The sequence below is a fragment of the Carassius carassius genome, chromosome 12 (genome assembly GCF_963082965.1).
Source record: "Carassius carassius chromosome 12, fCarCar2.1, whole genome shotgun sequence".
NCBI classification, from domain to species: domain Eukaryota; kingdom Metazoa; phylum Chordata; class Actinopteri; order Cypriniformes; family Cyprinidae; genus Carassius; species Carassius carassius.
This window is the reverse complement of record NC_081766.1, coordinates 21,797,364-21,941,542: the sequence shown is the minus strand read 5'-3', so window position 1 is coordinate 21,941,542 and position 144,179 is coordinate 21,797,364. Positions and strand designations below refer to the sequence as shown.

General features: G+C 38.5%; 1 protein-coding gene across 3 annotated transcripts; it reads right to left on the bottom strand.

Annotated features, from left to right (window-relative positions):
* Positions 1-66,461: 66,461 nt before the first annotated feature.
* On the bottom strand, positions 66,462-129,227 carry LOC132155109 (pre-B-cell leukemia transcription factor 1-like). 3 transcript variants are annotated; one of them, XM_059563906.1, is made up of 9 exons: positions 128,715-129,227; positions 127,464-127,537; positions 76,547-76,791; positions 76,189-76,379; positions 75,439-75,574; positions 75,122-75,281; positions 72,552-72,661; positions 70,893-70,982; positions 66,462-67,593 (listed from the first exon to the last, which is right to left on the bottom strand). In XM_059563906.1, exons 1-9 carry the CDS (start codon positions 128,900-128,902, stop codon positions 67,501-67,503), a joined length of 1,287 nt encoding a protein of 428 aa, XP_059419889.1. In that variant the 5' UTR covers positions 128,903-129,227; the 3' UTR covers positions 66,462-67,500. The 3 variants fall into 3 exon arrangements, with proteins under 3 accessions (XP_059419889.1, XP_059419890.1, XP_059419891.1); XM_059563907.1 differs by having other exon boundaries at positions 75,439-75,565; XM_059563908.1 differs by lacking the exon at positions 72,552-72,661.
* Between the last annotated feature and the right edge of the window lie 14,952 nt (positions 129,228-144,179).

The window sequence follows — 144,179 nt, the reverse complement described above, 5'->3', positions numbered from 1 at the left end:
GAGGAGGAATGGCCACCAACTCCAGGGGGCCGACCAATGGCGGTGGAGCAGGTGGAGGAGAAGCCTGAGGCGGAGACAGAAAGCCAACGAGCCAGGGGGATACGATGATCCAGGGGGACCAGGGTGGAGCTAAGGGATCTGGTAACTGAGGTGGAGGCTCTTGCACCTGGAACACATGGGAAAGAAACTAGACACACCTGGAATCAAATTAGCAAACCACGGGAGACAGAAACTGGGACACAGGGGCAAAAACACACAGACAGGTCCATAAAGCTGACAACTTTATTGGAGTAGTTTTATTTTGAGTAACTTTTACTTTTACTGCATTACATTACAAAGCATAAGATCGTACTTTTTACATCACTACATTTCATAAAACGAATTGTTACTCCTTATAATATATCACATGCTCCAAGATGCAGAAGCGGTGTCTGAATGAATGAATAAATGAATGAATGATGCATTTATATAGCACTTTATTGTGTATTTTTGTACACCCAAAGTGCTTTACAATCATGCGGGGCATCTCTTCTCAACCACCATCCAGTCTGATTCATGTTTCTTTTCAATGAACCCATTAAATCAGTTTGCAGATTGCACCAAATGAATAATATATAATATAAACGGAATGATTCAATTGCATATGTTCTCGAGTCGACAACTCACTGATTCAACTGAACAATTTAGTGCAAATCTCCAGTGAACTGAATTCACAAGTAAGAACCATGAGATGTTGAGTGTGTACACCCATCTGATGCTGTTAAAAAGTAAATTACAAATGTCGAATTTTAGGATAATTTTTGTATCTGAAAATCATATTTAGGTAAAAGTTGTCATTTGTTTCTGAACTAAATCTGCTGTAAAGGTTGATCTGTTTAAGCCCACTGAATTTCTTGAATGCAGACACATTAATGCAGACACATTACCATGTTCAGAACATGGTAACAACAGTAATTACCAAGGTGGGAACTGATGCCCTCTGGGAGCATTTAGCCAGGTATGTTTATATACCATAGACAAGCTTTGAGAAGAAAATTATATTATTTATATAATTAATTAACTATATTAATTAATTAATTAATTATATTTTCCTAAACTTTTGTAATTTCACTCAAGAAAAAATGAAAAATTTGTACTTTTACTTTTACTGGAGTACGGATCTGTACTTTTACTCAAGTACTTGATTTGTGTATTCGTTTACCACTGATCAAGGCCACTACATATTTCTACAAGCATATCATCCTGGTCAAGTTGATTTATTGGCTGATTTTAGAAGAGTTTTGAGCACTTTTTGACAGGCCAAGCCAGGCTGGTATCCTGCAATTTTTCACTGCTTATCCGGGACCAGGTCGCGGAGACCGCAGGCTGAGTAAGGATACCCATACATTATTTTCCCTGGCCACTTCTCCAGCTCATCCTGAGGGATTCCATTGGTCCCAGACCAGCTGAGAGATATAATCCCTCCAGTGTATCCTGGGTCTGCCCCTGGGGCATGTCTGTTGGACTTGCCTGAATACCTCCACTGGAAGGTGTCCAGGAGGAATCCTAGCCAGATGCCCAATCCACTTCAACTGGCCGCTTTTAGCGTGGAGGAGAAGCAGTTTTACTCTGAGTATCTGCCGGATTTCCTAGTTTTGCAATTGGTCTCCCAGGATTCACAAACACCCTGTAAACATAATGAAAAAGCAAAAACATACAGTAAATTCATACATTTGTGAACGCTTTGAAAATATGTGGATTTCTGCATAAATTACCCATAAAAAATGTGGCCTGATCTTCATCAGACACAATTATTGATGAACACAATCTGAGACAGCTAAAACGGACTCAGCTGTACTTTCAACATTTTGTTGAAGGCAATGAGTGATCATTGACAGGGCACGTGTAAAAAAAAGTGAACCTCTATTTTAAGACTTCTCTAAAAGTTGAAATTAGAAGGTACAGATGAAACTAGAAGGTACAGAAAGGTACAGCGTCTCATTACTGAAAAATATGTTGCCTCTGTACGTCGTTTTATATAGATATAATGACCACTTACAATTCACAAACCTCAATAACGGAGGCAAACAAACACCTACTTTCACGTCATAAAACAGCAACTACATAGTAATGTAAGCCTGTAACATTAACTGCGTCAATTATGCATGCTGAGAGCTCATGAATCAGCAACATTGTTTAACAAAAAAACTGTACAGAAAACTTTAAGCTAGTGGCATTTGGGGGAGTCTTGCTGGTTGAATGTGTTTTGTGCAGATTCAAAGTGTAGGGGAATATACAGTTAAAACCCAAGGACCAGATATGTCGCAATGAAGACCAGGAGTCAGAGATGAGTTCAATTAATAATAATAATTTTACTTGAAGAAAATAGTTTACAATTTCATCAGCAGAAGTCAGCTTCAATACTCTCGACGGAGTTCGTAGGCTGCCCCCGTACAACTCAAAATCAACCACAGTTATACCCTGATAGAGGATACTAATTGCGACAATACATAAGTCAACAAATTGGATTGGTTCCAAAACCTAGATAAACTCTCCAAAGACGTATATCTGATACGCTGGACACTGGCAGTTGATTGTTTGTCCTGGGACTGTCTGAGCTTCTCCCTGTACAGAAAGATACTAACACACATACACAGAGAACTTATCTAAAATTCAAGGCTTTCTAGCACTGGGGAGTGTCTTATCATTAAGGTTGGATACACACACATAATATGTGGACATTAATCTTGAGGAAAAGAAATACAGGGTAGAACAGGATTCTTTAATATCTCATAAGAGCACATAAGGTTACACATTTCCAGTGGTGTCAAAAGTATTGGCATTCATTACTCAAGTAGAAGTATAGATACTAGGGTTTAAAAATACTTTTGTAGAAGCTGAAGTATCAACTCAAGCTTTTTATTCAAGTAAAAGTGTAAAAGTACTGGTTTAAAAAACTACTTAAAGTATAAAAGTAAAAGTAATGTAAGGGGAAAAAAATGCCATTAAGAACAAAAGCTTAGGCCGCACCACAGGGGCCTATTGTACACTACCCCACCTCCTCAAAAAAACTTTTTTCTAAAGGCCATAGGCCATAATGACTATAATGTTATATTAAAATGTTCATGTTGAAAAATTTGGGATGCACTAGGCTACCTGTTTCAGCCGCATATATGAAAATACAAAAATGGTGTGCACATCCCAAACATCCAATTAGGACGCAGGTGCAAGACAACTGAATGATATAGACAAATGAAGAAGTGAAGTCTGAACACTGAACTACTGCTCCAGAGGAATTTAATCAAGCAACGTTTCGACCTTCAGGTCTTCATCAGCCGCATATATGCCCATTTAAAATGAACGCACTTTAGTACAATGCAAATACATTAAAGGACTAGAGATATGATGACTAGTTGCCAATAAGTATTGTTATGGTGCAAAAAGTCAAACTTTAGAGGCATGTCATCATTAACCTTTAATGGAATGTAAATGTATATCCAAGCTTAGCTGCAGGAATCTGCGAGGGCAATGGACAAGAACATTGGTGAAGGCTTAATAACAATTACTCTTGTATGGTTGTCTATTTACAATAAACATTATAGTGTTGTCAAAATGAATGATTAATCCAAGTGATTAATCAAAAACTAAAACTGAAAAAAAAAAATAAGTCATAATCCTGATACCTTCTTGTTTGATAGCTTCTTGTATTCGGTACATACGTCTGCCATGTCCAGTGTTTGGGGGGTAACGAGTTACAAAGTTGGTATAGCCTACTTATCACAACATTGTGAATCGCATCGGCAATCGAAAACGCTAATTTATTCAAACGCCTCGCTACCGAACTACCTACAATAGCTTAATTTGTGGAGGAAGAAGAGAAAGCACCCTTTTGGTAAATGAGCCAGTGAGAAATAATAACTTTTAAGTAGGGTCCAGTGCCTTTTCGATACTTTTAAAACGGTACCGGCTCCTAAACGGTGCCTGAACCGATACTTTAAAAAAAAAAGAACCACAAAAAAAACTATGGATAACTTTAAAGAACATTACAAATATTTAAAATAAATCCATAGCTTTCAGCTTGGATGCTCTCATTTCCCAAGTTGTGCTTCCCTTAATAATAGATGCATTTAACATTTAATTATACAGCATCTTTACAGAGGCTGCTTTTATGGTCTAAAAAAAAGTTGCATGTAATGAAATAATATTTCCTTCCTTTCTGTCTATCAGGATTGTTTGCAGATAATGCTGTTCTTCTCCATCATGCACAAGGACTCACCTCTTTAACTCTTTATCTCCCCACCACACACAGAAATGCTCCCTTGATCAGTATTTAGACTTTGCAGTGGTTTGATTTTTGCAGAAAATGCAACTTTGTTTCAATTCTAAGCTTATAATGAATACATTGTGACCTTCCAGCAACCCATATACTGTATACAGAACCAGTGATCAAAACAATAGTATTTTCGTATTGATAAAGCATTGTGTTCTCTTTTTCAAGCTTCATACAGTAAACTTTACTTCTGGTGCTTTTATCATTAAAAAAAACATCAGTTCTCATCAGGAGTTTTCGTAAAGGACGTATTCATCCACAGCCATCCCCTAGTTCCAGTCATGAAGGGAATGATGTTATTGTCAGTTTTATTTCTGCATTTTTATGTAGCAGGTGTTTGTTTTCCTGAACACGTCATCTTTCTTCCATTGTTCGGACAATCAGTGTTTATTTGATGCTGTGCTGATGGAGTTTTATAGATGATATTGCACACTTAATAATAAGTTTTATTTATATAGCGCCTTTCCAGAGCTCAAGGACACTTTACAATAAACAAACAACAATAAAGGCAGTTGACAAAGAGAGCAGACAGAACAACAGTAGGCAATTGAGAGTGCAAGTACAGTAGTGAGAATTGGGTAGATGGGGCAGCAACCAGCAGAAAAAAAAAAAAAAACTAAGAACTATAACATTCAGAAAATAGGTGTGTTTTGAGCATGGATTTGAATTCAGAGATAGTGTTAACAGAACGGAGTGATCGGGGGTGAGAGTTCCACATTTTGGGCGCAACAACACTGAATGATCTGCCCCCATTGAAGCAAGGCGATGCCGAGGGGCAACGAGAAGGCTGGAATCAGCGGATCGTAAAGAGCGAGTAGGGGTGTAGGGGAGAAGCAGGTTACAGAGGTAGGGGGGAGCAAGGCCGTGCAGAGACTTAAAAGTGAGAAGGAGAATTTTGAATTTAATACGGTAAGCCACAGGAAGCCAGTGAAGATCATGCAGAATTGGGGAAATATGTGCAGAACGCTTGGTGTGGGTGAGTAGTCTGGCAGCAGAGTTTTGAATGTATTGTAATTTGGAAATGGAGCTAGCTGATAGGCCAATGAAAAGTGCATTGCAGTAATCAAGACATGAGGTGACAAATGCATGGATGACAGTTTCAGCATCTGAGATACTGATAAAGGGACGGAGCTGAGCGATACGACGTAGATGAAAGAATGCCAATTTAGTGATGGAATTAATGTGAGAGTGGAAGGATAGAGAGGAATCAAAAATTACACCAAGATTTTTAACAGTACTAGATGGTTTGATAAGAGAGCCAGCGATCTCACAGGTGAAGTTGGTAGGAATTTTATTAGTGAGTGATGAAGGTCCAGTGAAAATAATTTCAGTTTTGTCCATGTTAAGTTTTAGAAAATTTGAATGAAGCCAATCTTTTATTTCATGTACACAAGCAGAGATTTTGTCAGTTGTGAGAGATAAAGTTGATGTACAGGTAGTATATAATTGAATGTCGTCAGCGTAAAAATGATAATTAAAACCATGACGGCGGAGGATCTGACCAAGAGGTATTATATAGATTATAAATAATAATGGCCCAAGAACGGATCCCTGAGGGACACCTTGCTTCAGGGGGACAGTGGGTGAGCGAAAATTCTGAAGTGAAATGTAGAACTGTCTGTCAGAGAGATAGGAGGAGAACCAGGAAAGAGCAGCACCAGAAATACCCACATCCGAAAGGCGCAAAATGAGTAGTTGATGGGAGACGGTATCGAAGGCAGAGCTGAGGTCAAGCAGCAGGAGCATAGACAGAGAACCAGAATCACCAGAGAGAAGCAGATCATTCAGTACCTTAACTAGTGCAGTTTCAGTACTATGCAAAGGGCGAAAACCAGATTGAAAAGGATCAAAAAGATTATTTTCAACTAGAAAAGACTGAAGCTGGGAGGCAACAGTACTTTCCAGTAATTTAGCTATGAAGGGGAGATTTGAAATGGGACGAAAATTAGATAAAACTGAGGGATCAAGGTTGGGTTTCTTGAGAACAGGGGTAACAGCTGCAGTTTTGAGTGACAAAGGAAATGAAGCAGAGGTAAGAGATGCGTTAATGAAGTGAGAGATAGGTGCAGAAATAACTGAATGGCAAAGTTTCAGTAGAGTAGTAGGAGCAGGGTCAAGATGACAAGATGAAGGGTTGGATTTCAAGATTAACTCAGAGACAGAACATGCACTTGACATGCATGTCTTCATGGTTTTTATTTTCTGAGTTTGAAACAGTGTGTTGTATCACTTTTTGCTCAATTAAATTCTACAGTGTTCTCTGAAAGACTATCTGTATTTTCTCTCTCTTTTTTTAATAAAAGTATTTGCAAAGTATATTTATTCTTCATAGTGGCAAAAACAAGCTTATTGACAGAGGATGCAGTGCAGTTATATGGGCACTTTGTCTTTGAATTAGTTTTTTCTTTCTGTTTCAAATGGTAACAGTGCAAATGGTAGAGAATGGCAAATCACAGAAACACAAAAGTGAATAATTTTTATAACTTTAAAACACAACATAACATACAATGTAAATGTTAGAAGTTCATCATTTGATTAGAAAATGCACTTGTCTTTGAAAAAAAAATCTTATATTTAATGAGAGGAATTGGTTAGATAGAACTGTGAATGCTGGCCATGTGCTCATCAATATTGCCCAATTTTTGTCAAGCTGAACAACAATAATTAGAGCATTTGCATTATTGTTGGAGGAAGGTGTAGACGTTAATGAAAGACAATCTAATAGGTAGCAAATGTTATTGATTGTTAACCAATCTATCCCTTCAGCCGAAAAATGAAAGACATTGGTCATAAATGGATAAGGAAGCGTGACGCCGTTGGTCAGCTTTGATATCATTTGATATCACATTTCCATTTATTTCTGAAAACTGTGCCCGACATTATTTTATCAGCATAGCATAAGTAATAATTCTTCCGGTTTTCTCTTTGATTCGTTAATTGGACTCTGATTTACAGCCATTTGAAATGTACTGTTTTTGGCTCTTCCGGGGGGTGCTACTGGGCCCCTGGTGTTAGAAGGGCAGTAAAACCTACATATATGTGTTCTCCTCGTCATGGACAACAGTTGAGTCAGATTTATATCTGACAGTTTTCACAGTCCACACGTTTCTAATCTTACATCATTACTAGTATACCTTTTGACAGGACATTGTGAGGCCATCTGATGAAACATGGAAAAATTAGAAAGAAATGTGTGACGAGTGGTGGAGGAGTGTCATGCCGTCCGCCGAGGGCATCCAGTGCCACCGCCAGGCACCGCGGAGGAGATCACCCAGCTGGGGGAGGGCCGAGCAGCAGTGCGTCTGGGAACCGGAATTATTTTTTTTTTTCTCTCTCCCCTCTCTCGTCTCTGTCGCTCCTCCTTCCATCTCCTTTTCTCTCACCTCGCCTGTCCTACCCCCAGGTTCCCCCAGGGCCCCGTGAGCGGTCCCCCCCGGAGGGGGGGGGGGGGGGGGGTGAGTAGAGCGCAGTCTCGAGGGTACCCCCCGGCCTGCGAGGGGCGATGGGGGTATGTGACGAGTGGGGCGGGGCCGAGGGATGTGGGAACATGAGCGAGGCCGGTGGAGTGATTGGGAAATCAGTGACACCTGCGACCCACCACCGGTCTTGAGTCCCACAGAGGAAATGGAAGGATATAAAACTGGAGCGACGACAGTGAAGGACGAGAGAGGACCAGGCCTGGGCTTTATTTTATGTTTTGGTTTTATTTTGTGCGCATCAGTCGTCCGCATGGGGCTGATGCGCTGTTTTGTGTTTATTTTTGATTATTAAAGTTTCATTTGATTGTCTGCCAGTTCCCGCCTCCTTCTTCCCGATGATTATGGAGTTTTAATTATTACAAAATGATTTAATAATAAAAATAATAGATCATTTATTTTATTTTTGAAGTTAACAGTAATAAATATAATGGATAAACCTGCAACAACTTGCCATTGTCTATTCCACACTGTTAAGCAGTAATCAAGGACAATGCATACACATTGTGATACTTCACTATTACACAAGGAAGAATTCATGGAGTACTAAGAATACTTTATATATAAACTAATTAGCAACAATCAGTGTAAAAATGTCCTCCTCACCCCCTTATCTTGCTCCTCACGTGCTGGACATCAGTAATGTGGATGCTCTTGGTTTTAATGGAGTACAAGATCCACGTTAATCATTCCTGCTACATTCTCAGTTATCCCTCAAGTGTTTGTAACAATAAAGCAAATGGCTTTTCAAAATAATTCATCTAGTAACTCCCTTTATATATATTGTCACGGGAGGAGCACAAGACAGACACAGTGGGCGTGGCGTCAGGCCTCGGAGAGGCTTTTATTAACAGAAATCAAATGAAACAAGGGATAAAAGGTGGCCAAAGGGAAAGAGTTTCCAAAGCAACAGGGAATCTGGTGTCCTCGTCGTGCTGCGGGGTTCGTGTGGGTCAGGCAGTGTTCGTGGAGGAAGGGTCCAGGTAAGGGGTGGAGTCCGGCGGCCACACGCGCTCCCCTCCTCGGTCCGGGGCGCGAGGGGCGACGGCTTCCTCTAGCGGCCGCATCTCTCTCGTTGGCCGCGGCGTTGGTAGGGGATGGACGGCCGGCAAACAGGTGCGGTTCCAATCCGGATCGCGGGTCCGGCAGCTCACATCTCCAGTGGCGCGGGAGTCCCTCACCGCACCCTTCCTGGACCCACGAGGACACCAGTGTGCATGCACGGGGAAGAGACCGGTCTCCCGAGGAGAGGCGCGTTGGGCTTTTAAACAGCGGCGGTGATGAGGCTCCATTTCCTTCAGGTGTGCCCCATCACACGCCGCCAGCCCTGACTCTTCCAGCGCCCCTCCTCTCACACACCCACTCCAGTCGGGAGCCTGGTGAAGGGCGGCGATTTAGGACGGGGTGCCGGTGACAATTAGGGAGGAGGCAGCTGACTCGTCACAATATATATATATATATATATATATATATATATATATAAAGGCATATTTGTGATTAAACATATACAATAATAACTTTCTGGTGTATTGTTGTTCCAGATTTCATTAATCTGATTAAAAAAAATTATGTCTTAAGTAAAAAATAATCCTGGTAATTAATAATATGTAGTTTTTCAAGTGTAGAATAAACACATATGAGCCTACCTAGTAAAATTATGAATTTACCAAGAATCTTCAACACACAATATTAACCATATTAATTTTATTGAAGCATAGACTATGAAGTTGATAAAGTAGCATCAAGACAAACACGATTCAAAGAAAATAATAATGGATCAAAAATTCATTAATATCATAAATTAATCAGTTCACACAGATGAGTGATGAAATGTCCTTAAAAGTAAAAAGATTCCATCCAGTCAACTGTGATACAGATCATGTGATACTTATAAGACATGTGATACTGTTTCAGAAAATAATGATTCCTTATCATCACATCTAAACTGGTTTCATCTCCCCATCATAATCTTCTTCTCTCGTGTCTGGAAACAGTTTGTGGTTGATATCCAGTGTAGCCTTTTCTCAGCCAGAGGATCTCTCAGTCCTAACATCCCATTTTCAGACAGTGGTCCCAGACCTGGTCAAAGTAAAACAAAAAACACAAACAATTCAGATGAAGTTGTTTAATGGACAGAGATTTTAGCAGTGTGAGCAACTATTACCCTTGTAGTACTGCACACTTACCATTATTCAAGCTGTTTTACAGTTTTTCTCCATTGGTTTGGCTCATTTCTTGAAACAGAAATTACATTCTCAAAACAACATGGACAAACCTCCAAACCACTTGGCAATTGTTCACAACAGAATGGAATTTCTCATTAATTTCATCAAATTGCAAATGTCTTAGTACATGTCTCAATGTATCAATGTCTCAGTACATCTTTGCAAATGATTAAGTACAGGTAGCCTACATTTAGCACAATTTCCAAGTGAATAGATCTTGTTGATCTAAACTGATTGTTGATTCTCAGTCTAATGGTTGTTCGCTCCAAAATGAGTCAGCATCATTTCTTTGTGTAAGTCATCACATGCACAATAGTCTGTTCAATTGTCAAAATTAGTCAAGAACATAATACCATGAATACGATATATGAATCCCTTGGAACATTTGATACATTTATTACAGCAATTGACAATCAGGTGAAACTAGAACTTGACTAACGAAGGAGGAGTTTCACACATCTCAGATGACCAATCAAACAGTATGTTTAGTTAACTGACAGGTGCTGTCCATGACTGTGAATGCTGCCAAAAATGTATGTAAAGAGCTTGACCATGCAGGACCAGTACAATGTCTGAACATGGAGGCACCTTGCCAAGTAAATGAACAAGGGAAACTGCCTGCTCGAGGAGGAGGAGGAGGAGGAGGAGGAAGAAGAAGAAGAGGAGGAGGAAGAGGAGGAAGAAGAAGAGGAGGAGGAGTAGGAGGAGGAGGAGAAGGAGTAAGGGTGCGTGGTGGTGGAATAGGGGGAAGAGGCAGAGGATCTATCTAATACTGTGGGTTTTACTGTAACATTTCATTAGTCATTGATGATTTTCCCCCTCTCCTTTCTGTCAAATACCCCCTGTAGTACCTCTGCATAGGAGTACATGTACCCCAGGTTTGGAACCACTGGAGTAGTGGCCAGTAGTATATTGAACTTGTGGAGAACATAAAACATTCCTATGTAATTGTCTGTAACTGTAGTATATGACTTCTTTTGTATGACTGATTTGATGTTTTCTTTTTTTACGCTATTGTAGAGAATAATGGCATTGGAAGGAAATGAGACCCCTCACATCCTCGTGTTTGTGGATGAAGCTGGCTTCAACCTGGCCAAGGGCCGAAGATGTGGCCGTAATATTATTGGCCACCGGGCCACGGTGGATGTCCCAGGCCAGCGAGGGGGCAATATAACTATGTGTGCTGCCATATCTGAGAATGGTGTGGCCACTCACATCCCCAGTCTTGGCCCATACATTACACAGAAGCTCCTCATCTTCTTGGACCGCCTTCATTTTGATTTGATCCCTGAAAATGAGAGAGGTCTCGTAGGGCCTCACCTACCACTATATGTTATTGTATGGGACAATGTGAATTTCCACCGTGGCCCGCTCATCAGGGCCTGGTTCACTACTCATCCAAGGATGGTCATAGTGTTCTTACCACCTTACTCTCCTTTCCTCAATCCTATTGAGGAGTTTTTCTCCGCTTGGAGGTGGAGAGTGTATGAGCATCGGGCTCAAGATCAGAGGTCCCTGCTCCATGCAATGGATGCTGTGTGTGAGGATATTACAGGAGATCAGTGTAGGGGATGGTTGCGACATGCACGCCGTTTCTTCCCTCGTTGCATCGCAAGGGAGAATATACGCTGTGATGTGGACGGGAATCTGTGGCAAGACAGACAGCAGCGTGTGGCTGGCCAGCAGGGTGAGGACGGTGGCCAGGAGAGGGAGGGTGAGGACAGCGACCAGTGAAGAACTGTTAGTTGTGAAACTCAAGCATTATTTACAGCACTGTAGGCTGCATATCATTTTCATTGTCTTTTGTTTGTGTTTATATTATAAAGTATATTATGCTGTATACATTTTCTTTTTACTCTGATGTATGAACGTTACTTTATGTGTGTGAATGATAATGGTTACAATTTCCTTGGCAGTATGAGTGCAATGTGTGCATGTTAAACCAAAGAGGCTACTCTTACCCTAAAATCCTTTTTCTTTTTTTCAGTTTTATACAAAATTGTATTCTGTTAGCTATACAAAAACAGTACAGTAACCATTGTCAATAAAGGACTAAGCTAAGACTGAAAGGTGGACATGAGGGATATTTCAATGGTCCTCTGCTATAGTGACAAAACATCTAATCATTTTGACTTGCAGTGCTTACACAATGCCAAAGGGACGAAGTATTTTTGGGGGCACTGACTGTTTAAATGAGAAGGAAATTTAGTTTTGACACATGAGTGAATTGTTTTGGGAGAGATATGAGCTTTTGCAGGTGAACCATCGTGTTGTGCCGAACCATCCACATTATTTTGGCAAAAGCACCAAGAGTGTTGAGGACGTCCGGTCTGCTTCAAGAAATGAGCCAAAGCAATTGAGAAGGATCTTTGCCATTTTCATTGCACTGACTCTTTACATGGGAAAGGAATTTAGTTTTGAAGCATGAGTGAACAGTTTTGGGAGATATATTAGATTTTGCAAGTGAGCTATAGTGTTGTGCTGAACTGTAAGACTGTTTTGCCAAATGATCTTAGAATTTTCAGAATGTAATTTCTGTTTCAAGAAATGAGCCAAACCAATGGAGAAAAACTGTAAGACCTTTTGAGAAGCTTTTTCTCTGAAGACAATTTACCACATCCTCTTCTTTTACTCCTTTCAAGAGCACCACTTGGTCAAAACCCCTGATTTGGCTGATGAGATCATCTGTACAAATTAAAATACTGCAATAAAAATTTAATTCTGCAAGAATTAAGAAAAAGTTAGAGGCAAAGGACTTGCTCACGAGACACCCCTTAGCATGTGACAGAAATTTTTGCCTCTATAATTCATCTATTGTTGCAGTAAATGTGTCTTTTTTTCCTCTAGAATCTTTCTTAAAAGTTCCTGACTTCTCTCACAAATGTGTTTTAGTCTGTGCAGTGTAAGGCCTTGCTTCAAACCAATCAACTATCAATCCACAATTTATAACAAAACATTTATGAAATTTTATAAAACTTGTATTCTTTTATTTAAGACAAACAGGTGGTGTGTTTTTTTTTTTTTTTAAATTAGGTTTAAAAAAATTTCAGTCACACTTTGCCAACATGCTATAACTGTAATAGCTGTATAAAAAAAAAAAAAAAAAAAAAAAACATATTAGAAAGATTAATTATGGCTGACATGAACAGTCCTGTGAGATAAAATCATAAAGTGCTGTAACACACAACACAGCATTGCTTCAATACACACATACCAGTGGACTTCTATCTTTGTTTGGGCTCAAGATGGCCGTCTTCATTCCTCATCCTAAGCAAATAATTTCTTTGGTCTTCCTTATCTTCTGAAAAACAAGATAATCTCTACTTACTCTGTGTGCAATTAATATTGCTCATTAAACATATAATTAAGTTAATTTAAAATAAGATTCAGACCAGAGCATTTAATAAGTAAATGTTGATTCAAAAATATTTTAAACAAATGTACCTGGGAGGAGCTGATCATGGCAAGATTCGCTGAGGCTCAGTAATAGCTCTTTTAGTTTTTAGGAAGGTTTGTGAGGGTTGGCTCACCAAAAACTTCTGAAAAAGAAGAACAGCATTATCTGCAAACAATCCTGTAAGACAGAAAGAAAGAAAATATTATTTCATTACATGCAACTTATACATTACTGTGTGTATGTGTGTGTGATGCTGAGATGCTGTATAATTAAATGTTAAATGCATCCATTAATAAAAGCAAGTCATTAATAAGAGGCTATATTCATATGAATTATTAAAAAAATTATTACAAGCTAACAGGACTGTTATCAGTAGTGCGCAAGTCTTAATAATACCAAAGCGCAGTGCCTTCAACACACACTAAACCCACACTATCTCCAATACCGCCCAGGAGATCTATACAGGGCTTAATGTATCCCATCATGCATCACGTTTTGGAATAAATTGTGAGACTTTTTGCCGAGATCTCACAAGGGGGTCATGGAAACCTTTCCAATGTATGTGAAATAATAATAATAATAATAATAATAATAATAATAATATATTGAAAATAATTTTTCACTTAATTAGAAGCACCAAAAATTAAATTGTCCTCTGTAATAGGGACTAATGAAAAGAGATTTAATGACAATTTAATGAAAAACTAACACAGACTTACTGCTGCAAATGTCTGCCTCCGCAGCTTTCTGTCTTCTCCATTTCTGAAGGAATACCTCTCCCCAAACACCACAGGGATGACTGCTTCCTTTACATCTTTTCAGCTAAAAAAAAATATATAAACTGATATGAATGAACTGCAAGAGGGGAAAAAATGTCTCCTTTTATTTATTTACTTTTTTTGGATTTACATAAAAAGGTATCAAAAGCATGGTAGCGTAAATGTGATTACTGTGATATCTGTCATATAAAAGCACATCAAAAAAACGACCATTACAGTTGTACAACCATAGTTAGTTTGATGATTATTGTATTGTTGTATTGATTATTAATATACCATAGTAAAACTACAGTTACTGTGCTAAAAACATGGTAAATGTCCCGTTCCTGGGTTTTAACTTCAAATTTAATTTGTTACTATTGTACGTGTCGTGGTTACCATGATTTTCATACAAATTTACATCTTTGAACCTGAAATGAATATATATTGAAAGTCTATGGCACGTCACGTGACCGATAGAGTTTATTCACACTAGTTAGCAGGTGTGTTCATTTAGTTAAACGCAATGAAACTCAAAGACAGCCTCGGATGACTGATATAATACAGCGAGTAAACAATACGGCACTAATCTGATTAATAAAGAAGACAGAATACATTTCATAACAGGCATTAAAAGAGCGTATTTACGTCTACTCACCGAACCTGTGGCACATGTAAACTGATGGAAAGTATCGCGATGTATGCTGAATGAGACTTCTTGAACATGATTTCATAGAGATAAACTATGAATAAGCAATAAGCGAGAATGGGTTGTAAGAAAACGGTTAAACTGCTTACTTGCACGCGTCTCGGAGCGTTGTTAAACTCACCTTTTAATGCCGTTTTTCCTGCAGTGGAGCGTTGCTTTGGTCAAATTCACCACCGAATGCTGTTTTACCTGCAGTTGAGTGTTGTTAAACTCACCGCTGAATGCTGTTTTACCTGCAGTTGAGTGTTGTTAAACTCACCACTGATGAACGCGCTAAACCTTTGCACAGAGAGCACTTTGATATCAGATTGCGAGGATTTTTAAACCTCAAAAACCAGTTGGATCATAAAAATGATCTGGAGGCCGCCATTTGACTCGCCCTGTCATATATAATTTTTTGTAGCCTATTCTTTTTTTTTTTTTTTATTTATTTAGTCTCGACCCATACAAGGCAGACAACGAGTTGCAGTGTGCTGACCCAAGGACGTCAAATTTAAACGCTGTTGAATTCTATAGAAGTCTATCGGACTAACCTGCACGCTGAAAAATTACGCCAAAGGTATACCCAGTGCGTCAAAAAAGTGACGCCAGATCCCTTGACCATGCGTCAGACATTTGAGGAGTAGGGATTGAGACTGTGTTGGAAAAAGTGATCTCATGGCCATGGCATAATATGACGTTCCCACAAATTAATATCTCGTGGCCTCGACATATTATCACGTTCCCACAAGTTATTATTTCGTGGCCACAACAAAACTAAGTAAACCGAACAAGTCACCTAACAGGCACCGTACATAATGACACAAGAGGGAAAACTAGGAACACATAGGGAGGAAAACAACAAAATTGGAACACAAGTCTGACAGATGCACATTTTGAGGTAATCATTCCTCAAAGTTTTATTTGGTGCCATTAACTTCCAGAAATAAATGATCACTAACTGTGTTGGAGATTTTTAAGTCAATACACTTTTAGAATTTTGTTTTTCATAAAAATAAATTTATGAAAAAAACAACAACAGAAATAAGTTCGTTATCATGCTATGCTGCATGTCATGTCAAGTTAATTGAAGTAGAGCCCTGATTGAACCACAGTGCAGTTTTATTGGCAGAAGTCAATAAAGTCAAGATCCCTTGGCTTGATCTTGACTTGAACAAACTGTTTTTACATTAACATGACAACATGTTAACATGACACAAAATACATGACACAGGGGAATATGGATCATCAGTCTTCAATTATACATTTTTTTACATTTCAATGAAACTTATTTGAACTTTTAAAATGGTTTGTAATTTTTTATAATATAGAACTGGTATGACACACTGATTAACTAGAAAAAAAATGGGACTTGATGACAAAAAGGTTGTTTACTCCTGTCCTAGAGGGAATGGCTACTGCGAAACTCTATTAAAATCAAAAGTCTCCCATGTTTGTATAGATCGTAGGCAGCAAGAAGCTCTCTACATTTTGGAACAATGTGTTTCTCTTTTAACAATATGCTCCCTGTACCTACTTGCGTGTCTAAACCAACGTGTCTAAACCAAACCAAAAACCAAAACCTTAGTGTCTGAACCAAATCAGACTGCAATAGAACAAATGACCTTTCTTTGATCATTTTCCAAGCATTTTATTACCATCTTGGCATGAGCAACCACATCACCTGCATGCGTTATGGTTAGCAACATAATTCTTGTCAAAAGTTCAGTCTTGAATTGTTTTGCCCCTGTGCTCTTGAACAGCATTAAAATGCTGTGTAGGCCTTCTACCACCTGGATCACCTTAGTGGATCACTCTAATAAGCAGCGGTCAAATTGCTTCTATAAATCAAAGACTTGGCACCTCTGCCCTCCTTTCTGAAGCACTGTACAATAATTGTACAAGAAGCAAAGATAAATTGTTATTACAGCACTGCGGTAAAATAATAACCCAGCAGAGCTGGTCTCCTTAAGTGAAAAGAGGGAAGAAGAAGAAGAAGAAGAAGAAGAAGAAAAAGAAAATAAATTTTATAAATCACAAGTGTAGTAAAGAAGGAAAGAGCAACATGAAAGGATTCAGACCTTTTTTGTCATTTCTCTTAATGAGGCTGAATATGGCCTTGTGGTTAGAAAGGGAAAGAACAGAATATGGAAAAATCTGTCACACCGCTGGTGCTAATTTTGTTTGAATGAAGGCAAAACAGGTGTTTCCATTTAACATACATTTAATTGTACCCGGAGTCATTTCATCAGCAAACACAATTTTCATCCGACTCATTGGCCTGAATGTTAAAACAACGCTTGTGGAGACAAATCCAAACAGGCTGGAATTCATTGCTGCAAATTAATAATGTGCTCAGCTATTTTCTTTTTGTGTGGGCTCCTGGTAAAACATATACACAGGTGTCATTCTTTGCAGAGCTAGAGTCCTAATCAGCAGCCCAGGGAGATGCCTGCCGGAGGAGTCAGGTAGAGATTAATTACCAGACTGTCAGCACACAGAATAGAAGCACTTGCAAGTTGGGTGCAGTGTTGTATGACTGTATCAACTTATCAGTGCCAGGGAGAGAAAGCAACCTGACTGCCAGGAGAGAAAAAAATAACTTTTTTCTTTTCTTTTTTTTTTCTCAATAACTGAGGCATTTGTTTATTTATATAGTCATTGTCAGGGCTCCATCAATAGCACAAAATCAATTATTTAAATCTAATAGCAATTTACTTAAGATACTTGATATGTTTCACCGTGCAATGGTGTATAGAATGCCTAAACTAATTTGGGTCAATATTTAACGTTCATTAAATCAGGATGTCAAATTTATCAGGAATGTTTATCTAAAAAAGGTCTGCCTGCCATTTTTAACAGCCCTTTGGAATGAAGTGTCAAGGTGTTTTTTTGGTAAGTGTGTGTGATCTCAGTCTGATGCAGAGAGTTGTATTAAAGGAGTAAAAATAGGGTAAACTGCAGAGGTAGCATTTTACTGACTAAAGATAATTTGGAAAATAATGTAATACTTGGATTTGCGGGTCTTGAGGAATTCGTTCTTACCGAGTGTTATGCGTGGGTTCTTGGCTGTTTGCTGTATCTGTCGTGGTCATTTGATAGAGGAGTCAGGACAAGTCTTCTGTGCTCAGAACTCAGTGTATATTTTAACATTTCTCTTAACTAACTTGACATCGTTCCACCGGATTTTCTCGTGCTCTTTTTTTTCTCTTCCTATCCTTTCTCCTATCTTCCCGTTTTTTTCCTTTCCGCGATATCTCGCATACTAACTAACTTTATTTAAACCTTCCCATTTCAATTTTTACTTAATACTCCCCTTCCTATAAGAAATGTCCTCATTTCTATGCATGTCAACACAAAACCCCATAAGAGAACATGTTATATAACAGTGCATGTCATGAAACGTACACATTATTATTATTTTTCATTTTCACTGCTGTATATCCAGGAGAACAATGAACCTGTCATACTGTTAAACAACATACAGTGGTATCAAAATAAAATGACAATAAAAATAAACAAAACAAAATACTTTTCATACTATGCCCACTGTATAATGATAGACCCAAGTCACATCAGAACCTCAAAGTATACCCTTTAGAACAATTGAAAGTCTCTCAAGTAAGCTGGCATTCGACGCAACCTGGGACGTACGTGTGGTGTGGAGGTCTGCGTGACAGGGGACTCTGAGGAACCAGCAGGTTCCACTGCAATCGAAGTTGGCATTTGGGGGGGTTGTACCAAGGAAGGTGCGGGGCAACTGTCTCTAGCATTGTCCTTTGAAACATCAGATAAGGGGCCGTATTGTGAAAAGGTTGGTGTGCTGGCAGCAAACCTGGCCTAGGGGGTCCAGCAGGAAGTCCTGGGGTCATTGGTGTAACATGAGGTGGAAGGAGACCTGATAATGTGTTCAGGGTGTTTGGTCTGGCAGACAACTGAGGTGAGGGGGGTGCGTGTGCAGTTGCTGATCGATAAGTAGAGGATAATCTATATCGTAGTGAATTAGCAAATGCTGCAGGCGTACCCGATGTGGCTGAAGTGACAGAGGTGCCATCCTGAAATAGCACGTCATAGGGAACACGGGCCTCACGTCCGTGCGCTAAAAAGAATGGTGTGAACCCGGTACTGGAATGATTGATGGTGTTGTAAGCTAATGCGACATGTGGGAGGTGTTCATCCCATTCTCTACCAGACTCAAAGAGGTATTTGGCAAGCTCATCCTTTAAATTTCGAATGAAACGCTCCACAGCGCCGTCACATTGGGCATGGTAGGGAGATGTGCGGAGCTTTTTAATGCCCAATAACTTACAGAGATTTTGAATGAGGTCAGATTCGAATTGTCTGCCTTGGTCGGAGTGCAAAGCATCCGGAACCCCATGTTGCGGTATATAATGATCAAAAATGCAACCAACCACAGAGATAGCTGTCTGATCCTTCAAAGGATACTGATTTACAAATTTTGTGTACAGGTCCATCATCACTAAAACATAATGGTTGCCTTTGGTTTGACGAAGGCAGCTCGGTTATGTCCGCGGCGACGATTTCAAATGGCCGATCAGGAGAAATGGAAATGAGCGGAGCTTGTGGTCAGGGCACAGGCGAACGTCGTGATTGACAGGCCGCGCATTGAGAACAATGTTTAGAAATGTCTGCAGACATTTAGGGCCAATAAAAGAACCGCCTAGCCCTATCCAGGGTTTTAGCATGTCCGTAGGGGCCAACTGAAGGATCGCCGTGTACATGGGTCAGTATGTCTGGAACCAAGGATGTCGGAATGATAATTTGGAGGATGTCGTTTGCAGGCGATTCGCGCGACAGTCTACACAACACATTTTCATGTAAAGTTAACCAACTGAATTGTGACCACAATTTCCTAACATATGGTGACGCGTTCCGGAGCCTCCACAAAGGGGGCTTATGACCTTTTCCTACCCATGAGAGGATAGTGGCCAATTCAGAGTCAGACCGTTGTTGTTCTGCTACTTTCCAGTCGCTACGAATTTGAATTAGGTTTGCTGTAACATAATTTGGAACAGGCGTGACTAAGGGGAGAATTAACATTCATTTTCGGTGTTTGTAGCGGTGTCGACACAGGATTTGACTGAGGCTCGAACAATGTGGTCTGTGTGGAGACTGAAAACCTGGCTTGCTCCCGTTCGTTGCCATCATCTTCATGAACAACCTCACCCTGTGGCCGTCGAGACATCGCGTCAGCGTTCGAGTGTTTGGCACCTTCACGATGGAGCACACACCAATCATAAAGGTCTAATTCGACTGCCCAACGTGCACGTCTACCCGTTGGATCGTGGTCCAAAGGGAGCTTTTTTAGGCCAACCAACGGCTTGTGGTCTGTGATAATAGTAAATGGGTGGCACGCAAGGTAGTGATGGAAATGGCGCACTGACCACACAATGGCGAATAGTTATCGATCGAAAGTGAACCATTTCCTTTCTGATGGAGACAGCACATCGCTGGCATATGCAATAACATGCTCCTTGCCATCCACGTTCTGTGAGAGGACAGAGCCGACTGAATACAGGGATGCGTCTGTGTAAAGTAGAAAGGGTATCGAAAAGTTCGGAAATGCCATAATAGGCAGCGACGTCAATGCTTTCTTTAAGACGCGAAACGATTCATCCACCTGAACTGACCAAGTGAATGCCACACCCTTGTGTGTTAACCGGTGTAAGGGCTCTGCTGTATGAGCGAAGTTCTTGATAAACCTTCCATAATACGAACATAAGACTAAGAAAGCCCTGACGTGCGTGGCGGACGCTGGAGTTGGCCACATCTTAACATTCTCTATGTTTGATGGGTCAGGCTCAACTCCGGCGCTGGATACACGATGGCCCAAAAACGTAACCGAGGAGCATGCCAGATGGCACTTAGATGGCTTGAGTTTAAGTCCGGTCGAACGGAAGCGTTCAAAAACATTGCGCAAGTGTTTCAGATGTTGTGCGAAGTCTGCGCGGTAAACGATTATATCGTCTATATAAATCAAGCAAATGCTCCAATGGAGACCATGGAGTACCAATTCCATTAAATGCTGGAAGCTAGGTGGGGCATTTGACATACCCATGGGCATCATACGGAATTGATAGAGCCCTGCGCCCGTCGAAAACACAGTTTTTTCTTTGTCTGCAGGGTTAAGGGATATTTGCCAATAACCCGCAGTCAAATCAATAGTGCTGAACATTTGTGCCCCAGACAGCCTATCTAGAGTGTCGTCGACCCGAGGAAGAGGGTGTGAGTCCTTGATTGTGACTGCATTGAGTCGTCTTTAGTCCACACAGAACCGGTATGTACCATCTTTCTTTCGAACGAGTACAACCGGGGCTGACCATGGGCTCTGTGACTCCTCAATGATGTCACGCTCCAAAAGACGAGACACCTCTTCTTGTAGAATATTCTGCGTCGCTGGTGAGGTGCGATATGGGCATAGTTTGATTGGCGCTGCGTCTCCTGTGTTAATGCTGTGCGTGACTAAATCAGTCCATCCGTAATTGTGTGAATGTGAACTAAAAATGTCAGCAAATTCGGTCAGCAAATCTTTAAGCAATGACTGCTGGTCTGCATCTAAACAGGTGTCTGCCAAAAGTGTGTCCCTAACAGTACGTGTTTTGTCAGTGGAGGTGGTTACAGATGAAGCTAGTATGTATTCATCCGGTGTTTTTCATTTACATTACACTCATAAAACACATGACAACCTCCCATCATACATACCGAGAGAGAATTCCAATGTAGCAAAACGCATGGTTGCTTACCACACGAGACCATGGCTGCTAGCATGCTGATGAACAAAAGACAACAATAAAACCCCTTTATAAAAAGCAAATCCTTTTCTCAGAATTGGGAAACTAACCTGAAAAAGGCCTACTTGCGACACCAACAGGGAGATGCAACAAACTCTATCCTTTGTCCATGACTTTCCACAATGATCTAGTACCCAGAATGATGCATCTTGAGTAATCAAACCATTCCCTTTTTAATAGGATCAATCCCAACACTGATAGGTTAATTGGATTTAAACCATTTTTACCAATGACAAAGGAGTAGGAACACTGATAGGTTCCCAGGCTGACATGACGTCAACCAATCATATCTGGGCTAATACCTTACCCTGCTACAAGTGCATTCTAGGATTGTATTATCTGTGAAAGACAAAGTACATCTAATGCTGTCTTATTTGGATAAGGTAAGGAAAGGCGCCTAGCCTTTAGAAAAGTATTGGCACTGGGAGTTTGTTCATGTTTCCCTAAAATGCTGCTGGAATAGTCCACACAAAATACGATTTCAGTCTTTCTTCTCTGAAGCTCTTGGCTAATTCACAAAAAATGGAATATACAGAGCCATTTTACAACTTTTCTAGTTCTGCAGTGCTTTCTCTTGTGGCCTACGATAAAATTTAACAGCTGACCTTATCTCTAGGTTGCCATCATCTTACTTCTTCCCACATGCATTTTACAACCACATTTCTGTCCTGATTAGAGATGACTATCTCATAGACATTATGTGGCTGCCACATAATGCTGATGACTCCATGGTGATCCTAAATGGTTTCCTGGCTATTAGATAATGAATGTCAATGAATTCACAGTTAAATCTGCTGTAAATTGACTGGAGATCGTTTTTCAGCTACAGAAAATCTCTATATGGCAAAGCCACAGCTTTGGTTTTACTGCTGTGTCCCATCAAAGTGAAACATGGTCAATATGGGCCACACAGTCAAGCTGAATGTGTTTTATGGCACAACTGATGGTTGTTTAGTGCTGAGCTGGGCCACTCTCCACTTCCATTACATTCACCCACTGTTCGCCTTCAAAAATAAATAAATAAATAAATAAAAATTGCTCCTTGAAAAACTCACCTTAAACAATGACCATGATTCCGCCCAGAGCCTGTCTAGAGAAAAGTGACAACAATTGTGGAAAAGGTCCTTGCTGAGGCTGCACAAATACAAACAACTTGGAAATGTACAGAACATTTTTTGAAGTTTCATGGCCTATTTTATTAATTTTTTCTTCAGTGGACCATGAACCCATTCATTATTTTGAATTTCAGGGACACATTAGCTATAATATCTCATGAGAAAAGCTTCCCACCTCATGCTGCCTCAAACCTAAAAGTTTCAGGCCAGCCAAGGTGCTTTAGCAGAGCCAGAATACTACTAGAGTATTTTGACTTGCAGGCCTTTATCAGTCCAGTGTCCAGTGTCCCCCTGAATATACAGTACTAAATAAAAACTGTACTGGTAATAAAAAGGTAAAATAGGTAATGAAAAAGTGAAAATAGAAGAATGTATGATTCCTTTACACTCCAGAATGTTCATGGATAGAGTCTAATGATCTGTCAATTTCATCTTGCAAATATCAAATGCAATTATTGTCTAAGCACTTTAATAACAGTGTTATTTTCAGAATGCTGATACAAGATTCAGAACTTAACCTTGAAGCTGTGGATTTGCAGCTTAATGAGGACTCTTGCACCTTGAATCATTAGCAGATAGTGTGAGCAAGGTGTAGCTGAAATGCCTATAGAAGAGCTTGATAACTTCACAGAATGACACCCAGGGTGGAAAATTATTCTGCTGCTTTGTATTTGAGAAAAGGAGCATAATGTAAAAGGCAGTAATCGTTCTCCTTGCATTATTGATTCCCAGCAATATCATCTCAGAAGGCTGAGAGACTTATCACCAAGCCATAAAGTTTCATAAATCCACAATAAATGATTTATTCCTTATTTCAGCGACCCTAATTTCCATAAACCATGCTTTTTCTTTCCCCTCTTGCCCTCCTCCCTAGCTATAATGACAAAAAGGGAACAGAACATATTTAAAGTTCTGTTTTCATTCAGCGTTGTTAGAAATTCAATTCTGTACAAATGACTTTGGAATATCACAGCAGTTACTTTAGCTGTTCAGTGTGACCCATTTTCAAGCTGCTAGTCATGTTCTGGATGCTGTATCTGTGGATCCAGCTCTGGCCGGGAACAATGGTTACAATGGTTTTATTAAAAATCATCTCTATAATACTCTCTCACTCTTAAGCCCACTCATTAAAATTCAGAGTTGCATTCAGAGTTGTTTACAATGTTAAATAGTTTGATTATCATGCTAAGCATGGACAAAGTTTCAAAAAACAATTTGGATGTATGACGTAGTATATCTGTACCAAAATCTTACTTCCGGGTTCGTACAAGTTTCATGGAGTTTTTTGTATTTTTTTGGATTGTGGCTCTTCGTGACGTAGACGAGTGTGGAGCTCCTTATATGAGCATTTATCCTGGAAGAGCGCGCCCATGCACACATTGACCAGAGTGAGATAAAGCTGTATCTTTTCTTTTATAAATATAATAAAGATAAATACGTTTTGGAGATATGAAGGATGCAGTACTACTCTATAGGTACTCAAGATTAACATAAGATTGGGTGAAACTGGGTGTGTTATGCCCACTTTAATTTTGTTTCAGTTATTTCAGTTAGTTGCCAAGGCAGTGTGTTAAGTTTGCCATCTAATGTATATTTTATTTTACTTCCAATTTATTTCAGTTACTGTAACAACAATTATATTTAAAAGTTTTACTTTACAATAAAAACAATGAACACAGCACACTGTATATGAAATGAAGCTAGTAACAGAAGAGTAACAGAAGTACTATAGTATAAGGTCAGAGAAATCTCAGGTAAAGTTTTATATAAAATTACAGCATTTACCAGCCAGAAAGTGAAGAACGCTTCACTGCCTTACCCCTGTGTCTGCCAGAGCTTTTAGGGCAGATTTTTTACACACTATTAATGAATCATTATCCTTAGAATTCAAAGATGATCTTTTTCACCTGAAAAAAATCTAAAAAGTCTATGGTTTGCTCACTAAGCTTTGGAACAGTATGTACTATATTGTGAAAAGTGTTTTACAAATAAAATGACTTGACTTCACATACAGTATATGTTAATTTCAAAGTGTGATTATTTGACTTCAATAAGCAGTGCATTCAATTTCTCTTTTTTTTATGTTTTTTTTTTCAGCACCTTGAGCTTCAACTTGTTAAGCATTTGGAAAGTGCTAAGCAGGTCCAGGTAACAGTAGCGATCTAAATCTTAAGCGTGAAATTGATGTGTGCAATCTCCTGTCTTCACAAACAAGGCTTATTAGTGGTAACGTGCTAGATCTGCCACCACTCCCTTTTCAATTTCCTGCCTCGCTGCACATCCCACAACAGCAAAAATGGCCCCTAATATGCCTATATTGTACACAAAGTGTCATCAATAGCTTCTTCCATAAAAAATACAGTGGGGTATGAGTTAAGAAAATGAGGACTCAGTGTTGAAGACTCAATTTCCTGCTTTGGCAGTTATAACAGCTGGATTTTTATAACTTCTGCTTGCATTTTCTTTAATAATTCTCCAATTAGGACTCTGCTTTTACTTAGTTTCCAGTATATAAAGCCCATTAGAACCCCACAGTTATTCATTTAAGAATGAGGCTATAAAGCAGGAAAAGTTCACTTCCACATCATATTTCAAATATGGTCTATCATTTTGCGAGTGCTCACTGTCAATCAAAGCAGAACAGACAGCATTAGGATCACTCCCTATATGCTGAAAAGGCCAGACATGCAGCATGTTCATACTGTAGCTTATTAGCTCTGACCTGTGTCATGCTAACACCTTATAAGATAGTTAAAAGCTCCTCAGTCATAATTGCTAATCTCAGCTGGTCTGCTGAAAACCAATGGAGTATTATAAGATAATTACCCAATGGTTTCATAGGCCATGAAATGGCTTTACTTGTTTATCAGCAGTAACGATGTGCTAAACAATCGCTGTTTCTCCGATACAGTTGTTTTGAAGTATGTAAGTACTTCTTGGCTTCCATTCCATAAGCATGCTGTATAAAATTAGTGAATTGTTTTCCACTGCAAGTTCATTGCAAGTTAGTATCATTGATATACTATTATAGTTTGTTGTTAATAGTTTGAATTATATTTATTTATGTTCACATACACATACTAAAACACATACCTGTGTTTTAGTTAAAGTTGTAATAATTTTGTTGTGTTTTTGACCTTTTGTTTATTAGTTTTTGTGGTTTAAATATATCTATGCTTTTCATTTTATTTAAAGGAGTCATACCCTCGTATTACCTTGGATACCTACGGCTGTATTATAGTCTTTCAGGCCCTTCTAAAAAAGAAAATTGGAAAAAAAATAAACACAGAGCTCCTCAGACCCTTATCTCTGTAGGCATTATTGTCTCGCGAGATTTGATGCAATATTTTGGCTGCCGTGGACGGTCATTATAATAATGCAAATGAGGGGCACGTTGATTGGTTGCAGGAAGGAGGGGGGTTGACACCGCAGGTAACGCTTTAGCATATCATTACAAACTGACATCATGGCGCAAGTTGTGAATGAACGCGACCGGCTTCCCGGCCAGCGCCCTTTAGGGCTTAAGTCAAACTTCATGAAACACGCTTGCATATATACTAAGTACTAGTCACACATACATGTATATGAACTATCTACGCACATAAAGTTACTCATATGAGACGTGAGCACAGCACACACACACACAAATATAAGACGTGAGCACACACACACACAAACTAGACGGGGCCTCATGTAAGCATTAGGCAATAAATAATCAATAACCGAATTCATGATGATCTCAGTCATTTGTTTTTTGCAAAGTACGTTAGCAGCCATTCCCCATACCTCGAAGCTAATACTCCCGCCAGAGTTGTGCCTGGACGCGTTCATTGAACGATAGTTCATGAACTCGTTCATATTTTGGGCGAACATGAACTGAACGTACCGCATTACTGCCTGATAAACGTTACTGTGAAGTCATTCATTCTGGTGTCTGTGAACGCCACGCTCTCTCAGTTTAACTTTGTTCAGTAGGATGCCAGATTTCTATAAAGCCTTCCAGGCGAAAACCCACCTAAAACACACTGTAAACCGGCCTTAATATGTAGCGGAAAAAACACCCAATCTGGCAACGCCAGACTCTCTTGTTCAAAGTCGTTCATCAAAATGAACAAATCTTTTTTCGAGTCATTTCGTTCATTTAAGGGGCTTTAAATGTTACTATTAACTGGCAAATTCCCCGAACACATCAACCTACGCAATCTTGATCATATTCTGAATTAAGAAATCATTATAATGCAGTCAAAAGTCCGTTTTTGCAGTCCGTTTACAGGGAACATAAATAATTACTTCACCTCCAGTCTTTCGTTTATTTGTCTAGTGACAGACGCAATAGCATAAAATAGCTGCATTAGCAGTTAGATGCTGTTTGTTACACACAGTAGAGCAATAAAAACACAGTCTTACCGTTTCAATTGCAGGGAATTTTGTTGGAATGGCGCTTTTCCCGAGCTTCGATGCCAACTTCGCCTGATATTGCCCCAAATTTTTTAAGGATTTCGGCATACAATGTTTAGCACAAACACGTAACGATAAGCCAGTGGAAGGGTTGAAGGAACCGCGTCATTAAAAATGAATTTAATCCACTGGTCTCTGATAGCTAGGTCCGTTCTTGGTAGAGAAAACACATTTAAATGTTGATTCTGGCAGTCAACCACAGAGCTACTCACGTGTGCACTACTCCAGCGTCTTTCGCGACTGAATATGAGGGGGAGAGGGGAAGTGGCGAGCTTCCTGCTGCGGTGTCCATATATGGTATATCCTGCCCCGTCTTGACGTCAAGATGGGGAAGAAATCAAAATCTAGTATTTGAGTGCGCGTGCACGTGGGCTATTTTACAAACCCTGAGGTAAACAAACGCTTCACTTTTAAATATCTGCTTCCCAGCCAGTGTATAATCGTTAGGCAATCATAACATACATTGATTCTCGTGGAAAAGTGAAAATTGTGGGTCATGACTCCTTTAAACCTAAATGAGAAATGCTGTCTCAAATAGCTGAAATAAATAAGTTAACTTTTTATATTTTATATTTTATTAAGGTTAATTATTTAGTTAACTGTAATAACCCTGCTCATGATGAAACTATGCTTTCAATACAAAAGCATCAGTTCTCTTTCCTCCATTATTACGTATAAGGTGATTCAGAGCAGGGCAGTCGTGTAGCTGGTATTTACACCATAGATGACCTTTGACCCTAGTTTCATTACTCATGTACGCTCTCTCAGCCTTCCTCTATGTCCCAGCTCTTTAAAGGACACACTTCAAAGAGTTTGTCTCATATTGTCAAGTCAAGTCAAGTCAAGTCACCTTTTTTATATAGCGCTATAACAAAATACATTGGGATAAAGCAACTGAACAACATTCATTAGGAAAACAGTGTGTCAATAATGCAAAATGACAGTTAAAGGCAGTTCATCATTGAATTCAGTGATGTCATCTCTGTTCAGTTTAAATAGTGTCTGTGCATTCATTTGCAATCAAGTCAACGATATCACTGTAAATGACGTGACCCCAACTAAGCAAGCCAGAGGCGACAGCGGCAAGGAACCAAAACTCCATGGGTGACAGAACGGAGAAAAACCTTGGGAGAAACCAGGCTCAGTTGGGGGGGCAGTTCTCCTCGGACCAGACGAAACCAGCAGTTCAATTCGAGGCTGCAGCAAAGTCAGATTGTGCAGAAAAATTATCTGTTTCCTGTGGTCTTGTCCTGGTGGTCGTCTGAAACAAAGTCTTTACAGGGGAACTGTATCTGGAGCTCTAGTTGTCCTGGTCTCCGCTGTCTTTCAGGGAGCCTGTCCTCCAACAAAAAACGACCATATAGGTCGTTTGTGCAAGCACCTTTTACGACCTATATTTAGGTTTTAAAGTTAAACGCCCTCTAGCGGGCGTAAAAATAATGACAGTATCGCGTTGCGTCTGTCGTCATGAAATGACTTATAACGTCATTACCAATCAAAACGCACGTTTATTTAAATGCAATGTGTGGGCTTTTTACACCGATCTCACAGTATTTCCTACATATTTTACTAGGTGGCTTATTCGTTCGAATGACCACACCTAACCCCACCCCTAAACCTAACCCTCACAGAAATCATGCTAAATTATGATTTATTGAGCATATACATTTTCATGCATGTCCGTTCCCTGGGATCGAACCCATGATAGCATGATTACCTATCAATGTATAGCGCAATAATCTACCAACTGAGCTACACGAAACGCAAATCAGAGGGCAAATAAAAGAGTACAAAACATTAATATGAAAACGACCTTTTGCCGATAGGGGCGCAATTGTAGTATACGCTCTGATGGGTCGTATTTCAGGGATTTGGACAAACGACCTATACGAGCGTATTGGTTGGAGGACAGGTTGCTTTCAGGGCTGTAGAGGTCCTTTCTAGGTACTGATCCACCATCTGGTCTAGATACGTACTGAGTCCGGATGACTGCAGTGACCCTCTAGTCTGTCTTGATCTGGTGGCTATGGTGACCTCGGAATGAGAGAGAAACAGACTAATATTAGCGTAGATGCCATTCTTCTAATGATGTAGCAAGTACATCAGGTGTAATGGGAAGTGTTCCCGGTTCCGGTTTACCTAATTAATGCAGCCTAAAAATCATTTAACGGATTTGGATATTAGAAGCATATTAGTGTGTTATAATAATAATAATAATAATAATACATTTTATTTAAAGGCACCTTTCTCGGCACTCAAGGACACCATACAGGAATACATAAAACATTATAAGTTAATAAAAATAAACAAATAAATAAAAACAGAAAGCAGCAGAACAATTTACATCAAATCACATTATGTGTAATCCAGGTTAAAGAGATGGGTCATTAATCTAGATTTAAACTACAAGAGTGTGTCTGCCTCCCAAACAATGTTAGGTAGGTTTTTCCAGAGTTTAGGCACCAAATAGGAAAAGGATTTTCCGCCCACAGTTGATTTTGATATTCTAGGTATTATCAAATTGCCTGAGTTTTGAGAATGCAGCGGACGTGGAGGATTATAATGTAACAGGAGCTCATTCAAATACTGAGGTGGTAAACCATTCAGGGCTTTATAAGTAATAAGCAATATTTTAAATTCTATACGATGTTTGATAGGGAGCCAGTGCAGTGTTGACAGGACCGGGCTAATATGGTCATACTTCCTGGTTCTAGTAAGAACTCTTGCTGTTGCATTTTGGACTAGCTGTAGTTTGTTTACTAAGCGTGCAGAACAACCACCCAATAAAGCATTACAATAATCTAACCTTGAGGTCATAAATGCATGGATTATCAATTCTGCATTTGACATTGAGAGCATAGGCCGTAATTTAGATATATTTTTGAGATGGAAAAATGCAGTTTTACAAATGCTAGAAATGTGGCTTTCTAAGGAAAGATTGCTATCAAATAGCACACCTAGGTTCCTAACTGATGACAAAGAATTGACAGAGCAGCCATCAAGTCTTAGACAGTTTTCTAGGTTATTACATGCAGAGTTTTTAAGTCCTATAATTAACACCTCTGTTCTTTTTCAGAATTTAGCAGTAAGAAATTACTCGTCATCCAGTTTTTTATATCGACTATGCATTCCATTCGTTTTTCAAATTGGTGTGTTTCACCGGGCCACGAAGAAATATAGAGCTGAGTATCATCAGCATAACAGTGAAAGCTAACATCATGTTTCCTGATGATATCTCCCAAGGGTAACATGTAAAGCATGAAGAGAAGTGGCCCTAGTACTGAGCCTTGAGGTACTCCATGCTGCACTTGTGATGGATATGATACCTCTTCATTCACTGCTACGAATTGATGGCGGTCATATAAGTATGATTTAAACCATGCTAATGCACTTCCATTAATGCCAACAAAGTGTTCAAGTCTATGCAAAAGAATGTTGTGGTCAATAGTGTCAAATGCTGCACTAAGATCCAATAGCACTAATAGAGAGAAACAACCATGATCAGATGATAAGAGCAGGTCATTTGTAATTCTAAGGAGAGCAGTCTCAGTACTATGATATGGTCTAAATCCTGACTGGAAATTCTCACAGATACCATTTTTTTTTCTAAGAAGGAATATAATTGTGAGGATACTACCTTTTCTATTATCTTGGACAGAAAATGGAGATTCGAGATCGGTCTATAATTAAGTATTTCTTTGGGGTCAAATTGTGTTTTTTTTATGAGAGGCTTAATAATAGCCAGTTCGAAGGTTTTGGGGACATGTCCTAATGACAATGAGGAATTAATAATAGTCAGAAGAGGATCTATGACTTCTGGAAGCACCTCTTTTATGAGCTTAGATGGTATAGGGTCTAACATGTTGTTGGTTTAGATGATTTAACAAGTTTATACAATTCTTCCTCTCCTATAGCAGAGAATGAGTGGAAATGGAAAAAGCTCCACTTTTGTTCGTCTCTCTTCTGAAAGAAAAGAGGAAGAAAAGGCAGTCATCTGCTTCCCGCGGTTCAGGACTAGTCCGCGTTGAGGCGTGGAGGAGAATGAGCTCATGAGAATACAGGTGGATCTGTCTGAATGGTTTAAAGAGGGACTTTCCCTTTCGCGCTCGTAAAAAAAAAAAAAAAAAAAAAAGAAAGAAGGGCGGCGGACGAGAGAGAGCCTCGGGAGGATGATGTTATATCTTTAACACTTTCTGATACTGAGGTAAGTGTTCTGCTGGGTTTTTACCCAGGAAAAGCAGGAGATATTTGAGGATGGTGAAAAAGGATGGCAGCGGAGAGACATCTGTGGATGAACCTGGCAGACATCGGGAGGAAATAAAATGCTTTCTTCTCGATGCTCAGGTTTTGCCTTCTGAGCTTTTCGGTATTTCCGTTGAGACGGCGATTTGAGAAGTTCAGGGAGATGATTATTTAGAATAAATAAAATTATTTAGAATAATTTAGAATAAATAAAATTTATATATAATAATAATAATTTCTAAATAATATTATTTAGAAATTATTAAATATTAAAGTACAATTTTAAAGTATTATTATTTTTAATAACTAAATAAATAAAGTTAGCTGTCCAACTTTTGGTTGAACTGTGCCTTTCTACTTTGATTTGTATATAGTATGTTATGGCCTCTACTACTAGTGAACCTGGTCATAAGAATGAACAGTAATAACAATAAAAATTATGAATAATTACATTAAAGGAGAATATATATGCATAAGCTGTAAGTTTCTTTTGAAATCTGAGTGATAAGTCTGTGATTTATACAATTAATGCGCATATATACAGATATATGCGTGTGTGTGTGTGTGTGTGTGTGTGTGTGTGTGTGTGTGTGTGTGTGTGTGTGTGTTGCTCAACTCTGATTGTCTACCTGGCAGAGTTGAAGTGAAGTATGACCCAAAATTGGAATTTGTGCTCTCTGCATTTAACCCATCAAAGTGTGCACACACACACAGAGAAGTGGGCAGCCATATTGCTGCGGCACCTGGGGAGCAGCTGGGGGTTCTGTGCCTTGCTCAAGGGTCTCACCTCAGTCATGCTATTATACATGTATTGTATTGTAACCTACAGATTACAAGTCCAACTCTCTAACCATTAGGCCATGACTTTGCCATCTTAAATAACTTGTGACTGTGATGACATTTATGTTTCATAAGTATTTTCAATGTAACCACACATGCAAGTAGTAGTAGCAGCTTTTTCCTGAAAGTGATAATATTTGAACATTTCCATAATGTTCTGCATATCACCATAATTACAATACAGTAACGAATCCTGATTAATCATCATGCTTAGGACCCAGTAACATTTAACATCAGGATCCCAGATGTACAGAACATAACTGCCCGATGGAATTATGAACGTAACAAGCTATGCTGATTAGTTAACATAAACAGCACCTTTTCATATTCTAAACTGCATGTTTGTTTTTAAACTGAATAAATATATATATATAAAAAAATCAATAAATATCAAGGAAATTAATACAATCTCACATCCCTGTTACATTTTAATAATGACCTTATCCTCCATGAAGATGAGATTTTGAAAAAAGTATCTCCAGGGACAACAAAAGCCAAAAAAATGCACTAATAAATAATTAAGGATTTACAGCAGAGTCAACCATATGTGTTCTCATTTCAGCATGGCACACTATGAGCAAGCAATCCACTGTACACAAACAGCTTCAAGCAACATCACCTTCGTGCCCTCAATAAAACAAACCAACAACCATTCAGCTTGCCAGCAGGAAGTAAATTCCTGAATTTGTAGGCTAATGATTGTACTACAGCTAATGCCCATGGAGGCCTGTGTTGAACCGTTTTGAGATTTGTTATGGCATGTATGGGTCAGTGTGAGCTTTTATTATTATTATTAGTAGTAGTAGTAGTAGTAGTAGTAGTAGTCGTATTTTAAAGGGATAGAAATAGATAATATTTGTCTTCATTTACTTACATTCATGTAATTCCAATCTTGATTTTATTGTATAAAGAACATATTTAAAACGTGTTCTGTGGTGTTCCACAGAGTCATACAGGGTGTGTAAAAAGGTATAATAAACAATCAAACAAATCAATAAATGAATGTAATTTTGAAGGAACTGTCCCTTTAAGATGTTCAAATTACCATGTGTATAGTATCATATTTATAACATAATTTCTTGTGAAATTTACATTACAAAGTGCTTAAAATATTCAATTATGTACAGAGTCATATGAGCATACATGACAATTGTACTTCATACATATATTAAACTTAAAACATATTGATGATGGATTTGTTAAAAAAAATGCAGTTCTTTGCTTCACAAGATATTAATTGATGGACTGGATGGATTGTGATATTTTTATCAGCTGTTTGGACTCTGACTCTCATTCGGACGGGACCCATTTACAGTACAGCAGAGGATCTAATGGTGAACAAGTGATGAAATGCTGAATTTCCCCAAAATCTGTCTGATGAAGAAACAAACACTTCTACATTTTTAATGACCTGAAGGTGAGTACATTGTCAGCAAATTAAAATTTTGGGATGAGCTATTCCTTTAAGAAATGGTAACATTTAAATACATTTTAGCTTCTTAACCTTCACTTTATTTGAAGTTAATTTGTCATTGTATTCTTTGTTTTATTTTTCACAAAAATTCACCACTCATTCTCACTTTAAGAGATATCGCCTAGACCACTGCTGCCTACCATTTCTGGATTCCAGTGTACAGAGCATTGACACATTCGCAAAATAAAATGAGGTAACTTGGCTCAATCTTGCATGAAGAGTGGTTCAAATCCTATTGTATTCTGTGTAGCTCTCTCCACCATCAATATCCATGAGCACTTCAAAAGTAATTCCATCCTCTGGTCTGACTCTATAAATACACAATGTGCCACCATTGGGGCACCACTCTTGGTTAATCCTGCCATCTGTCAGAAAGGAGCAGGCAGTGCAGAGCGCAGGCCAGACCACCAGGAGCAGTAGGGCCTGCTCACTGGAGAACCACATGGCTTGGACTTGTCCCTCAGCCCTGCTTTTGGGTTGCTCAATCTCACAGACATAAGGACAGAGATGCTGTGTTTAGACCATCACTGATAACTGGACATGGTTGTTAGCCTCTGAGGTTTTAGTCCCTTAAAACCAGCCTGCTATTAATGTGGGGGAGAGATGAGAGTGTTGCAGGTGGATTGCTAGATAAAATGATGTATTTGTGCTATTCAGCAAAGCTATTCAGTGGAGTGGCTTTTGTATAAAGCGATAGTTCAATCATCATTTTCTGACTCTCGTGTTGTTCCAATATACATGTTTTTCTGTGGAACATTCTGAGGAACATGTGGCTCCTTGTTGCACAGAAGACCATAATTCATATAGGTTTGGAACAACATGAGGGTCAGTAAATAACTTTGGGTCTCTTATTTTTTTTTTTTTAAATCTTATGCAAGACAAAAAAAAAAAATTCTGACGGTAAATGTTTCACCAAATTAAAAGTTGAACTTGAAGATGTGTTTGCTATTGTAAGATTTAGTTTAGTAATTTTTTTATTAAAACAATGCATAATTGTGCATTTATTTATAGATGCACGCCAGTTGACCTATAACTATTTTATTCACCCACAAAAGCCAGTCGGCACCTGGATTTTGTCTTCGCAAGAGTTCTCATTAAAGGCTTCAATTGGATTATTTAAAGTTTGCAATCAATAGTCTGAGTTTTTAACAAAACGGCCACATTTTTTCATCAAATTCTTCCAGGCTGAATTATCTGAACTACTGTATACATACTGCATACTGTATACCCATTTTCTCATTTAATTCACTTTACAAGTTTACATTTCATTTTAGACACTAAATTCAGTTTCGCAAATTTAATTAAGAAAAAAAATATAATAATAAGTTGACCAGGTTCCCAATAAACGGCCCTTTCTCTATCAAACAGCTCTCTCAAAGAAGTAATGACTGCATGAACAACAACATCAGTCACTGACTCCACCCCCAAATTAACTCGGCAAATTTAGCCACGGCAAATTTACTGATAACTCAGGCATTAGGAGCAGGCAGAGCAAGAGTGGCCTAAAACGATATTTAATGAAGTGCTCTTGCCAAAGGCCCCCATCGCACTCTGTTTATCTCCCCCCGACCTCATCGTTCACACTTCTGTTATCAGGAGTGTTTACACTGGCGCTCCACTCACAGGCTGATTAATTAACCAACGCCTCTGCCCCGTAACACAAGTCACATTGGGAAGAGTTTCACAGTGTGAAAGTGCAGTCCAACTCCTCCCTTCCTTTATATAGCAAATTGACGGATGCGGTCTGTCCTTTTGCTGACTCCATTTCTTAAGTCACCAGCAGAACCATGCTATAACGCAAGACAATCTTTCCTGGTGACATCTAAATTGCAAACATGGTTGAATAAATGGTTCCACATGTCAGCATTACCCTTTCCTGCATGAAAGAGCAATGTTGCTTTTGCATATCACTCCCATCAAGATTCCTCCATTTTTCTATCTTTATGAGTTATCAGAAGATTTTAAGCATAAACTTTCTTTCGTATGAGATTTTTACCCACTAAAAAATGTTAGGTTAAAAATAACCCAACCTGTAACCCAACTATGGGTTGTTATAGCACCTTCCCATCTATGGGTTATTTCAACCCAACCCATTGGGTTAAAATCCTGTTGGGTTAAAAGTTACCCAACAGTTGAGTTAATTATTTATATTAATTAACATCAGTATTTTTATTAAAAATTACTTAATACAACCATATTTTGAAACTATTTTGTTGTAAATTACAGATTTTATTTTAATATGCAAATAACACATTTACAGATATATTTTAAAATATTTTATTTAAATGTACAAGAATAAAAATACAACTGACATTTTCAAGATGTACAAATGTGTCAATTCATATTAATATCAAAACACACAAACGTGCAAATACAGTTCACAGCTGTGGCCTTATGTTTAGTTGGACCTGTAACCCGAAGGTCGCCGGTTCGAGTCTCTGTGCTGGCAGGAGTTGTAGGTGGAGGGAGTGAATGAACAGCGCTCTCTTCCACCCTCAAAACTCATGGCTGAAGTGCACTTGAGCAAGGCACTGAACCCCCAGTTGCTCCCTGGGCGCTGGATATGGCTGCCCACTGCTCCGGGTGTGTGTTCACTTCTCACTGCTGTGTGTGTGCACTTGGATGGGTTAAATGCAGAGCACCAATTCCGAATAGGGTTTACCATACTTGGAAAATATTACGACTTTCAAATTAAATGAACGTAACATATAATAAAAAAAACAAAAAATAATAATAATAATAAAAATATTCCAGCTGCTGGACCTACTGATGATCAATAAAATATATATTTTTTTTTACTGATTACAAAATACAAAGTTTTTAAGGAGGAGACAGTTTGCAGAAGAAACTATTAAAGATTGTGTGTTACAAAAACTCTCAAATATGAGCAGAGGGCTTTAGGTAGTAGATGTCATATACAAAGAAAAGTTTGAAACACAGATCGACTGCTTGTAGTATCGTCTTCTGTTCCATCACCTCCCCGTTTAAAATAATAAAATCTTGGGAGGAGTTTTCCTTGTCACCAAGCACCAGGGCATGTGGATTCTGGCTTGTCTCTTGATTCAAGTACACCACTAATTAGTGCCAACCTTAAAATAATTAAAAAAAAAAGTTCAGTTAACATGCATTGTGATGATATTTCATTGATACACTCACTTTACAAATAAGTGAATTAAAATGAGTTAAAAGCTATAGCGAATTTAAATTGGTTAAAATGATAATTCACCCAAAAATGTAAATTCTGTCATCATTTTTTTTTTCAAAATATCTTCTTAGAACGATTTGTATTGTACAACGTGTGTCTTATACAAAATAAATAAAGGTGGCTTGATTACACAGGGCACTGTAATTTTAAGTGCTGCTTTCACTTACAGGTTGAATGTCAATTAAGGACCGCTTCATTTCCGTGTATGATGTGCACACCATTTTTCCATTTGTGTGGTATGGTGCAGACAGCAGGAAGGGTTTTAAAGACAATTTCTGCACGAAGGCCTTTAAATGGCAAAAGTACAGAGAAAGCACAAGTAAAAAAAAAACTAAGCTTACAGTGTAAATTTTTACAGTCTTTGTGGGGATCTACTATCATTTGCACTAAGAGACAGACTAAACCAGTTTTCACTCCCTCCAGAAAATATGTGGCAATATTTGCGGCTAATGTGATTAAATTTTACCACCCTTTACCCTTTGACTGATTTGGACTTATAGGGAGGAACAAAAGTACACTGTAAATGAAAGGAAGCTTTGTTGGACGGAATGCAACAATACACTTATTTCACCTCATGTGTCTTTTTTTCATAATTTTTGGAAGTCATAGGTCAAAGTAAAATTGAAAACTTATTTATCATTAATTTAAATAGGTTACTTACAGTACCTTAAAATGTTTCAATTAACAGGCAGAAATTCTATTGTTGCAATTTTTCCTTCACGGAAAAGTCCATTATCTAAAACATAAGTATAAACACATTTAGTACAACACATTTAAAAAACATGTCAATCAATCTAGCTTCATAAGAGAAATTGCTGTAATTATAGGGTACTCTGATAGATGCATAACAATATTCAATATGAATAAACCATAAAAACACTATTACTGTACAATTAATTAGTGCTGGTGCGCTAAGACGAATATTGCTTCTGTTTTACGCTCCCCTCTTAAAGGTTGGTTGTAGGAGTAAATTTGGGACACTGGTATAAATTTCCGCTGAAAGAGCGGATTGCCTCACGACTGCGCACTTTTCTTTCGTCTGGGTTTTGAACTTTTATAACAGAAAATTGCAGGTTCATTCAAACGATTCTCACGGAGTCTGTTGTCTGTTGCATGACTGAGGTGTGAGCTCAAAGCTCGCTCGAGCAGCTTCTTTCACTGGTCCGATCCGATAAATGGTCCGTGCGGCTTTTCTAGCTTAATTCTAATGATTTCGTCAAACTTTCACATTTCAAATTTTTAAAGTAATACTTGTCTAAAAAGTTTTGCAGCTAATCTTTTAATGTATTAATGCTGGCGAACAAACAGGGATAGGATTCCTCTCTGGGGGAAACAAACGGACTATAGGGAATAAAAACGTTTTTAACATATAAAAAAATTAACTTATCAGACACATTACTTAATGTTATAACAGTTATATACATCATACGATTATATTAACAGTTACTTACCTTTCATAATCACGCAGACTGGACCGTTAATATTTGAACCGGAGTGAAGCGGGAAACATATTTAACCCAACAGTTGGGTTATAACTAAAAATAACCCAACGACGAAAAAAAACCTGACCCAACAAATTTTAAGATAACCCAACACATTGACCCAATATGTGTAACCCAACGGTTGGGTTAAAAAAAACAACCCGTTTTTTACTGTGTAATAATGTGTAGCAACTGCTGTATTTTGAGCTCAGCCACTGCTGAATGGAAAAGTTGTTATGTAAGACAGTAAAACCGAAAAAGTATAAGCACTTGAGAACCTGTAACACCAGGTATTAACATGCCCGTCAGGTTAGCTGCTCACAACTGAAAAACACCAAATACAAAAGTAAAGAGAGTCCAAAGAGTGTTATGATCACAGGTAATCAAAACTTATTCAACCACACTGCATTTGCATTATGTGTCCAAGACAGCAGCAAAGGACCAACTGTTCAATGGGATTAAAATATAACTTTGAAAATAAAATAAAAAATCCAATCAAATAAAATGTAAATGCATTCATCTTTAAGAAACTTTTTAGTTGGTTCTTCAGTAAATCAGTGTGCCATTTTTACACGCATAGTAAAAAACAAACAAACAAACAAACAAAAAACTGAAATCAGAGACCTTCCTTTTAAAACCTGATCACAAGCAGTCACCAGATGCAATCAAGACAAATGTTAGTCCAAGTGCAAACAGGGCCTAAGATGGAATCAAAGACAGAAAAATCATGACAAACTTTTTCAAGGCGTTGCACAATTTCTCAAGGTAAAAAGGTATGAAAACAAGCATTGGATGTACATGTGAGGGTAAGGCAATGTGAAGGAAATGGCAGTAAAAAAAAAAAAAAAAAAAAAAAGAAAAAAGGTTTGCATTGTACGGTGGATTCAAGTTAACACAGCTGACACATACCTTGTTCAGAGTCTCTTATTGTGTCTTTATCAATTTAAAAAGTCCACTGTTATACAATCAAGAAACCTTTCATGTGCCACAAGCAGAAACAGGACTAACCCCCATGAGCCTCCACAGCAGTGTCCTCAAGTCCAACAATCATATCTTTGCAGGTAATGGTGTAATAGTAGCCTATATTTATGCATTCAGACATTGTAGGCTCAAGGGGAAGGCTAGCTGAAAGAGTAAACTCACAATGAATCATCTTTGCAAATGTACATACTCCAGAATAAAGTCTTGAAAGCAAAAGGTCATCTAAATGTTGCCCTACCAAATGTTTTTTACTTCTGGTCAAATAAAAAAAGGAAAAACCTACAATGCATTAAAGAACCTTCAGAATATCTTTTGCAGGGCTTACTGTCATTTGGGGTTGCTTTCAGACTAGTTTGTAATTTTGATATTTTACTTGTATAAAAGCGGTGAATACCAAACAGGTCTCACTAACAACTATTTAAAAAAGCTATTGCATTTAAGTGCACTTTCAGGGCAAGTGAAGTGTTACCTGGTGTCATGTTCTTCCAGCCAGACGTTTTAATGGAATCACTCCTGCGGAGAAAGACCACTCAGGACAAGCTACTGCATACAGAGTAACACCTAATAGCACTAAAATCTAAACAGTATAATCTGCCTATAATGTCCCCTGACATACATGTACCCATCCATCTCAAGTTCAAAAAAAGTTCATATTGAAAGACTTTTTACCTGACTGACAAGAGACAATGCTTTGAAAGCATGTTTCTGCCATAAAATAATAAAAAAATTAAAATAATAATTTAATAAATATCATATCATATGGATTAATGTCCATATCATATCATAAATTAAGTTTTTGCATTTAGCAGACGCTTTTATCCAAAGTGACTTACATTGCATTCAGGCTAACAATTTTCTCCTAACATGTGTTCCCCGGGATTCAAACCCCCAACCTTGCTCTACCACTTGAGCTACAGGAACACTAAATCATCATAATAATTATCAGGTTTCAGATAGTTCACCTTTATGTTGTTCCAAACTTGTATGACTTCTTCTGTGGGCGGAATTTTAACTTCTGTATTTAGCAGATTGTCCAAGCTCCTCTTTCTTTGTGTCCAGTGCAAATAAATATATATATATATATATTTTGACCGTTCCAAAATTGCTGTAATTGATCAAAACCATAATAGATTTTTTTTATTTATTTATTTATCTTTTTTCAAAGAAAATGGGCCATGGCAGGCAGCGCAAGCATAAACTTCAAAAAGTCCTGAAGCCCAAGACTGTCATCTGGTGGTTGTGTTTGATACTGCACAATCCTGCTTTAACAGCCCTGCATTATGCAATGTGGGGAAATCAGTCAGGCCTATTTCAGCTACCACCCATAATCCTGCTGGGTAGCTCATTAAGCATCTCTTGGGTGGAAGCAAATAATAAAGATCCTAATTCAGCGCTGAATCACCACTGACTCGTTTTATCACCACACAACACCTTCCACTACTGCTCCTGAGTTTGTGTAACCCCATCCCAAACCTCCTGCAAGCCTTTCATCTCAATACATCCAACCACCATACCTGAAGCACAGAGTGGAAAAAAAATGAAATGGGGACAGGGGGCGGTGGGAGAGAGGAACAGATAGACAGAGAGGGACATAGCAATTCTTACACTGCAGTCCTGTCCTTGAAAGATCATCTTTGATGGCTGTCCCCACGGAGGTGTTGGCAGAGGATAAAAGAGAACACCAGAGAGTTTTTGCCTTGTGTCTTATTCTTTTGGAAATATTCAGCCTGCTGGCTTCATGAAACAGGATTGTGGGAATCAAAGTTGGTTTGGACCTGGAAGAGCCATTCCTAAGCCTCTGCTGGCAATTAGCTTGTCATCTGTTCATTAGCATTTGACTGAATGTAGTAACCACTAGAAGGGGGCAAAAAATTAAATACACACATTTGCTATGCTTATCTATCTATCTATCTATCTATCTATCTATCTATCTATCTATCTATCTATCTATCTATCTATCTATCTATCTATCTATCTATCTATCTATCTATTTGACTCCTAACCCTAGGGTTGTGGGTTTGAGTCTCGGACCAGCAATACCACGACTGAGGCGCCCTTGAGCAAGTCACTGAACCCCCAACTGCTCCCCGGGTGCTGCAGCAAAAATGGCTGCCCACTGCTCCTGCTCCACACTGTGTGTGTGTGTGTGTGTGTGTGTGTGTGTGTGTGTGTGTGTGTGTGTGCACTTTGGATGGGTTAAATGCAGATCACAAACTCTGAGTCACCATACTTGGCTGTATGTCACATCATCTATCTATTAGAAACAATATCTTCTTATTATGATTTTGCTATCATATATACACATACATATATACATACATATGTAACATTCATTACAATTTTTCAGTGACACTACTCAAAAAAAGTCTGAAACATTGAAACCATTTCAACTAATTCACAATAAATAAATAAATAGGTTCAATAATTAAATAAACAATAACTTAAAATAAACATATTAAAATGTAATTAAAAATAATAATTTTTAAGATAGATTAACAGACAGACAGACAGATAGGTTTCATAAGTGTGATAGAATGCTCTTAAAAGCTGGAACAAAAAAAGCTCCAATCATCCACACACTGATTTGTGGTCACCCCTGACTGCTTCTTTAAAGGAAATGGCTTGTAATGGGAGGAGGACTGTAATTTTGCTTGTGTGACAGCATAGGTGAAAGGGGAGGACTAAGAATCCATCAGCATGTCACACAAGTGCTATCCTCTCATCTCTTAAGTGAGTGAAGTGAGTGAGTGAGTGAGTTAGTGAGTGTAATGCAGGCTTAGCCTGCATATCTTCCCTAACATTTCAAGCAGGAAAAAAAGTATATGCAATATTAGTCCTCTGCACCCTATATCACAGCATTATACAATGATTAATGTCATGGAGTTTTTATCATTTAGGGGTTGTAAGGGAACATAAACCTTTGTAATCCAAGGTCATTTGAACAACCGCCCTTTAGTTTGTAAGGTGAATTACATTAGTTCTTGTCGCTCTCAGGATCGAGAACATTATAAATGTCTTTAAAAGCAAGATTTGGCATACTGTGCTGTTTTGCTGCATGTACAATAAGATCAGATTAAATCTGTGCCAATTTTCCACAGCAGTTTTGCAACACTCCAAATAACATGGGTCACTTTCTCCCTCTTGTGGCAGAAGTATAAAATGCATAAATCTTCATACAGTGCTAGAAAAAATATTAATAATTGAATGTAAGGGCGTCATGCTTATTTTACATAGCCAAAAATAAAAAATAAAAATAAAATAAAAGTTTGCAATAATCTTGTAGTAGTAAGGAAAAATGGAAAAGGACACAAACTAAATGAAAATATAATAAAAATAAATAAATAAAATTGTTATTATTATTATTATTGAACAGCACATAAAACAAATCCAACAGAGTGCATGTGTGTATATGCATATGTAATTTAATATATAATGTTTTGTACTTACTGTACCTTACTGACACTTTTTAATCCTCATTTGCCTGGATGTCATGAGTATCTGTGGCCTACTGCTCCTGTGAGTAAAAACTGCAGTGCTTATTTGATCACTTTCCTTTAACTTAGTGTTTAACACTGTGTCCTAATATACTGTACCTCCTTTAAACATCATGTGTTGATTGCAGATGGGAGGGGGGGGATGAGTCATGAAACTTGTACAGGCTCATATAATATGCTACAGCAATTTTCACACCATGGTGCCTTCATAAGATTTAATTTCATTCTTTTTATAAGATTTCAAGATTCAACATCACTTATAGAGAGAAAAGTATGCTTCTTTTTACCCTGTCACAAATGATAAGGAGATGATATATATACAGTTGCAAAAAAAATTACTCAACCCCTCAGAGACTGTAGTACTTTACAAATACAAGCTTTTCTGAAGATCCAGGATAATATTAAAATTACATCTATAACAGTTCACTGGCATATTAAAAATGATATTGTCAATATATAATGTAATACTTTTGAGTTATAAGATTTTTCAATAATACTGCAATGCCATAATTATTCAAACCCTATTCAACATTGCTGTTTTTAAATCACTTATTTGCATGGTGAGGAATAAAACAGTCTCAAAACACAATTAAGCCTTTAGAAACTCTATTAAAAATAGAACTTAAGCTGTTACACATACATACAGTTAGCCCATGCATGTGTTGAAGTTGAGTAGCAAAAATGTCAATGGAGATCTCACAAAAGCTAAAGAGAATAAATATTGTATTACTTTAGAAAGGCTAAGGCTTTATAAAGATTTCCAAGACATTGAAAGTTCTTAGAGACACAGTTCTCAGCCTTATTCCTTAGCTTAAAGTGTGTTGCACCAGAAAACCTTTGAGGGTGTTGAAGAAAAAGCACAATATCATAACATTTTTAATTAGAGCAACTGAGAAAAACCTGCAATGTACAGCCAAAGACTTGCAAGATGACCCGATGAAAGGAGGAAAACCATTTTGGAAAAATCATGACTGTATGAAGGACCTCATGGATTCTTTGAAGTATCAGGCCAATTTGACAAGAATTGTGATGCCTTTGGTGCAAAGACTGAAGGTGATGTTCAGTGGACTTTCCTGCAGGACAGTCGTCCCAAAGTACACATCCAAATCTACTTCTGATTGGTTCAGGGATCAGTCATAGAATGTACTTGAGTGACCTGTTCGGTCTCCAGGATTAATTCTCATTGCAAATATCTGGTTGAATTTGAAGAAAGCGGTGGCAATGTGAAAACCAAAGATTATCAGTGATCTGGAAGCTTTTTCAGGCGAGGAATGGGCCAAGACTGTAGTAGAGAGGTGACAGAAGCTTCTAAACACTTACAGACAGCGATTATTGGTGATTTTAAAGAATAAAAAATTCTGCAGAAACGAGGTTGAATAACTTTGAACATGAATGTTTAGAGCCAATTTGAATTTCATCATGATTAATCAATGTTCCATTCTCAGAATCACTCAAAAGTGTATTAACAAACTTTCTCTAATACTTTACTTATGCCTTTGTTGTTCATAAAATGTTGTTCTCCACAGCAATATGTCTTGCAGGTCAAGGGGGTTGAATAATTTTGATTGCAACTGTATATGAATATTTATGATGTAAATCTGAACATGACCTTAGAGGTGCACTCAGTCATTTTCACTAGTTAAAGTTTTACACATAAAGAAATGAACAGCACTTTATAGAAAAACCTTATAGAAGTATCATAAGGTAAACATATAAACTACACATGAGTCATATCTATCTTTCTGTCTCTATAGATAATGGGAAATCTGAACAAAAGAAGCAAACCAAACAATATAACAGACTGAGTGCACTTTTTATTTAGTTGTTGGCATTAACTATTTTTGGAGAAATCATTGTGATGAAAAGAAATAGAACAACACATGTTATTATGTGTATGCATTTTTATCAAATTGCTATGACAATCTCCACATAACAACAAATACAGATTAATAAGGCTATAGCCTCTATTATTGGTTACTGACAAAATGCCAAACAACTGTCAAAATGAAGAGGGAAAATGATAGCTTGCAGACATGTACTGTATGTAAAAACAAAACAAAAACCCCAGAATGGTACAGAAGTTTGTGCAGTATTTTCAATTGAAAGCACATCTGATGTTACTGAACAACTACCCTGTCACTGTCAGTTATTGTATATAAAAATGAAAAATCTGTGGGGCCATTTTTGTGTCTTTTCAGTTCACTCATGTAGCCTTGAGGGACTCTAAGAAAATAAATTCTCAAGTTGATTTCCCTGCATGTTTTACCCATCACCCCACGGCCAGTCAGGGGTCTGGTGCCATTTCGCCATTGTTCAGTGGCCAACCGCTGTGTCCATCCCTAGCCTTTGTGCCCGCTAGTCTTCACTTTGGCTGACTATATTTAGTCGATTATGAATATGCAATAGTGCTGAGAGTAATGTGGCCAGACACGCCACTGTCCGGCCCAATAATGTCAAAGTCATTAGCAGCAGGAAACAGGATCCACATGCGGGGGGATAAGGCCTTCAAAAAAATGTGGCCTGTCCACTCCACTGCCTGTCTCATATGGATGTAGAACAATGACCAAAGCCAACGATATGCACCGCTTACTGACCTACATATAAAACATTCGCCACATTCGCACACACGCATTGCCATCCGACAGAATCATGGGAGAAATGCTATAGATCTGTCAGGATGGACGCAGAATTGTGCTCAAGGTCTTGTGGTCCTTCCCTGAGATTATGAATCTGTCTAACTGTCAACATATAATGCCATATTACAATTAAAACCGAATTTACCCTTTTTCATCATCAGAACCTCTCATCCAGCATTGTTATAAGTGTGTTAGCATGGTTACCAACAAAATATTACATAGACAAAATAATGGACAGGACAGAAATGTTTAATTATTCCTCAATTATATTCTAAAACAAAACAATGGAAACAGTAGGCCATGTTCTATTTGAAGGGATAGTTAACCAAAAATGTAATATTGTGGTAGCATTTACTCACATCATGTTGTTGCAAACCTGTGTGAATTTCTGGCAACACTGTTGACTTGACTGCACAGACACTGTTGGAAGAGAACTGAACTGAGCTGGATGATGACATCACTGAATCACTGATAGCAATGAACTCTTTTCTGTTGTTCTCTTGCATTATCAGCACACGTTTTTTTTTTTTTTTTTAACACTGTAAAGCTGCTTTGACACAATCTATATTGTATAAGGCACTACCCTTACGAAAAATAAGTTTATTCATGTGTGCTATTAGTATACTTCTCTTAAACTAAAAATATGAAAGTATGCTTTTAGTAAACTTTCTATGTACTTCTCAGAAATGGACTTTATGTACTCCTCAGAAATATACTTTAAATGACACTTAAGTATATTTGACTTATACTTACAAAAATTCTAAATAAATTTGAGCTATCCTCCTAGAATCCCTGTTTTCATTATTATACGGTAGATGTCGTATAATATGGAATAAAATGTCAACAGATGAAGAGTTAATAATTACAGTCAAGCTTTGGGGTGTTGATCGACTCACCTACGTTTTGATTATCATTCTGAATCCAATTCATAGTCTTTTTTCAACTTTTTGTTTAAAATGTTATTTCTTTATTTTTTATGAAACTTACCCACATTAAAGTGTTATAAAAAAAAGAAAGCATGAAGCTGGAATAAAATGTTTTTGTTTACAAGGAGATACCCTGTTCTTTCTTTGTATGTTTTGTATGTTCAGATATTCATATAACAAAATGTATACAAATTAAAACCTAAATAGGGACATAGTAGTATACTTAAAGTATAATGTAAAGTTCACTTAAACAAAACTTATGAGTATACTTGCAGTATAAAACTACTAAACTAGTAGTTAGCTGAGACTATACTTCAAAGTGTACAAAGTATTTAATTAGTAAACTATCAGTAAACCTATAAGTTCACTTTAAGTATAATTGCAGTACAAACTACAAACATAGAGGTAAACTAGTTGTGTGCTCAAAGTTTGCTACTGTTTTACTTAAAGTATACTTAAAAGTATACTTTTATAGATAAGAAAGTGGGCCAATTTAGTCCCAAGGAGTGTAGAAACAGTACACTTACAAGTACAGTCTAATACAGGGTTCTAGTTGTTCAACTGTCTTTGGTCTTCTTTGTCGCATCTTCCTCTTTATGATGCCCCGAATGTTTTCTATGGGTGAAAGATCTGGACTGCAGGCTGGCCATTTCAGTACCCAGATCCTTCTTCTAAGCAGCCATGATGTTGTAATTAATGCAGTATGTGGTCTGGCCTTGTCATGTTGGAAAATGCAAGGTCTTCCCTGAAAGAGATGACGTCTGGATGGGAGCATATGTTGTTCTAGAACTTGGATATACCTTTTAGCATTGATGGTGCCTTTCCAGATGTGTAAGCTGCCCATGCCACACACACTCATGCAACCACATACCATCAGAGATGCAGGCTTCTGAACGGAGCGCTGATAAAAACTTGGGTTGTCCTTGTCCTCTTTAGTCCGGATGACATGGCATCCCAGTTTTCCAAAAAGAACTTAAAATTTGATTCGTCTGACCACAGAATAGTTTTCCACTTTACAATAGTCCATTTTAAATGAGCTTTGGCCCAGAGAAAATGCCTGCGCTTCTGGATCATGTTTAGATATGGCTTCTTTTTTGAGCCAGCAACGGTGAATGGCACAGTGGATGAAGGGCTATTTGTGTGGTTCTCGTGGTAGTTTAGCAGCGCTCCTCTTTACCAAGAAGGGTCGCCTATGAGTGCACTACTCTCTTTCTGAATTTAGAGTTCTCCTCTCATGTGAGATTGAGTTCTCTGTTCTTTCCACAGAGCACTCCAGCATTATTTCCACAGATCGAGTTGATGACTCTCAAACATATTGTTATGGGATGCACCAATTCATCTATGAACTGCTCTATGAGAGTGCCACGAGAGCCCCCTCCTCAGAACAGTATTTAAAATCCATGTTATGGTAAGTGTGCACGTGAAGTCTTTGCACACTTTCTGAAATCCACACAGTGGTAAGTTTGCACGCTAGTGCTCTGCGTTCTTTCTAAAATCATATATGGTGAGGGCTTCACGCGGTTGCTAAAGCCCCGTTCATCTTGGGCCCTACTCCACCTATGTATCCTCAGATACCTATCTAAACAGGGTGTTGCTACTAGGGATCTGTTGAGACAAAGAGCAAGAAGTAGCCCCTGTGTGACAGGCAAGACTTAGTATAAAATGCTAAGTTCTTAAAAAAGTGAAGTGACATTCAGCCAAGTATGGTGACACATACTCAGAATTTGTGCTCTGCATTTAACCCATCCGAAGTGCACACACACAGAGCAGTGAACACACACACACACACACTGTGAACACACACCCGGAGCAGTGGGCAGCCATTTATGCTGCGGCGCCCGGGGAGCAGTTGGGGGTTCGATGCCTTGCTCAAGGGCACCTAAGTCGTGGTATTGAAGGTGGAGAGAGCACTGTACATGCACTCCCCCCACCTACAATTGCTTGTCAGAGCAAGCAACCCAACTTCTTGTCCAAGCTCTTGTTCTCTCCAGACTGGACTATTGTAATGATCTCCTGGCGGGCCTTCCTGCATGTACTGTCAAGCCTCTGCAATTGATCCAGAATGCAGCAGCGAGGGTTGTCTTCAATGAGCCAAAGAAAGCTCACGTTACTCCGCTCCTCATCAGGTTACACTGGCTACCAGTAGCTGCTCGCATCAAATTCAAGGTACTGATGCTAGCCTACAAGACGACCACTGGCACGGCACCAACTTACCTAAACTCATTGGTTAAATCTTATGTGCCCTCCAGAAGTTTGCGCTCTGCAAGTGATCGACGCCTTGTGGTACCATCCCAAAGAAGTTCAAAATCACTCTCAAGGACCTTTTCCTGGACTGTCCCCAGCTGGTGGAATGACCTCCCAATCTCAATTCGTACAGCTGAGTCTTTACTCATTTTCAAGAAACAGCTAAAGACTCATCTTTTTCGCCTGCACTTAACCAACTAACACTAGCACTTTTCCTTTTCTTGTCTTTTAATTAAAAAAAAAAATAAATAAATAAAAAATAAAAAAAATAAAAAAAATAAAAAAAAAACCTACCTATGCGTTCTATACTAGACTAACTGAGACTTGTCATGGCACTTGTATACTGTTGTTGTTCTCTTGTTGACCTGACTGCTTCTGTTGTTCTCATTTGTAAGTCGCTTTGGATAAAAGCGTCTGCTAAATGATTAAATGTAAATGTAAATGTACAATTCCTGCCGGCCCGGGACTCGAACCCACAACCCTTCGATTGGGAGTCTGACTCTCTAACCACCAGGCCACGACTTCCCTTAGCCATATCCCTTTAAAGGAATCTTTCTTGATTCCAAGCCTTTAACGCTACCCCGGGCTGAGGCCCTAACAAATACATTGGGTATGTAGCCTAGGCCTTTGGCCGTAAGAGGTAATGTCACGTACAGCCGTTTAAACGTCCCAGGGGCAACTCCCATGGAAATGGTAGAGTTGGTACTTAGTGTTCACCATGATTCTAGCCTGCACTCCCCTCAGCATGGCAGTGTAGGTATACTGTTCCCCATATCGACCCCTAGAGGATGCAGTTCGAAGTTCCCTTGAAAGCTCCCTGCCATGCTTCAGACGCAAGCTTCAGACGAAGATGTGAATGACGTGTTCTACCGGCACCTATTTATCCATAGTTGCACCGGTAGTGAAATCAGGGGCTGTCGCCGGCCAACTCGTTGGTGTTTTTTTCAATGTATGCTTCAGACACAGGTCACGACGATGTGTTCCCCATAGCAACCCCTAGAGAACGCAGTGTCTCGTTCCCTACTCAGCACCGTAATATATATATTACGTTTTAGGTTAGAAATAGTTGACTTATTTTTAGCTATTTTAGTACTTCAACTTACATTTATTAGAAAAAAAAAGAGAAATATTGTTTTGGCAGCTAGCTAAGTTTATTTTTTTTAAATATTTTATTTCAGTTAATGTTTATTTTAAGTAAGGAAATTTTTATGCTTTTAATTTTAGTTATGGATAATAACCCTGATTGTGACCTCAACGTTACTTTATAAACCTTTAAATAGAATATGCAGTTCAAATGGATTATTTATTTGTTTATTTATTTATCTAAAAGCAGTTGACAACCCCTATGTAAGGAAAGAGAAAAGAAAGTATTTTCATAAATCTAAAAGAGGGAACTCGCTATCTATCTTTATATCTATAGTGTCATCATCAAAGTGAGAGCACATGTTTAGATCAGATTCTGCTGCTGTGAAGGAGATGCTCCACATAATCACTCTTTGCGTATGTAAGAAAAGGTTAGCAGATGATATGAGGGTCAGGTGTCAACCCTTGTCCACCTCAGATGATTCCTACATGGAATTACTGTATGTTCCTCCTGCATGCCACTCCCCATCCCATCACCTATCTGGGCTCCATTTGTAGGAGTGGTAATCCAGCTCCCAACAAATAATCTACCCAAATTTATATGGATAATTAGTCTTTGTGGTCTGTGATTAACACATATGCAATGTAGCCTCTGGGTAAACATTTTGCACAACATTCTATTAGCAGCAGGTTACTGGGGCAAAAGGAAAAAAATCACCTTTAAAATCGTCCAAATAAAGTTCTTACCAATGCATATTACTAAACAAAAATTAAGTTTTGATATATTTACAGTAGGAAATTTACAAAATATCTTCAGGGAACATGATCTTTACTTAATAACCTAATGATTTTTGGCATATTTTATATCACATTGTATTATTATTTTTTATATAATTTTGACCTATACAATGATATTTTCGCTATCGCTAAAAATTTAACTCAGCAACTTAAAACTGGTTTTGTGGTCCAGGGTCACACACACACACACACACACATACATATATATATGTGTGTGTGTGTGTGTGTGTGTGTGTGTGTGTGTGTGCGCGCGTGCGTGCATGTGTGTGTGCGTGTGTGCACATATTATATATATAAAATGCATAATGTGGTTTTTGTGACTGATGAGAGTGTAATGTATGTGAGCATGTTATTCTGTATGTGTGCATTGTGTGCTTGTGACCCCACCGATGGGAGAGTAAGGGTGAGATGTTGATCAGGCCTGACAGGGTGTGATCATTACCGGGCTTGGCCAGTGAGGTCTCAGCCCTGCCACTGTAATGAGATCAGCGGGAGTCATGGTCGCTGTCATGCTGCATGACCCTGCTCATGCGACAGCAGTGCACTGAGATGGCTAATTTAACGCCGCTCATCCAGGAACCCACCACCCCTGAGCCATTGCTTGTGTAGTGTGACCTCAAGCATGTGGAAAGCACATTCATGGGAAACTGACATTTGAGTGACTGTAGTCTAACAAGTAAGAAACACTTAAACTGAATTCCATCTCAAGCTCTTGAATTTTTTTTTCTCACAGATGTAAACGACATCAATTGAACAGTCAAGATCTATTCAGCAAACATTTTTGTAGGCCAAAACATGGAAAGTAATCAGCATTCTGCATTCTGATTTCATCATCCTTAAGTCATTGTGTTTTTATGAATGCTCTTTTTTGGTTAAAACCCTGAAATAAGGTCTGTGGTTATCATAAGCACAAGCTATTTTCACATTTTGTTCTTCTGATTTTTAAAATCTTTTACTTGATTTGCTTTTAATTTATGGCTACTACCAAGTGATTAAATGGGACTACAGAGGCTGAACTCAAAGATCTAAGCCATATCACCCTGGATCCCAAGACTGGTTGCCCACTGAAGCTAAGTAGGGCTGAACCTGGCAGTACCTGGATGGGAGACCTCATGGGAAAACTAGGTTGCTGCTGGAAGAGGTGCTAGTGAGGCCAGCAGGAAGTGCTCACCCTGAGGTCTGTGTGGGTCCTAGCGCCCCAGTGAAGCGATGGGGACACTATACTGTCAACAAGCACCGTCCTTCGGATGAGACGTTAAACCGAGGTCCTGACTCTCTTTGGTCAGTAAAAATCCCAGGATGTCTTTCGAAAAGAGTAGAGGTGTGACCTCGGCATCCTAGCCAAATTTGCCCATTGGCCTCTTAACAATCCTCATATCCGCTGATTGCCTTCATCATCCTGTCTCCTCTCCACCAGTAAGCTGGTGGGTGTTCTGGTGCAATATGGCTGCCGTTGCATCATCCAGGTGGATGCTGCACACTGGTGGTGGATGAGGAGATACCCCCTGACTATGTAAAGCGCTTTGAGTGCCTAAAAAAAGCTATATAAATGTAAGAAATTATTAAGACTTTTACACAAAAGTCCTATTTTTCTCAAATGTTGTTCACAAATCTTTCTAAATCTGTGTTAGAGAACACTTCTCTTTTGCTGAGATAATCCATCCAGCTCACAGGTGTGGCATATAAAGATGCTGATTAGACAGCATGATTAATGCACAGGAGTGCCTTAGCCTGGCCACAAAAAGCCACTCTAAAATGTGCAGTTTTGCTGTATTAGGGGGTCCGGGGGAGTCCGAAAACCAGTCAGTATCTGGTGTGACCACCATTTTCCTCACGCAGTGCAACACATCTCCTTCGCATAGAGTTGATAAGGTTGTTGATTGTGACCTGTGGAATGTTGGTTCACTCCTCTTCAATGGCTGTACGAAGTTGCTGGATATTGGCAGGAACTGGAACATGCTGCCGTATACGCCAATCCACATCATCCCAAACATGTTCAACAGGTGACATGTCCAGTGAGTATGCTGGACATGCAAGAACTGGGATGTTTTCAGCTTCCAGGAATTGTGTACAGATCCTTGCAACATGGGGCCATGCATTATCATTCTGCAACATGAGGTGATGGTCGTGGATGAATGGCACAACAATGGGCCTCAGGATCTCGTCACGGTATCTCTGTACATTCAAAATACCAGCAATAAAATGCATCTGTGTTCGTTGTCCATTGCATATGCCTGCCCATACCATAACCCCACTGCCACCACGGGCCACTCGATTCACAACGTTGACATCAGAAAACCGCTCACCCACATGACGCCATACACTCTGTCTGCCATCTGCCCTGTACAGTGAAAACCAGGAAACCCGTGAAGAGAACACCTCTCCAAAGTTCCATACGCCATCGAATGTGAGCATTTACCCACTCAAGTTGATTACGACGACGAACTGCAGTGAGGTCAAGACCTCGATGAGGATGACGAGCATGCAAATGAACTTCCCTGAGACTGTTTCTGACAGTTTGTGCAGAAATTATTTGGTTATGCAAACCAATTAGTGCAGCAGCTGTCGGGAGGGCTGGTCTCAAACAATCTTAGAGGTGAAGATGCTGGATGTTTTCTAACTCTTTGAATATATATTAACTAATGATCCATTAAGCGTTATTTAATGTTTGTTAACGATTTATTTATGCAAGTTATTATGTTATTAAGGGTTGCTGTTTAAAATTAAAAATGAACTTACATTTTACATACAATTAGATAAACATTCTAGGACCTATATAGGAATTTTAATAAGACATTTTGTGATTTAAAATGCAGTACCAAAGTAAAAATATGCATTCACTGGTCCTACATCTTCGTCTCCCCAGTTTTGTTGGGAGGAAAGACATGGACTCAATATAATTTAAAGTTGGCTTGAAGCTGCTCAATATTTGACTGGCACCAAAGCTTATGTGAGCTGAGCTCAAATAATTCCACAGGTCTCACACAGAAAGCCTTTGCGAGTGTCAGGAAGGGGATTTCTCATCCCTCCTGTGAGTGGCTGATATGCAGACGCTGTGCGTCTGGACCAGATGGCCTATATCTGGGATTTGTCCTGTCATTTCAAACCTGAGAAGATCAGTCATGAGATGGAATGCCAAATGACACAGAGGCGACCGGGGAGGCTTCTACAGCGCCAAACAGATAAAGAGAATTAAATGGAACTGGCCACAGATATTCCTATTGCTTTTCCTTTTTAATTTCCCAATACACAGTGCTGCATTTACTGTCAATGCCATTGAATCTGTTCTACTAGTATATGGATGCAGGAAAACAAAATAGGATTCGATATCAACGGTCACATGAGTCAAAAGTATTTATTTCAGTCACAAGCCCTTTCCTGACTTAATAATACGATTTTCCAAGATAACACCTCTGAATATTCACCTATAATGCCTGATGAGTTTGGAGAACATCTGACAAGAGATCAGAGACCATTCCTTCATACAGAGTCACTCTAGGACATTCAGATTCCCAGATTCATGTTGTTGTTTCTCCTCTTCAGTCCACTCTACTCATTTTCTATAGGGTTCTGGTCAGGGGACTGGAATGGCCATGGCAGGACCTTCATTTTGTGCTCAGTGACCCAGTTTTGTTTAGGTTTTTATGTCTGTTTTTGGATCTTTGTCCTGTTGCAAGAGCCAATCATGGCCCATTATATGATTTCGAACAGGGACAGTCAGACACTATTCTGCAATTCTCCAGCTGTGATCCTCAGAGAGTCTTTGGTCACTTAAACTTTACTTCTTTTCTTGCTTTAAGACAACATAGACACACATTCTCTTCCATTTCATAATATCTCCTGATGATTGGAACTAATTTATTATTGTTATATATACAGTGAGTATAGAAAAAAGAATAAGAATAACTTTAAAATGATCACAGATTGTGACACTAAACTGCTTAAATTCAGTTAAATGGTGAGTGTTTGATGGTGAGTGTTTATTGGACTGCAATCTTCAAGTGATGGCAAAGCTCAGTTGTGACTGCATGTGGCCTTTCTTGAGGAGTTGCTTTTTTCTTCCAACCTTCCCATTCAAGATGTTTTTTTTTACATGCACACAATGATAACTGCTTTAGAGTAGCTTTAGGCCTCTTGGTCACCTCTCTGACTAGTTTCCTCCTGTCTCCTTCATAAAGTCTGGAGTGACGTCCTGATCCAGGGAGGGTCTGTGTTGTACCTTCCACATCTTAATAATTGACTTCACTGCGCTTCTAGTCATTGATGAAGCCTTTGCAATGTTTTTGCATCCATCTCCTTACTTGTGCCTGTCCACAACTTTATCCTGGAGATCTTTTGACAGTGCCTTGCCACCCACAGTTGATTGTTTGTTTTAGTTGCACTACCAAGGACTAAAATGCTCCAGGAAAGCCTTTTTCCTACTAAGCAAATCAAAATGACAAATCACAGCTGATCACAGCTGATGTTGGTGTTATGTCAAAGCAACTGAAAGCCATGCCTGAAACCTTTAGCCAAAAAAGCATAAAGGTAAATTCTAACATTTCTGCTTTGGCGATACACAGGGAAGGAGACCTAATGCCAATTTGATTTGAAAGGATGTCGGTGGAGGAGAGCCTTCACTACACTGAATAAACTGCTTTTTTTTTCTTTTTTCTTTTTTTTGAGGAAACAGCTTATCGTTTAACGAATCAACAGCCTATCGGCTAATCTCCAACATGTTTTGCACTAAACAATAGTTCTGGATTAAACTACTTTTAGAGTTTACATCGAGAAAAAAAAATAGTTTATAAGAGAAGTCACTTTTTGCGACAGGTGGGATTAGGTTTACGGCGAGCGGCAACCTCCCGCTCTCTCTAGTGAAGCCAATAAGGAAGTGACTAAAACTGCAATTCATCGACTGGCCGCTTGAGGCTGGCTGCAAAAGAAGGTCAATCCCATAGACTCCCCATGTTAAAATGGCCAACTTTACAGCAGAAAAAAACATGTTTTCAGCCTGGTGCAAAAAATGATTTTGGTCTATATAGCTAATTTTGCCCTTCATGACAACTGTGAGGGGGGTGAATTTTTTATAACTCATCCGTTATATTTATTATATTATATTTAGCCTTAAAGTTCTGCATAATTAAGGGCATGGCCACTTGAGTGACAGGTGAATTGCCACTGCTGTCACAGCCGTCGCGCTAGGTGGGCGTGGCTTCAGCAACCAGCTCCCGCCCTTTGGCCCATTTTCGATTGTCCGGGAGAGTCGCGCGGTGACGCGCTGCCAAGATGGCGACGGCTCGCTCTGCACACTTTAGGCTTCAAAAACTCTCTTCAGGAGTCTACGGGTGACGTCACGGACACTACGTGCATGTTTTTATACAGTCTATGGTTTACGGCACTTCTCATACATTTCGTGGTATTTGCAAATGAATTTCAGTGATGCCGCTGTGGTTAATCCGCGGTGCCATCGAGCAGGCGAGGGAGTGTGCCGCCATGGACGCTCGAGGCGGAGGGCAGGAGTGAGTTGCCAGGGACGGGCGAGCTCGCTGCCGGCCGCCCGTGATGTGGAGGGGCGGCTGCCATCCGTGAGGGAGTGGAGGAGTCGGCGCCTTTCGCCAGGGGGCTGGAGCCTGCTGCCATCCGCAAAGAATGGGGAGGAGCAGGGAACGGGGGACTCCTGCCGGCTGCCCAAAACCGGAGGAGCCGTCGCCGTCCATCGGGAAGCAGAGGAGTGTCGTGCCGTCCGCCGAGGTACGTCCAGTGCCACCGCCAGGCACCGCGGAGGAGATCACCCAGCTGGTGGAGGGCCGAGCAGCAGTGCGCCTGGGAACCGTTTTTTTTTTCTCCTCTCTCCCCTCTCTCGTCTCTGTCGCTCTCCCCTCTCTCGTCTCTGTCGCTCCTCCTTCCATCTCCTTTTCTCTCGCCTCGTCTGTCCTACCCCCAGTTTCCCGCAGGGCCCCGTGAGCGGTCCCCCCCGGAGGGAGGTGGGGGGGGGGGGGTAGAGCGCAGTCTTGGGAGTACCCCCGGCCTGCGAGGGGCGATGGGGGTATGTGACGAGTGGGGTGGGGCCGAGAGCCGTGGGATCAGGAGCGAGGCCGGTGGAGTGATTGGAAATGAGCGACACCTGCTCGACCCACGGGTCTCGAGTCCCACGGAGGAGATGGAAGGATATAAAACTGGAGCGACGACAGTGAAGGACGAGAGAGGACCAGGCCTGGGTTTTAGTTTGTGTTTGCTTTTTATTTGTGCTTGTGTTTTGTCTTTATTTTGTGATTAAAGTGTCTGTTTGATTGTCCGCCGGTTCCCGCCTCCTTCTTCCCGTGATCATGGAGTTTTAATTCGTTACAGTAATACAGATCCTCTCATCTCCCAATAATTAGACAATCTCTGGTTATACCTTTCACTTGGATGTTATAAGTTGCACTGTACAGCTGGATAAAATGTCTAGGTTACGTGTGTAACCCTCGTTTCCTGAAGGAGGGAACGGAGACGTTATGTCAGAAAGAGACTGACGAATGGGGTCACAGAGTACCTTGGTCTGTGGAATTTGCATTGCGAGCTCCGCCCCATTGTGCAGGTACATACGAGCAACTCGCACTCAAGTCTTCGCTGAGGAGCAGAGCCCAGTGACCTGGCCGTTCAGCAGAACAGCGATGTGGCAAAGGGACATAACATCTTCGTTCCCTCTTTCAGAGAACTAGAGTTACATATGTAACTTAGACGTTCCCTTTCAGTCAGTCATGTTCTATGTTACGTCAGAAAGAGACTGACGAATGGGTCCCTTACAAAATGCCACATGGCTGTCTTCCAGTGACCTGTGCGAGTGATAGCACCCTGTCGTGAGGCCAGCACGAGTGAGGGTCTATAGCTGACACAGAATACACGGTATGCTATCAGGCTGCCTGCTCGTAGGAGGACTTACAAAGGCAGGTATCAACCGAAAGCTGGTGATACACATTAACTCCGAGTTACCCAGCCCGCAGAGTGAAAGTTTCAACGACAGAGCTGGCAAGGTGCTTGCCAAGGGAAGACACATGTTACGAATAGACTTATTGTGGAAATACACACGTGGGATTGCCCAAAAGGGGAATCACAACACATGGAGGCACCTAGTCCCACACAGGGCTGACCGATAGGGCATGCACGCAAGTGCTGGACATCAACAGTGCTGGAGGAACCCAGGGTTCTGAACTGAGGAACTCACCTGAGGGGAACAGCGCACGCATCCAGTCTGTGGAGTAGAATGGTGCAGCAAGCGGACTGACACCGAGCAGGTCCTTACTGGCCCGAAGGGGCGAGTACCTAGGAGGACACAGGCTCTACCCGGAGATTATAAAATTTCACAAATGCATTAGGTGTCGCCCAGCCCGCAGCTCTAGGGATGTCTCGCTAGGTGCCATGCGCCAGCGCCCAAGAGGAGGCTACACTCCTAGTTGAGTAAGCTCTCACCCCTAGGGGGTATGGCAGGTCTTGAGCCTGATAAGTCAGGACAATAGCATCCACTATCCAGTGAGATAACCTCTGCATGGAGACAACCTTTCCCTTCTGTTGGCCTCCGTAACAAACAAAGGGCTGGTCTGAGGTCCAGAGCGCATGTACTGGACAGAGCAGTGCCAGGGCTGGGTCTGCCTCCTCTAGGGGCAGCACTTGCAAGTTTACCACCTGATCACTAAAGGGAGTGGTGGGAACTTTGGGCACATACCCAGGCCGGGGTCTCAAGATAACGTGAGTTGGCCGGCCCAAATTCCAGGAACGCACCATCAACTGAAAATGCCTGCAGGTCCCCTCTTTACCGAAGCCAAAGCCATCCAGAGATCAATTATAGAGTGGTAGAAACTTTAACTCTACTGAGAGCAAGAAGAAATAGAACTACTGCGAGGTCCCAAGAGGGAACTTGAGTCTCCTGGCCCCTCTCAGGAACCTGATGATCAGATCATGCTTCCCAAGAGACTTACCATCAACAGGGTCATGGTGAGCTGAAATGGCGGCCACATAGACCTTCGGAGTGGAAGAAGTCAACCTTCGTTCCAACCCTTCCTGAAAAAAGGAAAGCACTGACACGATCGAGCATCTCCAGGGGTCTTCATGGCATGAAGAACACCAAGTGATGAAGAGGTTCCACTTCAAAGCATAGACAAGGCTCTAGCTGAAGTGATGGTAGCTACCACCTGAGGCAAGGTACCTAAACCTTCCATGACCCATCCAATACCCACACATGTAGGTTCCAAAGTTCGGGACATGGGTGCCAGAAGGTGCTCCGTGTCTGAGAAAGAAGATCTTTCCTCAGAGGAATTGCTCCTCATCTTCCCTGATCTTGTACAACGTCTGTGCAAGAAGGCTCATTGGGGGAAATGCATACTTGTGCAGGCCCAGTGGCCAGCTCTGCAGCAGAGCATCTGTGCCAAGAGTGCCATCAGTCAGGGAGTAAAACAACTGGCAGTGGGAATTTTCTGGAGAGGCAAACAGGTCTACCTGAGTGTCTCCGAAGCGTTCCCAAATCAGCTGAACTGACTCGGGTTGGAGTCTCCAGAGTGAAAGCAAGACTGCTGCCGTGAGAGCTCGTCGGCTGCACGATTGAGCCTGTCTGGGATGTCCTGTCTGGGAGTTGCGACATGCGGCGGGAGCGTACACCGCCCTGACGGTTGATGTACGCTATGGTCGCAGTGTTGTCCATACGGACCAGAATGTGTTTAGCAAGCCATACTGCTAGAAACGAGATCCAACCACGGGGTGAATGTTCGGAGGCAGGCTAGAGTGACGGTCACTCAGAGCGTGCCCTGTTGCCATGTCCATCTTGGGACTCAGTCGTGAAGCCAGTGCAGATGCTGTCTAATATAGAGCAAGCCAAGTTGTATGACTGCCAATGTGGATGCCATATGCCCCAGGAGCCTCTGAAACAGTTTCAGTGGAACCGCTCTAGCCCTCGAATTGTCTCAGGCAATTCAACAGTGACTGCGCACGCTCATTCATAAGCTGTGCGAACATGGCGACCGAGTCTATTTCCATACAGAGAAAAGAGATCCTCTGCAAAGGGGAGAGTTTGCTCTTTTCCCAGTTGACCCAAAGAACCAGTTGGGTGAGGTGTCTGAGCACCAGATCCCTGTGCTCGCACAACTGCGTTCGAGAGTGAGCCAGAATCATCCAGTTGAGGATACGGACATCTCGTTCCCTGAGAGGAACCAGGGCTCCCTCTGCAACCTTCGTAAAGACACGGGGAGACAGCGCCAACCCGAATGGGAGAACTTTGTGCTGAAATGCCTGCCCCTCGAAAGCAAACTGAAGAAACGGTGAGTGTCAAGAAAGAATGGAGACATGAAAGTACATGTCCTTCAGGCCGATTGCTGCAAACCAATCCAACGGACGAATGCATTTGAAAATGAGCTTGGGCATTAGCATCTTGAAAGGAAGTCTGTGAAGAGCTCGGTTCAAGGCACGCAAGTCCAAGATTGGCCGTAACCCACCTGTTTTCTTGGGTACTATGAAGTAGGGGCTGTAAAAGCCGGACTTCATGTTGGCTGGAGGGACTGGCTCTATCGCGCCCTTTGCCAGCAGGGTCGCAACCATGCATGAGAGGAGCATCCTTGCCCACCATCGTTGCTTGAACTCCCCGAAACCTGGGGGGAACACTGGGTGAACAATCACGTAGCCGAGCCTGATTGTTCGGATGAGCCAGCAGGATGGTCTGGGCAGCTCAGGCCAGGCTCCCAGAAACTGATCCAGCAGGGTCAAGACTACAGGTGTACCCACAGTGGGGCAGCGAGGTGGAACAGACAGCCCCGGCATTGGAGGCATAGTGTCCCTTAGCGGGGACAGAGTGAAAGCACTCATCTGATTCCAAGTGGTAAAGAGGGCATGAGAAAGCAATGCGTTCTCGAACTGGCTCTGTGTGGAAACTGGCAAGGGGAGAGGGGAATGAGAACAGTGAGGAAGCACGTCACCAACTGTCGTCCGCAGCCTCTTGAGGTAGAGGAAACAGCTATTTTAGTGAAGGTTTGGGTGGAACAAAAAGAAAACACCCTTCTGTGGCCATTTCCTCACTGCGGCCGGGGTGAAGGCTGCTGCTGTGGCCGAGCAGGAGTGGAGGAGACCGCAGGGGGGCACCCTTGGCAACAAGCAGGCTGAGGTGGCTGCACCGGCGGCAGTGTGGAGGGGCAGGATGTGTTTGATGACTTCAGACTGCTTCTGGGTGGCAGAGAACTGCTGGGCAAAATTCTCCACCGCGTCGCTGAGGAGGCCAGCCTGGGAGACCAGGGAGTTGAGGAGCTGAGTCCGATCAGACTCCCTCATGTCTGCCAGGTTTAGCCATAGGTGGCGCTCCTGGACCACCAAAGTGGACATCACCTGACCCAAGGAGCGCGCAGTAACCTTCGGTGCCTGGAGAGTAAGGTCGGTAGCAGTGCGTGTCTCCTGCAAAATTCTTGGGCCAGCACTTCCCCTTTGCAGCTCTTTAAGCACCTTGGCCTGGTAGACCTGAAGGGTGGCCATGGCATGCAGGGCAGAAGTGGCCTGACCCACAGCTCTGTAAGCCTTGGCCACAAGTGTGGATGAGAACTTTCAGGCCTTGGAGGGAAGCTTGGGACCACCACGCCATGCGGAGGTGCTCTAAGGACACAGTTGCATCGCAATAGATCGCTCCACTGGGGGAATCCCAGCATACCCCTTAGCTGCTCTGCCATCGAGGGCAGTGAAGGCGGAGGAAGCACCAGAACAGTTTCGGGAAGTTAAAGGTGCCTTCCATGAACTGGTCACTTCCTGGTGCACTTCCGGAAAGAAAGGAACCAGCCGGGGCTGCTAGCGATCAGCACAAGCAGCCCCAGGATCCAATCATCCAGCCTCGAGCACTCGGGACAGGGTGGAGGATTCAACTCAAGCCTGATGCTCTCAGGTGCCTGGGAAAGCACGGCTGTCAGCTCGGGATCAGACTCGGGCAACACTGGCACTCCCGAGGGAGGCAACGCAGCCAAATCCTCATCTCCCGAGGACTCAAGCCCGCCTTGTGATGCGGCCATTGACATTAGGTCTTCCTCCCGAGCCCCAAATGAGATGTCAACAACCTGAGAGTGTCCAGCAAACGCATCCGGAAACTCAACCGGCTGCGGCGCTTGTGAGGGGGGTGTGGCCCGAGGAGGCTGCCTCATCCCCCGCAATGAGAACATGAGTCATAAACAAACGCATTCTCAGCATGCTGAAAGCCCAGACACGTGACACAGCGATCGTGGCCGTCACGAGGAGCCATATATCAACCCCACCCAGAAACACACAGGCGAAATTACATCTTTAAAAAGATGCAAACTCAACCCATTTACCCTTTTAGAGATGGAAAAAGCTCTTTCAGTGGTGCTGAAGCGCTCAGGGGAATGTGGGAGCTGAATGCAGGAAGCCCAGACGAACCGCTGAATCGTGCCATCACACCAACACCAGCTGACTCGCTTGTAAACACTCCAGTGAAAGCAGCAAACGATCTGCTCGGCTCCGAAGCGAAAGCTTGAGTATGAGTTGCTTGCGCTGCTCCTTATATACCTGCACAGCAGGGCGGAGCTTGCGATGCAAATTCCGCAGACCAAGGTACTCTGTGTACCACTGGCTCGTTTTGTTACCACTCAAAGGTGATTGGGTTCTTGGGCAAGACCCCATTCGTCAGTCTCTTTCTGACATAACGTAGAATTTCTGACTGACCGACTGAAAGGGAACTGTATCTATCTTCATTCCAGGCTGCAGAGCAACACAATGTGATTATTTTAAAGGGGGGTGATACATTTTTATACTGTACACACATTTTCAAACATTCCTTTTTCTTTTATTCTTAAATGCTTGAAGAAACTCATATTAAATAATACAGATCAATATATGATGTGACCATCCTTCACAATTAAAATAGCTTTTGTCATAGGTAAACTTGCATATAATGTTTCAGGTATCTTTGTAGGAAGGTTTCTTCAGGTGTCTTTGAGATGTTGCCATAGTTCTACTGGATTTAGTCTGTCTCATTTATTATTATTATTTTTTTATTCTTCGTGTCATTCCAGGCGGACTGGATGATGGTGAGATCAGATCTCTGTGTGAAGCATATCGACTCTTATTCTTGTGCATAATCTCACTGGATTATTACATTTAATAGCAAAAGGAATGTTTGGAAATATAAACTGATATTTCCTACTGACACACTACAGCAAAAGATAAAAATAACTTGCTTAAAGGTTTTTTTTCTCTTTTCTTTCACAGTGTTGTATGAATTATAATGTCAGAAGAATCAGTTTTTTAATAAACATCTATGTAAATGTCCTCAGTGTGGAGATCTAGAGATTCTACTGCTTTTTCAACAACAACATTTTCCCCTGTGGAAGCAAAATAAGACCTGACATCACAGAGGACAATTTCACATTTCATTTTTGTTAGCGTTCACATCTCTCTCTCATGCATTGACAAGTGGAAGATGTGGATAAGCGGGATTCAGGATATTACGGGGTGAAAGACGTGTGTGATTGTATGCGGTTTGGAGGTGGGAGACTGGATCAGTATGGGCCTGTGGAGGTGAGAGACATGTTAAAACACTCGTCCCCCTCACACCCCTCAGCCCCCCTCATTGAAGGCAGTGAGAAATGGCTGCCAGAATATGTATATATAAAACGAGCTGCCAGTACTCCTGAGGCTGACTAGCTTAAAGCTGTTCTGAGTCCAGAAGCACGAGACTCTGACAGACCTGTGAAGTCTAGGTCTGACCTTGGCCCACTTTCACTCTCAGCATGAGGGAATGACAGATCTCAGAGCATGAACATGATGACATTCAGGAAGGTCTGTGTAACTAATATTATTGATATGATATTCAGCCCTGGATCATACAAAGAAAAATAAATGTATATGTTTTATTCTATTTATTTTCAAATGTAATTTATTCCTGTGATGGTAAAACTGAATTTTCAGCAGTGTCCCAGTCTCCTGTGTCACATGATCATTCAGAAACCATTTTAAAATGCTGATTTGGTACTCAAGGAGCATTTGTTTTTATAAAAAAAAAAAAAATGGAAAACGTTATTACTGCTTTGTACTGTTTAATATTTTTGTGGAAACCATGATTTTTTTCAGGATTCTTTCATGACATTTAAAAGAACAGCATTGTTTTAGAAGATAAATCTTTTGTAACATTATAAATATCTTTACTGTCACTTTAAGCTATTTTAATATGTTCTTGCTGAATAAAAGGATTCGTTATTTCATTTATATATTTAAAAATAACTGGAAGTGAAATCACAGTAATTAGTCATCAAGGTAAACAGACTGAAGTGACATTGTGTGTGTGTATACTTATATAGATACTTTCTGCAATCTAAAAAAAAAAAGGTACTAAAGCAGGCAATGGGGTGGTACCTTTTCTAAAGTATATGAACCTTTATGTAACTCTGTATGGGCCTTTAAGTTACCAACATGGTAATGGTAAAAAATATTTATCTTTTGGAAAGGTACCTCCCCTGTGACAGCTTTTGTATAATTTTTCTTTCTTTTTTTCCCTGAGAGTCAGATTAATGCCACAAAAAGTTTCTAAATAAATAAATTTAAAAAATGTACAACACCAGTTTTTGTTTTATAAATATACATTTGAAACTGTGATACAATTTTAAATTAGATTATTTCATTATTATTAAAATTATAATTTACGCAACAACCATATTTATTGTTACCAAAACATTTGCTGTGGAGATACAGAAGCAGATAGTTTACAATTAAACGATAATCTTTATTTGACTGAATTTGCAACTCACTCCCTCTGGCCCACCTCCATCTCCAAGACCCAAGTATAAACAAATATAGAAAGCAGTTATTTTAAGTTGTATTAATATTTAACAATATTACTGTTCTTCTGTAATTTCAAGATATTAAATGCAGCCTTGGTGAGCATAAAACACTTATTTCAAACGCATAAAAAATCTTACCTACCCTAAACTTTTGAATGGTGCCAAATTTAGTTTGCAGACAAAGTAAAATTGTGAAAAAATTAATAATAATAATAATACAACAGCATTTACTCAAAACACTGCAATATTTTATTGTAAGCAAAACATGCAACAAAATAAAAAGGGGCTGATTTGTTAAGGGCTCACTTTAAAATCTCAGGCTAAGAAAAGATTGGATATTGGACCAGAAGTGTGCAAAATTTAAGTCATGGACTGAGTTGACTAATGCCAAATGTCCCCTTTATAGGTGTGCTACACTATTTATCCATACTTCCTTTATGGTTTTACTAAACTGGTCCCTAAACATGAACTGGAGAACAAGAAAAGCATTAAACCCTGTAAAAACCTTTATAAAAATAACAAAACAGAAAATCTCACAAAATACATACTGATGTGTATCAATACTCTTCAGTGAGCAATACAACATTTATTGATGATAATCATGTCAATTATGAGACAAAGTTTGTGGGAACTGTGGGGGAAATCCAAAACACAATAGTCTGGACTTCAATGCTTCATATGGTACATAATCGTGAAGTCTAATAATGCATTTATAGCATGTGCGGTCATATATATATATATATATATATATATATATATATATATATAATATAACAGATTTGTTATAATATAACAAATAACAGATGACGTATGTTTGTATTTTCATATGGATTAGCATGATTATCATTATTATCATCATATTTCAAACTATTACAAAAAAAAATTGAAATGGTGTTCCAGGATGTCTTGATAATGAGAACAAACAAAAGCAAAAAACAAGAAACATACTAAAGCAAAAAAAAAAAAAAAAAGAAAACTAATCTTCAAAGCCATTATTGAACGCAAAGGCAATGAAACATATGTCACATATTTCTGTTTCTTATACATACATAAGCAGATTTCAGTTTTTACATTTTTGGTTTTGATAGTGTATAACAATGAACAATCCTAAACATTTCCCCCCAAAATCCATTAAAGAGGCGGAGCGTCTTCCTTTTTGGCAATTATTTAAAAAGGTGTTTTTGGTAGAACACTTGTTCGAGAGCACAGATTAACAGGATAATGTGATATTAGATGCTGAGTTCAAATTAGCAATTCATATAAATCAGGGCAGAGATGATTGATCATCTTGAAACTTGTACAGTAGCAGCTGAACTGTATTTCCGGGTTTGGGGAAAAGGGTCCCTAAAGATTAAGTGGGTGTATAGTGCTTTACCTACATAAACACAGCTAAGAGTGACCGTCGAAATGTCCAAATCCTATTAACTTAATGACTTCCCCATTTAAATGGATTCTGATTCAATGTACTGCAAAACAAACTTCATTACCCAGAGCCCGACAGACAGGGATATATTTTCAACAAAAATTAGTTAACAATTGGATTTTTCAAGGTAATTTTTTCAATTAGGCAGAAGAGCTGCATCCGTCTTGATTTCACAATGGAAACAGTGGCATCAGCAATACAAATTGGCCAAAATAAATAAGACATGAGTAATCTGGAGACTCAGACTTGCTTGTATGTTGTGTATCTGAATTTCAGATGTCCTTAAAAACGCTACAGAAAACTGATAAAAAAGCTCATTATGTTTGAACAGCTATGAGGATGATATTTCATATCCTTTGACAGCCTTTCCACAAAGGATTTCGGCTACCAGCAACACTCGGCTGTAACGTTAAAAGTGCATTGCTTGTTTCTAAATCTGTACATTTACAGTTGTCTCTCATAGTTGAAATTAAACAATGAAATGTCAGGTTAGCATTTGTTAAGACATGGCCTTTTGATGAAAGCTTCAAGGTTTTAGCTAGTGAACATAAGATAATAAGAAATAAGTAAAGAAAAAGGGAATATACTAAAACTAATTCAACTAATTCAAAACAATAAAGAGCATTAGTGCTTGTTTTTTTAATGATATGGGGTAGTAAAGGGCATAAATATAAATTTACATAATTATTGCTCTTTATGTAAAATTCCTTCACTTAAGGGAGAGAGGGAATAAGGGAGCGTTTGAAAGCAATCTGAAGTGAAAGCAAGGAGGAAATGTCATTATAGACCATAATGACTTGATGCTTCCACCATTTCCGGAATCAGTTATATTTTCATCGACTCGCAGACAGTGTCCTCAAAGAGTGAGGAAATGACTCCAAATGAAATCTATGACAACAGAGTTGTTTGGACTGCTCTCTATGATAAATGTAAACCTCTTTCTTTATCTAATGGACAGCTTTTGATGGCTTTTATGGGGAAAATATGAAAATCAGCTTTGAAATGGTATGAGTGACCTCCAAACATCCTATTTCACGTTTTATACAAAGACGTATAAGAACAATCAGTTTTACTGGGCAAAATATGTCAAAGGAAATACTTGAATATAGCTGAAATGATACTGGAAGGTCTTTTGAAAAATTTTGAAGGGAAAACAATAAACAAACAAAAGAATAGTCAATATATCACAATGAACGAACAAAAGAGGCGATAATAATTGACCGTACCGATAAGGAGAGCTTCCTCTCAAGCATTATATCAAGTGGTAATTTTTTTAATTGTAGAAAACAAGGACTGTTCTTTCATGTATTTTCTTTTTTTCTTTTTGCTGAGAGGTAGAATGAAGCATTCAAATTGAAACACAAGGACTGCTTGTTCCATCATTAACAATTGCCTCATAAGACTGAAAAGGTCACAGGTTTGTTAGTCACCCTGCTCCACCTAAAATACACTGTGAAAACTGTACAAACACACATATATATATATTTTTTTTCCTTTTTTTTTTTGAATTGTTTTCAAAAATCTTGTAAAATATCCCAAAGTTCCACGGGAGTATGGCATGATTGTGTGTGACCGTGTAGGACGTTAATCCCAATCTGAGGAGGGTGGATCGCTGGATCAGTCTGAAGACCCCACGCGCTGTGAGGATGGAGGGTGCTGCTTATCAGTTGGAGGTGTCAGAATGGACGCTCCCGGGTCCTTCCGTGGGTGAGGTCACTGAGGAGGGTGTTGGGGCATCTTGCCAGCCTCCGTTCGCCTTTGGTGAGGAACAAACGAAAGACAAAATTATAAAGTGCACATTTAAAAATCCAAACGCATATCTGAATGCAAAGATGTAGGTGACTCGCTACAAACCCCGTCGTGAAATCTAAACGAGAGCGACTGTAATGAATTCCCTCACTATAAACACACTTTTGCAAGAAGGAAGTCACAAAGTGAGGCAGTAAAAAGAAACAGCATTATGATGCATATTACGAGTCATAGCGAGTCGTTTCCAGAACATGATTTTCAAAAGACAGATGATGGAGGAATCAATTATTGTAAATTATCACATTGGCTAAAGGAATGAAAGTATAATGGCCACCTAAAATGGAGGCCATTTCATGTCCGGGAGACAGGTTGCCTTAAGACCATTTGGGGCATTAATAGCAATTTCCATGCCATCAGAAAAAGGACTAGAAATGGGCTTTGGCAGCCTCTTATTTTCCCAGCCTGTTATTTTAGATAGAGGCAGTCTGTAATCAAAAAAGAAAGAGCAGAGCGCGGAGGGAAAAAACTTTTCAAATCTTCAGCTTTGGTGACACTTCATGTCTATTTCAAAGGCGTAATTACAGCGCATGCTTTATGTCTCAGGCCGTCATTATCCACAACTGAAAAAAAGGGAATAACTTATCTGGGTAGAGAAGGAAAATCGTAATGTTATTTAAGACAGTGAATTTGTTGGAAGATTGAGACACTTTCTCTGGCTACATTATCACAGCTTTTCGGGGTGCTGCTTTCTTCTTTTTTTATCTATGGTTAAAAGTGTTCAGGTATAAAATGTTGATTTAATTATTGATACAAACATGAAATCATTTTTTTTTTTCAGATTTATTTATAAGAAATGACAGCAAGAATGTCACTTAAAAATATATAATAATTAAATAATCAGATAAGTGAAAGGGACATGACATACAGCCAAGTATGGTGACCCATACTCAGAATTCTGCATTTAACCCATCCCAAGTGCACAAACACAGCAGTGAACACACACACACTGTGCACACACACCTAGAGCAGTTGGCAGCCATTTATGCTGCGGCGCCCGGGGAACAGTTGGGGGTTTGGTGCCTTGCTCAAGGGCACCTCAGTCGTGGTAGTGCCAGCCTGAGACTCAAACCCACAAACTTAGGGTCAGGAGTCATACTCTCTAACCACTAGGCCACACTTTGTGAATTAAACAAAATTTAGCTTAAATATATTTTCTGATTTTATTTCATTTGAAATCTTTACATTTAAGATTTATGTGAATGTAATTATTATTTTTATTTTTTTTATAAAATGTCTTATCAGAATTAATTGGTTTTAGACATATTTAAATGTCAAATCTATGTGAATAAAATAAATGATCAGCTAAAATGTATTTTTAGATCTTATTTAATTAAAAAATAATTACATATGTGAATTAAAGACGCTTTTAGATTTTTATTCCATTTATTTAATTCGTAATCATTCAAAATCATTTCAGATATTACTTAATTCAGACATATTTACATTCAAAATCAGTGAATAATAGACCAGAGATTTTATAGATTTTAATTAAGAAATGTGTGTGAATAAAATACATTTTCAGATAAAATGTCTTTTTTTACATTTAAAATGTGAATGAAATATTTTTCAGAAAATAAGTTTTTTTGAGATTTTGTTTAATTCATAAATATATTATTCAAATGACCTCAAAGATGTATTCATTTATATCACTGTAAGCTGTCCTGACAAAAACATGCTCTCCATCAGCCATAGGTGGCACAGAAGCGCTGGGCCACCTCCACAGGACACATTCGGCTCTGCTTCAGAGCAGCTATTTAAAGAGAGCATGTTACTGTGTTTGTCTTTTTTCCTTTTTTTCCTCCTCACACTTTGCTGGCTCCCTGTCAGTGCTGTTAAGGTGGCAGATGTGTGATATGACCAATGCAGTTGGATTGCTGTCCCAAATCTCTATTCAGCCCTCCCTTGAGACTGTCTGATCAATTTCCTCTGTTGGTGACACAGCTTGTCGCTGTGGATTTTACATGCTGGCCTCTGCCGTTTGTGTTCCCATTTTCGCTCTCCCTCTCTCTTAAACCCTCCTCCCCTAGTACAAAACTGATGGTGGAGCTGCTCGTCTCCTCTGGTTAACACGATTCTTTTAATGCGCGAAGGACACCAACGCAGGCTTTGAATGAGTATGGTGGCCAGAATACACCTGCGTCTGGGCTTCTTTGATGTTGTTGCTGTTTATGTGGCTGTGGTAACACTAACAGAGATCAGTGGTCACATTTACGGTCACCTTGGTGACTGTTGCTACTTGCTAGTGTGCATATTGCTGGCACCGCTAATCAATATGGCAACAAAATAGATAGAGGTGGGTATAACCACATGCACACACACACACAGATATATACATACATGCACACTGTTCCATTTAAAGGTAAGGGCTCAGTGATTTTTTCTAATAGAAAACAATACCTGTATTCAGTAATGATGCATTGCATTGATCAGTAAAGGCTTTTTACATTGTTTAAGATTTCAATTTGAAATACATTTTCCATAACCAAATAAGTAGCACTGTTTTCAACATATAAAATAATAAAAATAGTTTTTTTTTTTTACCATCAAATCCGCATATTAGAATGATTTCTGAAGGATCATGTGACACTGAAGACTGGAGTAATGGCTGCTGACAATTCAGCTTTCCATCACAGGAATAAATTATATTTTAAAATAAATTGAAATAGGAAACAGTTATTTTAAGTTGTAATAATATTTCATAATATTATCGTTTTACTGTATTTTTGGTCAAATAAATAAAGCCTTGGTGAGCACCACTTTCAAAAAACATTTAAAAAATCTTACAGACCCCAAACTTTTAAATATCAGGCTAATGGCACTGGTCTTGACTTGAATCAGATACAATAGCAAAAGACAAACACTGCACCCGAAATTGCATACTTCTCTACTATACAGTAGGCAAAAAACAGTATGTTAGGCGAGTCGCATGTCCGCATGTTTCATAGTATTCAAAGAAAAACAGTAGGCAAAAAGTACCCAGATGACCTACTTCTTCTGTCCGGATACTGAAGTGCGCATTCTATGGACACTTTACTATCCCATGAGGCCACGGGAGAGGATTTCTGAATGGCAGTGGAGTGACGCAACTGACGCTGGTAGGTCATGTGACAGTATCAACATGGCGGACATAGTATGTCCAAATTAATTTTATTAACGGTTGTGAAGTAAATTCAAATGTAGTACCTACTTAGACAGAAAGTGATTTTGGAAGCACTGAAAGAGTGAAGAGGCTAAGTTTGGGCTTACATTGATGCCCTGTGGACTGTATATCTGACTGGCAGCGAGGCTTTCACTGTATCCGCCTGTCTGACTGATAACATGGCGAAGAGTATCCACCTGCAGACAGAAGAACACAGCACAAACAAAAGACTGGGTTTAGACAATACAGATACAAAACAAAGATGTTTCTGCTATGAAAAGGTCACCCAGATATCAAAAGAATATTGGCAACCAAAAAGGTCATAAAATGTTGAATGAAATGTTTGCACTGCAGATATCAAACAAAGGATACAATGTGTTTCTGAATTGACATGAAAAAAAAAACAGTGATTAGAGTGTAATTATAGGGGTGAATTTAGATAATTAAATGTAAAAAAATAAAATAAAATAATAATAATCAAACCACCAATATACAACTTATATTAAAATCATTTATAATAAAGCATAATTATAATAATTATAATAATTATTATAATAACTAGCAGTATATATATATATATATATATATATATTATTGTAATATATTATATAAACTGTATATGTTTTACTCAGCACTATCAAATCAGTACATAATTATATACACATATATATACAGTATAAATATTTTCTAATATAAATTTTATCTATTAGAAAATATTTAAGTAATATTTTAATAATTAAATAATTGCATTTATATGTATGTAAATGCACACATATATAATGTGTATTTGTAAATGTTAACATATATAAACCAAAAAAATTATATGAGATTATATATATTTTATAATATATTTTCTATATTTTACTCAGCACTATCAAAGCTCACACACTCACTAAAAAAAAAAAAACCACACGTAAAATCTCACTTGTGTAATTATTGCACCACATGAACTAATTTCAGAAGATTCCTCTAGGATTCCCGCACTGAATATTCATGAAGCACCCTGAGCCTTTAGAAGAGTAACTTTGTTGTGGGAGGAAAACATTAGAAACGTCAAAAGGGGACAAACCGAAGCACCCTGTGTTTGGGTGCTAGTGTACTGGGCAAGGACAGGCAGCTACGGTGGCGGATGTGACAGCATGACAGATAGGCAAACCCGCTGACAAGAGCTGTATTGTTTCCAAAACTATCTCTGATGGTCTATTCATTTGGAAGTTGACAATGGCCACGGAGCAGTGTACAACTGCTGGAGGCAAACTGTAACCCCAGCCCGTCCTCAAGGTCAGGAGGCCCGTCAAGTCAGCCGCAGCTGAACAGAAACATACACACGCCAGACAATATGATGAGCAGGGTGGTGCTGAGAGATGAACTTTGTTGTGACAAGGATATATAACAAGATGATGTCTATTTGATCAGTTATGACATAGACATGCCATTCAGTATTAATGGTGAAAGTTCCCTTGAAAATATGGGCAAACACAAGAACAAAATATTATTAATATTTTTTTCAGAATGGCATATGCTTGCTTGCAAATGGAGTTCAAAGCTCAGTTAACAAAAGTACCCTGTAAAAAGGCAGCAGCACAATTCTAAGAGTCCTTTCTTAGAACTTTAATAAATATAACAAAAGAATTTGAGCACTAATGGATTCCAAGAGGTGATTTTGAAAATGAGGTAATCAGGACCACCGTTATGACAGAACAATGTGTGATTGACTGAATTCAGTTAGTTCTGGTCATCTGCCCTCTCTTAGTGGTGCTCCCTACCTGTGACTGAATGTTGGCCCCGACTTGGGCCCCCTGGTACGAGTCCCCATTCAGAGACTGCACAGTCATGAACAAGTCCCCAGAGTTCATGTTAAAAGAGCCAGCAGAACCTAAGAGGAAGAGAGGCCAAGAGAGAGACAGAGAAAGACAGGGATAGATAAAGACAAGAAATGGTCATGCAACAGTAAGACTAAAGTAAGGGGGGTTAGTAAACATAACTATAAGTGTTGAAAACAACACAAACTCAGTACCAAATTCCAAATCCTAAATCCAAGGTTAGAACAAGTAGAGAGATGTGCCATTATAAATGTTATAATTAATTCAATCTAAAAGTACCTAATCTTTCGTTTGTTTTGTATTATTACGTCTATTAGGGGACTAAGCTATTAGCTTAGCAACACGCCAATGCCAAACTACTGGATTCAATTTAAGACTGGGCAATATGGCCATACATATTTTTTTTCAATATCATTTGATATCAGTATTTATCACAATATTCATTTCAAACCATTAATGGGGAAGGAAATGCATTCCACATATCTATCAGACCTTGAGAATGAATGTAAAAATAATTTGTTTGTTTACAAGTAAATATAACTTTTAACTTGGGGCCCTATGAAATCAGTTAAATTTTTGTTTTTAAGTTGAACAATTTAATCAGTATGTTTTAAAATGTAATCAACCACAAATATAACAGTTTACAACAAAACACTGCATTTTTATTGCATTTATTTTGTCAAATAAAGTGTTGCACAACAAACCTTTTATACTGTATAAAATAAAACATGAATGAAAAAAAATATCTTGGTTGTATGATAAGATTATTATTCTTATTATTGAAGAAGTACAATTTACTGTATGTAGGTTACTGTAGCAATACATTACTGTCATAGTTTATTTAATTTAAACCAAACTTTTATTTTGGCGGATTGTTGTGAAGACCTTTTTTTTTATTTGACACATACCTGAATATCTAGATATAGGCTCAATATAAAAAATTACTCAAAAGTTTATTATCAATAACTTTTTTTTTTTTTACACTAAATATTGGTTATGATTTATTGCACAGACCTAAACCAGTTGCCCATTCTAGTCTCCAGTGTACTTCACATTATAAGCACTACACTTTTTTATTTTATATAATAGACAGCATAATAAATCAGTCTTTTTTAAGTTCCGTTTCAGTCAGGATGCTGTCTAAATAGTAAGCTGACAGAAAGGTTGTTCACTAGGTTTAAGAACAGCCCTGCTGAACCTGCCTAATGTTGTTTACTGTTCGTAGCTAGTTTTTCAACCTGGATATGCTGATCTTTAGATGGTTGGGCAGTGCCCAAATCCCTCTAAAACCATCAAAACAGACTTGCCTGACATTTTGGAAAAGCTGGGTAACTAGCTAACCACCTTAAGCAAGTTTAAGCTGTTGTGTTTTAGTAGGGAAACGAAGTAATTCTAATGTAGTTAAATGCCACACGTAGACATTTGTCTTCAGATACAGAAACATTTACTGTTGTTTGGCAAATTGTTGTGGGTAAAAACCAGTCATTTTAACAGAAATTCATGCATTCTTGAATTTTGTATGTGGACCAAAAATTTCCCCCAGCAGATTTCACATCGGTTCAAGATGGTCACACAGAAAGCTGCTTGGTTTAGAAGTGACTTCTGTGTGAGGTCTGCTTTATTCATTGCTACACTACTGACAATGAACCTATTTGGCTGGCAAACTTGCACCGAAATTTCGCTAATGTGACCGCATCTTTTGCTAAGCACAAAAAAAATCTAAAATAGCTATTAAAGTGTTTCAAGAACAACAATGGGCGAAGAAGGACCAAGATAGTCTTTCATTAATTTTACAGTGACATCTAAGATGGACAGTACAGTTACACTGCCACAGCCAAGTCATTCAGGATGTGCTAATTGAATCACAGAAGGAATCAAAGAATACTATTTGTCATTTAATGGAGGAGAACTCCCAAGATGTTTAAGAGAGAGCAGGGCTTAACCTAATTTCCGCTTTAAAAGCCGCAGAGCACTAATTGAATATACATGGACCTCTAATCCCTTCAAGGCTATATGACAAAAGGCTTGACCATCTCGTCATAATGACATCCAGGAGGTCAACCAGACAACAGCTACCGAGCCAGCTAATAGTTTATGTGCATTCACACCAGATAAAGCAAATACAATTTTAGCCTAACAACTGTTAAGTCAGACTAGCAATCCTGTAGAAAAGCAGAACTTTTTGAAAGTAAAGGGTGAATTATTGGTAGTGGAAAGCGAAAGTCTTAAATAAGCGATGCTGCTGGCAAAGCTGCTGATGTAGATAAAGAAGATGCAGATTTGGATCTCATAAAGAGAGGTATTATGGGAATTCTACGGTAAAGGGAAGAAATTAAAAACAGGCAATTGACGAATATTCCAAACAATACCATGGTGAAGTGCTTATTTGCCAGTTGATGACATTAAATTAGCAGTTTCTGCACCGCTAGCAGGGCTATATTCTAAAACTCACCGAAGACCAATGAAAAACGAGCACATCTTTTGTCTGTTTGTCGATTTATCGCAATACTCACCGGCTGAATTTGGTGTGGAAGGCGAGTTGGCTTGGCTGCCGTGGGTGGAGACACTGGTTGCGTTAGCGGCGGTTTTGGCGGCGTACATGTTGGCTTCTTCTTGGAATTTTCCAATATTTTTCTTGTATCTGATCCTCTTGTTTCCAAACCAATTGGATACCTGAGAAGACAAGATTGAATGATTAAATCAGAAAGAACATAAATTCATTTCAACCTTAATGTTGCTTGAGATCTCTTTAGTTTCTTTGTACTACATATTTCTAAGCATTCGTATGTATTCTGCCTCTCTGTATGGGGTGAAGGTCGGTGTGTCTCACCTGTGAGACTGTAATGGAGCATTTCTTTGCCAGCTCCTCCTTGGCCTCTTCGCTGGGGTATGGGTTGCTGAGGTGGGAGTAGAAGTATTCGTTCAGGATCTCTGTGGCCTGCTTATTGAAGTTTCTTCTTTTTCGTCTAATGGAAAATGGCAGAACAGAAAGAAAGAAAGAAAGAAAGAAAGAGAGAAAGCAAGAATGAGAAAGAGAGAGTGAGAAAGGGGAAAAAGCAAAGCCAGTTTGATTCAGAAGCTACAATGTATAGAAAGTCCTTCACATTTGAACCTGCTGTGTAAATACAGTGGCTTCAAAGAGTGTTTGGAAATTTCATTCACACTTAAAAATGTATGAACATAGTTGAATTCCATTAAATATAAATATAAAAACAAGCACACTTTTTACTGCTTTAAATGTTAAATAATATTTCAAATAATAGATCACAATGTATAGATCAAAGCTTTACTGTGCTTTTGATCAAATAAATGAAGTCTTTCTTCGCATAGAAAAGAGTTCTTTAAAAAAAAACAGACTTCAGACCTCAGACTTTTGAACCGTAGTGTGTATATATTTGGACACTTTACTTGAAAATAAAACATGTCAAACATCCACTAAAAATGTAAAATCATATTAAATTTTTGGTGCATTTTAGGGGTCTGATATTTTAACACTTTGTCTTTTTACTTCATGTTTGCAATGAAAATAGATAACATATATTAGATGTAGTATTAGACACACAGACACACTTATACAGACCTGGCATCTAGGAAGCGGGAGCGCAGGATCATGACCGCTTCACAGGTGCTCTGTTTGAGCTGCATCTGGATGGAGCTGAACTTGCGATGGATGATGCCCACCATGCGCTCAATCTCTTTAGGGGAGATAGGCCGAGTGCGAGACTGCTCCCTCAGCAGGTTCATCACATGGGTGGTGAACTCGTTACACGCCTGAACATGCACAGAGGGGCAGCACACGAATCAATCTCTGTGCATGTAAACATAACTACAGGAGCTGCTCAAATATCCTAACCTGAGGACTTTTTTTGGTGTGCTTGGCAGAGCACCTGCGTTTATACAAAGGTCTGATCTCCAGAAGTCCAGACTTGTTCTCTCACCTGCTCATACTTCTCCAATTCTGTATGGTAGATCTGACGGATCTGGGACAGCTTGGCCCGGTAGTCTGAGTGTTCGGCCGAGTTATCGGACCCGCCGCCGCCTGCCGCGGCAGCTGCAGCGGCGGCTGCAGCCGACCCGCCTCCTTTCTCAGGTCCGGACACGCCCTCGGCTAGCAGCATATTGTCCAATCGCATGAGTTGAGCATCTGGTGGCTCCTCCTCCTGAGCTCCACGAATACTGAGTACTGAAGGGAAGAGAGAATAAACACTTGAGTCATTTTGAAGGTTCAACTGCTAAAACAGCCTTCAGTCATCAAAGCCACTGGAAATCCTGAAAGTTTTCAGACATATTATGTTGTCTTGGGCTAAGTAGTAGACATCAAGTGGTCATTTCTGATTAACTGCATACTTGGAATAATATATCTAGTATATTATATTAGTAAAGCTAAGAATTGCAATGTCTCAATATGACACTTAAAAATGAGAAGCACACACACACACACACACACACATATATATATATATATATATATATATATATATATATATATATATATATATATATATATAATTTATTATTTGAGTGACCTCCATAATGGTCAAGTTAATGTCTGTAATAAAATCAAAATAATAACATCATATTGTCTCTTTATTGGACATTATAGAGCTTGAGGATTAATATATGGCCTTCATTTTATTTCCTCTCTTCTTTGTGACAAAAATGAGGAAATATACACTGATCTTGGCAGGGTATGAGATAATAAAACCTTAATTTCATTGATTTGCACAATAATTTAGAATAAATTATTATATGTCATTTTTGGGTCTTGGTCTAGAAAATGTCAGAGAAAAGGCTTTTATTTTACTTGTCTGTCCACTATCCACTGATTATTTTCATAGCTGTTCAACTGTCAGGATTTCTGGAAAACTTTGAAACATTTTTCCAACTTAAGTTAATATATAGAATAAGTTAATATACCATGGAACTTTGCTCTTTGATTTTAAGACTGTACATGTATCACTGTTCATATTGGCTTTGTTACAGTGGTGCTCAGTTCTGTGCCTGAACCTTACTGAAATGTTTCGCTCCACTGCTGCTCTGATATACACGTACTGTTCAAATTATTCTGAAGAAGACCCTGTTCACCTGTTTTCATTTAAAATATGGTCAAATGATTCAGTAAAATGTGTTAAACAGAGCTAAGAGTATACCACTCTCTCATTGGTAGCAGAAACTATCATCAAATTAGCAGGAAACAAACAAGCAAAGTGTGGAAGATATTTAAGATTCTTTGTGGGAATGGTTATTATTACACTACGAAAGAAAATAAGATTATATAAGGACTCCTAATGGAGTTTTGGCTGTTTGTGGAGTGCTATTAGAACATTAGAAACTGTTCTTTCTTTGTGTGCCACTAGATGTCTCTCCCTCTGTTCTGTTCAGTAAAGGCAGACTGAAGGCAGAAAGCACCTGCAGCAGCCATTCTACCAGTAACAAAGAACACACAAATCCAGATTTACCAAGAATTTGACAAACAACCAGCCATTCATTTCTGTAGAAGGTCAACAGCAATAACAGAAGAAGAAAAAAAATGTTAATGCAAATAAAAACGATATTCAAAAAGATCTGTATATAAAGTTTATATTATAAACCTTCAATAAAAATGAAAATGCATTACAAAAGTTTGGGTTCAGTAAAGATTAATATCTGCAATTAGCAAAGATGCATTAAATTGTTTAAAGCTAACAGTAAAGACATTTATAATGTTTCCAAATATTTATACTCTAAATAAATGCTGTTGTTAAAAAAAATAATAATAATAAAATAAAAAAAATTGCAATGATATTTCACAATATTACAGTATTTACTGTATTTTTGATCAAGTAAATGTCCCTTGGAGAGCTGCCAGTATAAATGTAACACATATGGCTTATGCAGTATGTAAACCTGCAAAAACATCCCATGCTTGATGCCGCTGCTGCAGTAGTGGCAATGCAAATGTTCCTGTGACATCATTCTGAAGATGACAGCAAATGATGAGGCAACCAATAAGCTTCCTCAACCCAAACCCAATCAGCCTGGCCTCTTCCAATCAGCCCACTCCCACTGCAAATGTCAGGGGCTGTCAGACAGCTCAAGAGGTCAAGAGTTCAGTGACACAGGCGAAGTCAGATTTCTATAGAGACTCCTAGTAGTACAGTGAACATCCTGCTTCTTTGGTGCATGTGCACACAAAGTGATTCTTTTCATAGCACCGTCATCGCTTCAACTCTGTGACGATAACTTCAAGCTGTTTTCAAAAGATATTGCTTTGTTTAAAGGCTCAGGCTCGTCTCAACTGTATGCCCACCCAACTATTTCACAATGAATAAAAAAACATGAGTGTTTTTATATATATCAATAGCATTTTTTATATGTATATCAAAGAGAAAAAGAGCAAGTCTCGTATGCCTTTATAATAGAAAGAGACAGCAAGAGTAGAACGTGACTGGTGTACGGCATCGACTAAAGAAACCCAGGCCCAGAAGTGCGCAACATTCATCTGGAGAGGAAATCTAATGAAGCAAATAATGATTTATTCATTTCAACCATATCCTCCAGTGCACAATTAAATGCATGAAATATATTAAATAAATACAATGGATGCGGGTAATCATACAATTCACTTTGCTGTTGTTTAATTACCCCAAACCGACGCAATGCACTTTATTTATTTTGACTCAGTAATGGCATGGCAATCGATTAAGCCATAATGCTGCCGGTCCTGCGTGTGTGTGTGAGTGTGTGTGTGTGTGTGTGTGAGTGGTCTGTGCCCATTGCGCTGCTGATGTGAACTGAGCTGAACTCAACCACCCGCAGACAAACATTAACAGTTTTTCTGTGGAGCAGATCATTATCTCTTTCTGTCTTCCGTTGGTTTCTTCCGTCTATCTCAGTCTGTAGGAGAAGATGGGGTAAGACACACACCTTCAAAACAATGCCTTTTCACAGATATAGTAATATTTTAGTTTAACATAATGCATCAATTATGCATGGAAAAATGGCTAAACAACAATATGCCCCAAATCTAAATGTCAGTGTAAATGTGGGGGGTGGAACATGCTACCCCATGTTACCCCATCTTTCTCTTTTTTCCTCTCTCTCTCAGTTAGTTTTTTATTATTATTATTATTATAATTATTATTATTATTATCTTATTTTTAATTAATTTTTTGGCGTGTGCTATTTGGCATGATGAACTGCAGTGTTTTTTTTTTAAGTCTCTAATGGACCATTTTACTTTTGGAGGCTATTCTGATGTGACTTCTCCTCTGACAAGTCTTATTTTCACCCTCCCAGCAGTCGCTTTCCTGAGCGTTTCCCTTGTCACAGCTGATTTGCCCATCTAGAACCCACGCACCTGATAGCAAGACCTAATTTCACTATCCCATGCGGCTCTGGAATTCCCAGTGATAATCCCCAGAAAAACTCACATCTTCCTCATGTTTGTTAAATTGTAATCTTTTTAAATTGTATGCTCGTTCACAAGGTTGCAGAGCCTGGTAATCCTTCTTTGGAACAATAAAAAAGTCTTTAGGAGAAACGAAGCACTAACGCAGTCAGGGGCTTCGAGCTAGGTTTAGTCAGGGGGTTTATCTTTTCAGCGTCTAAACCAATGGTATCAACTTCTGGGAATTAAGTTGGGAGTCAAAGAGTGGAATGGATTACTGTTGAGACAGGAGGATTTGGCCTGATTTTTATATCAGAAAGACAGACATATGGCACACAGCAGACTCATGGCTCTTTAGTTCTTTGCAAAATCTCCTTGGGAGTAGAACGTGTGAATTATTTTTCAGCATTGCTAAAAGTCGAGGTACCTTTTAAAAAACTACAACCCGAATTCCGGAAAAGTTGGGACGTTTTTTAAATTTTAATAAAATGAAAACTAAAAGACTTTCAAATCACATGAGCCAATATTTTATTCACAATAGAACATAGATAACATAGCAAATGTTTAAACTGAGAAAGTTTACAATTTTATGCACAAAATGAGCTCATTTCAATTTTGATTTCTGCTACAGGTCTCAAAATAGTTGGGACAGGACATGTTTACCATGGTGTAGCATCTCCTTTTCTTTTCAAAACAGTTTGAAGACGTCTGGGCATTGAGGCTATGAGTTGCTGGAGTTTTGCTGTTGGAATTTGGTCCCATTCTTGCCTTATATAGATTTCCAGCTGCTGAAGAGTTCGTGGTCGTCTTTGACGTATTTTTCCTTTAATGATGCGCCAAATGTTCTCTATAGGTGAAAGATCTGGACTGCAGGCAGGCCAGGTTAGCACCCGGACTAGTCTACGACGAAGCCATGCTGTTGTTATAGCTGCAGTATGTGGTTTTGCATTGTCCTGCTGAAATAAACAAGGCCTTCCCTGAAATAGACGTTGTTTGGAGGGAAGCATATGTTGCTCTAAAACCTTTATATACCTTTCAGCATTCACAGAGCCTTCCAAAACATGCAAGCTGCCCATACCGTATGCACTTATGCACCCCCATACCATCAGAGATGCTGGCTTTTGAACTGAACGCTGATAACATGCTGGAAGGTCTCCCTCCTCTTTAGCCCGGAGGACACGGCGTCCGTGATTTCCAACAAGAATGTCAAATTTGGACTCGTCTGACCATAAAACACTATTCCACTTTGAAATAGTCCATTTTAAATTAGCCTTGGCCCACAGGACCAGTTTCTCTGAATCTTTTGATGATGTTATGAACTGTAGATGATGAGATTTGCAAAGCCTTTGCAATTTGACGTTGAGGAACATTGTTTTTAAAGTTTTCCACAATTTTTTTACGCAGTCTTTCACAGATTGGAGAGCCTCTGCCCATCTTTACTTCTGAGAGACTCTGCTTCTCTAAGACAAAGCTTTTATAGCTAATCATGTTACAGACCTGATATCAATTAACTTAATTAATCACTAGATGTTCTCCCAGCTGAATCTTTTCAAAACTGCTTGCTTTTTTAGCCATTTGTTGCCCACGTGCCAACTTTTTTGAGACCTGTAGCAGGCATTAAATTTTAAATGAGCTAATTAAGTGGATAAAAGTGTAAAATTTCTCAGTTTAAACATTTGCTATGTTATCTATGTTCTATTGTGAATAAAATATTGACTCATGTGATTTGAAATTCCTTTAGTTTTCATTTTATTAAAATTTAAAAAACGTCCCAACTTTTCCGGAATTCGGGTTGTAATTTAAATAAGCAATATGGTATGTTTCTATTCTACATATTTACCAAATGCTGCACTTATGCTAAACTGATCAGAAATAACCATTTTTATGAGGGCAGTTCTCATTTGTTGTGGTCTGGCCCAAAATGTCTTTATGTACTTTCTTACTTACACACACACAGACACAAAATTAACCAGTCTGCATGTTTAAAATCTTTTGTTTTTGCGTCTTTGCTAAGTATCAATTCCTTTCAAAGAAAAAAAAATGACCCAGATTTTTGAATGGTAGTGTAAATTCATTATTTTACTAAGCCAACTCATTTACCTACTTCTATTAGTCAATGAGGCAAAGTTTATTAGTTTCTAAACAAGAATTACTGTGATGTGGCTAGCATGAAAATATCAAGCCAGAGATGAAGTAATTGTCCTTCTCTGGCATGTTTTCATTAAATGGTGACAGGAGACAAATCCCACCTCTCTCTGTACTCATCTATAATTGATCTGTGAATGGAGGAGGCCCTATCAATAGCATTACATTGTGTTAATAGCACCGGAATGAATGCACGCACACATACGCACATACAAGATACTCTATAATATACGGATGACAGAGGAACCTTCTCCCACTACGGTCTTACTGTGAAAGCCTCTTAGAAACCACTTAATTTTGTCATTTGGCGTTTACACTAACACAACCTCGATCCTATAATAACTAGACAGAGAGACACAAACACAAAGACAGCCAGCCAGTCAAAAAAAAAAAAAAATGCAAGTAAAAGCATAAAATGCAAACAAGCCGCCCCAGTGCTGCTGTATTTTCATACAGTGATACTGCCCCGCCCCCTCCCAGGCCTCAACTCCCTCTGAGCATCTTAAATGAAAGCATGTTTAATTAATAATGTTGAAGTATTCTGTCACAATTAGGAAGATGTATGGTCAAACAAGGCGCTTGTGATGGCCCTGACAAGGATGATGAAAGTTTGCTTTCCTGGATTGGCACTGGCAGCCAGCGCTGGGCCCTGGAGCCTCTCCAGATGCAGTCAATACGGTAACCTGAGAGCTGAGATCTACAAGCAGACCTGCGCCGTCAGCCAACAAGCATCTAATGCACCTCACTACATCACACACTTTACTGCTGCTTCAGACACGCCTGGAGAGAATATAAAGTAAAAACGATAGAGGCTTGGATCAGGGTTGATTTTTTTTGCATTTGAAAAGATAATTTACATTCAATTTTAGGTAAGTTTTATGATGTATCCTTACAAATAAAGTATCACTGTAACCTTAATTTCTGCCTAAATGCCTTAATTACTAACAGGGATGCACTGATGAAGATACACTATTATTGGCTAAAGGTAATAGTCAATAATATTTGTAATGTTTATTTAAAAAAAAAGAAAGAAAATTCATTACTTTTAAATAACTATTTTATTTTAATTTATATTCAAAATTTATGCATTTAGCGGACGCCTTTATCCAAAGTGACTTATAGTGCATTCAGGCTATCAGTTTTTATCTAACATGTGTTCCCTGGGATTTGAACCCACAACCTTGCACTGCTAACACAATTTACAGTTGATTTTGTATTTTGGAAAATAAGAAAAGAAAATTGGATGAATAAATTTAATATTATATCAGGCTGCATAGCAAAGAGCATTAAAGCTTTGTAAATCTCTGGAGCCATCTATTCAGCTTTTCTCTATTTCTGAATTACTTTCTCTTTTCTGTGTCATGGTGGGCCTGTCACCAACCCGTCCACGAGATCAAAAGAGGGACAGCGACATGCTAATATAACATTGCCGTCATTCATTACACAGCCTGAATACAGTGAGAGAGACAGAGCGAGAGAAAGAGACTATCTATGGTACAGGCAGCATAATAATAAGATCCAGAGTTATTCAGCGCAGCTCTGTGTTCTTCACTCTTTGTCTGTGCTGTAGGGACTCTGAATAGGCTTCGCTGATCTATTTTGTTCTGTGTTACTGTCACATGCTAAAAATCTCATCCCACTACACAAATAAAACATGTCTCGCTAGTCCTGTATGAAACATTCACTCATGTTTTGGTTTACATTTACATTTTGCATTTACATTTATGCATTTAGCAGAATTATGACAGGATTTTTATTCATTTAACTCAGTTCAGCGTTTATTTGGAAAAACTCAAAACTGTGCAGTCTTTTAGGGGGACTCTCCTTAATAATGAAAGAAAGGCTCAAGGAATCAGAGGGTGACAGAATGAATGCTGAAGATGCAGAGGAGGAGGAGGAGAAAGGTAAGGAAATGGAATGGTAAAGTACGGAGTCAATTAAAAAAATGAACTGGAGTACCCTGCAGTGATGACAGCTGGTGGGAGTCGAGATGACAGGCGTTACATTACGCAGCTTTTAGTGCCGTTGTTCCCTTTTGGTGTTGTTCCCTCTATGGCCCCCCTTCCCCCTCCCAATGGACACTGGTCAGTGAGATGGGTTGGGAGGAGAGCGGAGAGCTGGGACGCCACTGGCCCCCAAGCTACAGCTAATAACTGTGATTAGCATTAGCAAGCCTCCACCAGGCAGTCTGGTGCACACAACAAGACAATTCAGAGCTATGCACTTCTACTTAAAGACCCTCATTAAAAGAATTTCTTATTCAAAACAGGCGAAACAAAGTGTCCTCGGGCTATAAAAGTCTTGTCTTTTAAGGTGCCTTGGAAACATACCTCGCTAGATCTGATCAGACTTCAGCTTGGCGCATTAAGCTAGCCGAGTTTTTTTACCCTTTGGGCTAAATTAGATATCTTTCGCTTGGGTATGTTTCCAGGACAGATTCACAGAAACAAGAATACATGAGCAAGGCTCATTAAGTTCATGGTGTTTGACACATAAACCATAAAACAACATCTGAACTATGGGCACTATCATACACCCGGCACAATGTGACCACGTTGTTTAAATAGCAAATGCATTTGCACACATTTGTTTGCCCATGGGCGTGCTGGTCTAAAAAGAGGTGTGTTCATGCGCATTGTTGGCGCGTTGCTATTTTGAGGAACTGAAAATAGACTGTGCCATAGACCAACTCAAACCTGGTCTAAAGTCTGGTGCAATATTTTTTCTTTGTTATTTAAAAAGTATAGTAGTAATATGCGCCTATAGGCGCGTGCACAACGCAAGTAGAATTAGCTTATTACACACACAGGGATGCACAGCAGCACACAAACATTTTTAAAAATGAAAAATTACATTCCGAAATGTAAATAGTGAACCTGTCATGGCGCAAGCCCAAATGGCTTTTAAAGGGGATGGGAAATGAGACTCTGATTGGTTTATTGCATATTACGCCCAAAACACACCCATTACTCATTAGAAGAATAGGGATTAGGCCATGCGCCCGGGCGCACCGACCGTTTTCCCATCGTTAAACTAGCAAAAGTGGATTCGGACATGCCCTGAGTGTACCTGCGCCATGCACTTTAGACCATGATCTTAGATCTTTAAAAAAGGGCCCTATTAAGTTCACAGCTTTTGACTGTGTCAAGAAAACTTCACTTTGACACTCTGTATTGGCTTCTAACGTATATGTGTCAAATTTCTAGGGTTGCTATATAATGTCTGTCTCTTAAAAAGAGCTGGAGATGGGAAATGATCCCTTTGAAAGACAGCGACAGTGATCAAAGTCCGAATTAATTATGTACGCTTGACTCTCTTCCCCCTCCTCCTCTCCCAGTGAATTTTTGCTAATCTAATCGAGCTGGAGCAGAATGGTTTCCTCTCTGTCATCCCTTGCATGTGTGTGGTGCCTGTTTACTAAAGGGAGAGGTGCGTATGACTTAATCTTTTCTCCTTAGGGAATCCACCATGTCCCTGTATATTGCTTCATTTATGAGCATTGCATGTTAGAGAGGGATTTCTCTGCAACAATCAACCGCCAAGGAAATCAAGTAATCTTTCTCCTCGAATATACCTGCAGAGTTATACCTGAAGGCTGACACACACAAAGCAGTGAAGACAGCTTTGCAGGGATTGTGCACCCAAAAATGAAAGTCATTTACTCAGCCTCACTGTATCTTGTTCTAAACCAGTATGACTTGTTTTATTTAGAATACAAAGGCAGATGTTTTGAAGAATGTTAACACTGCTTTTTACCTTATTATGAAAGTGGATGGGGACCATGTGGCTGTGAAGCTCCGAAATAAAATAAAAAATGCACCATAAATGCATTATAAAAGCAGTTCATAACTCATGGGTTCTATTCCAAGTTTTCAAAACTTATCTTATCTGGAACTAGGACTGAACACTGAAAAAAATAAATAAATAAATACATTTGGTGAGTGTAACCCATCATTTTATGGGAGTGGGGGGAATTGGTTCTTTAGAATTAAACATTTAGTAGCTGTAAGTTACTTTCATTATTATTCTTAAATAGAAAATATTAAGCAACATCGAAAATAATCCTTAATAATGCTAGTGTACTAGTAAAAATATAATAAATACAATGTTGTAATAGTATTTAAAATATTAATAAAAAAAAACATTTCAAATGTATCTTTTCTTTTCACTTTCAAAAATTAAGTTGTCAAGCTTTTATTGTGGCGGTTTGCTGGAAAATAATTATATTTAAATGTACATAGCACTGCACGTCACAATGAAACCCACAGTGCATATATTTTTTAATTAAATTGCAGACTCTAAGATTTGCTTATCACACTAAGATATATTGCGATATTTATGATATATTGTTCAGTTCTAAGAGGAACATTATCCTAAAAAATGTCACTTTGCCTTTAAAATCTACCATGACAGCCATGGTCACCATTCACTTTCATTGTATGGAAAAGATAGCAGTGGAGATTCTTCAAAACATCTCCTTTAGAATTTCATAGAAGAAGAAAAACCATAGTTTCTAAAAACAAAAATGAATAAATATTGACATAAATATATTAATAAATAATGGGAAAAAAAAGAAATTACACATCGTGTTTGGGTAAATCTACAGTAACATTCTCAAAAAAGTGATGTGTCTAAAGAGTACGTGTCATCAAATAACTCTTTAAAAATAATGAGGTAGCAGGACTGAGTGCGGTCATACTTTGATGTTCATCTGTGCAGGTGGTGTTGAGAGAAGAGGTGAGCGTGTGAGAGCAGTAACCTCGCTCTGTTGTGGGTCTCAAAACGAGCGACAGCATGTAAAAGGACCCACACATGCTTGCCGAGGTCCCTGTGGTGTGTTTGCACGCGTGGCACATTTCATAAGGCTTCGCTCTTTGACTGGTGATGAGTTTATGCGAAAGTAATCAACAGTAATTAATCCTTAATTACCATAATTAGCCAAGTCGCAGTAAATTAAACCACATCTGGAGGGAGATGAAAGGGGAAACTGAAGCAGCCTGTTTTCTCCTGTTTTTTTACACTTTTTTTAAAGGACCGGGGGCGAAACCAAAGCCATCTGACAGCATTTGGTGGCGGCTACCTGTTTGATCAAGACCGCTGTGTTTTTTGCTCTCAATCCCATGAGGATGACTGAGTGAGTGAAGATGAGGGGGACGGAGCATGATGGGAAAGGGGGAGGAATGAGGGATTCATTTCAAACTACAATAACCTCTCATCTCTAGGGGAGCATCTCCCTTGAGCCACGACACAGGGATGTGCAACATATGGCCACTCGCAGACACACAGACGACTGCCTGTGGTGTCTGGCTCCTCTGGAACATACATGTCACATATGACACCGGGTTCTCAGAGATAGCAGCCGTAGTCATCAGATAAATCCATCTTTGTGTGATCCCAAAACATTGCAATCCCTCTATGGGCAAATGCAAACTTGAGAGTGTTTAATCAAATATAGCACTATTCGGATGGGACTAGTTTTCCCTGAGGAGCTCAGATAAATGTGTTTCACAGATGCATAAATATATATATAAAAAAAAAAAAAAAAATTATATATATATATATATATATATATATATATATATATATATATATATATATATATATATATAAATTTTTTTTTACCAATTTACCTACTGTTTTTCAACTTGGACATCCTCTGGAAAATCCAGTCCCATCCGGTCTGTGATTGTGGTGCATTATTTTTTCTGAAAAATAACTCTCATTTATTTTGACCTTTGTCGAATACTGGAACTAAAGCTAATTTCCTTAATGCAGAAATATGAAAAAAAAAAAAAAAAAACACAAACCAGGAGATTATTTCATAGAGAGGATCCCTGCTGATGAATCAGGGTCAATAAATCTCTTAAAATATCTGATAACTTGACCACAGGAAAATGTACGGTTATAAAAAGTTATGTGTTGAAACCCAAAACACATGAAACAATAATTCAATAATTCAGTACAAAAAAATGCTTTTTAAAAAAAATATTTTTGTAAAAAGAAATCAGAAAAATAAGGATTTACTTAGTGTATGCAATGTAAGTATTGGTATGTAAATGTAAATATGGTAAAAACTAATGTTAATACTCATGTTTATTAGTAAATACTAATGTAAATATAGTATTACTATATGTTTTACCAGTGTTAACTAAAACGTAATGTTTTATTGTTTAAAGCAAAATGTTTTATTAAAAAAACTCAAAATTAAATATTTTTTATCAAAGAAATAGAACGTTTTTTTTTTTAATCGAAGAAATATAAAAGTTTTAATTTTAACATTTGATTATTGTCTTGTAGTATATAGTTTAGATTTTTTTTTTTTTTTAAACATTGAAATAAACATGCCACATGTGTTTTACACTAGCTTTTTAAACAAATATGTCATTGTCCCATACAGGTCTTGTTTATTTCAGTGGGTTTTGTAAGGGAAATATCCACAACACATGACATGAACAAACATCCACAACAAAAAAATAAATGAATCTCAGTCCTGTCAAATCAGTACATGGAATCATCCTAGGTTAATAATGAACTCAAACATCGTAGAGAAAGCTAATCTCATCCCAATAGTGCTTAAGTGATGCACCAATATACTAAAAACTCAAACAGTGAAATGAAAGTGCTGTGGGCTGTGGATTCTCGGCATGTGTGTGTCACTCTCTAATCAGTTATTTACACAGAGTGTGAGCAGATTAAAGTGGGATTAGGCTATTTGCCACACCCGCAAGCAGCCTGTGTATCCATGTGCCTTCCCAGCCGCCCACTAAACCACAAAACCCTCCACAGCTTTACATGGCACCCCTATCAAACAGCTCCGACTCTGGCACAACATCCGGCAGATAAGCACTTATCTGCGGAACATATTCACAAACACTGCACCAACATTCAACATTCAAATCATACTAATGTTCCACATTCAATCACAACTCCCCAGAATTCAGTGTTTCTGATGTGTCAGTAAAGCACATAAAAGAAGCATAAAAGAGTCCTTATGACTTGTGAGCTATATTCAGTCTTTTGGAGGAAAATTATAGATTTGAGACTTGAGTTGGGAACCATTTTACCATTTTCAATGAACCAAACACATTACTGTTCAAAAGTTTGGTTTGTGCATTTTTTAATGTCTCTTTTGCTTACTAAGGTTTAATTTATTTAAAATGTGTACTGATATAACTTATAGATGAAATTATAGTAAAAAACACAGTAAAAATTGTAATACTGTAAAATATCATTTCCATTTAACATAACTTTTCTATTTTAACATCTTGTAAAATGTAATTTATTCCTGGATTACTCCAGCTTTCAGTGTCACATGATCTTTCAGAAATCTTTCTAATATGTTGATATGGTGCTTGAAATTTAATATTTATTAATAGTTTTGTAGAAAGCATTACTTTTTTTGATCTTTCTTGTGTTGCACAACTTTGAAATGACACAAGAGTGATCAATTATTATATATTATTATTATTATTATTATCAAGAGAATCTACTATAGAATTCTTGTATTGAGCCCATGTATTTGAAACAAATGGTCTGCATGTCTCTGCAGAATTGGCCCACAGTTGAGATGTAAATTAGAGCAGGGGTAGAAGACCAGAAAAGTCTATAAGCACACATGCTTGGACCCAATTCTGGTGAAGAATCTGGATCTTAAATGACCCCAAGGTGCATAGCTGTAACAGAGGACAGGATTAAGGCACAGTTGTTCAAGTAAAGCTGTTACTTCAATAACACGTTGCTAACCTGATCTCACTGCAAGTGAAAGCTATTTTTCTTGGCTAACTTAGGTTCTCCATACACTATAAATGTCTTATGGAAAAATACACGTTAGTGTTTTTGAATCTAACTACTTAAAAAATAGTAACAGGTCTCATCTGGAATCTGTGGAAGAAAATGTTAGGTTATCTTGCAAATGAAAGAATATTTGGCAACACACTTTATATCCCCTCACACATTTCGTTATTGTCTCTAGTGTCCGTCTGTCATTGGAATTTTCCATTTGCAAGCTGTGGTGTTTTGGCTTTTCTGAGGCTGCATTGCTCAATAAGCAAGAGTAAAACTACATTGAGACATCAAACTTCATAACAACTCCCATCCACAAGACACCAGGCTGCTAGAGACCAGTGTTTTGTGTATGGTGAGCAGCAGGCCCTGCCAGTCATAATTTTCACTACTCCAACATACTGTAACTTATGCCTTGCTTTAAAAAACATATATTTTCTATACCAAGTTAAGCAGCCGCTTAAGTTGCACTGAAAAAAAAGAAGCATATTCTATAAGATTCTATGAATAAGATTTATATGAAATTCAACATGAAATCAAACCTGATTATCCTTATTGTTAATGGAATATTGCAGTGATTATTATTTTTCTGTGCACATTATTATTTGTGCCCTTGTAATCTTTAAATCAAATACATTGGATTCCCTTCCCTCTCGCAACAATCCAATTGTCTAATTGTATATATTGCTTATGGACAAAATCAACTCCCGTCCTGTTGTACGTTTGAGAAGATGTTTCATTACAGAGAAGAAAAGGCAATCACAATTTCCATCGCATGCCCAATTCTTAAATTTAATTTAAGCCTATGATCACAGCCACCAACCATTAGCAAGGTTGATTAGGTCACACAAATACAAATAAATAAATAAATTAAATTAATTCAAATGGAAATTCTAAAAATGGCGTTACAAACCTGTAATATTTTCTGTTGTCTGTGAAACACAAAAGAAGATATTTTGTAAAATGTTGTGGTCCAAGCAATATTGGACCCCACTGACTTTTATTGTATGGACAACTAAAAAACAACTTTAGGACATTTTTCAAAATATCTTCTTTTGCATTTCACAGAAGTCAGTTACACAGGTTTGGAATGGCGTGAGAGTAAATTTGAGAATTTTTATTTTTGGTTGAAATATCCCTTTTTCAGAAATTACTAAGAAATGTGTGAAATATGAGTCAGGTGAACCCCAAAACCCAAGGCTTCCTTAAAACTAGTTATTAGTTGACTACATTGCATGAATAGACTAATATGCAATGCACAAAATAATTGATTTTAAAACTTAATCTTAAACTTAAATTATTTTAGTAAAACCAATCTTTTCTCAGAAGCAGACAGCATTCCTAGATTTCCCAAATGTCACATCATTGAAAAAACAGAATTGAAAAAAAAAAAAAAAAAGGTGATCCAATTTTTCACATATTTCACATATTTTTCACAGATAATTGTCACAACATGGGATTTTCTTTTCTGATTGTTTTGGGTTGGAGATTAGCGGCGCAGCTAATCTCGCTAATTAGTGCTAACAGCGTTACTCACTTGACTCCCCAGTGAGACGGGGACTCCTGCAGACTCTATGAGTTAAGAAACCAATGCGGCTGAACATGCAAATGAGCTCAAAGCAGACTGGGCTTCACGGAAAAGTCGGGCCTGACAAAAACTGACTTGCCCCGAGGTTCACAATGCTTCAATCACTCAATCTTACTGGCTTATGTGGGTCGCATAACAGATGCACATGTGGGTCAAAGGGAACTCCCGTTGTCAATCAAGAGAAAAAAGTAGAGAGAGGGAGGTCATTTGTAAATGAACTCATTAGAGAAAGTAGCGGGGGGTCATTTTTACATATCCTTCTGTCCTTGAGGCGATATGTATGAAAAATGAGAGGCAAGTCTCGGAAGGCACTGGCCACGCTTGACCCCAAAAAGGAGCTACAGCTAAATGGATAGGTGATGACAGAGCTACAATACAGGGTACTTCACATGATATACTAACACAAAGCAAAATGGAGAGAGAATCCTGTTTCGTCCGAAAACGCCTCAACGCGAAAACCAGTGAAGTGCGTAACTGTCAAGGGGAATCGGAGGCTCGGCTCAGGGGCCGGTCGATTGCACTAAGATCGCATAAAGCATCCTTATTCTCTCTCTCTCACTCTGCTTCGCTCTCTCCATTTGTCATTCTCCTTCCTCACCCGGCTGGCTCGGAAGCTTTTTTCCTCAACCCATCCCTCACCGAAATGCCCATCGCAAATAAGCTATGCATGAGTCAACACAAAAGGAAATTGAGCAAACGCTAGGCGTGTTTGTGCGGCATCTGCTTTGAGGGATTGCAGTGTGACTAAATAGGCAGCTTTCTGTCGGTCAGCCCATCCACACCTGCCTCCCCAGCTGGACTGCGGCGCTCTCCTCCGCACACAGCCCATTCCAAATAACTCCCAGCTGCTGACTGTATTTTTAGCCCCGGCTTTTATTTTCACACCTGCGGGGAGTGTTTTCACAGTCGACTTTGGGCTTTCCCCCCTTTGGCTGCAGGCAGGTACAGTAAATGGAAACACATGTTGTTTACTCATCAACTTTCATCAGGCTGGTTGTGTGAAGAACAGGGCTGTATTTGGCGAGGGCCTGGTTTCGAAGCGTTACGTGACGATTCATCCTTTGGACATGTAGCTCTGAAGATTTTGCACCTGCATATGGAAGGCTTATTATGAAAGCTAGGTACACAGTTATCTTTTGTTTATGTTGCACTGACAGGATTTATACTGACACCTAGTGGCGTGGATGAAACATGCAAACGTACAATAGTTTTCACTATCAATCCCATAGCGGTAAGCTATGATTAATTTATTCCAAGAGCTAAAGTGTGCAGTAATAAGCAGGCTACATAAGTCACTAGTCTTCAGTTGGTCATGTGTTCAAAAAATGATGGCCCACATGAGGCGACCCGCTCCATGTAAAATATATCAGCTTTATAAAATATATCAAATTTACCAGGCTACTGATATGACTGAGGATTTCTTATTATGATTTTGTTTTCGCTATGAATCCACTTCATCCCCTTGGAATTATAAGGTTCTATCTGACATTTTTGTCAAAATTGAGTTATTCACATATTCTTATTATGTGTCAACGTATTTACATTATGTGATATTTTTTTTAATGTTGTCTACATTATGGGACTTTTTGTTTGAAAAACAATAACGTTCTATCTACACAGTCGAATGTAACACAAAAATTTTAAAGCTCGATATCTCAAAACTACTCAGAATGCAGATAGAACCTTATAATTCCAAGGGGACGACTTTACTATAGCTATGATTAATTTATTCATAAGCAAAAGTGTGCAGTAAAACGCAGGTTACTGAGAAGTATTCAGTTAGTCATGTATAAAAATGATATAAAAGATATAGAAATGTCGGCCACAATGTCGGCCACAAATAATAAAGTGGTCCAATCCATGTAAAACAAATCTGCTCTTACTAGACTACTGATGACTGGATAGTTTTTTTTTATTTTTTTTTTTATTATTATTATCATTTGACATTTTTATATATAGTTGTTTTTTATATTATTATTTATCATATTTGAAAATATTTTCTCGTATTTTGTTTTTACAAAAAAGCACAAGAATGACAATATATAACAATATATATATTGTTTTTACTTATTTTCAAGACTAAAAAAAAAAAACAGTATATAACTTTACATAGAAAAGAATATCTCCACATGAAACTACAAAAAAATCTTAAGTGTGTATGCTTGTATTAAAATTATATTATATACACTTATTATATTATATTATGTGTATATATATATATATATATATATATATATATATATATATATATATATATATATATATATATATATATATATATATATATATACACATTTTGATTACACCTTCAATGTATGCAAAAACTGAGCCATTTCTGGCACATGGCAAACAGCGAACTTGACATAATGATTTAAGCGTGCCACAGTGGCACTTGTTATGATCTGGGCCAGTGCCGACATTAGCATGATAATGAATGCCAATTCCGAAACTTGGAAAATTATAAATAGGTTTTTTTTTTTTAAGAGCACTGCAGACGAGAAGCTGAAATATGCTGGGGGAGTGGGAGGCTTCGCTTCATCTTCTCTATCCTCACGTACAGCTGGTTAAGGGTAGAGATGGTGGGATTACATTATGAGTTTGACCTAGTTGGGGGTTGCCTCCAGAGACTCAGATACTTGCCTCAGTGGCTGGGACTGGCTGTAATTTCTCCCTGCTGGTGAAGAAGAGAGAGAAAGACAGAGATGGGCAGACAGGCCTTCGCTCAGAGTCTCAGTGTTGATTCTGGGGCTCTCTGGGACATTGCTGTGTGGGGGCGGTAGTTACAAAGCATGACTGTGCTTTGGCTCAGGGGCTTCATGTGCTCCATCTCTCTCACACACTCAGCTCTGTGAATCTCTGCTTCTTGATTTGAGTCCATCTATGTTAAACTCACATGGGCTTCCTCCTAAGACTGGGCTTTGACCTTCTCTAAACACTGGATATGTAGTAAAACTAAGCACAGGATTGGGCTCTCTGAAGTATTTTGGACCAGCTTACGTGACCGCATACTGTAACTACAAAAGAATGAAAACGAAGGTCTGACAGCAAATGAAAAATTATATACAGTAGTGTCCAAAACTCTGAGGCCATAAATGCTTTGCATTTAAATCAAAACAACCTTTTTCCAGTACATTTAATATTATCAGCTAAATTATTTAGTTAAAAAGGTGTTATTTGATGTACAATATGTATATAACTTATTCATTCATTCAATCATTCAGGGATTTCACTTTAATAATAAACATGTTCCATTTTAATAATGTAAAATGTGCCAGATTTACAGTAGCCAAAGTGGCCAATCTGTAATCCATCTGCAATTCATTTAGTATTTAAATAACACTATTAAACTGATATTACAACATCAATAATTTACTTTGATTATTTGATTGCTTTGTTCCATTACTTTGTTTTAATTCATTACTGTGATTATTATGACAAATACATAATGCAAATTTAATTTTTATTTATTTTTTATTCTACCTCAAAATTGAATAATAAAGCCATAAACCAGGGTTTTCAATGATTTTAGAAAAGTTAGCCATATATTTAAAAAAATGTCAAGATTTAAATTATACTTTGAATCAAATTTTCAATATGGCCTTTTTTACAGGTTACAGGTAGCTGCTTATAATGCATTCGTTTTTATGTTCTGTTCCTGCACCATCTTAAAATGTAATTTAATATCGGTTAAAAACAAAACCAATTTTATGTTTAGTTTCAGTTGATATCTATGGCAGATGCTGACAAACAGGTGCAGAATAATGACAAGCAAAATGAAACAAGAGATGTCATTCGTTAAATATTAAAAAAGTCACTTTATATTCAAATGCAGTTCATTCTGAAGGCACACATTTTGAATTACTGTATTTTTCGAATTATAAGTCGCACCTGAGTATAAGTCGTATCAGTCCAAAAATACGTCATGGTGAGGAAAAAAACATATACAAGTCACACTGGACTATAAGTCGCATTTATTTAGAACCAAGAGAAAACATTACCGTCTACAGCCGCGAGAGGGCGCTATATGCTGCTCAGTGTAGGCTACAGGAGCACTGAGCAGCATAGAGTGCCCTCTCACGGCTGTAGACGTTAATGTTTTCTCTTGGTTCATTTGTATTAGTTCATTTCTCTTGGTTCATGTCAAATTAATTTTGATAAATAAGTCGCACCTGACTATAAGTCACAGGACCAGCCAAACTATGAAAAAAAGTGGGACTTATAGTCCGGAAAATACGGTAGTATTTGAATGAGTAAAAAAATGAACAAAAGAATAAATCAGGGAATAAGTCAAAACAGATATAGCTTTCTTTTTTCCTGCAGGTGTTTGCTTCTTTCGCTCTCCATCTCCTGTGTCAGAGCCAGCTAGCCTTTGTCAGAGGGGTTGAGGGGAAATGTGCTCTAACCAGATTAGCGTCTGCTCTGTGCCAAGGTTATAAACAGCCTGTTATCGCCCTCCCAAACAGAGGAATCCACACTATATCAGCACCCAAACATATGGGGCCACACAAAGACAGATAGGCCCTGATGGACACCTCATTTTAATTGCAATGAGAACCGCATTTGGACATCTTTCAGGAGACTAGGGAGTATATATTTCCCAGCGCCCCTGCCTCCTTGTATCTGAGATGTACATACACCGTGTTTAAAGATGAGGGGTTTTGTGTCGTCTCTGAAGGTCATTATTCATTTTTCTTGTTTAACTTCTATCACGATTATTCAGCTTAATTGATCTTTGTTCAGCGTTCATCTGTGTGCACAGCTCCAATATTCAATAGCTATGTTATCTGAGACACTTCTTACTTCATTTTAAGCAGTGGTGTGATTAATATTCACTGGGTGGCAGTTAATCCAGTTCAGAAACATAAAATAGGACTACACATATGGGTACACGTGATGGGACAGGACACTTCGTCTGAGATATAACACCTTTTCAAATAATACAGCGCTAATTAAAAAGAGTAAACTATGTTCTCGCAAATTTGGAAAGGGAGGTGATATTAAGTCTTTCTGAAATGGTATAGATTGTTTCGGGTGAGTTTGGCCTACAGTTTATAATAGCTTTCTAAGCTATTACGGAGGACAGTCAGATTGAGCGGTAATGGCCTTGGTAGCCACAGAAACATTATCATGGTAGTAAAATGCTACATGACATCAAGAGCACAGAAAATCAATGAAAATAAACAGCATTATGTCTGATCCACCATGAAATCCCAGTGTTAAGAATGTAAGTTTATGAATGAATTAAAAGACAGAAGTGCAGTGCTGACGCCCCCAGTACGCCCCGTGCCTGGGAAACTCATCCACGGGAGGAAGCAATAAATTCCTAAATTTTTATATACTGCCCACAGATTTAAAAGTCTTGTTCAATAAAGTTTAAAATGTCACAGAGGGGCAATAACCGAGATCACATAAAAGCCTGGCTCTCGGAAAGCTATGCAAAAATGCCAGAGTCCTTTTCCTCGAATGCAATAAAGTTTTATATGTTTCAATGGGCCATAAAAAATGGTTTTGCAGGTTGTCAATGAAGGAATAATTGGTAAATTTTATTAATATTGGCACATCATCCAACAGGCTCTTTTGCCACGTCAATCTTCAGTCTGTACAGTATGTAAAAGAACTCACAAAACAGAATTCACTCAGAATTGAATGTAAATTAAATGTGAAATTCGTGAAAATAGTTCTGTCAACTAATAGTATTTACAGAATATGAAAAGATCAGACTGAAATGATGATACACATGGATACAATCTGAAGAAATCATGTCAGGATATTAAATATATAACAGATATAACAGTCTAAAGGTTTGGACATATCAATTCAGGCTTCTTATGACATTAAAGTCTTAGGTTTAGGTAACCTTTTATTAATTTTGCAGAAGAATATAATCTGTGCCCACATACAGGTACTAATACATTTGTTTAAAATTTTGGTGAGCATGAGAAACTTCTTTCAAAACATTAAAAAACAAATCTTTCTGACTCCAAACATCTGAAGGGTGGTATTTGAATTTCTTTAAAAAACTAAACTTTTTTTTTTCTTCCGGAAGAACAGAAAATACATTTTACAATGATGTATCATTTATTTCTAAAGCACTTTTCACAAAATAAATAAATAAATACAATTCTTGAAAGTACTTGGTGCAAGGATAAAGATATATACTTTTAATTTCTTAAATATATTATATGTTTGTGAGGTCTACATAATTCCCATACTTCCATTTATTCCACTTATTTCAGTCTTGATGACTTTCTACAATTCTAACATGTCAAATCTAGTAATAATAAAGAAGGTATCTCCACACTTATGATTACTACAACTACTGCTAAAACTGAGGGACTAAAATCCACCATCTGCTCACCTCTTCTAACATGTAGACTTCCAGTCTAGAGTATGATCTTGTAAATGTCAATGCACTTTTTTTAAACATCATTTCTTAAGCAGGTGAAGAACCACGACCACATGCGTCCCTCTGTTTGCATAAATGTCAGTGTATCAAGAGTTTGCGTGGCTGAGTCAGAGTGCTAGTCTAGGCAGACATCTCGGAGCATCCTAGGCTCTCATTAGATCAGTGGCTGCTGTCAGGACGCCCGCCCGCCCGCTGATGTGCTTCTGCTCTGGCTGGCTGGCACACAAACACTCCTGGTGTCTGTGCATTGAGGGGTTAAAGTCGGCTTTTTCTTCCACTGCGCGCTCAAACGTTCTGTTCCAGCAGGCTGCTTTAAGCCATTACCTCTCGCCACATTGCCGTGCCAGCTCATATGCTGGATGGCCTCGCTATCCCATGAGCACCCCTCTCCAGACCGTTACACAACCCAACAACCACCCCACACACGCACACACACCTCTTCCAACACCCCCAGGTCTATATAAAACATTTAACACTCTGACAGTAACAGTCTATAATGTTTCAATTCTACAAAATCACTCTGCCAACTCCAGGATAGCTGAGCGCAGACTGAGGAAAATAAATAACCCCCTCGGCCAGCCATAGTCCATTTCAGAAGGGTAAGAAAGAAAAGAAAGGGAGGGCAATTTTAGCCCTCATAGACTTTTCTATTTCCTGTATGAATGATTACAGCATGCTGGCAAAATGAAATTGGGTAATTAATTTGTCACTCGGTTTGTTTCGGCAAGATTTGGCACTTAAAGTCAAGCAGGTTCTTGAGCAAGCGATGCAGGAAGGATTCGAAAAGTGGAGAGCGAGTAATTGGCTAAATACACATAGAAAGGTTGGGTAAATCAATAAACGCTTGCTGAGGAGATGAAAACAGACTGATGCTTAAGCTATTTTTATGTTTCCACAAAGGTTTCCATTCATAAAAAATCCCCACAAGCTCATGAGGACTTTGATATCCTTTCGAAACATCAACAGTTGGATTTTTTTCTTAGGGACAAAAAAAAAAGGATTAACTGCTAGCCTTTTAAATAATTTGTAGATTTGCGTATTCAAACCAGGTGTCAAGCCGTTGCGTGTTTCAGTTTTTCTTGTCACATTTTAATGTCGCCAACCTGGGAAGATTTACCTCAGCTATATTTAATCATTCCAGCTGTACACAAACTTCCTGTGTTTCACATCCAAACCCAAAGATTTGTTTTGCTCCACAGGAGTATTAACATAGACATATTGTCAACTGCTCCTGCTCTTAGGAGCCATTCATTTAAATTTGCCCATTTGAAACACTTCAGTTTGTCAGCATTATTCATCTCCAGCACACCACCAAGTCAACAGCAACAATGGCCCTATTTTTCAAGTAAATGGTACAGGGCTTGCCTGCCATTAGCTAAAAAGGCATCTGATTTTCCAAAGCTTCTCCAAATGTGACTTCTGTTTAAGAACAAATTTGAATAATTAATTACGTGATAAACCAGGCACGAGCAACAGTAACAGAGCTTCAGGGCTCAGAGGGTGAGTTTGAACTCCTTTTTCCAGCCACAAAGCCAAAGGGATTTCTCATTTGAGAGCTGATCTTCAAGGATAGCAATCTCAGCCGAATTTAATGAAACAGAAGTAAAAGATAACGTCACATTCGATCATGTCAACTCCCGAGTGCTTCCTGTGCTGTGCTTTTGAGGTGACACTCATCTCTAATGGGCAGAAATGTGTGATTTCACCGTAAAGAGATGAATTTGCCTAGAGTGCTGGTTCTCCACTTCAGTCCAGGGGGTTATTTGCTGACTCCTGACCTGAGGTCATAACCTGCACTCCAGCTGTCAAATCAAAGACCAATCAACTCAATAAGACTATTCTCAATAAGAAATACAATAACTAGCCTACAGTCATCTTTACACATGCAGGTTTAAAAAAATGTTTGAAAAATATTCAGTCAACTAGTAAAAACTACTACTTAATCTTTTTTAACAGATAAGTCGACAACTAGTTGTACTACCACGGACTAGTTGTGCTCATCCCTATTCCTAAACACAAATCTGTTTGGACCCATTCAGTAATCGTATTTCAGCACTCCCGCCACATATTAATTCATAAAACAATTTCACCACCATAACATATTCATATCTCTCGCCCAATCTAATATGGCCCCGCCAGCACTCAGCATATCGGCCAGACCCAAATTTGTTTAAACCGAAGCTAATATCCATTTATACCTTGAGCTTGTATTTATTTAATAAATCATTCAGCTCTTCGGAGGCTAACAACCCACCAGTACCAGACTTCAGGTCATCCCGCAAGCTTTTATTTGTTTACCCCCTTCTCTTTCTTGCACAGGGCTGTATCTGCTGGTGCTGGTGCTCCATTATACATGAGCCATCCTTGTTCCATTCCTTTGCAGGGACACACGGTCTTTATTATTTAATTAAGTCGCAGAGTCGTTACATTAATAATTGAGTGCGAGGGGACCCAGTGCTGCCCGCGGCTGTGGCGGATGGGCCTTTCCTGGTGTGGAGTGTATTAAAAAATGTGTGTATTTATGTCCTCGGGGAGTCTGTCCTGGCTGCATAAAATTGAATTGGTTATATCTAATATATCGACCCCCGAAGGGAAGGGGGGAGATCGAGCGAGAGAAAGGAGAGAGAGAGGGAATGAGGATGAGAACGAATGGCAGAGAGAAGGAGGGAGGGCTGGATGAGTAGATGTGGTGCTTGAATCCAGCCATTGGGGAATAGAAAGCTTGGCTTGGCTCTTGGATTTGGCAACATGCACAGGGCTCTGACGTTAATGTCCCCGAATCAAATCAATGGATGTCCAAATCCTGAGTTTATAGTGTGTATCGCCTTAAGGCTTAGAAAGACAGGGCAGAAAGACAGACAAGATGGACAGAGAGAGAAACAAGAGAGCAAGACAGATTAAGCGCATTAGTTCGCCGGGCCTCTTTGTTCTTCCGCTTTGTGTGAATCAATAAGACCAAGAGGTGGATTGGGTCTTAAAAAAGGATTAGCGGCAAAACAAAGCTTGCATAAATGTGTTAAAGACTCCTCTGTAGGAGTGCATTGAGGAGCACAATGCTGACACATATGATAATGTGCGCCTGGATTTGAATATACCAATAGTGCGGCACACTTCCGAGGGAGTGCGGCTTAAACAAGCCATTCAAAAACACATTTGAAAGGAAAACGTCTAGCATTCAGGGTTTTACACAAAAGTCCATTCGTTCTGTGCTGCACCTTTAAACAACCTAGCCTGCAGGCTTCTAGACGTATGAGCTTTTAACGCTACCATTAAGGCCAAGGCCTAAATTATTGATCTACTGCCTCCATCAGCATAACGGTCACGTCCCCGGTATCACAACTTAACCAGGCAAGGCCATTCCGCAGCCGCAGTATCTGGTCTCTGGAATAATTAGGGGGGTCGGAAAATGAAGTCTTGTGGTCTGGTGGGGATGGGGTTTGCAATATCTCTCCAATCAAATCTGTCTGCAGTGCCAAAAGATGGCGGCCCAAATTCAGGCCCAAATACAGCAGATAAGGTGGCGGTAAAGAAATAATAAAAGAATAATGTGAAAGGAGAGAAAGAGGAGAGGAGAGCGCTGAGCAGGAGCATAAATAAAGATGTGGCGCAGTGGTGTAATGAATTCTGAAGGCCGGGATCAATAATATCAACACTCTGACTCCACTCCACCTTATACATACACAAAAAAGAGTGAGAGCAAGAGAAGGGCTGCTCGCATACAGTCAAAGAGATAAGATTCCACTGCATGACTGTTCACTGAAAGAAATGCTACGATAGAGAACATTTAAAATCACTACTGAAAAGAAGGGGATGGTCTGAATGGTCAACTAGTCAATAACCAGATTGTCAATTACAGAGATCAACTAGTGAATTTTCAACTGTGCTTAAAGGGTATGATTCTGGAGACGCAATGTCTCTTTTTTGTTTTTGTTTGCCGTAATAACAGTAAAGTGATATTCAAAAACTGACTGCGATTTCCATTTAGTGAATGGTAATAATTTCATTTCAATGAAACTTTCGATTTCCATCAGCCTGGCAACAAGATATGGACTTAAAGTTAAGAAAAGTTCTAATATGTTCTAATATTTTGATTTGGTGCTCAAGGTGGGTCTTATTATTATCAACGTTGAAAACAGTGCTGCGTTTTTTTTTTTGTTTTTTTTTTGAAAACTGTAAAAAAAAAAAAATTTATAATAATAATTACTGACCCCCTTCTTTTAATGACTATATGGCCATACAAACTGATATCCATTGTGCTTCCCTAAAAATAAGCAAGCTGACGCAATGTGACAAATATCAATATTACTCCCGTAAGAAATGATAAAGTCTAGTCAAGAAGTTACTGTGGTGATATCACTGTAGTATATGATTTGTCTCTCAAAACCATATAAGAACTGCACTCATTCTGGATGAGTTTGATTGATTCATTGACCCATACACATTCAGTGTTGGGAAGGTTACTTTGGAAATGTAATAGGTTACAGATTACAAGTTACCCTGTTTAAAATGTAATAGTAGTGTAACTTTTTCAATTACTTTATTAAAGTAATGTAACTAATTACTTTTGAGTACTTTTTGATTACTTTTCTAAATTTGTGAAAATTAAAGAATAATAAATAAAAGCATATACATCAACTTAAATACAGTTATCTAATAAGCATGTGACGTATTCGGTGTACTAAACTCCTGAAACATTGGTGGTTTTTTTTTTTAACTGCTGTCTCTTTGTATATGATGATAGTTTTCTCAAAATAAGTAAAATGCACATGAAGTGACACAGAGCAGTTCTAGAAATTATGTTTATGTGCTTGTGTACTCATATATTAAGACGGCAGAGGTTGAAAACACAATGCGAGCTTCAGTAGGCCTATGTGTAGTAAATAAAACCATGTCTTTGCCATTAATTTACAGGAGGGGCGGACTGGGAAAAAAATTCTGACTGGAAAATTCAAACTCATACAAACAAAATCATGGACAAAACTATTTTTTGTATGGACCTGACATAAAAAAGGTTTAAATCTTTAATTTGGGGACATGCAAAATAATTAAAAGTTCTCTCCTGAACTGCACCTTCACTTCCATTTTTCTCTTCAGTCTCTTTATTTTGCCCTGTTATCCATCTCTCTTATGACTTTAATACTCAAGATTAAACAAAACTATACTTTACAAACAATACTCTACAATACTACAATATATTTATAGAAAAATCCTAATACTGTACACGAGTCATGTTTTTCCCTTACAAAAAATTACCATGCTTTTTTATTAGCCTATATAAAAGTAAAATAACCTTGTTTTGTTTTTGTTTTTTGCAAATGGATTTGTATTTATTTTTAAATAAATACATTTGTAAAATAATTTTACATTTTTGGTTACCCCAGTTAAACAATAGTAACCATTTTCTCTGGATTTATAGTTAAATATTAAAATGTTAATTTTCGTAAGGGTTGTGTTGTTGTCTGTCGTAGCTCCCCCTAAACCTATAAAAAAAACATCAGATTTTTTTTTCAGCTAAATTACTACTGTAACATTACAACAGATAATAATGATGTCCTTTATATAGTATTTTGAGTGATGACTGATGAGCAACGTGCTGCTGCTTGATTAAATAAAATAAAAAAACAAAGACCAAAAAACCATCTTTACAGAAACTGACCTGAAACCCTGAACAGGAGTTCTGCATCTTTGCTCCAGCTGTGCGCTTCCACAGTCCACTCTATTCTCTCTCTCTCTCTCTCTCTCTCTCTCTCTCTCTCTCTCTCTCTCTCTCTATCGCATTGATTACTCTGAGTCTGATCCAAACCGGTTGGCGGAGGCGCGGAGAGCGCGCGAGTCATGACTAACAATTCATGACTTATTAGAGATTTAATTATCAAATGGCGGATTCGCAAATGATCGCTTTAGTACATTCGGCAGGCAATTATACAATAATGATATTAAATAGTGGGGAAAAATCGGCTGCCAGGCCACCGGGAATTGTCCCGGTTCTCCCGGTGTCCAGTCCGCGCCTGATTTCCACAGACACGCAGAATATGCAAGTCATATATTGCATTTTTGGGGCTTTATATTCACAGACACTAGTCGATGTCATGTTTTGATTCAAGTGTACTGACCTACTTTTGATTTAGTCATCCAAAATATGGCATATTCCGTCCGCGTTAGGCATTCCGTTTTTATTCTACGAACCAGACTGTATTTCCGCATTCCCCAAATTATTAGGGCAGTATGTCTCAGAATAGTCAGTGCAATTTGGGAAATCAAAGAAACAGAAAGTGATAGTTCACTTGGGAAATAAATCAGTTAAATCTGTATGTGGATGTGTGTAAATATTCAAATGTAATCCCTTTTTGTAATCGTAAAAAATTTCATAAGTAACTGTAATTTAATTACTCATTTTTTCGTAGTAACTGTAACTAATTACATTTACAATAATTTTTTAATTAAATTACGTAACGCCGTTACATGTAACTAGTTACTGCCCAACACTGTACACATTCATACACAGAAACAAATAATACAGGGCTCCTGCATTGCCAACTAGTCATTCATACAACCCACTGATGAGTCACTTTAAAAAAAAAATAATAATAATAATTTATATATATAGTCTGCCTAATTTATATATATATATATATATATATATATATATATATATATATATATATATATATATATATATATATATAGCGGCGAAACAAAAGGTGTCTGATTTGATGTAGTGACTTTCTCACAGCAGGAACAGACAATACTGCTTAATACTGACTATTGAGGAGATGGAGAAAGAGTCAGGCAGCCTGCGACAATGACACACACACACACACACACGCTGCTGATGAAGTGAACCGATGTGGGGGTAGGGTGCTTTTATCTGCAGCGGTAAGATCAGACAGAGAAAGACCAAACGAACAGTCAGCATGGTCTTCACTGTAGAGAAAGGCAGACAGAAAAAACCAGTACTAGAAAAATGTCATGATGGTCAATGGAAATTCTGATATCACTCCAGAAACTAATAAGCTAATTTGGGAATTTTGGACTATTCTTTTTGGGATAGTTCACTTGAAATTGTCAATACCACCATCAGTTATTCACCCTCATCTCATCACAAACATTTTCTGTAGAACAATAGAAAATATTATAATATGTATATATATATATATGGTCTCAGTGTTCATACATAGGTATTAGCACAAAAAAAAGTGCTGTCCTTTGATTGGACAATGTGACACAGGTTTAAGTCTCCTTCATAGAGACTGAATGGATTTCTGTGGACAGTAGTTCAGTGACAGGCTTATGTTCAATGATATGGAAATTAAACAAACCACATATTGATTTCTTAAGCCACTTTATGTCATATCTATTCGATGCTTTCATCTGCTACTTTCAATCTAATGCATTTGAATTATCTTAATTTTAAACATCTTCTCAGCAAATATTAATGCAATTAATTGAGAATAATTTGATTAATTAATAGTCAAGAAAAATTAAATGATAACGATAAAAAATTATAAAATATGTAACAACATTTGACAAGCATATTTAATATTTTGTATTCAAAATATAAGACCTGAACAACATACGTTGCTATCTGTTTGAACTAAACACATTTAGCCTTGCCAGTTTAAACATTTGAGACGCAGAAGACGTGAATAAGAACTTGTCTTGTGCGTGAATGGACAAATTCACACAAAAATTATTACATGCCAGTCTTGGTGAGTATCCTAGGCAGACATAGTTGGCTGAACGTACAGTATCAGTGTAAAAGTAAAGTTTTTAAAGGAAATCATCCACTCCTATTGACTGAATCTTTATTGTAACTTTAATAAGGATTCATTTTTAATTTATACAGTAAAATATGCAATGTTATTTTACATTTGATAGCCCTTTTTTCATTAAACATAGCACATATCCAACCGTACTGAAACAGCGACTCAACAGTGATTCAGACCGAACTGTGAGTAACTAGAACTTAGGGATGGGACGGTATGAAAATTTAATATCACGATTATAGTGACTAAAATTATCACGATTATCAATATTATCACGGTTTTGTTGAAACGAGATGAAAGTGTTCAAAAATAGTTGATGCTCACACTGAAAACATTTCAGCAAGTTTTATATTTAATAATCAACAAACAACTAATAAAACAAGCAACTCTATGCACTTAATTTAAAGAAAGATTAAATTCTGTGGCATTTCCTTCCTTACAATGAAAAGTGTAGAAGCATAGAAAAGCATAGAAAAGTCACTGACTTTCGCCATTCCTTCTCGAAAAAAAACAAAAAAAACATTGTGCGCTGCGCTTGCGTCAGACTGTTGCTGGCTGGACATGATTTAATAGTGAGTTATTAAAACCGCGATAATCAAACACGGTTTTAATGATAATTCATTTTTAAACGATATTACTAACCTTCAGCACATTTTATCACGGTTATCAATAAAACCGGTTATCGTCCCATCCCTACTAGAACTGTTACACCCCTAATATAGATATTAATATAGATATGGGTATGCTCATTTGTGGCACGTATGCATCTCACTATTACCATCCCCAGCCCACGGTTAAGTCACGAATGGGAACAATGAGCATGGAGGGATTTTCAGCAGGCCTCTGGTAATAACAGGAATCATTATGTCCTCATTATGCTGCCAAGTCAATGTTATGATGATGTTTCAGAAATGTTATGAACCTCTCCACCACTCCTATAAATCTCCCTCACTAGGCCTTTGATTCTGGTTACGCTCCCATCTGGCTACAGGAGCAGACATCATGTCCGAAGCCTGTCGCATGCTCATCGAAGCCATGTAGCGGAGCGTCACCTGGCCCGTGCAAATTCCTCCCTGTGTCATGGAAATGGGGTGATGCTTTTGCCAGTGGGAGGGGTTACGCTATTCAAATGAAGGTGCTGTATCAAGGAGACCCGGAGGCTGTGATCATTTTCTTCCACCATGCCAGATCGGCTCCCCAATCGCTCATACAGCACCACTGCCTAATGGCAGCCCATTAACATAATTGCCAACACAACTAGTGTTCCGTGTCTGAGAGTCATTCCCTATCCTTCAGGAGAAAAATACAGAGCGAGAGAGAGAGAAAGAGAGAGAGTACAGAAAGGGGAAATAAATGGATGCAGGGATGGAAGGTGAGTCATACTGCTAACCAGTTAAACCATTATCACATTCAGTGGGGTGAGAGTTCGTACTGAAACCTTGTTGAAGATCTGGATGAGATAGATATGAACAAACAGAGACAATGGAAAGAACAAGATTTGAGAGAAGACAAAACAGATAACTGTAAAAAAGAAATACAGAAAAGAGAGAAAAGGTCCTTAAAGAGCAGAAGAGAGAGAAAGGAAGCTGATTGGAGGTGGGCGGCCGGTATTTAGTCAGACGAATGTGCCAGACACATACTAGAGCACAAACCAACCTGCCAGGCAAAATGAAATTTCCCATTATTTTTAATTAATCCCTAATTAAAATATATTACTCCACAGATTCCGCAAATCTCTCTTAATATGCAAATGCAGCCCACTGAAAGATATTTACATATTATTAATTAAAGTAGTGCATTCTTTTAGTCTAACGAGCTGTGGTCCAAGTCTGCCAAAGAAAATCCCAACCTACACAGCAGAGAAAAAGAGGAGAGAGAGAGAGAGAGAGAAAGAAAGAGAACGAGAGAGAGAGCAACAGCGTGCTGGATGCCAACTGAAAGAGGAGACTGGCAATATGGCTGCCACCTCACTAACAAAATACTGCAACTGTACATATTAGGGCTTGACGTCAAGAGAATCATATTTCAAAACTTTTCAGCCTTATGAGAATGTGATAAAATACAAAAAAATAATTTAGTTAGATTAAAATAATAATAACAATAATAATAAATAATAACAATAATATTAGTAATACTAAAAAAGTGTGTGTGTGTGTGTGTGTATGTATATATATATATATATATATATATATATATATATATAACCTTAAATAAACCATAATCAATAAACAATAATAAGTGTGTTTTTTTGTTTTTGTTTTTTACTAAATGAAAATACAAACTCAATTTATATGCACCAATAAAACAAGACTTTTTAATTAAGGAAAAACACCACAGAAAATTCTGGGAATGCAAACTTTTTTTTTTTTATCATTGTGAATATAACAAGCATATTCATTATATATCCCCCAGCCCTGCTATACATATATCATAGTGTCAGATAAATCCAGTAAAAATCCATAGGGTATATCACCTGAAGTTAAAAAATATCTATTTTTGCTACAAAACTATTCCAAAAACCCACAGGTAATATTCCCATAAAAACATGGACATAGACAGGGTGGATCCATGGTTTATATTTCACAAATGTGCAGCCAAATTCAGCATACACACAATGTAAGTTGCATTTGAGAGGGGGCACAATAAAAGGAGGCAACTGGGTAGAATTCATTAAGTTGATAACTGTGGGCTCCATTACACAACTCCACAGTACTGTAATGACTTCTGAGGATTGGGGGAATGAGAAACACGGCAAAAAGAGTAATATGTAAAAAAGAAAATGAAAGGTTTGACTGAAAAAGAGAAAATGACAGAGAGAGGAGGGATGGTTGGCGGGTTTCTCTTCTGAAGCATAAGTCATGACAGCAGAAATGCTTTGCTAACGCTAACTGTGCATATATTGTAATAACATGCAGCTTCTTGGTAACTGAACTCAGTAGCAGAATATTAGTTGACCCAAAGAAACATAAAAAAGTGCTTCAGTTCACAAGCATAACCTCTGCTGACCAAATAGTCATCTGATACCAGTGGATTAAGAAGTTCATTGTTAAAACAGACATATTGTGCAGAGGAAGCACTAGCATGAAGCATAGGAAAAATGATCATGACACTTGCAAGACTGATTTATAGAGTGCTGTCCATGACATATTATGTTCCTCATGAACGTCCTGTTCAGCATGTGAAATCATGCATCCTTCCTGTCTCAATCAAAGTGTATGATGCCCTTAACTTATCATTCGACATTCATTTATCATTTAAACAGTGATTAAAGAACAGTGATAAAACATGGTATTAAAAAAATACAAATATAGCTGGTTTATGAAAAGTCATTTCCATCAAGACACTTCCCATCAGTCACTGTGCCATGAGAATGATAAAAGCATTAATTACACACCAAATATTCCTCTTTTTGTTCTGAAAAGTTTCTTCAACATACATCAAGTACTGTATTAAAACTTCCAAATACATAAGCAGGATCTTTTAAGAAGGACTTGAACACAGCATACAAACCTACTACAGGAAACAATATTTGACTTCTATTTCACTTAAAATATTTCAATTGATGAGCTGCATCTCTCATTGTATATTGGTAGGGAAAGGCTGGCATTGATGGTCTTTGAATGATCCCTTACCAATCTATCATGTGGACCTGGCTAATGATAATCATGATTCTTAATGGCAGGCCATTCATTTCATAAATCCTGTCGGGCTTGATTGCTGAAGAAGTTTTAAAAACCATCCTTCATTAATGTTAATGGGCTTTTTTAGTGGAGGCCAGTTGTGGTAAAATCTACATGGCAGGTTTCCCAGGCTTGTTACATTGATTCCCTCCACACTGAACCCTGATTGGCACAGAGTAGGGCTGCAACTAACGATTATTTTGATAATCGATTAATCTGTTGATTATTTTTACGATTAATCGATTAATCGGTTTATGTACTTATATTTTAGTTTTTTCCATTTTTTCCCCAAGTAAATTATTAATAAATGGTCTTTATCCTTCAGCATAGATTTTTAAGAGATTTTAACCATTTTGCACTGTCATATCCTAATCAAAAATATACCTGGAGTTGTTTTATTGTGTTAGTAATCCTTTGTCGAACTCTTCTGCAATCAGAACACTGACCCATACTCTAGCAAATTTCACAAGGAGATTTAAAATAATGTTTTCACCATGGCAGTCCTTAGAGCTCCTAAAGTAGTTTAACATCCTGAACGAAGCTTATTAAGGAATCTTTCAGAACATATTTTCACGAGGAATAAGGATAAAACAGAATAAAATTGCAGTGCATTGTATTTTATTATTTAGTGGGAAACAGCTTTATAGCTTTTGCTGTGAAATTGTAAACAATCCTTCGAATAAAGTGCCAGTGGCATGAAACCTGAATGGAACTCACAATTTAAAGTAAAATCCATCAGAAGGTTGTCCAGAAAAAAAAATTGGACAGTCACACACAAAAAACCTGCTGTGTGAAAAAGAGCAGTGAATACTTAGAAAAAAAAGTGCATTTCAAATATCTTTAAACATTTACCTCTCTCATTCAGTCATAATTAGGCTGCACGACTGAATTTTGAACTGTTAAACGACAAACTGATCACAGAACATGTTTGTAAAGCTTTAAATGTTAACTGTTAAAAAGCAATGTTATCAGCTTTTACGACTAAACATTTGCAAACAACATTGTACTGGAGAATCTGCACAAATAAAAGTCTTAGGGGCCGTTCACATATCGTGCCTAAAAACGCGTGGAAAACGCTAGGCGCGCCGCTTTCTCCTCCTTTCTAAAGCGCTCGTGCAGAAGCGCCCCTGAGGCGTCTGCCTCTGCTAAGCAACCATGACGTGCTCTCTCCTTGAAGACGCGGAAATTTCAGCAAAGGATAAATGGATTTGCAGCTCAAAAAATCGCTTGCAGTAGCTCTGCTACTAAATTTATTTCAAAATGGAAATCCATATACAACTATGATCAGCTGTTCCTTTCATCTTGACTGAGCTTTTAACGTTGTTACGGGAAAGGATGAAGCTGATTGGTTAGTTCTTGTCACATGACCCGCGATGCGCTTGCAGCATTCTGAAAAGTTGAGATGTTTTTAACTCGATGCGGTGCGGTGTTGGAAATAACGAACTAGAGCGCGCAAAAGACGCGATATGTGAACGTCCCCTTAAACAGTTCAGTAGTGCAGAGCTTACAGGTTACTCTTCTTTTTTGAAGGCTCAAAGTAAAGTACTCCCAGTCTCCCACATCCCGCTAAATGCTGCAGAGTAGTGATGTGTCGTTCTTGAACGATTCGTTCATTTTGAACGAATCTTTAATGTGACTCGGGAAGAACGAGTCGTCTCGGGGAGTGATTCGTTCAGTCGCGCATGCGCATTATTCTATAGGTTCTGTTCTAGTAGTAGTGATTCACCATACATGTCTATGGATTCACCTGTCAGTCAATGGAGTCTTGAGCCGGAAAGAGAATTGATTAGTTCATAGTTCGGGTCTTTCGGGTTTTTGACTCGTTCCTTAATCACGTGACAGCCACATACGCTAAAACCAATGCAATATGAGCCGGAAAGAGAATTGATTAGTTCATAGTTCGGGTCTATCGGGTTTTTGACTCGTTCCTTAATCACGTGACAGCCACATACGCTAAAACCAATGCAATATGAGCCGGAAAGAGAATTGATTAGTTCATCTCATGAGTCTTCGGGTCGGGTCGAGTCATTCCTTAATCACGTGACAGCCCCATACGCTAAAACCATAGACAGTAAAAGAATGCAGTATTGAGTCGGAGAGAGAATTGATTAGTTAATCTTTCGGTTCTTCGGGTTGTTCGTTCTTTTGTCCCGTGATGTGACAACATTGGCTAGAGTAATTATTAAATCAGATTGTCTGTATAAACCATACTTTTGTAACATATGACACTTTATAAACATTAAAAAACACTGTGTACATACTTTTGAATTGTTGTTTATTGTTTATTTTTGTGCCATTAAAGCTTTGTAACAAAGAGGACAACTATTCCAAAATAAATCAAAATAATAAAAAAGTATAATAAAGATAAAACTAAAAGATAATAAAGCCACAGGGTCAAATAACCTTAACAAATGAACTTTAAAAGTACAATATAAAAAAAGAAAAAAAAGAAAAACTAAATATTGCACAACAAGCTTTGCTTTTTTATATATAATAATTTAAAATGAATACATTTTAAAATAAATAACACTTTTGTGCCAAAATAAAAACTTTATATCAAAGAGTATAACTATTCCCCAAATAATTTTAAACTATTTAAATAAAAATAAATGAAAATGAAGAGATACTAAAGCTACGGAGCCTTATAACAATAACAAATTACCTTTAAAATCACAACAACATCAAAAATATTGCACAACAAGCTAGTCTTTTTCTAAATAAATAAAAATAAATAAGCTTTAAAATAAATAACACACTGTGGTTATATTTTTAGGACTTGCTTTAAGGCATGTTTGCATTAAAAAAAAACAAGCTCCCTGACCTTGGATGGGCTGAGTCTGTTTCTTCTATCTGAGATAATCTGCCCAGTTTTAGAAAAAATTCTTTCAGATGGCACAGATGTGGCCACAATGCAAAGTCTTGTCTTTGTGACTTCAGAAAGGCTTTTGTATACTGGTGAACATCTCCTCCACCAGGCCAGAGGGTCTGATGTGCGGGGTAAGAGTGGCTCTGCAAGGTAGGCCTGCACCTTTATAGCATCTGAGGTCTTAGAAGAGGTAGCAGAAGGCCTCAAGCTTGCTACCCTCACGTCAAAGTCTTCCCAAAACATGGCCCCTGCACTGGCAGTAGCACCAGGACCTGAAGTATCCTCCTCACTCTGAGCTGGGTTAAAACTGTTAAAGCTGAAGTTATCATAACCTTAATGTTTTAAACTAACATTAATAATTCAAATTCAAAATTTTATTTGCTTTTAATGTATATGTCATTATGTCCTTTTTTGAGCAATCTTCTTATACATATATTACACCACTATGTCAAGTCTGCCTAGGAAAAGCAATTATTATACTAGCAAACTCAAAATTGGAGTAAAAATGAACAAACTAGTATAAATACTTTTTATTGTAAGCTTGAATTATTATATTATTATATAGCCTAGTGTTTATTTACCGATAGACAGTCAAAAAGACAAATTAATCAATATTTTATTTATAACAGGGTTTTATTTATTTATAAAATAATAACAAACCACAGATCCTCAACAAACAGTAACAAAAACACAGTGACAGAAAAGGTCAGAAATAGCGTATGGGTCTGTCACGTGATTAAGGAACGAGTCAAACTCGACCCGAGACCCGAAAGACTCATGAGATGAACTAATCAATTCTCTTTCCGGCTCAAGACTGCGTTAGTTTTGCGTATGGGTCTGTCACGTGATTAAGGAACGAGTCAAACTCGACCCGAGACCCGAAAGACTCATGAGATGAACTAATCAATTCTCTTTCCGGCTCAAGACTGCGTTAGTTTTGCGTATGGGTCTGTCACGTGATTAAGGAACGAGTCAAACTCGACCCGAGACCCGAAAGACTCATGAGATGAACTAATCAATTCTCTTTCCGGCTCAAGACTGCGTTAGTTTTGCGTATGTGGCTGTCACGTGATTAAGGAACGAGTCAAACTCGACCCGAGACCCGAAAGACTCATGAGATGAACTAATCAATTCTCTTTCCGACTCAAGACTGCGTTAGTTTTGCGTATGTGGCTGTCACGTGATTAAGGAATGACTTAAACCCGAGGACTCTTGTCAGATAAGAGGTGAGGTGAGCTAATCACAGACTGAAGACCCAGGTAAAGAAGGAATTTTTTTTTCTGTATCTTATAGCATTTTAGTTTTGTATTGTTTTTAGTGGGATCAACGTTTGCGTAAGTACTAGATGTGTTGGGGAAGTAACACATAACATTTTCATTACATTTTGCTAAAATGAACGAAATGAACGAAATGACTCGAAAAAAGATTCGTTCATTTTGCTGAACGAGACTCAAAAGTCCGAGTCGGTAAAATGATCCGAACTTCCCATCACTACTGCAGAGACGCTGTTCGGGAAGCACGTGACATAAAACGAGGCCAGCTATTGGCTATTCGCTACTTCTCCTGCTGTACTGGCTGAGTAAAACCTCCGGTGGCTCATTACTGCCACACTTTGGTCACCGCAGATTTGAAATATGCACGAAATGAGCCGCTTACGGCAAATAAAAGTTATTTAGCAATGAATCGATGACTAAATTAGTTGACAACTATTTTAATAATAGATTTTTATCGATTAAATCGATTCATTGTTTCAGCTCTAGCACAGAGATCCATCAGTCATGAATAAGATTCGCCCCATTGGTTTTTTTCAGTCCTCCTTGGGCAATATAACGAGTGGACGGTTGACAGCATGTGAAGCATAGAAGCTAACAGCTCTCAAGATCCATTGTTTTGAATGCTTGCTTCACAGTGGATTTTAATAGTGGCTATAAACTATATGCTCCTGTAAAAATATATTTTGATGACATCCCAGAGGAAGTCAAAATTACAAGGAGTAGAAATTAACTCCCATATTCTAACTGCACAGCAATCACAATGGAACAAGACAGATGTTTTTTTGAGCCTGTCCTCCAACAAAAACGACCATATAGGTCGTTTGTGCAAGCACCGTATTATGACCTATATTTACGTTTTAAAGTTAATCGCCCTCTAGCGGGCGTAAAAATAATGACAGTATCACGTTGCTTCTGTCGTCATGAAATGACGTATAACGTCATTACCAATCAAAACGCAAGTTTATTTAAATGCAATGTGTGGGCTTTTTACACCGATCTCACAGTATTTCCTACATATTTTACTAGGTGGCTTATTCGTTCGAATGACCACACCTAACCCCACCCCTAAACCTAACCCTCACAGAAATCATGCTAAATTATGATTTATTGAGCATATACATTTTTATGCACATCCGTTCCCTGGGATCAAACCCAGGATAGCATGATTACCTATCAATGTATAGCGCAATAATCTACCAACTGAGCTACACAGGGGCGTCGGACTGGGGGGGTAAAGGGTACCGAGTACCCAGGGCCCGAGGCAGGGGGGGGGCCCTTAGACGTCAGTTTTCTATACATACATATACATGCACTAACATTTGTATAGCATTTATGTACAACAAAAAAGTTCCTGTGCAAAACTAAACTTGTAGTTAGGCGCTGGTTTGGTATAAAAAAGTCATTTTCATGCTGTGCAGGGCCCCACACCCCTCTCGAATCAATGCAAATGGTACGACCCGCAGGCCAGGTGCTTCTGCTGCGGACCCGCGGTGATTGAATCAGTTGATGAGACAGGAGCTGGAGTGAGCCGTGAAGAGTCATGTCTCTCCTTAAGAAAGGAAAATCAGGGGCTCAAAAACGAAAAGAGAAGCAGAATAAAGAGAGAAGGGCAAATGAGGGCAAGCAGTTGCTCACAAATTTTTTTGAAAAGAGAGGTGAGCTCCAAATGCATCATCAAGCATTGACATTGTTTTAACATAAATATCTACTCCCGGTAGAATAGCATACATTTATGTTTGCATTTATGAATAATATACCAATACTTTATAGTATCACACCCTTCATAGCGAGCAAACAATGTTTCTGATTATTACATGGCTTGGCTGAATTCCAATGTAGAATGCGGTCTGTTATTTCTTGATAACAGACCGCTGCGAAGTATAACAGACCGTTGCCATGAAAAACAGCGCGTTGCTATGGACGCGGAACGGACTATTTTCTTTGGCGGAAGCAATACAATCGTTTTTAAATCAATAAACTCTTCTGCTGCAGTTCTCCCCACTCTCAGAGTCAGAAGTTTACATGAAAACACTGTATATTTCCCTCCATTGTCAAAATCTAACACCCGCGAAAACACAGATCGTTAGCGCCTATTTTACCGCATTGTTATGCAAATTAGCTCGCACACGCTCTTACATTAAGTACAGGATTGTTCTCAGTATAATAATGCACATCTTAATGATTGAAAAATGACTTATTTTAAAACATAATTCAAAGACTGAATGTCTAGTTTGGCGGTTAGTTTACCCTGTGATTCTATAGTCTAGTCTGCATTTATTTTAAACAGACAAATAATCATCAATTATCTTGTACTTAGCCTACACTTTAAAAAAAAGGTATTGTGACAATAAAGGATATTTTAGCAACCATTTGAAGCCATATATTTCAGTTTCAGAGTCAGACCCTGCAGCAGCAGGCCCCTCATCATGGCTAGGTGAAAGCAGTGACAGTGAGGTGGATGTGAGTGTGACAGTGAGACAAGGTGAGCTTTTTAACACTTAGTAATTAGTAATTAAGTGTTAAGAGGAAATAAGCAAAATTAGTACATTGTTATTGTACACATTTAAACTTTAAAGTGTAATTACTAATTACAGTTTAAAGTTTACAGTTTAAAGTTTAAATGTGTACAATAACAATGTACCCATTTTGTTTATTTCCTCTTGTAGCAGAGGCAGAAATAGAAGATGAGGTTGATATAAGTGATCAGAGGGAAAGTGAAGAATGTGATGAAGGTAGTCAGGAGCAGGAGGACAGAGCTGAAGAGGAAAGAGAAGAGAATGAGAGACTTAGGGATACTGGAGAGGGATTGTCAGAGGACCCAGGATTATGGTCAACAACTCTTACTGATAAGCACAGGAAAACTATTGTTCAAATGCTAGCAAAAAACTGGACTTTAAAGACCTGATCAGCAAATTTGCGCATGCAAAGACCCGTCAATGGGCATTTAGTAAAAACTGACATTATTTAGTTTGTGTTTCAGACCAAAGTTTTTCTCATTTGGTATGGTCATTTTCAGAACTGCTTTACAGTATATTTGATTTAGTCCAGGTTTGGACCTGCTAGACCTTTTGTCATCTCAGTAAGTAGTACTTTCGACAATAAAACAAAAATATATTAATCAGAGTGTGGCCTATTTTGTTTACATTTTAAGTGTTTTTATGATAAAAATGCAATACCTTACCCATTGGTATCACTATGGTATTGGGGGCCCAGCAAGATGGTTTGTACCCAGGGCCCAAAATTTGGTGCTACGCCCCTGGAGCTACACGAAACACAAATCAGAGTGCAAATAAAAGAGTACAAAACACTAATATGAAAACGACCTTTTGCCGATAGGGGCGCAATTGTAGTATACGCTCTGATGGGTCGTATTTCAGGGATTTGGACAAACGACCTATACGAGCGTATTGGTTGGAGGGCAGGTTTTTTTTGCATCAAATTCAAGAGCCTACATTGAAAATGTCAACATACATAGAACATAGAATCATCATGAGAATCATAAGAATTGATTGAGATGTTAAACAATTAGCATAATATAAAAGTGCCTTATAAAAACTTGTAGTAACCAATATGAGCAAAACAGAAAAAAAACATGCTCAGAAATAACAAAACCTCTCAGCGTTTACTTCTAGTAAAACTATTTGCCATGTGCAGATTGTTTCACAGATAACTGATTTAATTTGTTTTTCATTACTCCCTTTAGCAAACTGCATGTAAACAAAGAAGCAAGAGGTGTCAGATATGCAATAAAAACGCATTGTTTTTACATTTTATTTTCTGCATTAGTGTCTGCAACTGTGGTTTCTGGGACATTAAGCATTATAATTATAACATCTCCTCACTCCCTAATTAACTTAAACATCCATATTTCACAAACAGCTAATAATACTCACATCAGTTACAACCCACTAACATAAATAAATGGCATAATTTGCCATGGGAATAATAGTATCTGTTGGAAATGTTCTTGTTATTGTTGTCAAAACATCCACTCACATTTTATACACACCGAACACACGTGAAAATGCGTGTCTCCTCTCACATTTTATGCTGACACATTTGAATATGAAGAGCAATGTGGCAGGCACAAGAAAAAGGACGTTATGAATATTTTATAAGTCAACATGCTTCCAGCATTCTGCTGAGAGTAATGGGGGCTAGTATGTGTGTGTTGGGGGGGGGGGGGTATCTGTGAAGACACACTAAATTTGGACAGTAAGGAGTATCACCCTGTCAGCGCGGTACACCGCACATTTGAAACGGCCCATTTAACGGCAGCATGTGCCTTTCCGCTGTGCTCATTTGCATACTTCAGTGAGGCCCTGATGGATGAAGATGGATGAGAGAAAATCAACCTCGCTGAAACAACTGTTATATCAAGGTTAAACTATCCACAAAGCTCTTAACCTGTGCAGCTTTATCTCCCTGCCGCCTCCACAGATATCAATTCATCAATAGCGCCTTATCGGGGAGGATTTCCAAAAGACGCGCACTATGAGGTGTGGTAATAGGAAATCAAATGAAAGCAAAGTGTATGCAGATATAAGGAGGCACGTGCTTACGATGCTGTCAGGGGATATTACCTTGAAAAACAGTGGGCAGCAGCAACAGGAGACACCAGACAGCTGCTTCAGCTCTTGGTCTAAAGCTAAAAAACAACACGGAAATGACAAGAAATGACTAAAAGAGAGAGGGGTAACAGGATCAGGTAATGTTGCAAGCCAAATTCGAACATGTTTTTCCTGCTTGAACACCATATTCTCTGATGAGAGTTGATAAGGATTCGATGGAGGAGGTTTGGCTTCAGGTCGAGGTAAACTCTACTGCACATGCCTTGACATTTCACTGTTCCTTTTTCTGGCAGGAGGCTTGAAGTGCAATATATCACTAGAACAGCCTTCTTCCTCCCCTACTCCCAAATGCACAAACACACACACACCTGCCACCCATGTTTCCGTCTGTGCTCTAAGCAACGGAAGACCTAGACAAGAGCTGCTAAAAGCAGTTATGTAGGACACCGGAGCACAATGCTGATTATGCAAAAGCCAAAAAAGGAAAATGACAGTCATTAACAGGATTCCAGGAGTTAACTGTCCATAACTAACACTGCAAAGGCGAGCTGGCAAACAGGGACAATCGGGAGTGTGAGTATGTGTGTGTATTCAGGAATAGCGAGCATACACTGTACAAACAGTTCTCAGTTTAGAAACAAACTATAATAGCAAACACACAATTAGTCGAAAGACACAAGACCTGCGTCCTCAAGGTCAGACGCTATTGAATCTTTTGTGTTTAGCGTACAGGAAATAATTACTATCCACATAATTACAGAAGGTGACTGTGATGCAATTCACAAATGCACTGTATTGCCTTCGTATCATTTTATTCTTCATCTACTGCATTTTTGAGGGGAAACCCACTGAGCTATTGCAAGACCTTGAATTCCTTGCCACATGAGGTGCTCTTTGTTTCCCCTCGATTAAGCTTGCCTGAGTGTTCAGGGCAGAGTGTTTCACGGTTCCTCGGTGTGTGTGTGGTGTTGCCAGGCGGCCGTGGTGAGCGTTGACCCCTGCTAAAGCTCCTGCTCCTCAGCCCGCTGTGCTAAAAGCTACCTACGCGCTCACTGGCCACCATGTTGGGAAGTGATCCAAATCCACCGCCTCATGCCCCCCATACATGCTCTGCCCCTCCACAGCCGGGCATACATTCAGTCACATCTGCTGTGCTGTCAATTGAAGTGTGTTAAAACACTTCCTCCTAACTTAATGTGCGACTAACTGTATGTAAGCCAATCATTGATCAATTTCTCCAAAAATTATAAACATTCTGGCACCATCATAAAATTTTAGTTTGTTTAAGCATCTCAACCTTCCTGGCATGCCAACAGAGGTTCAACCAATGTTGTGAGTTAGGGGCGGGGCTATCTGTTTGACTGACCAATTGCCGATGGGGAAATGTTTGGGAAAACCGTTTGAAAAACGGCATTGTTTCTGCAATTTCACTTGCTAATGCTAGAAGAATAGAAACTTTAACTTAATTTTAACTCTAGAACTTTAACTCAAAGTAATGTACTAGAATGCCTTTTCAGAATCAGAATAAGACTTGTTTATGTTTTTGAAAGAAATAATATTACTGTTACATTACAACTGATTTCTATATTAATATATTCAAATGTAATTTATTACTGCAATGGCAAAACTGAATTTTCAGCATAAAAAAAGTCTTTAGTGGCACATGATCCTTCAGGTAATTTGGTGCTCAAAAAACATTTCTTATTATTATCAATTTTGAAAACCATCAGGCTGCCTGATACATACATAACTTTTGTGAAACTTTTGTCCAGGATTATTTGATGAACCGAAAGTAGAAAAAGAACATAATTTATTTGAAATTTAAATCTTTTGTAACATTACTGACTTCTTAAATTGTATTTACACACTACATCAGCTTTTAGTGGGAATAAATTACACTTAAAATTTGAATTAAAATTATATAAAAATGCATTAATAAAACATACTTATACACTTTATACAACCATAAGACAATACAAGGGAATACGTTTTTCTTGAAAAAAATTTGTTGGTAAGTCACAGTTTATCATTAACCCACAAAAATTCTAAGTTTTTCTGCATTAAAGTATTGCCAATCAGATAGGAAAACCACTGAGGACGGTGGCTTAATTCATAATTTCTCTCCTTCACTCTCTGAGAGAGAAAATGTGTACACTCAAGTATGTGTTCACGGAGGGGGTTACACAGGCTCATAGCCATCCCTTTTGTTTCTCACGGCAGCGGCAGCTTCATTAGCATAAATTATAATATTTCAGGGCAAGAGAGCGACTCATAGCTATGAGTTACCTTCACATAACGACACACATCCTCTCACACCCCTCGACTCTATATCTCCTCACCCGCTGTAACATCTGGCCCCCCTGCTGATTAAAGAGAGTAGGGGGATCTTTAGCACAGCCACACCACGCCAATAACATTACATTAATCTACATTAGAAACATTCATTACATGCTAAACCACTCAGACAACATGCCTCTTCCCCAGCGCACTCTGTATATCATATCATTAGCTTAAAGTATATGGAATGAATATGAAAATACACTTCCCTGTTGAGACATTCCCTCAAGTAAAATAGACGTGGCTGAGGCAACACTATAACTGTATGGTGAAATCTAACAAAGGTAGACGATATCAGTGTCATTTTATTACTCTAATACCCACCATCTATAAAATGTTAATGTCTGTAAAAGTCATTTTTGAGTCGATAGTCTACAGGATGTTTTAGCTCACAGTTACTCAGCTTGAGTGTGTGTGTGCAGTTTCTCAATCCCTCCACATTTCCCCGAACACAGGATACGACAGCGAATAAATGTTGATCAGTGTTGATTCCATCCAATGAGTGCATGTCGACTGACAGTGTTCCTAAGCTGCGGCGAAAGGCGGCCATTAATCTTGGTCTGGTTTAAGTAGCATATATTAATTTGTGTCATTTTTACGAAATCGAGACAGGAATGGGCGCTCGCCAGTCTGTGTTTGACAGCTCATAGCAGCGGGAGAAGTGGGGGCCTAATGGCTAGGGGGAATATAGGGGGGTCTTTAATGTATTGCGCCGCTAACGCCGCCACTGCCATCGTCGAAATCAAACAGCGGGACATGGGAGAACAACAATCGCCGGCCTTTGAATTAAACTAAATGAACTCCTGGGGTGTTGGTATGGCAACCGTTGCTGGAAACGGCACCGCCTTTTACACATAAGGCATGTAAGGAAATGAATGAACTGAAATGTGTTTGTAACGATGAGGATTTTGTGGCAGAGAAAGCCCTAATGCTGTTATATGGATCACGGCCATTGACTGCACTGCTGAGGGGCTGAGTCTGACTCCACAGAGACAATAATAGCATCTGCAGAGCCTTTTACTGTAATTCGCTTTTTTACATTGAGCTACAAACTGCACCACAGACTAATCTCAGACAGAAAAAAAGAGCTCCGTCGCATCTGCAAGCAAATTTCCTCTCTAAAGCCATTTTTAATCCAATAAGCGAATAGATGTTTACGCTATAATGGCTCTGAATATGATATCTGTCAGACAACTATGAACAACGCTCAGTTTGTAGAATGGCTGGCAATGATACTGCAGATATCCAAACCAGCCAGCGCTTCCATGCTTTTATGCACTTTAGATGCATTCAAATCGTTTGAAAGGAAATATTAAATGAACATTACGACTATCGAGCCTTACACTAAAACAAACAATGAATGCGAGAAACGGTAGCCTATATCCCTTACTTAAAATACAATGATATATTCGGGGTAGGGCTGCATGATTAATTAAAATAAAACCGAAACAGTGATATATGCGCTGCGTGTTTCAGTGTATAACGTGGTACTGTGTGCTTTTTACATGAGCAGCTCGTGTTTTCAGTATCTCAGAGTAGCTCGAAAGCAGTGAATGCTGCTTTATGCAAAATCCATCTCTGCAGCCAATCTGAGTTTGAGTTGCTTATAACGTTGGGAATGCAACATATGCCAACAATATTCCCAAACATCTAATGAGAAGTGCTTATCAACTGACTTTGGTCAACAAGGGCCCTATTATATACAGTAAATATATATATATATATATAAAATAGTATTAGTTTTGTTTCAGATTGTATTTAGTAGAAGTAGTAGTAGTAGTAGTAGTAGTAGTAGTAATCATAATAACAACAATGATGATTATTTTCATGTGTTGGAATGCTTTTTAATACAGGAAAGGAGGAGGGGTGGGTTTTTTGATCCTAAAGCAATGTGAAATAATATTAACATGATGTTGTCAGCCAAGACTCTGAACCGAATGGAGTGCAGGTACGAAATTCAACCGGTTTCAACCAGGTTTCAATCAGGCCCACCATAACCAAAAGCCATATCAATAATTATTCCATAAAATGAGGGTTTGGGTTCCTTTATTGACCATCCGCAGAAGGAAAACACCTCCCACACAAAAAGCGCTTCTTCACTATTCACACGGGCAACCTGTTATCAGAGCTAATTAGAGACTCCCACCTCCGTTATACATTTCTGTAATTAGGCTCTTAAAACATGATTAACATGTCTCAATTACGCCAGTCATCATTTGCATAATTTATAAGGAGCTCTAATTGCGAGTGAGTTTAGACTTGAAGCTGGGTAATAACAGAAACACACAGGAAACATTATGCTGCTACTGAGGCATGGCCGTTCCAACGGCCCTAAGTATGATTAGCAATCACGTTCCAAATAAAACAGGAGGAGGAGAGACTCCCCACATGTAGCTGTAGCAAACACAATATTTCTCCACAATTCGTTATGATGGTCATTAGATATCTCGCCAGCTCTAAAATGATGTGCCACACAAAGAACAAATGAGTTAAGGAATGAAGTCCAAACTTTATTAAGCGCGGTGTTGCAACCACTACTACCGCTACAATAAAGGTAAAAGAACACTGTGAATAAATATGTGAATATTACAAGATAAATATACATCAAAATACAACAAGTACTCTGTTTACTTGTGTTTTCAAATCTCATCTCATAATAGCTATGTTAATATAAGAAAGAAAGACATTTATTTGAAGTTGAAAGATATTTTGTAAGAATTTTGCAGCTGAATATTGTGTTAAAGGTAAATTAATTACTTTTCTGAGACAAGTGGGTGAGAAAGTGAGATACATATGAGGTTGTATCACTCATTTGACATGAGATACAAGTAAGGATTAAGGACATGCTTGTTAATGTGTGCATGTGTCAGGTTAGATGATAACAGTGTATCGAATATCTCCATATTGCTTATAGCATCATGCACAAGCCAAAAAGCATAATTTGTTGAATGCCACCTTACATGAACTCTAAATACATGTTTTTGATCTTGTTGTAAACACTAAATCCATGCAATTTTTTTCAAAATGTCATAAATCTTCTGCTGGAACAACAGATTTCTCTCTGGTGACATATACCAAACTTCTCCAGACATTTATTTTGCTTAAACCACACCTCTTTCTCACAACTGACTGCAAGCTCACATTCAGGTGCTCGCCAGTGAATTAGGGTCAATGACATGTCTATTATAAAAATACATAAAAAATTCAATTAATAGAGAACGATGATTTGAATACTATGAGGAGAATGTTTTCAATTTCCTAATTAAAATTCATTATAAATATTTTAGGGCATAAAACCCCTGCAGACCCTCATAAGTGTGTGTCTAGGCCAGTGCATTACTTAAAATATCAGTTAATTTTTATGACAAGGCAAGGTTAGTTCAGGCTGTAAAATGTCATGTGGTCCAACTAAATCCTCAGAAATTGAATGACATTTGTTAATAATACATCAAAATATTTTGAAAAAAAAAAAACATGAAAAATCTATTTTTTGAAAATAAAAATTAAGATGCGTGTAGACTCATATATATTTAAATTTTAAGGAAAATATGTTATATGTTTTACTTGTTAGTTACAACACATGACATTTTTAGAACAAATACTGAAACTTTTCTAAAAGTTTTTCTAGATTGTATGAAACCAATATGAACTAGACCTAACCCTTTTTTTTGTTGTTGATTTTTCCTTTCCTTTTTGGTGGACATTTTTTAACCCTCTATGGTTCAGCGAGTTCAAGTTCAAGTTTATTTTTCAAAGCTCTGTTCATGATTGTGCAAATGTATGTCCATGTGAAACAGGCTTGATGAAAGCCCCAAGGGTAAAGAAGCTGAAACCCGATACCAACAAACATCCAAGTTAATGTCTATGTCAAAGTTTCCACACACGAATATCTATATGTGCCAATCACCAAATTCAAATACACACACAGTGGCCTTGCATTTCCAAGAGCACACAGTACACACAAATACATAATCCGAAACACTTACGGCCCCTATCCCGCATCACATCCTGTTCCGTAAGCCGCAATATTTATTTATAGTCACACGCTGGCCTGTGCTGTGTTAGCTCGGTCAGGCCCTGTGTAAAAATACACGACGAGGTCAGGAGTTCAGGCCGGCTCTATCTGCTGCTGGCACACCATACTGGCCTGCTTGTCAGCTTCTTGCCAGAGGAGGACTCATCCCCACACCATCCTATTGCATGGCTGTCAACACGACGATGCCACGCTACACGTGGTGTGCCAGGTAACTCGCAGCCGTGTCAATCTCGCCAAGACGGCCATAGGTTACAAAGAATTACGGGAGTCGTGTCATTCCATGCTCTCTCAACACGTCTCCAGATGAAATATATTAGCGGAGTGAAAATTTATTGTTCCCGTCTGAGAAACTGTGTCACGTCTGAATAGGAATTACGAGTCGCGCTTAAATCAGCAGGCTGAGGTGCCTGAGGTGACGACACAGTTCATCCAAACATTCGAAGTTCTTGTAAATCAAGGTTATCGCGAGCACAAAAACTTCATTTTTTTGAAAACAGAGAGCCACTGTTTCATTGAGACAAGCTCTCAACCTCCACAGTCTGTTATGAAAGCTAACACTCCACTGTTCCACAGCACACAAGACCATTTCAACAAAACAGACCTGCTACGGATTTAATAACCTCGCTTTACAGGAATCCACCTGGGACTCTACAGCTGCAACAATGTAAAACCATGAACAAGGCTGACTCTTTATTTAAAAGAAAATAAATGAAAAAGGGCCTGGCAAAAAAATGGTGGCTGCTCTCGTTTGAGCGCTCTACACTCAGCAAATTTGCAGTAAATGTCACAGCGGAGGGTTGAGCCATTTTCTCTGTGGCGGCGGTGGATTTTTAGTGGTGTCTGTCTGTGCAGTGTGAAATTACACCCTCACATTAAAAAGAGACAGAAGTGAACCGAGGTACAGCAGCTCACAGCTAATTCTGTAAGAGAGAGCACAGGGGGATTTAATGTACAAGGACCTTTCAAATCAACCATCGGGGCTTGAGTTGACTTATTTTCAGTGTTTGCTCAACCATGTCCCCGACAGCATTTTCAGTATTAGAAAATGACACCTAAAATCACTGATTCTTTTTTCTTTCTATTTTCGGAGTGTTTTCTTAAGTCACAACCAGGCTACTATCAATAGAAATCACTTTAAAAAAATATATATTTTTTTTTTCTCTCTCTCAATTCCCAGGCCAGGACTAAAAAAAAACTACAGAAATAGTATATATATATATATATATATATATATATATATCTTGCCCTACTGTTCCAGTTCCAAAAGTTTCCTTCCTCCCACTTCCTTCAACAACTGGAAAGCCCAAACTTTGTTTAGTGTTTTCAAAATGAAACAAACAAAAAAACAGGAATCAGCTAATGTTAATATTTTTACACAAGCACTGATCAAATGCAGGTAGGATTGATTTTGATGATCCGATGCTCCTAATGAAGTCCTGAGAGAGAAAACTGAGGCACAGAGGAAGCTGAGATGAACGCCCCTTTGACAAAAACACCAGGGCTGCGTTCAAACACAAACAAAAGCTCAACATGGGGTGTGTGTAGGGGGCATCTCATTTATGCATTGAGATATTAAAAATATAATATAGGCAGAGAACAACAAACAACTAATTCACACACTCCTCATGTTGGGCGTGACATCACAACTAGAATTCAACCAAAAAAGCTGCATCTTCGTAATCAAACATTTTTATAACGTGTTTGGAGTCTAACCAGGTTCGCCTCTTTAGTCAAAAGCCCTGCAGGTTCTTGGTTGCCAGGAACTGTGGGAAGAGAAGCAGGAGCAAAAAGCCAGGAAGAGGTCCAAGTCACTTTGTTCTTCATCTTGGAAACGAACTTTGAGTGAACCCGGGTGATGCCAGCCAGTTCAAAAGAGTCAGGCATAACTCTTTCCCTCCTCGGAGAACCTTGCTAAACAAGAGGAGGATAAAAGCGAACAAAAAGTGCCATGAGGCCCCTGTGATGGCTAATACAGTGGTCCTCCGAAACCCTCTTCAGTCGGTCAGAGTTTCACTGTGGAAGAGGAAACTTCTCCACTGCAATGCCTTTTAGACAGTGTGGCAGAGAGCCAAATTCAGCTTCCATGTAATAAATCCATGTAATCTTTGTAAAGTACACTTTGGGGCTAATTAGTAGGAAGATACAGCTGTGCTTTCTTTCCTTTTTTTTGACATTTGTTATTGTTTCTTGTTGTAGCAATCTGCCTCGAAAGCCTTCACTCAGGGATGATCGCATAATGAAAACAGCATGTTCATTTCACTCTAATGAATAGCGCTTCTGGTGGACTTTTTAAACTGCTCTTAAAGTGCCTTACTCAACCAGCTACTTTTTATGCATACAAAAGCTTCCAAATGTATCCATTAACAATTTAGAATGCACATGTAGCCAGACAGCGCAGCCAAAAAAAAAAAAAGGTATGTCGCAAGTTTAGAGTCGAGTTTATAAAACTCAGATGGGCATTAACAAAACCATGAGCCAGAGTGAGTAATTTAAAGCTAACACTCAAAATCACAGTTTAATAAATAAAAGTGCATCCTAAAATCCTATTTTCAAACTAAAGCCATTGATATTCTCATATACTGTAGGCTATAAAAGAAAAATAAAATGAGAAAAGCCTCATCAGTATCGCTCAGTGCACCATAACATAACCAATGATACAATACAATGTAAAATGCTGCATTAGGTAATACACTTCAGCTCATCTGCACAAATTATAATCCTAGCACATAAAATAATCATAGCTATCTATCTGAAGAATCACACAATATTTGAATACCATGAATTTTTGTGTTATTATTGTAATTACAGAACTTTGATATAGTGCAGTCTTGACTCTAACTGCAAATTCTCCTCTATCAAAATATCTAATAACGCGCATTCTCACAAGACATGCAATACATCACTGTATTAAAAGAGCTCTGCAAAAAAATAAAATAAAAAAATCTATATTTCAATATTGAGCTTAATGTGATAACCAAAGGGTAGCACTTGCAAGTTTTAACTTTCTGTTCTCTATGTAAGACAGGAAAACCCACCTGTTTTTTCTTTTATTTCACAGAGGACGTTGAATAGAGCCGGCTTCATTCTGTGACAATTCAGTGCATGTTTCCTAAAAACACAAAACAGAAACTAAACACTAAGCCGTCACTATGCATGACCTGTCAAAACTGTCAAAACACAGCCATTAGGCTTAGAAGGAATGCCTGCTATGTCTGATGGAAATGTGTTTTTGACTATTTTACCAATGGTATTTGATAGAAGACAGCTGACAAATGGCTCTAAATTGTGCAGCACTTTTTTTGGAAGTGAAGCATGTGTTAAATGAGTAAAAACTGTCTGAATGTTTCATGTGCATCACAGATAGCACCATGAATTGGATTGCAAAGTGAAATTACTATCAAAATTATCATATAAGATTACTAGCTACGTTCCTTTTCCAGAAAACAGCACAACAAACATTAAATTAATAAATATTAAAACACAAATATAACTTGCGTATCAGTATAAAAGTGTTTTAATATGCATGGTAATTATCAAAAATGCTTTAAAGTCAATTTCAAGTGGTTCAAATGTGATTTTAAAATGCTTGCATTTATTTCAAAGTGTTTTAGTAACACCTGTGTTGACAGTTGCCAAGGTTAAGAGGGTCAAGTGAATTAATTTTTGTCAACACTTCAGTCATATAAATTAGGTCTCATGTAGTTGCCTCATTAATTTGAATAACTATAAGTTAATGTGTTATTTTTTCATAAAACATTTATATGGAAAGTAGCAGATTTAAATCCGCTCCTTCAATACGCAAACAAGTAGTGAGAAACACTGTAGACACATTGTCAGTTATGGATTTCTGACAAATTCAACCATGCATAGTTGGTAATATTTATTTCGTTGCTTAGTTCTTATGTGTTTGTAGTCCAATAAATAATAAACTGGGTCTGAATCCACCCGCCACATGTAGGCTAGTAAGTCTATATGGAATTGAATCAATGCGCTTTCTCATTTGTAACCTGCGAGATCCAGAGCAATTGGAAATCGAAACGATGCATCTGGGAAGAAGAAGGCTGAGATTATGCACAGAAGCACTCGGAAGTGGCTGTAACTTATTTGTAATGCAAATAAAAAATTACGCCAGTATAAAAGTTTGAAAGAAGACGCGAAAAAAAGTCGGTGCTCTTCGGGAAGCGCGTAAAAATATAAAGCAGCTGACTTGTTAAAACATTCGGTTTCAGTAGCTGCTATGAAGTTAATAATACAGAGACAGCATGCGTACATTCTTGGATATGTACCTGGCTTGTGCCTCGTCCAGACTTTCGTCGGTTATGGTCATGATTTGTTGTAATATGTCTCCAATGTCCTGTTTTCTTCCCTCGCCGTCCGCTCCTCCCGTGCCATCCAGCATATGCCGCGCCAGGCCGGGGTGTCCGGCCATGCCCACCCCGTGAGAGGAGTGCATCAACCGGGGCTGATCGTCCATCCTCGCCGCTGTTCTCTAGACTCTGATTACTTTTTCAATTCTTGCCTAGGAGAAGGAAAATTCCTTTAGGAACTCTCTCCGTCACTCCTCTTTTTTCTTACTGGATGTCAGGAGTGCGATTACAACATGGAGAGAAGGAGAGAGGGGAGAAAAGGCAAAGCTCCTTCTCACAGCTGGTTTGGGTGAAATCTGATCTGGAGAGCTGCTTTAGGATCAAGCCACTCCTGCTCCTGCCACCAAAGCCAAGACAACAGAGCCCAACTTTGTCTAAAGGCTGCTGTAATCCTGTGTAATCTGTGACTCTGCCGAGTAACTCCTTGTTTCCTTTGACAGCTTTACGACTGAAACAGCTTTAAAACGTGCTTTGAAGGCGTTAAACGTGGGGGGAGATAAGTGCTTTTGTTTCGTACAGGTCTGCTGGCAACACTTGACACATAACGGGAAGCTCCACCCACCAACACTGGCACATAGCGATGGGGCGCCGCCCATCACCCGTGATTGGACGAGAGTGCGCTGTTGGCCCCGCCTCAGTTCTTCCACGATACGTCAATCATATTTCCGAGGAAGGTGGGTCGCCGTAATAAGCTCTAAGATGTGGCGTTAGCGCTGGGACTGGACAGGGTGGTAACGCGGTGATGGATAGATAGAGGTTGAACATGAAAATAAATAATGGTTCTTTCTTGGTGTAAAGTTTCCGTGTCCATTCTTTCCCACTATTATTAACCAGGACGGGAATCTAGCTCCATGTTATGGGTTTCAGCAGAGTTGTTAATGTATTTTACACAAAGTTATAAATTATAAATTAAAGTCAAACTGTCAAATGTGAACATTTGTACATTGCAGATTATGTCTGTGTCAAAACCCCATAAAACATGTCATAACACAGATACAACTGCCATGATACAAGTAATATTTACAGGGTCTATTAATCAGATTGCTCTGCATGTATACCATGATCATATTACACGTAAGCATGTAATTTAACATGAGGGAAAATGCCCCCTTTAAAAACATTTATACACGTAAAACAATAAATTAAAAACACTCAATTTAATGTTTAATTAATTACTATATATATATATATATACAGTCGTGGCCAAAAGTTTTGAGAATTACATAAATATTGAAAATTGGAAAAGTTGCTGCTTAAGTTTTTATAATAGCAATTTGCATATACTCCAGAATGTTATGAAGAGTGATCAGATGAATTGCATAGTCCTTCTTAGCCATGAAAATTAACTAAATCCCAAAAAAACCTTTCCACTGCATTTCATTGCTGTCATTAAAAGGACCTGCTGAGATCATTTCAGTAATCGTCTTGTTAACTCAGGTGAGAATGTTGACGAGCACAAGGCTGGAGATCATGATGTCAGGCTGATTGGGTTAGAATGGCAGACTTGACATGTTAAAAGGAAGGTGATGCTTGAAATCATTGTTCTTCCATTGTTAACCATGGTGACCTGCAAAGAAACGCGTGCAGCCATCATTGCGTTGCATAAAAATGGCTTCACAGGCAAGGATATTGTGTCTACTAAGATTGCACCTAAATCAACAAATTATAGGATCATCAAGAACTTCGAGGAAAGAGGTTCAATTCTTGTAAAGAAGGCTTCAGGGCGTCCAAGAAAGTCCAGCAAGCACCAGGATCATCTCCTAAAGAGGATTCAGCTGCGGGATCGGAGTGCCACCAGTGCAGAGCTTGCTCAGGAATGGCAGCAGGCAGGTGGGAGCGCATCTGCACGCACAGTGAGGCGAAGACTTTTGGAAGATGGCCTGGTGTCAAGAAGAGCAGCAAAGAAGCCACTTCTCTCCAAAAAAAACATCAGGGACAGATTGATCTTCTGCAGAAAGTATAGTGAATGGACTGCTGAGGACTGGGGCAAAGTCATGTTCTCCGATGAAGCCTCTTTCCGATTGTTTGGGGCATCTGGAAAAAGGCTTGTCCGGAGAAGAAAAGGTGAGCGCTACCATCAGTCCTGTGTCATGCCAACAGTAAAGCATCCTGACACCATTCATGTGTGGGGTTGCTTCTCATCCAAGGGAGTGGGCTAACTCACAATTCTGCCCAAAAACACAGCCATGAATAAAGAATGGTACCAAAACACCCTCCAACAGCAACTTCTTCCAACAATCCAACAACAGTTTGGTGAAGAATAATGCATTTTCCAGCACGATGGAGCACAGTGCCATAAGGCAAAAGTGATAACTAAGTGGCTCGGGGACCAGAATGTTGAAATTTTGGGTCCATGGCCTGGAAACTCCCCAGATCTTAATCCCATTGAGAACTTGTGGTCAATCCTCAAGAGGCGGGTGGACAAACAAAAACCCACTAATTCTGACAAACTCCAAGAAGTGATTATGAAAGAATGGGTTGCTATCAGTCAGGATTTGGCCCAGAAGTTGATTGAGAGCATGCCCAGTCGAATTGCAAGGTCCTGAAAAAGAAGGGCCAACACTGCAAATACTGACTCTTTGCATAAATGTCATATAATTGTCGATAAAAGCCTTTGAAACGTATGAAGGGCTTGTAATTATATTTCAGTACATCACTGAAACAACTGAAACAAAGATCTAAAAGCAGTTTAGCAGCATACTTTTTGAAAAAAAAAATATTTATGTAATTCAAAAACTCAAAACATTTGGCCACGACTGTATATATATATATATATATATATATAGCGTGTGTGTGTGTGTAGATATAGATAGATATACAGTATATGTCTGTACACACACACACACACACGTTTGTTTTTGTGAAAAGTGGGGACATCCCATAGGCGTAATGGCTTTTATACTGTACAAACTGTATATTCTGTGGCTCTACACCAACCCTACCCCTAACCCTAATATATATATGCACTCACCATGCCCACTCAATGTGTCTTGGAAAAATGATCTGACCTGCAGTTTGCTCTGCCATGTGGTCTTTTTAATGGTATTAAATTCACTGGCTATTGACATGGGGCTCAGAATGTGGCAGAAATGTCACGCTCTGTCTGCAGGTGCTGGGAAAAGGACCAATAAAGAGAGTGTTAAAGAGGCCATTTCTGATGCCTGAGTACCCATCATTGGTGCAAATATTCCAGAAGCACCACTCCAACTATTCATCTCATCCCTGTGCTCCACATATGAGGTGTGTCACCTTCCATTATGTTCCTTATGAGAAACGACACCACTTTAACCTGTCCTACTTAGGAGGTGACTGCTGACATATACTGGTAGTATAGGTAATATCACAACTTTTTATTGCATACAATATCATCAATTTCAGAGAGCAAAAAAAGATATGAAGGATAACGGAGAAATTATTCAATATGTTATGACTATATTCAGAGCTCATGTATTACATGCATGTATTACATTCTTTTTTTCTTCTTCTAGTTTCTCTGATTGCTATGATAAATGGGTTATTAAGCACTATACAAACTATTACCAACAATGATAGATAATAATAAATGACAATAATTATAATAAATTAATATTTTTTTTTTTTTTACATTTAATATTATTATTAGAATTATTAGAATTTATTAGGATTAACCCCTTGAGATGTATCATCTCGTTTTCGAGGGGGTCCTTACAATGAAACACAATTACAACTTAAAGAGCAACAAGATTACAATTAACAAAACATCAACAACAGGCAAACAATAAAACATCACCAAAAAACAACAAACAAAAAACAACAACAACAGTACACATAACAACAACGACAGTTTCAATGATAGCATGTGCAATCTACTTTAAAATAAGATAATAGAGATTGTTTAAACAACCGAAAAGAAGTAATGGATCTAATATCTATAGGCAAATTATTACAGTCTAGTACAGATTTAAACATAAATGCTCTCTTACCAATTGTTTTTTTAACACAAGTTAGAGCCTAACTTGATGATCTGAAAAAAAGTGTACAAAGTACTGTTCTAGATAACTAGGATAATCAAAGTAAATACATTTAAATATAAATCGGAGCCAGTGAGTCTGCCTTCTCACATTCAAAGATGGCCACTGAAGTGCATCATACATTGTACAATGGTGAGTGGAAAAAGAACATCCTAAAACGAATCTACAAATTCTATTATATGCCGAATTAAGTGAGACAAGATCAGATTTTAATGCCGTCTGATAAACCACATCACAGTAATCAAAAAACGGAAATATTAATTGAACAACTAGTTTCTTACGAACACTATAAGAGAAGCAATTTCGAGATCGATGCAAAATACTCATTCCAACATTGACTTTTCGTAAAACATGATTAATATGTGGTTTAAAGGAGAGTTTAGAATCAAGCCATACACCAAGATATTTAATAGTGTCAACTCTATGCAGAGGAGTACCGTCTTTACATGAAATAACACAAGAACAGGTTTTAGAATTAAGTTTGTCTAGAACCAAAAATCATAGTATATGACTTGGTTTTATTAAGAACTAATTTATTAGCCAAAAGCCAGTCTTGTAAACTATTAAAATCCGACTGAAGAGATAACTGAATTTGCAAAGGATCAGAATTACATTGTATATATGACAGTATCATCCACATAAAGTTGAACCTGACAATTTTTAAGAAGTAATGGTAGATTATTTACATAAATAGAAAAAAGAAGTGGTCCCAGAACTGAACCTTGAGGCACACCTCTTTGTTGAATCAGGAAATCAGATTTATTCCCATTTAGGACAACGCATTGTTTCCTGTTGTGCAGATATGAATTAAACCACAAAATTGTATTTTTTGAACAACCAATAGCATGAAGTTTATCTAAAAGCAAATAACGATCAACCAAATCAAAAGCTTTAGTCAAATCAAAAAAAAAAAAAGCACCTGTAAGCTTGCCATTATCTGAGGCTGAAAACACATCATTTGTAAACTTAAGTAATGCAGTAGTTGTGGAATGATTAGACCTAAAACCAGATTAAGATGATGATAGAATATTATTAATAGATAAATAATTTGAAAGTTGTTTATAAATTAATTTTTCAAAAACTTTAGATATAGAACATATAATAGATATTTGTCTATAGTTATTATTATCGAGTACATCACCTCACTTATAAAGCGGAGTAATGCGTGCACATTTTCCAGAGCAACTCACATGTAGACAAAGAAAGATTAAATAAATCAGCTAGTGGATACATAAGAATATGTGAAGATAATTTAAGATACCTATTTTCAATTCCATCTAATCCTTCACCACTAGTCACTTTTAATTCATCAATGGCACTCTGAACATCAATTGGACTGGGAGCAATCTTCCCAAATGAAAATGAACTATTACATGATAAAGTCTCATTACAAATATTAGTATTCAAGTAAGAGGCAGATACTAAAGTAGACCAAACTGAAGAAAAATGCTGATTAAATTCTTGCGCAATAGATAAGGAGTCATGAAGTATTATATTATCATTAGCTCTAATTTGATTAACTGAATGTTTATTTGATGTATTAATAATGTTTTTAATTTTATTCCAGAATTGCTTAGGATTTTTATAATGGATTCATGAATTCATGAATTCATAAAAATTATATTGTACACATACATAAAATGTATGCTTTTTTAAAAAAAAAACGAATCATGAAGGTTCACCCCTAAACATAATTGTTAGTGGGTTTGGGTATCAGTGATAGAAAGTTCATTATACAAAAAAACTCTTAACAAAGACAGAAAAAAAAAAAATATATATATATATATATATATAATTTACTAGTTATTTCCTAGTTACCATTAGTAACAACCAACCCGATACACACGCAAATGTAAGATTTTTATTAAAAAAAAGTTAAAACATAACCATCAGTGGGACATAAGCCGATCATATGAAAACATACAAATTAAATTGTGCAAATTTCTACAAATTAGCCACAAATTTGGTAAAATGTAAAATAGGTATGAACCAGGCCCAGATTGGCTAATCGGGAGCACCGGGAAAATTCCCGGTGGGCCGGTATGTTTTTTTGGCTGCGAGGGCATTGTTGTCATGGCACTGGGTTGAAATATCTATATGAATATATATTATATATTATTATTATTATTATTTTACCACAGCCCCACTCTTTTTATTTATTATTTTACCACCTTCCCACTATTTTTTATTTAATATTTTCTCACAGAGTGCTGCCTGCAAGATAATGATGACGTGATTATCTTTTGACTCCCTGGCCCCACCCCCAACACGTCACGCAAGTTGCTCAAAATAAAAAAAAAGTGAGATAAAAATGGATAACAGAAAGTGCAAATGCGGCGCTGAAAAGTCCAGAATAAATAAGAAGAAAGCTTTGAAAACTGACGAGGACAAAAAATGTTCTAAGTTGAGCACATTCTTCCTCAAAAAAACAAATGGAGATGACGAGGCCGGTAAGTAAGCTAATGTTAAAGGGTTAGTTCACCCAGATAACAAATTTATGTAATTAATAACTTACCCTGATGTTGTTTCAAACCTGTAAAACATCCGTTTATCTTTGGAACGCAGTTTAAAATATTTTAGATTTAGTCCGAGACCTCTCAGTCCCTCCATTGAAGCTGTGTGTACGGTATACTGTCCATGTCCAGAAAGGTAAGAAAAACATTATCAAAGTAGTCCATGTGACATCAGAGGGTCAGTTAGAATTTTTTGAAGCATCGAAACTACATTTTGGTCCAAAAATAGCAAAAACGACGACTTTATTCAGCATTGTCTTCTCTTCCATGTCTGTTGTGAGAGAGAGTTCAAAACAAAGCAGTCTGGATATCCGGTTCGCGAACGAATAATTCAGTTCACCAAATCGAACTGAATCGTTTTAAACGGTTTGCATCTCTAATACGCATTAATCCACAAATGACTTAAGCTGTTAACTTTTTTTTAATGTGGCTGACACTCCCTCTGAGTTCAAACAAACCAATATCCCGGAGTAATGCATGCACTCAAACAGTACACTGACTGAACTGCTGTGAAGAGAGAACTGAAGATGAACACCGAGCCGAGCCAGATAGCAAACAATAGACTGACTCGTTCACGAGTGAAGAACCGGTTGCATCGGTTTTCGGATCACCAGTATTTCTTTCGGACAGTTCGATTCAATAAATCAGTTGAAGAAAACGGTTCACCGGGTCTTTTGCGCTCGACGTATAATGGCGTCATTTGCGATGATTGCCCTTGATTCAAGCCTTCGGTTTACCCGCGCTCATAACACTAGCACAGAATCAATTCAGAATCAATCATCAAAAGAATTAGTTCAGTTCAGACGCCCTGTGTGTCGGTCTGCTTCACGCTGAATCACGCATGCGCAGTATCATCAGCTCCTTGGTTCACGAATCGGACACGTCTGACAGAAACGGTTCTTGACTCGTGAATGAGTCAATGTTTTGTTCGTTATCTGGCTCGGCTCGGTGTTCATCTTCAGTTCTCTCTACACAGTAGTTCAGTTAGTGTACTGTTAGAGTAAATGAATTACTCCAGGATATTGGTTTGTTTGAACTCAGAGGGAGTGTCAGCCACATTAAAAAAGTTAACAGCTTAAGTCATTTGTAGATTAATGCGTATAAGAGATGCGAACCGTTTAAAACGATTCAGTTCGATTTGGTGAACTAAATGATTCGTTCGCGAACCGGATATCCAGACTGCTTTGATATGAACTCTCTCTCACAACAGACACGGAAGAGAAGACAATGCTGAATAAAGTCGTCGTTTTTGCTTTTTTTGGACCAAAATGTATTTTCGATGCTTCAAAAAATTCTAACTGACCCTCTGATGTCACATGGACTACTTTGATGATATTTTTCTTACCTTTCTGGACATGGACAGTATACCGTGCACACAGCTTCAATGGAGGGAATGAGAGCTCTCGGACTAAATCTAAAATATCTTAAACTGTGTTCCAAAGATAAACGGAGGTCTTACGGGTTTGAAACAACATGAGGGTAAGTTATTAATTACATAAATTTGCTATCTGGGTGAACTAACCCTTTAAGGTAGTTAGGAGCAGTTCAAGATGCTAGCGACATTGCAAAACAACGTTGTTTGCAAACCACCGCTCATGTATCAAACTTTTTCTTGTAGCTCTTCAGCAGCAGCCGCCTCTAGTCCAGTTTGCTGCTAACAGTGAAGAGCAAGAACCAGTAACGTTACCAAGCTCCAGTCATGAGCCCAACACACCAGAATGGGCAGGTAAGATTGTCATTCAGAAGAACTAATAGTAATGAAGAGCCCTGCTCAATGAAAAATGCCCTGAGATAATTAATGATACCTGATGATTCAGCAATACATTAATGAAACTTAGATGATACTGTCGTTAGAAAGTGCAAAACATTTTATTTTAATCTTTATTTTTTATTTTGTTTTATATATTTGTTTTTATTAGATTTTTTTTTCTTTATTTCAATGTTTGGATATTTATGAATACTAAATCTTAAAGAAAAGAGATTCTTACCTTATCCTGTTATTTACTGTTCTAATAAATCTTCACTGTGAAGCAAAACTTGGGCTATTGTTTTTGCACTGAATTGGAAATTATGATGTTTTTAAAAATACAATGAATTACAAGGCTGTAGGGAATTATATTCTGAGGTTTTAATTACATTATTTTAATATAGTCAGTTGTGAACTTAAGTGGGCCGGTCTAAGGCTTGAAACTCCAGGGCTGAAAATGAGTCCCAATCCGGCCCTGGTATGAACTGAGATGATGAGATAGTATATGTGATCTCTACTCTTGGTAAAATACATTTTTGCACCACAGTAGAAGTTAAGTCGATCCATCAGATTTCTCATTAGTTGAAGAAAAATAGGAACTAGTTAATGATAAAAGGAATTGGCCCTGTTGCTGTGATAGCATCTGAAGACTGCTGGGCTGGAACAGATGTATAGGCTAAGTGACCTTCCTCTGTGGAACCAGACCTCAGTGATTGTCTGACCTCTTCACAGCTATAGCCTACAGCCAGAACTGACTCTACAGCATCAGGTAACATAGCCACACAGCTCAATGTCAAACATCTGCTGAATCAAACAGGAAAGAATACACTGTTTTTGCACTATTGACTCACAAACAGTTAGCTGCTTGTATACTTGTCCAGAAATTTTAGTAGAAGTATGAACATCTCTTATTAATGAAGAAAAATGCAACATCAGGCTTGGATATTAGCCTTTTGATATGGTTTGCCATATTTGAAAATTTTCCAGTCATTCTAGCAGTGTGAGAAATTGCCTGAACATTAAAAAAAAACTGACGCCCAGTCTGAATTTACAATGAGCGTCACACAGCACATAACACATACAGATATTTGACATTCTCTTGTAGACGCTTGAACTCTGGTGGTTTGAATTTAGAATAGTTCGGTTTTCCCTACCGATCAGCAGTTCTGTATTCCCAGCGGTGAGGGGAGCACATTGTGCTGCCGCTGAACACTTTTCTAGCTCACTTGTTTCATTCATATTTATGCCAGCTCATCTAAATTGTCCTCTCTAATAACATGTGATCTGCATACTCTCACTTATATCAAGCACATTCATCTTTTTCAAAAGCTTACTGTAAAATGATACTGTAGTTGGGTCAATGAACAATAAGAGTGTCCATGATAAAGAAATTGATTTATTAAAAAAAAAAAAATAGTGTAAAACACACATGCCAAGTTCTTAGAAATATAATTTATGTTATAGTTTGTAATAGTATAGCTTTATTGATAAACGATAATGTAATAGTTATGTAATAGTATTTATGTTGGTTTCGTATGTTCTGTATAGCATTTTAAAGAAAATGTCAAATTTGATGAAAAAATAAGCTTATCATGTGTTTATAAGCCATTGTTTATATAAACTGCACTTTTAATGTGTTTTTAAAATAAATTAATAAATGAAGAAAAGAAGTCTCAGGTCCTGTAAGCTCTCAGAGAATTACATTTTAATAATTTTGTTTGCCTTTTCCTTTTCACCACTGGCAATCTTCAGTGCCAGAGGACAAACAAAATGATAAAAGGGAGAGACTGTAGGTTATGATGTCATGTTGCCATGACAATGAAACACAATTAGCATGTTACAAAATATGAAAGTGTTTTTTACGCGCAACATTGTGAAGGATTACAAGAAGCTGTGTGTTTTGTGTTAAAACCCCTTTGGGGTTCAATCTGCATTAATCAGTTATTATTCTTAAGTAAGACATTGGATACTCATCACCTCTGTCATGCCACAGTGTAACAGAGGCTGAGTAAAGCACTTCATGACGTGTCTATTGATCACTGTTGCACGGTGAGTGCAGACCAGGTTGAGAAGACATTGCAGTGCTGCAGGCTTCAAGTACATCTCTCAGGAGGAGGCTGTGATGAAATATTCAGTTGTTTGGGGCACTGTATCCCCCAAGCATGTATAAAAGGCAGTGAGAAATAGAGAGACCTGGACACATCTTGAGTCTGCATCAAGTGCAAAGCTGAAAACCTCTCCATCTAGCAGACTTAAGTCGGAGCTAGAAGAATTAAACTTTAATTGAGCTTTGAATGGGTTACAGGTCAGTGGTTGATTCAGCATTTTGCGCTTTCCTGAAGCTTTGGGGATAAGAAGAAATCTACCTGGTCACTTAACATTGTGTCACTAAGGAACAAGTGTTTTTTTTTTTTTTCTGTCATTACCTTCAGTAATTATGTTATAAATACAGCGACACCCATATCTGAGGATCCCATAAAAAGCAGCAACAATGTTACCCCGTTATTTCATGTGCCAAAGGCTCAACGTTGGTAAGTCTAACTCATCTAAATGCCGATTTTTGAGTGTTTCTCCCGAGCATCCCTCCACAAACCTGTCAGTTTCCTAGGCCATTGTGAGGACACACACCACGCAGCAGTACTAGACCACAGGAAAAAGGGAGCGGGACCTGTCATAAAGCATTCTCATTTACGGCTGCAGGGTGGATGCCAGGAACAGGATGGAGGAACAGAGAGAGATAGTAAGAGAGGGAGAGAGAACACTACTGTAAATGTCAAGAGATGCTACCAGAAGGCCATTCAGCACCTCCCACCCTCCCATGTGAAAAGGCCACTTAGAGCAGCGGGCAGATAGCTGAGTTTATGTGCTGACCCAGCGCTCCAAATCAAACTTACAAATAGCAGGGGCTGGCCGGGCCAGGGGAGGTTAGGAAATGAGAAAGAGAGAAAGAGAGAGAAATTGAAAATAAATAAATAAATAAATAAACTGGTCTAACCATGACCTACATGTTTAGCACTGCCAATACATCATCCAGTTAGCTTACAGTAAATGTAGGATTAGGAACCGAGTACGTGAATAAAACGAATAAAATGTGTTTATGTTTGTAGCTTCCTGCATTGCATATTTAGTCGTGTGGCTACACTGCTGCTAAATCTACACTGTGACAATATGACAACTGAAGTCTGAACAAACAATTTCGGAATGAGCGACTCTCATGATGCGGTACTTTGTAGTGAATCTAAACCACAGAGAACAAATGATGTTGTCCAACTACCAAGCAAAAAATTTAAGCCATCTTTCCAGATCTCTGAAAAACAAGGAGTAAAAGACCAGAGGTCATTCATTTTCAATGTAGATTTATGTTTATGTTGATTAGCCCTAGAAAGGGATGTTTTTAGGACGTACTGGGGGTCATCAAATCATACAGTCCAGTTATTCATTGTATCATGGTGAATAACCAGAGGGTAACGACTGCTCAGTGAACAATTTATACGTTCCGTGCGACAATCATATGTGATTTTCATGTACGATTATCTTATTGATCGCCCTCCAGTGGCAGTCGTTCAAAACATAGAAATTGGTCGCGAACCAGTTCAATTCAGCTCGGTAAAACTGCCCATTTTAAAGAAGTAGAAATTTAACTGTACGCCAAAAACATTGGTAATTCTAACGTCATGGTCAGTCTTGATTAGAACACATCACATCCAGTATGGCAGTCGCATATTTTAGCTGCAAAATGTAAAATATTTTTCTGTATCCAAAACTCAAATCAGATTAAAAAAAAAATTTACGTGTACACATAAAAAGTCTGAAATCCACAAACTTCCTATACTTGTCTCCATTGGAAATAAATGACCAACCAATCACCAAATCAGTCCGATTCACCTCTTAAAGCTTGTGTAAAGACCTTTTGCAATATTAATTATTTAACATTTATTGATTTTTGAAATTAAGAACTTTATTTTGTAATGGAACTGACAAAGAAAATGAATCGTCCATAGGAATCTACAGAGCCCTGACATGACATGCAGGAAGAAAAAAAATGTCTAAATCATGTGAAGGGTTTATTATTTCATTCCCTCGATTTATCAATTGTGCGCGCGATTTACTAATTCGTTCCCTCGATTAATAAATTGTGCGCACAATTTAGCAAATCAAGGGAAAAATCGTGTGCATGTTTTAGTACATCAGGGGAACGAATGAGTAAATCGTGCGCACGATTTAGGCCTATTTATTTTTTCTTGCATGTCATGTGCGTGGCTCCTTGGGAATCAAAATCAGAATTGTTCAATTCTTTACAATTTCCATACATAAATATGTCTGATTAACATGACTTTTTTAGATCATGACGCTCAAGACTTCCTTTTCGTCTTTCCTTTTTAAAAAGTGTTAGGAATGGAAAATTCATAACTAATGCAGGAATTTCAGTGCTGTTCATAGCATTTTCCGGCTCATTTGAATTAATGAAATTGCTGTTCCTTGTCACAATATGTTGTTTTTTATTCCCCCACGCTTTCTTCATGCCATCTCTAAAATCCCTGTGCGACTCTTCACAGGAGTGCTGTGGGAAAATACGACTGTCAGTGACAACAAGACAAATGAATCGCGGTGTCAGGCGTGCGTGGCTTCAACGATGACAGATTGAGAAGAACTGTCCCTCCGTCGACAGGCATGCTTCAGTTTTGAATTAATAAATCTGAATAAAATATTTCCCCTCTCATCATAAGGAGCTCTGCCGTATGGTTCCATTCCCACAGAGAGTGTGTGTGAAGAGTGACCGAGGTGGACAGACAGCTAACTGTAATTCCAAATAATCATCAGGTTCCGTTTTGGGGTGAGTTTTCCAAAAGCATAGCTGCTAACCTGTTAGCAACTTAGTTACATAGTTAGCAACTATGGTTTTGGGAAACGCTCTCCTGACTGGGTTTGTGTTTTTCTGAGAAAAAAAAAAAAAAATCTCTGCTCTGGTTTTCCACAGCAATCCAGTGAGACTGAAGTGTCAAGGTCTGGAGCAGCTGCATTATGATTTGTGCATTTTCTAATATTCTGGGAAAAAATAAAAATACAAAAATATATTTACCCATTAAACTAAGTGTGATCCCCAGAAATTATTAATTAGATGTATGTCATGACACCTGTCAAGAATATGTTCAAGTCATATTTCAGTCCAAAATCAAAAGAATAAAATGTTATTATAGTTTATTAAACAGAGTTCTGGTCCTGAATGCTAATTGGTTAATATATTGTTCCAGTCATGCTATTATCCACATTTTTTTCATAGCAACATTCTGTATCAGATACATCTTATACTATAAAATAAGAATGGTACATTGTGAAATTGAATTTACTATTATTTTGTGACCATTTAAAAAAAGATGAAGAGATGATATATATATATATATATATATATATATATATATATATATATATATATATATATATATATATATATATATATATATATATATATATATATATATAAAATCTACATCTGGAGTGCCCTTGATAGCCACCAGAAGGCACTCCTTTCCATACCTTTGCCACTCTATCCTGGATTGCATTTCCAGAGGTTTTGCCACTGTTGCCATTTCGTGTGTCTGGGCTCCGCGGCATCTGCTCCAGTCCATGAATCTACTTCAGAACCCTCTCCAGTCCATGAAGCCGCTCCATAACTCTCTCCAGACCATGAGTTTGCTCCAGAGCTCACTTAAGTCCCAGAGGTCAGTCCCGTGTTGAGTTCCCTGCCTGTCCTGTTTCGACAACTGAAGTCACTCTTGAACTTTCTGCCAGTCCTGTGACAGCCAAACAGGCCACTCCTGAGTCTCTTGTCTGCCCTGTTACAGCCAAGGAGGCCATCTCTGAACTCTCAGCCTGTCCGATAACAGCCATTCAGGCCATCTCCGAACCGGACACAACCATGAAAGTCATTCCTGAACTTTCTGAATATCCTCTTAAGGCCACCGGGGCAGTTTCTATCCTCTCTGTGCTCTCTATTACAGTTCTGTCTGCTCCGCCTTGGTGGCCTTAAGATCCATCGTGGTGTATTCCAGTTCTGCGTGAGCCATCTTGTTGGTCCCATACTCCATCAGCTCTGCTGAAGTGGTCCTCAGCTTCATCAGCTCCACCCTGGTGTTTATCTACTCCATCACGGGTACTCCATCCCTGGTGTTTATCTACTCCATCACAGGCCATCTCCGAACCGGACACAACCATGAAAGTCATTCCTGAACTTTCTGAATATCCTCTTAAGGCCACCGGGGCAGTTTCTATCCTCTCTGTGCTCTCTATTACAGTTCTGTCTGCTCCGCCTTGGTGGCCTTAAGATCCATCGTGGTGTATTCCAGTTCTGCGTGAGCCATCTTGTTGGTCCCATACTCCATCAGCTCTGCTGAAGTGGTCCTCAGCTTCATCAGCTCCACCCTGGTGTTTATCTACTCCATCACGGGTATTTTCAGTCCCATGCTATGTTGTGGTGGTCATCTGCTGCGCCATGGGGATTTTCGGTCCCATCGGCCCTGCTGTTGTGATCTTCTGCTCCACCCTCGCTCCCCGTTCTGCCAGCCCTGCCCTGCTCACCTGCTCCTTCAGCTCCCCCCTGAATCCCCAGTTCACCTCAATCTTCAGTCCTACTTACTTTCCATAGACCTGGCCCTCCATTCCTCACACTTCCGCCTCTGTTCCACCTCCTTCCTGGACTTAAGTCTGTTCTTGTTTTTTTATTTATTTATTTTTTTGCTTTTTTTTTAACTTTGGATCCTCAGCCTTCATGTCACTGTGTAGATTTGTGACAATATATATATTTTACTATTATATATTATAACACATTACCCTGAATCCTATTTAGGGTCACATGCATTGTGAAATTATTTTAATGTCACATAATTTCCCACCCTCAATTCTCAATACTTGAATGAAAAAAAAAATTATAATAAAAATACAGTATAACAGCAATAAGAAATGAATGACCACTGAAATAGTCAAAATTACACATTAAAAAAAAGTTTTATTTTTGATTTTGAGGTGAAATGTGACCTGGACATGTTTTTCTGATCTATAAATTAATCAGGACACATATTGTGGAATACTGTGGGGGATAAAAATATAGGGAGGGGAA

Bases quoted from the DNA above. Each gene is read 5' to 3' on its own strand.
- LOC132155109 (XM_059563906.1), bottom strand. From the start codon at position 128,902: ATGGACGATCAGCCCCGGTTGATGCACTCCTCTCACGGGGTGGGCATG. The intron at 127,538-128,714 runs GTACATATCCAA...TTGTGTTTTTAG, and splicing joins CTGGACGAGGCACAAGCCAG to GAAACATGCACTGAATTGTC. The intron at 76,792-127,463 runs GTGGGTTTTCCT...TCTTCCCTTCAG, and splicing joins TGAAATAAAAGAAAAAACAG to TACTCAGTATTCGTGGAGCT.